This window comes from Macaca thibetana, chromosome 15 (genome assembly GCF_024542745.1).
Source record: "Macaca thibetana thibetana isolate TM-01 chromosome 15, ASM2454274v1, whole genome shotgun sequence".
NCBI lineage: Eukaryota > Metazoa > Chordata > Mammalia > Primates > Cercopithecidae > Macaca > Macaca thibetana.
Genome location: NC_065592.1, coordinates 48,393,537 through 48,537,715, shown reverse-complemented (window position 1 = coordinate 48,537,715; position 144,179 = coordinate 48,393,537). Strand labels below are relative to the sequence as shown.

At 41.1% G+C, this 144,179-nt stretch overlaps 1 protein-coding gene and 1 pseudogene across 2 annotated transcripts; one reads left to right on the top strand and one right to left on the bottom strand.

Annotated features, from left to right (window-relative positions):
* Positions 1-12,019: 12,019 nt before the first annotated feature.
* On the bottom strand, positions 12,020-12,940 carry LOC126937433 (ADP/ATP translocase 2-like; annotated as a pseudogene).
* Positions 12,941-70,524: 57,584 nt separating this feature from the next.
* ACO1 (aconitase 1) lies at positions 70,525-139,251 on the top strand. 2 transcript variants are annotated; one of them, XM_050760756.1, is made up of 22 exons: positions 70,555-70,651; positions 88,562-88,671; positions 91,854-91,972; positions 93,639-93,807; positions 95,209-95,346; positions 104,870-104,939; positions 105,070-105,253; positions 105,793-105,932; positions 107,915-108,086; positions 110,660-110,760; positions 111,887-112,003; positions 113,147-113,306; positions 114,610-114,745; positions 116,382-116,466; positions 117,371-117,527; positions 118,691-118,815; positions 120,676-120,780; positions 121,507-121,649; positions 123,193-123,340; positions 127,427-127,549; positions 137,030-137,215; positions 138,419-139,251. In XM_050760756.1, exons 3-22 carry the CDS (start codon positions 91,876-91,878, stop codon positions 138,530-138,532), a joined length of 2,670 nt encoding a protein of 889 aa, XP_050616713.1. In that variant the 5' UTR covers positions 70,555-70,651; positions 88,562-88,671; positions 91,854-91,875; the 3' UTR covers positions 138,533-139,251. The 2 variants fall into 2 exon arrangements, with proteins under 2 accessions (XP_050616712.1, XP_050616713.1); XM_050760755.1 differs by lacking the exon at positions 88,562-88,671 and having other exon boundaries at positions 70,525-70,651.
* Positions 139,252-144,179: the final 4,928 nt, after the last annotated feature.

Here is a 144,179-nt window from a genome sequence, read left to right as displayed (position 1 = left end):
CTTGAGATAATGAATATTTACCCTGGTGTGATTATTGCACATTGTATGCTTGTATCAAACTAGCTCATGTACCCCATAAGTATATACATCTAGTATGTACCCATAAAAATTAAAAATAAAAAAGTTTAAAGTTTAAAAAATAACAAAAAACTTAAAATTCAATAAAAGCTTATTGAATAAGGATATAAAGGAAAAAAAAAAGGCAGCCAGAATGAGATCCCAATTGGTGGAAAGGGCAATGTACTTTAAACAGTGGTTCCCTATTCTATTCTGCAGTCTCCTTTACGGAAGCCATATGCAAGCGTGCATGAAGACAGAGACAGACCAACAAGAAAGAAAAAGTTAAAACAAGCTTTTAGAGAGTATTTCCCATGAGCATCTCATAGTCTAGTCAGGGAGATGGACAAGTAAGTTTGCAAGAATTGCAAAACAGTGTTTTACACTTCACAATGGAAGTGTCCTGGAGATGCCAAGCAGGGAATGGTAAACACTGTTAGATGAAGGCAGAGAAGGCTTCATGAAAGAGGTAATGATCAAAATGACTTTTGAAGGATGAGTAGGAAGTTCCAGATGCATTCGGGGGTTAAGGGCATTTCAAACTGCGTACACTGCACTTGCTTCACTTTGGTGAGTGGCTCTCAAATTTAGCATGTGTCAAAGTCACTTGGAGAGTTTATCAAAGCACAGATGATTGGGCCTCATCCCCAGAGTTTCATATTGAATAGGTCTGAAGTGGGCCCACAAATCTGCATTTCTAACAAGTTGGCAGGTGATGCTGAAGCTGAGAGCTGCTGGCTTAGGTGCACTGTGAGGAAGAGTAGTGGAGAAAGATACTCTGAGAAATAGTAAGGGCTCATCATAAGGGACTCTGGGTCTATGTCGAGACTATTTTCTGGGCAGTGGAACCCATTGACAGGTTCTAAGCAGTAGAGTGCAATAATCACATGTGAGTTATGTATAGGAGGGCAACTCTGATGGAAGTGCAGAGGGAAAGGGTGATTATAGCACAGTACCAGTCAGCCACTCAGGAAATGATGAAGTCAGAGCAAAGGCCCAGGGGAGCAGTAGAAATGTAGAGGATGGATCTAAGATCACTTATGCAAAAACAAAAACAAAACCCAGTCTCTTGAGCTATGTTCTCAAAGGAGGACGATAAATCAGCTGTTTCCCTGCCTCTAGAAACTGTTATTTGTTCTCTTGCCTTATTAAAATATGCATGATATACTTCTGGGAAAGGGCACCGATTTTAGTAATGTTTACTTAACAACCACCATTTGTTCATTCTTTTTTCCAAGGAAAAGGGAAATATCCTTATGTGGTGAAGCAGGAGTGTGCCCATGGGTTTCCCATATGCATCTCTGTGATTAAGCATGCCCGGGGAAAGACAGGGGTAGGTTGCGGGAAGCCTGCGTGTTCATAGCTCTGGGAGAAGCAGACCAGGAAGACTGGAGTAGCATAGGGAAGGAATATAGAGCGGGCAAGAGGAGGGGCAGAAACAACAAAGCCTGTGCCCCTGCAAGGATGGAATAAGGATTCTAGGAAGCCCTAGAAATAGCTGGTAGGTGATTGAATTTCCTGCAGCAGTATTCTAGATGAGGGGGCATTTATAAGATCAGCAATAATGTTCATAAAAACGAACACTTATTGATGCTTCCTATTTCAGCCTGGGTTCCTCAGAAGCAGAGCCTGAGACAAAGGCTCACATGCTGGTGACTTATTTGAGAATGGAACCTGAGGGAGCAGGAATGCAGAACAGGAAAGGAGCTTAGCAAAGCAGGGAAAGGCAGGACCTTATGAGACGCTTCTCAGAATCATCCATCCAGGAAAGAAACGGGATGGGGTTCATCCATTGGTTGCCTTCCCCACTGGTCATGGGCTGCCCAATAAGATATTAGATCTCTTGCATTTCTGAGTTGCACACACAGGAGTGCCCACTGCAGGTGTCAGAACAGCCCTGTGAAGAAAGTGAGAATGTTAGGGAGCTATCAGGTTGCACCTGTACGAAGCAGGCGAGGCCTGTATGGAACACGTGATACCATGTTGCACTGCAGGCGAGGCTGCCGCAAGAATGTGTGACGGTACATGAGGTGTCCGGTGCGCTTGCTGTGGGCCAGCTCCTAGGCTAAGGGTTTTACATACATTCTTCCACATAACCCATACAATAGCCCTACAAAGCAGGTGTTGCTATCCCCACCCTACAGAAGAGGAAATGAGGGTTAGAGGACCAAAATGGACAGCTCAGAAGTGGCAGGGTTAAAACTTAAATCCACTTCTTTCTGGACTCAAAGCCCATGCTTAACATAATATTAAACCGTACCCAACACAAGAAACTAGATAATAATTTGGAAAGTCTTTTTAGGAAGCCATATTAACAGACTTTAAGTGCCTAGTAATTTTATTTCTATGCTGGATATCTAACTTAAGGAAATAATCAAAAATACACATAAATATTGATGTTTATTACAGTCTTCTTTTTAAAAGCCAGGATCTCACTAGGTTGGCCTGCCCTGGTTCACCTCAAATTCAGGTTCAAATAATCCTCTCAGCGATAGTCAGAATTACAGATGTGCACCACTACACCCAGACTCCAGCCTTTTTAATAATGAATTAGATAGATGATAGATAATAGATAGATGATAGATAGATAGATGATAGATAGATAGATAGATAGATAGATAGATAGATAGATAGATAGATAGATAGATAACAGATAAGATACGTGTGTGGGCACATATACATATGTATAATGGAATATTGTGCAATTATTTTAAATGGTTATAATTACAAATAAAATAATATAGATTAGTACTTGTGACATGAGGTTAAGAAAAATATAGCCTACAGAATATACAGTATGATCTCACGTAGAAAAAAATGACTGAAAGAAAAAGAAGTGTTTGGATAGTGGCAAGATAATAGTAATATTTAAATTTTTTTCTTTATATTTCTCAATATTGTCTAAATTTTCTACAAAAATAGGTATTACTTTTATAATTAGAGACATTTGTTATTTTATTTTAATGGGCTGTGGGGTGCAGTGACCGTTACTCACTGGGGCTCCTCACTAGTGCCCTAGCACACCTTTCAGCTGGGTTGAATGGTTATCCCCTGCACCCATCACTGCAGTCACTGCAGGCACTGCTGTCACTGCTGTCACTGATAAAGAGTCCTTTGCAGCTGAGAGAGAGCTTCATGACACTTCGCCAAAAAAAAATCTTTTTCAAAACACTGTACTTGGAGCCTGGAGCTGTTTCTCTGCTTCTGGGCACCACGAACATCCCTGCTACCCCAAGCTGAGCATGACCCCAGTCTGGTCACTACTCTTTGTGTCCAAGTGAGGGCTAATAGTACTGGAATGCTTGTGCTTGAGAAGATCTTAACTGGTGGCAGCCCCCTCAGCTCTGGCTTGTCAACATGACCTTTCTGTCCTATCTGTCCTGGGCGAGACTGAAACTTTTTCTCCTGACTTCCCTGACATCCCAGGAGTCTGCCTGGGACCTAGAGGAGAAGGTGAGAAGTGAAGAAGAAAATGCTGGCCAATTTCCTTCATTTCCAGTTGAGAGACTCTTATATCAAGATTTCCCATCTCTGAATTTGCCAAGTTAGTTTCTCCTTACTATAATAATAATAACAATTATTATTATTATTATTATTTTGAAATGGAGTTTTGCTCTTGTTGCCCGGGCTGGAGTGCAATGGCGTGACCTTGGCTCACTGCAACCTCTGCCTCCTGGGTTCAAGTGATTCTCCTGCCTCAGTCTCCCAAGTAGCTAGGATTACAGGCCTGCACCACCATGCCCAGCTAATTTTGTATTTTTAGTAGAGACAGGGTTTCTCCATGTTGGTCAGGCTGGTCTCGAACTCCCGACCTCAGGTGATCCACTCACCTCGGCCTCCCAAAGTGCTGGGATTACAGGCGTGAGCCTCCATGTCCAGCCTTCTCCTTATTATTTTTTTGTAGAGATGGAGTGTCTCTCTTGGCATATCTCTCTCGTATTTGCTGTGTGACCATCTGTACCATCATTTTATCTTTGAAGACTACTCGCCTCCTGGGAATAATACCTGGAGACCTAATACTAGAACACTGCCATACTTGGTCAAAATTGTCATGGCCCAGTGATTGACAGTGACACTTCAAAAACCCACATGGTTCCCTTTTGTCCTTAAATAAACAGTCTGCAGTATTTCCGGGAAAACAGAGTTGCTTGGAAGAATGTCCAATAGAGGGGAAACAAGGCTGTAAATTCTGACTACAACCTGAAGCACATTTGCAGTTCTATCTCACTCTGCATTATCAGCCATCAAAAGATACTTTGACAAGAGAGTTAAGTGGAGGAAACCTTGTAATCAATGGCTGTTGGTAGCTGCACAGAATATTTTAAACAGAATTCCTATGTTTAGAAAATTTCATACACTATTAGACCTCCTCCTCCCCAAAGGAGATATGAGACTGAATTATCGTTTGCAGCGATATGTTGCTAAATATTTCACAATCACCTTTCCCAGGGAAGAAAAAAGCCCTAGTTTGGAAATTGCATTTGCCAGTTTCCACGGTGTAAATATAGCTATACCTCAGGCATATTGCAGGTTTGGTTCCAGACCAAAGTAAAGCAAATATTGTAACCAAGCAAGTCACATGAATTTTTTGATTTTGCAGTGTATATAAAATTATGTTTACACTATATAGTAGTCTATTAAGTGTGCAATAGCATTATGTCTTTAAAAAACAATGTGTATACCTTAATTTAAAATTACTTTATTGCTAAAAAATGGTAATGATCATCAGAGCCTTCAGCAAGTCATAACCTTTTGCTGGTGGAGGGTCTTGCCTCATTGTTAATGCCTACTAACTGATCAGGCTGGTGGTTGCTGAAGGTTGGGAAGGCTATGGCAATTTCTTGCAATAAGACAACTATGAAGTTTCTGGCATCAATTGACTCATCCTTTCATGAAAGATTTATCTGTGGTATGCAATGCTGTTTAATTGCATTTTACTTACAGCCCAACTTCTTTTACTTCTTTTTACACTGGAGTCAATCTTCTCAAATCCTGCCACTGCTTTATCAACTAACTTTATGTAATATTCTAAATACTTTGCCATTATTTCAACATTTTTCACAGAATCTTCACCAGGAATGGATTCCATCTCAAGAAACCACTTTCTTTGCTCATATGTAAGAAGCAACTCCTCACCCATTACAGTTTGACTGCGAGATTGCAGCAATTCAATCGTATCTTTAGGCCACCCTTCTAGTTCTCTTGCTATTTCCACATCTGTGGTTACTTCTCCCAATGAAGTCTTGAACCCCTCAAACTCATCCATAAAGACTGGAGTTAACTTCTTCCAAATTCATGTTAATATTGATATTTTGACCTCCTATCCTCGATTATGAATGTTCTCAATGGCACCTGGAATGGTGAATCCTTTCCAGAAGCTTTTCCATTCAGTTTGCCCAGATTCATCAGATGAATCACTATGGCAGCCCTAGCCTTACAAAATGTATTTCTAAAATAATAACATTTGAAAGTCAAAATTTCTCCTGGCTCCGTAGACTACATAATGAATGTTGTTTTTGCAGGCATGAAAACATTAATCTCCTGTCCATCTCCATCGGAGCTCTTGAGTGGACAGGTATATTGTCAATGAGCAGTAACATTTCATAAAGAATCTTTTTTTCTGAGCAGTAGGTATCAACAGTGGGATTAAAATATTCAATAAACCATACTATAAACAGATATGCTATGATCCAGGTTTTGTTGTTCCATCTATATAGCATAGGCAGAGTAGATTTAGCATAATTATTAAGGGCCCTAGGATATTCAGAATGATAAATAAGCATTGAAGCATCTACTTAAGGTCACCAGCTGCATTATACCTTAACAAGAGAATCAGCCTATTTTTTGAAGCTTTGAAGTCAGACATTGACTTCTCCCCTCTAACTGTAAAATTTCTAGAGAGCATCTTCTTCCAATAGAGGGCTGTTTGGTTTATATTGAAAATCTGTTTTTTGGTGAAGCCACCTTTACCAATGATCTTAGCCAGATCTTCTGGATAACTTGCTGCAGCTTCTACATTAGCATTTGCTGCTTTATCTTGCACTTTCATGTTCTGGAGACAACTCATCAACTAATCTCTGTTAGCCTCAAACTTTTCTTGTGCAGCTTCCTCACCCCTCTCAGCCTCATTAAACTGAAGAGAGTTAAGAGTCTTTCTCCAGATTAGGCTTTGGCTTAAGGAACATTATGGCTGGTTTGATCTTCTATCCCAGCCACTCAAACTTTCTCCATATCAGCAATAAGGCTGTTTTGCTTTCTGATCAGTCGTGTGTTCATTGGAGTACCACTTTTAAATTCTTTCAATAATGTTTCATTTGCATTCACAACTTTGCTGTGTGGTGCAAGAGGCACAGCTTTCAGCCTGCCTTGGCTTTCGACATGCCTTCCTCACTAAGCTTAATCACTTCTAGCTTTTGATTTAAAGTGACAGACATGAGACTCTTCCTTTCACTTGAACAGTTAGAGGCCATTGTAAAGTTACTCATTAGCCTAATTTTAATATTGTTCTGTCTCAGGGAATACAAAGGCACAGTTGGTGGTGCCCTTAAAATAATTACAATGGTAGCATTAAAGATCACTGAACACAGATCACTACAGCAAATATGATAATGAAAAAGTTTGAAATATGAGAATTATCAAAATGTGACACAGATATGAAGTAAGCACACACTGTTGGAAAAATGGCACCAACAGTCTTGCTGGATATAGAGTTGCCACATATCTTTAATTTGTAAAAAATACAGTATCTCCAAAACACAATAAAGTAAAAGACAATAAAATAAGGTACACCTACACTCCTACCATGGCCTATTTCAAGTTTCCAACAGTTTAAAAACTGGCTTTTAAAATTCCTGAAACTGGGGTCTTCCAATTCCAAAATGTCATCATAGATGCAACCCCAACACACACACACAGAAAACCCAAAATAAATATACAGCACTGAAATTATCTCAACAATAGCCCAGAACTAAACTATGAGGATGAATTGGTTCCCAGGGCCACAAAGTAGCAAAAAAACTCCAAGCAGACAGTAAGAGAATCAGATTTCCATATCCTCAACATCACTCACCCCAATCTGCCTGGCATCAAGTATGTAGAAAATTTCCCTTTACATAGTTTATACACTGGAAAAAGTGAGATTAAAGTGGAGAAGCAGCTTCACCACCATCTTGGGTTCCCTGGCAAGAGACCCTTTCCTGACTCAACTCATGGGAAACATCATGAGTGACTAAAGGGAAAAATATCCCTGAGGAAAGCCAGAGAGAAAGAGTAGAGATGGAACTACCATTTCCAGCCCTGGAAACTCTCCTCTGTAACTCGACCAAAGAAGATGCCAAATCAGACTGGCTGTTCAGCAACACCAAGCTATAGGAGGCACATTCTGCAGGCCCCCTGGGCATGCACCCCCAGACAGCTTTTCCACAGGGCTGAGCTATCCCCTTTGGGACCTCCCCAATTTGGGACAGGCAGGCACTGATCAGTTGTTTGAGCCGAGGCAAAATTGACACACCAACAGCAAATGATCACCAATGTGTAGCATTTGTGCACACCAACAGCAAATGATCTGAAAAAGAAATCCAAAAAGCAATGTTATTTCCAATAGCTACAAATATAAAACACCTAAGAATCAAGTCAACCAAAGAAGTGAAAGATTTATACGAGAAAAATTATAAAACACTGATGAAAGACATTGAAGAAGACACGAAAAAATGGAAAAATATTCCATGCTCATGGACTGAAATAATTAAAATTGTTAAAATGACAATGCCACTGAAAGCAATTTACAGATTCAATGCAATCTCTATCAAAATACCAATAACATTCTTTGCAGAAATAGAAAAACAATCCTAATATTTATATGGAACCATAAAGGACTCCGAATGGCCAAAAAAAAAAAAAAAAAAATTCTGAGCAAAAAGAATCAAGCCACAGGCATCACACTATCTGACTTCAAAATATCCTACAAAGCTATAGTAATCAAATCAGCATGGTACTGGCACAAGAACAACACATAGATCAATGGAACAGAATAAAATACTCAGATATAAATCCACAAATTTATAGCCAACTCATTTCAACAAACGCACCAAAAGCATACAATAGGGAAGGCGGAGTCTCTTCAATAAATGGTGCTGGGAAAACCAATATGATATGCAGGAGAATAAAATCAGACCCTATCTCTCACCACATGCAAATATCAAATCAAAATGAACTAAACATTTATATCTAAGACCTCACATGTGAAACTACTATAAGAAAATGTTTGAGAAATGCTCCAGAACATTGCTCTTGATAAAAGATTTTTTGAGTAAGACCTCAAAAGCACAGGCAACCAAAGCAAAAATAGAAAAACAGGATTACATCAAGCAAAAGAACTCCTGTACAGCAAAGAAAATAATCGACAAAGTGAAGAGACAATCCACAAAATGAATAAAAACACCTTCAAACTATCCATCTGGCAAAAGATTAAAAACTAGAATATATAAGGAACTCCAACAATTCAATAGCAAAAAACAATAACCTGATTCAAAAATAGGCAAAATATCTGAATAGACATTTCTCAAAAGACACACAAATGGCTCACAGATATATGAAAAAATGTTCAACATCACTAATCGTCAGAAAAATTCAAAACAAAACTACAGAGAGATATCACCTCACCACAATTAGAATAGCTTTTGACAAAAAGACAGGAAATAATAGGTGCTGGCAAAGATGCAGAGAAAAGGGAACTCTCGTACAATGTTGGTGGGAATGTAAATTAGTACAGCCACTATAGAAAACAGTATGGAAATTCCTCAAAAATCTAAATATAGAGTTATGACATAAGCCAGCAACTCTACTCCTAGGTATACATCCAAAAGAAAGTAAATCAATATGTTAAAAAGATATCTGCATTCCCATATTTATTGCAGCACTATTCACAATAGCCAAAATATGAATTCAACCAAGGTGTCCATCAATGGATAAATGGTTAAAGAAATGTGGTACATATACACAATGGAATATTATTCAGACATAAAAAAGAATGAAATTCTGTAATTTGCAGCAGCATGGATGAAACTCAAGGTCATTATGTTATGTGAACTAAGCCAAGCACAGAAAGACAAATATCACATGTTCTCACTCATATGTGGGAGCTAAAAAATAGTGGATCTCATGTAGATACAGAGTAGATTGGTGTTTTCCGGAAGCTGAGATAGTATGGGGAAGGAGAGAATGAAGAGAAGTTGGTTTGTGGTACAGATATACAGTAGCTAGAAGAAATAAGATCTGGTGTTCGATGGATCATCAGCATGACTATAGTTAACATTAATCTATTGTACATTTCAATAGCTAAAAGAGAATAATTCCAATCTTCCTAAAGAAAAGATAAATATTTAAGGTAATAGATATCCCAATTACCCTGATTTGATTATATGAATGTACCAAATGAATGTACAAATTACCACATGTACCCCTAAAATATGTACATCTTTTATGTATCAATAAAAACATAAACAAAAAATTAAAATTTAAAAAAAAGTATATGAAACTTAACAATCAACTCTCATGACCTGGTTTAAGCCAGCTTCAATATATAGCTGGACAGACATGTGACTTAGATTCTACAATCAGATGAACCTATAATGGAACTTCCCACAGCAATGCAGAAGGGTTGTGCCTGAAACAGGCCTGAGATGCATCTGGGCATTGTTCCTGATCTCAGAGCCTCCTGGCCTACCGGGAGGTTTTGTAACCTTTTTTTTAAATTATTTTTTTAACAAACGCCTCTTATGCTTTGACTTAGTAGTGTGGATGATCTTATTTGTGAAGAACCCTGGTCAATTATAATGAGGATCTTTCTGTTTCAGGCAGAGATAGGTACTTGTAAGCAGAATTAAGTATTGCCTCCACTGAGCCTGTCTTTAAAGTTTAGGATAACCCCACGAGCGTGAATTCAGGTTTCATCCAATCCCATGTGTTCCCCATTGATAGCAGTGTTAGGCAAAAACAACCTCATACTCAGATTTCTCTGCAACTCAAGATATTTGAAGGGTGTGGCTTTACTGTGTAGTGAAGCATCTAATAAGAGTCTCAAAAGACTTGGAAAGAGTGGGGAGTAATTCTCTCCATTTCAGTGGTGCCAGCTCTCACACTCACTAAAGAGGCTGAAAAACTCTGAAGACAACAGAGGGACCAGGAAGGGCATCCATCATGGACATTCTGATAACCTCTCCCAAAAAGTTAGTTCCACGAACTTTACCTTAGATAGTGTTCCAGCACTTTCTGGACCATCTGCCTCTAAGATACCTGAAATGCTTGTTTAAAATTATTTCTGCCTTGCCCAGCCTCCTGAGTCATAATATCCAGAGTCAAGGAATATACATTTCAACTCGTGCTTAAATTTTTTAAGAAATCAAGCTTCTTTATAACATCACAGAAAAGGGCTCTCTACCCCCAGCACACCCAAATATATATATACACACACACACATTTTATGTATATGCACACACAAATTATATATATATTTAAGTATGTATGTATATATTTATATATAAATGCAAACATACAGAAAATCTGGTATATATACAGGTGTATAGGTATATGCAGAAATTTTTATTCTACATGGTGTAGATATATGGAATTTTATATAATCTACATATACAGAAATTTCTATATATAGAAAATTCTGTGTGTGTATATATATGTTTATATATACACACACAGAAAATCATAGCTACATAACACAAATTACGTATTTAGCCATGCCAGACATAATATTATTATGGCATGTTTAATAAAAAATTTTAACCTATGGTTTTGGATTAAAAATAAAACTCTCCACAGTGCCTTGGAGATGTGAGAAAGAGTTGAGAGGAGCCCAGTCTATTTGGCCGGGAGTCACCATCTTCTCCCATTTTCTCTCCGTATTCAAAAACTTACTGGCTCCAAGGGAGTTTGTCCCCAGGTAGTTCTCTAAAGAGTGCACTACCCAGGCAGCTTCTAAATGCTGCTGCTGCTGCTTATCATTCATAGAAGATATAGTGCAATTAAAAATAATAATAGCTAACCTTTAAGAAGGCCTATTTGCAAGACACCATGCTAAGCACTTTGAATGGATCTTTCAGTTAATCCTTACAACATGTTGATGGAGGAATCATCATTATTCTCATTCTGTAAGTAAGGAAAGTAGGTGTAAGCTAATTATCCAAGTTCTCAGCAAGTTAGTGGCAGAAGCAGAACATGATCGGTGAGAGTCTGACTCCAGAGTCTATACTCTGAAGTTCTGCACCACACTGATGGTGCCTGGCAGTGGTCAGGTCAAAGATAGAGGAGGGAAATGAAAGGTGCCACAGCAAGCTGTCTGACACATGCATAAGGACCTGGAAGAAACCCCGTGACTGAGAAAATCTTGCAACGTTTCACACAGGGCTGGGTTTCCTCATTAGCTCCTGGGGACTAGTCTGTGACATATGGATGGTGGCAGTGTCTGTGACCCCACCCACAGTGTGTGGCCTGAAAAGTTGTAAGCCATATGTGTATAATTAAGTGGCTACGGTTCTTATTATAGTGGATGGATTCTGTCGGTGCCATCTTATTCTTTTGTTGTCTTCATTAAAACCCAAGTAAAAGAACACTTCCTAGGGCTTCTACTGGACAGAGTGGACTCTGGGTGCTTGCCGACTGAATTCTACCTCTCAACTGTCTTGCTTTTGTTTTTTATTTTAGATATTTTTATTTCTCCAAATTTGTTATTTATCAGGAGTGACTGAAATACAAAATATAATTGAGTCCCATCATCATCATGGAAATGGCTTTAAGAGAAAACTGGTTAGATAAATATTATTGCTTCCCATCTTCAACCAGTAAATAGTTCCCACTGATCAACTGACAGCCAGGAGTCTGTCAAGAATGCTCAAGATATGTTACATAATACAACATGCCTGCTCACAGGGGGAAAATAATCCTAGGAAATAACTTATGTGTACTTTTTGATTTCATCATACAAGACAAGCACAAAAGCACCACCCATGCCTCTGAGAACATTGGACCAAGCACCCTTGAAAAAAGCTTGTCTCCTTCATCACGAGCAATCTTCCTCCAGCAATCAAGTGTGCCTGTGTACATGATGTCAGTTGCTTTGAGTTCTGACTGCATCATCATGCAGCAGCAAAGAGCGTCAAATGGATAGGAAGTCAACCCAGCAACAGCAGTGATGGACTGTGCCATCATCCAGCTGATGATGACGTGAGTGTTCTTGGGAACACTGGAAGCATTCCCTTTACAGCGTCACAGATACTGAAGTAGACTGAAGTAGACAGCTCGGTAGATGGTAATACCCTGCACAGACACGTTAAAGCCTTGGTACAGGCCCTCAATCCCATCCGATTTGTAGATCTTAACCAGGCCGTCGTCAAGACCTCCGAATTCCCTTTCAGCTCCAGGTTTACCCACATCAGCTGCTAGAAAGGTATGGGCAAAACCAAGAGGGTGCACAAAACATAAGGATGTGGCCCCAGTGGCACTGCCCAATGCCAGATTCCTTGCAAAGTCGCGTCAAAACTGGGTCCTCTTGTCCACACCAGCCAGGAAGATCTGCTTGTATTCATCTTTGAAAGTGAAGTTGAGAGCCTGGGTGGGGAATTATCTGATGACATTGGCCAAGTTACTGTGCCAGAAGGACAGGACTCCCTGCTCCTTGGGAATACAGACCACAGTCTATAATGCCTTTTTATTGCTTATCTGCAGTGATGTCCTTGCTGGCATGCTGCACCTGCAGCAGCAGCTTGACCCCCCTCGATGGACACTACTGCCATCTTGGGGATGGCCACAGCGACACCACCTGCCAGGAAGTCCTCGGCGAAGGACAGAGTGGTATCCATCATGTTGAAAGGAAAGAGGAGGCAGGTGGCTAAGGGACTTGAATGGGCTGGGAACTGGCTTTGACTCCGAGGCTGTGGGGCCTGTCTTGCTTTTTGCAGGTTTCAAAGGAACTAAAGCCCTTCCCTTAAAGTAATGCATCATTGGCCTAGGTTCAAATCCTAACTCTACCACACAAGCTCCGCAACCTCAGGCAAGCTAGCTGTTGTTCTTGGTGGTGGTGGTGGTGGTGGCAGTGGTGGTGGTGGTGTTTTGGGAGGGGGTTAATCTATAAAAGATGAACATTCTTAACTCACAGGAAGGAAGAGTAAATGAAAACATTTAGCAAAAGTCCTGGCAGAGTAAATACTCAATGAATAGCAACTACTTGAATTTTTACAAAAACCCTCGTCTCTTCCTAAATCATTTATTCATTAATTCTTTTTACATAAGTCCCTTTGACGAACTTTTCCAAGTTCTGTGCTTTTGCTTTGTGTACACATATCCTGACAGGGACACTGACAGAGGATATGTGTATATGTCGTTAGACCTGGGCTCACTTTCCCTGCAAGAGCAATGTCTGGAGGATGCCACCCCACCTAGTGCAGTTTGCACAGTGATGCCTACTATAAGTGAGCCCCAAAGTCTGGAGAGCCAAGCTATCTCTTCCTCCATGCTCTTTATCTTTTCTCTCCAACAAGCAAGATCATGGTTTCTTTTCACATGGCAATAAATAGAAGCAGAAAGTTTCTCCTTCACGTTTTGCCTCCCATCCCTCTGTCATCTGTGCACAGGCTGCCCGGTTCTCTGCATCTCTCTACATGGTGTTATCTTGAGACTCTGTGCATAACAGAGAATGGCAAATCAAATCCACATCCCAAAGCCACACTGAGGAGTGAAACAAACTCAGATAAAAGGCCATGCCTATCCCGACAAATGAGGAGTGCCAGCCCCATCAGCTAAGGTAAGGCTGAGTGATGCCTTTCTGAAGAAATGTCAGGATTTCATTTTCTAGCTTGCCCCCAGTGCGTCTCAGGTTGACATCTTTCATGTGTTTTTGACATTTATTCATATGAATAAATGGATTGTTTGATCTTTCTGGATTTCCTTCTCAGTGACCAACCAAGGAAAGAAAATTGTAAATGCATCATTTTAAGCCCTCAAGCCACTAGTTGTAACTGCAAGACCGATAAGCAAACAGACTTTTTACTCTCTTCTTTAACCGATTGATATGTTTACCATTTATTGGGTCTTATAAGTGTAGCTGCAAGCTCCCTGACCTCAAATCTCATGAGCAGAGCAGAGTTTGTGAATCTGAGCAATCCTGACATTCAGAGAGGGAGAATTCTTTGTTGTGGAGAGCCATCTGTGCATTGTAGGATGTTTGGCAACTCCATAGCCTCTACCCACTAGCTGCCAGCACCACCCTCTAATCGCATGTGTCCAACAAAAATATTTCCAAACATTGCCAAACATCCAAAGGGGGGTCAAATTGCCCCTGGCTGAAAACCACTCAACTAGATAGACATGTAAGTGAATACCTATAATACAATGAGAAGGTGGTAAAAGGTGAGATGCATCAAGTGCTACAAAAGGAAAAACTTGCTCCGCCGGGGAAAATGAGGAAGACTTCACAGACGAAATGGTAACTGAGCTAGATTTAGAGCTGTTGTTTTTGAAAATAATTCCTCATTTTGAACTCAAATTAGCCTTCTTACATAACTATTATCTCTTGGTCTAGGCTTTGGTTAAACGTTGTGTGTTAGTTAGTTTTAGATAATAGTTGTGTAAGAATGCAAATTTGAGTTGAAAATAAGGAGTTATTCCCAGTCTTGGTTTAGACTTTCTCATTTGATTCTCTGAAGTTAATAAATGCAAAAACCAACCCTCTACACAAGTATTTCCCAGCTCACATGATACTGTCTGAATTTATTGCTATGGACCCTGGTCTTAAAGGAGAGAAGAATAAGGGAAGAGATAAATGAGTGAGCTTCAGCCACTGTCAATGAAGAGGAGGTCAAAGAAGGGAAAGCAAGTACTGGAAACATATGAACAGTATCCTCTCTCTCCAAGCAGAAGCATCCATTTTTACATTAAAAACAGAAGTCTGGACAAGAACTTTCACAGTCTGATACCTTTTTCTACTGTGAAATGAGAAAAAAGTGAGCCGTAACAATTGAGTTTTTGATATTTCATTAGTTTAGGCTACTGCATTCAACACTTACCCAGAAGCCCTATACGTGCAACCACTGCTGTTGACCAGTGTTGTTTCCTTTGTTCTCCAGGTCTTAACTGTTTGCTCCTCTCCAGGTTAAGAAAAGTTCCAGCTGAAACAACAGATTCTCAGACACTCACTGCTGCAGACCAGTCATGCTGCACAACCACACACTGTCATTGCCCTATCTCTGCAGAGGCGTGTAGGCACCCAGGAGCCCAGTTATTTCTCATTGACTTTGAATACTGATAAACATACAAAGTAAGAATGAAGGGACTGGAGAGAAGTAATTCTAGTATGGTAGAGTAAGAACCTCTAAAAATTCGTTCCTCCATAAAAACAATAAGAACACTAGTCCAAAAAAACAGTTAAAATCAATTTTCTTAGAGCTCTACAAATTAACTAAAGGCTTGCAAGGATCCAATAAGCATTTATTCAAGAAAAGTGGCTGAATCTCACTTAGAAAGAGTGAGCTTTCTGGTGTTTGAATTTGTCTAGTCTACCCTCCCCAGCTCTGTAATAGCGTTGAAAATAGGCAGCCTCAGAAACTATAAACACCAGCAGCTTAGCAGCCACTGGGGAGGAAAGAACAGGTTTAGAGCTTCCTAAAATGCCATAGAGAATTGCCACTATTTAACCTATCTGAAAGCTCTCTGGAAAAGCCTCATTCACATCTAATTAAACTTAAGAACTTCTGCACAGCAAAAGAAACTATCAACAGAGTAAATAGACAACATACAGAATGGGAGAAAATATTTACAAACTATGCATCTGACAAAGGTTTAATATCCAATATCTGTAAGAAACTTAAACAAATTAACAAGCAAAAAACTAACAACCCCTTCAAAAAGTGGGCAAAGAACATGAACAGACACTTTTCAAAAGAAGACTCCATGCAGCCGGCAAGCATATGAAGAAACGCTCAATATCACTGATCATTACAGAAATGCAAATGACAATGAGATACCACCTCACACCAATCAGAATTGCTATTACTAAAAAGTCAAAAAATAACAGATGCTGACAAGGTTGCAGAGAAAGGGGAATGCTTATACACTGTTGGTTGGAGTGTAAATTAGTTCAATCATTGTGGAAAGCAGTGGTGATTTCTCAAAGAGCTAAAAACAGAACTACCATTCGACCCAGCAATCCCATTACTGAGTATATACCGAAAGGAATATCTTTTTTTTTTTTTTTTTTTTTTTGAGACAGAGTCTCGTTTTGTTGCCCAGGCTGGAGTGCAGTGGCGTGATCTCGGCTCACGGCAAGCTCCACCTCCCGGGTTCACGCCATTCTCCTGCCTCTGCCTCCGAGTAGCTGGGACTACAGGCACGCACCACCACGCCCGGCTAATTTTTTGTATTTTTAGTAGAGATGGGGTTTCACCGTGTTAGCCAGGATGGTCTCGATCTCCTGACCTCGTGATTCGCCCGCCCCGGCCTCCCAAAGTGCTGGGATTACAGGCGTGAGCCACTGCGCCCGGCCCAAAGGAATATCTTAAAGACACATGCATGCATATGTTCACTGCAGAACTATTTACAATAGCAAAGATATGGAATCAACCTAAGTGCCCATCAGTAACACATTGGATAAAGAAAATGTGGTACATATACACCAAGGAATACTATGAAGCCATAAAAAAGAATGAGATCATGTCTTTTGCAGACACATGGATGGAGCTGGAGACCATTATCCTTAAAAATCTAATGGAGGAACTCAACACCAAATACTGCATGTTCTAACTTATAAGTGGTAACTAAGTGATGAGAACTCATGGACACAAAGAAGGGAATGAGAGACACTGAGGCCTACTTGAGGGTGGAGGGTGGAAGGAGGGAAAAGATCAGAAAGAATAATTATTGGGTACTAGGCTTAGTACCTGGGTGACAAAATAATCTGTACAACAAACCCCTGTGACATGAGTTTACCTGTGTAACAAACTTGCACATGTACCCCTGAACCTAAAATAAAAGTTAAGAAAAAGAAATGAAAAGCCCCATTCATAGGGTTTCTCTTTATTTGACCTGACTCAGAGTCACTCAATAAGAAAAATTCTATTCTCAGGGCATTTGTCAAAAGCAGCCGCAATTGCTTAACATCATAGCTGCCAGAGGCTGTGAAACTAATTGAATAAAAAAAAAAAAAAAAAAAAAAAAAAAAAAAAAAAAAAAAAGATGGCCAAAAACCTTGAAACAAAAATCTGGGAATAAAATGTCCATGAGGAGCTTCTAAAAGCTACAAGATATTCCTGGGGATCTAGAAGGCTACACACATAGGCAGGGCCAGGCACATCCCCAGGAAATACCTGAGAAAACCCTAACCTTCCACCTCTGGCTGAGTGGGAGGCTCTGAGCAAGCAGGCAGTAAAAGCTAAGTTAGGGTTGCAAACTGCTAAGCACTGAAAGTGTGCCCCAAAGCATACACAGAAGGGTGGAAGATTGATTGCTCAAAGAATTTAAGAACATCTTCATTCAGTCCTATAGCTGGCCACTAAGCTAATCAAGCAGACTTCAGCACCACATAAAAGTAAACAGAGTATACATAATTAGCTCATGAAATGTATTTTTAAAAGAACATGATTTTCGACAAATGGTCCGGGGACAACTGGATAGCCAGTCACAGGCAAAAGAAGAAAGTGGACCCTACCTCACTCCTTCTACAAAATTTTAATCGTTAGAGTTGAGCCTACAAAACGCTTGGAAGGTCGTGATGGTTATTTTATTAATAGGCATCAACTTGACTGGATTAAAGGATGCCTAGATAGAAAATGAAACATTATTTCCAGGCATGCCCGTGAGGGTGTTCCTGAGGGATACTGGCTGAGTGGAGATAGGCCCTCAGTGTGGGCAGCACCAATCAATCAGCTGGGGCCCCAGATAGAGCAAACAGGAAGAGGAAAGGTGAATTTGTCTGCTCTCTCTGTCTCCCTCTCTCTCTTTCTTCCCCTCTCTCTTTCTCCCTCTCTCTCTCTCTTTCTCTCTCTCTCTCCCTCTTTCCTTCTCTCTGTACCCTGTCCTTGAACATCAGAACTCCAGGGTCTCTGGCTCTTGGCCCCTGAGATTCATACCAGTGGCCCCCTGCATTCTCAGGCCTTTGGCATCGGACTGAGAATTACACCACCAGCTTCCCTGGTTCTCCAGCTTGCAGATAGCTTATTGTGGGACTTCTCAGCCTCCAAAAGTACATAAGCCAGTTCCCTTAACAAATCCCGTCATGTGCCTGTCTATCTATCTATATCTCTATCTATATCCATATTCTGTCTCTCTAGAGAGCCCTAACACAAAGATCATCATTAACAGCCTGCCACTGACAGAAATAGTGGCAAGCACCTGGCAGATGGAGTCCCGATGTTTAAAGCAGAAGAATTCACCTTTTCCATAGATGATTCAGCTGCACACAGAGCAGGAAATATGTGTCCATACAAAAACCTGCACACAAGTGTTCATAGTAGCTTTACTTGTAATAGCCCAAAAAAGGAAGCATGCCAAAGGTCCATCAGCAGGTAAATGGATAAACTGTGGTGTATCAATACATTAGAATACTACTCAGCAATAAAATAACTAACTACTAATATATGCAACAACATGGATGAATCTCAAAGTAATTCTGCTGAGTAAAAAGAGCCAAACAGGAAAAGCACATACTGGATGATCACATTTATATAAAACTCTGGAAAATGCAAACTAGTCTATAGAAAACCATTTGGAAATTTCTTAAAAAGTTAAACATATACCTACCATATAACCCAGCCATTCCTCTCCTAAAATTAAAATACATGTTTACACAAAGATTTGTGTACAACTATTTATAGCAACTTTATTTATAATAGTCAAAACCTGATAATAGCCCAAATGTCTATCCACAAGGGAATAAACAATCTGTGGTCTATCCATACAATGGGATACTACTCAGCAATAAACAGGAATGAACACTTGATACACACAACAATATGGATAAATATCAAAATATTTATACTGAGTAGAAGAAACCAGACAAAAAGGAGTACTGTATAATTCCGTTTATTTTAGATTCTAGAAAATACAAACTAATCTATAGTGACAGTTGATCAGCATTTGCATGAGTTACAATAGCACCTGTGTCCTGCTCCACCTGTAGATCCATGAGTTAAATAAATGTCCTTGTTTTAAGCCAGTGCATTTTAGGATGTTTGTTAGTCAGCTATAGAAGCTGGAACAGCTCCTTTCCTTCTTCCACACCTCAGTGGGGCCCACAAATGAAGTGCTGTAGCCAGTCCTCCACAAAACCACGAAAGCTAACACCTTAATACCCTTAGATCCCATCAAAGGGTATTTGAGGCTCCCAGGCTGCCCTAAGCTGCCTCAGTCACACCTACCCACCCAGGGTGCCTGGCCCTCACATCAAAATCCTTTCCCAATGCTCTCTTCCCCACCACTGCTTACTGTGTCACTGCACCTTCCCTCCACATTCACCTTTCTGTGTTCCTTTTGACCTGTGGCCACTCCTCCAGAGGTGGAAGCCCAGGAGTTCTGTGGCTCATAGTTTAAAGTATAAGTTTACTTCAGCTCAAGAATTTGGGTACATTTTAAATGGAGTTTTTTGGAAACAAATCCCTTATCCCAGAAATGAATTAGAGCTGGGAAATTCTGGAAAAGAAGGAGACAGGTAAGCCCTTTCCTCCTGCCTTTGATTGAACCACCTGGTCTCAATAGCAATAACCAGACAGCAAAATAGCTACTTCTATACTTTACATTTTATTATTCCAGCTGTTTTGAATTAGAAAGTTTGCATCATTATTTGTTGACCAAATAGATGCAGATTGCTCTGGTTGATTAATCATCAATGGGTTTATAAAATAACTGAAAACAGTACAACAGTCAAGTAGCAATTTCACCATCCACAAACTCAGCTTTAGCAGCTGAGTTTTTCGCCAATAATAGAATTGATGCAGTAATTTTTCTCGTGGCCTAATGGAGTTCATGTAGATCTTAAGAGATGACTTTCATAAAGAAAGTATGTGGCTTAAGGCACATGGTACACATTGAGTTCTTTGTAGTTTCTTGATACGCTATCATTACCACAGCCTTCTCTATAAAACATTCCATGGGCTTTTTGACGGAGCCTCTGCCACTGAGCTTAGAACTTTAAAATAAGTGTTGCAGTGGAAGCAACAAATAACCTACCACACCAGAGTGAAAAAGGAAAAGTTAAATTGCCTAGAACTGTTAGTGGGTGTTTCAGGACTTTCTGCACCTTTTTTTAAAATTCATTTTTGCCAAGAATATAAGTCCCTTTCACATATCTCTGACTACATTGATTGCCATGGTTTTCTAGCTTTTGCCACGTCTGGAAGTAAACAACCCATTAGATTTATGTCATGGTTAATTTGTCCCTTTGCACAACACAGAGGTGATTTGTAGCCTGAAAATCAGCACAAGTTACCCTAAGTCTTCCGTGGTGAAAAGCTGGCACTATAGAGAGAGAGAGAGAGTGAGAGAGTTGTATTATATATTATAACATGAATTCTAGTTAAGAAGCTGACTTCATGAAAAGATAGGTATTATTTCTAATTAGTATGTCAATTGTACATGCTTTTGGAATTGCTAAATACAGTCTATTTTATTAATCCTTTATACACTTCCAATATTATCTGTGTATGAGTGCCTTATTTCACAGAGAAGGTAACAATAAAAATTAGCCTAAATTGTTCCCAAATACCACAAATTCCAAAGTGATAGACCCCAAATCATTGAGGATTTTGAAAATCCACTTGAAAGTGGCAAAATTATCCAGTTGTTCTCTTTGGAGGCATATCAACTCTTTCAAGTCACTGAGAACCAGTCTAAAATCTGGAAGGTTTGAGTATCCCCAAATACCTCAGGCCTACCCCAGTTTAACCTCTAACATCAGCCTCACCCAGTCCAGGGCCAAAGAGAACCCAATCTGAAAGAATATAAGTAGCTTCATAACCACTTGCAAAAAAGGAAGTTGGGAAACAGTTTATAATCTCCCAAAAGACTGGGTCCTATTTTCTATCTAAATTATCTTAGAAATTTCTGAATAAAGGCCCTATTCCCTTTCGGTGTCACAGAGAACTGCTGCACAAAAATCTTCATGCTGGGACCTTCTCATTCACACCCCCCCACCCCCACCCCCACTCCACCATCACCACCACCACCACCATCTTTAACTCACTTGTACCCCTGCAGAGGGCAGAGGTTCTGCTTATTCATCTTTGTATCATCAGCACCTACCACAGAGTCTGGGTATACAAAGCTTTCAAATGTGTTGAAATAAATGGAATTTTTAAATGTGTTGGATGAATCATAACTATATACCATCCTTAGTTTGCCTGTGACTAGTAATTGTGGAGAATTTAAAAGGTCTAATTAGGTTAGGAGCAAAGAAGTTATTTTAAACTTTTTGAGTTCTATTTAATTTTGTATGAGAAGGGATAATTATGGAGGAAATCACATTTCCAACATAAATTGTGATTAAAAACAATTCTTTCTCCCAGCACTTTGGGAGGCCAAGGCGGGCATATCACGAGCTCAGGAGATCGAGACCATCCTGGCCAACATGGTGAAACCCCATCTCTACTAAAAATACAAAAATTAGCTGGGCATGGTGGCACGCACCTGTAATCCCAGCTACTTGGGAGGCTGAGGCAGGAGAATCACTTGAACTCGGAAGGCAGAGGTTGCAGTGAGCCGAGAAAGCGCCACTGCACTCCAGCCTGGCAACAGAGCGAGACTCCGTCTAAAAAAGAAAAAAAATGTTCAGGATTTGTAACTGAAAAGCAAGCTGAACCTAGAAATAAGGACTTGAAAGAAAGAGACAGCGAAAAGAGAGACGAAAGAAACTCATAGATGACAGCAGTATCAATTCCTGGTGACTATCAAGAGCTGATTCAGCCATCGTTCTTCTGACCAGCTGAGCATAAACCAGTAAATTCAGCTAGCAAAAAATAGAGGAAAAAGAGGAGTATGAAAATTCACTTTTCCTAAAGGATATGCATGGGCCTGCAATCAGAACAACTTGAATGTAGCTAAGGAAAGATATTTGAGGGAATAGGTCAGTGTGCTCAGCCCAGGCTAAGCCTAGTCAGTCTGATGGAAAAAGGGAGAGAAGATGCAAGGAGTGTTGTAGTCAAGAAGCAGAACCTTCAGAAAGGTCACCTGCACCAAGGCCACTGGCCAATCCAGGTGGCCCTGAAGGGTTAAGACCACACATTAAGATTAGCTGCCCTCCTTGTTGGCTTCAGGACATAGACTTTATTTCCAGTGTGCCCTGAATTAGTTTATTCTTTGATTCAACATTCAACAGGCCCATGTGCAAAACCACTACCCGAGAGATGCAAGGAAAACTAAGAACTTCCAGAGCCTGCAGAGGTCCTCTGGAGATGCACACAAGTAGCAACAATGCAAATTCCAATGGGGAGGCGTCGTAAGAGGGAGAAAAATGAAGTTCTACTTGATAATAGACCTATTAATAACTATCTTCTAACTTGATTTCTATAATTCATAAGTGAATTGTCACTTATGACTTTCTAAATATATATGCACAGTAGAAGGAGATTATGGGGTGTTGCTCAGGCTGGTCCCCCTACTTAGAACATGAGTCTCTCCCCACCCTTTCTCCTTGTTACCTTCACGTTATCTTCAGGTCTTGATTCACAAGTCAGTTTCTCCAGAATATCTTCCTTGATCCTCTCAAGGACCCTGCTACATGCTTACATGGGACTTTCCTTATCAGAGCACTTACTACATTGTATCCTAATTGTTTGCTTAATTTTCTGTCCCTAAAATTAGATTAAATTCCATGAAAGCAGAACTGCACTTGGCTGGGTCACCTGAATCTCTGCTCCAAGTTTGGTGCATAGCAGGCACACAGAATGTTTTATATGGATTTATCAATCAATTGACTCACGGCACATTTAAAGGGCCTCAGCAACAGTCAGGATGGAATAACATTGAGTGGCCATACTGCTCATCAATCTTATAGAACATGAAAATAGATTAATTCAAATTTCCCACACCAAATATGCAACTCAATGCAAAGGCCCTGTCCCTCACATATGCAAAGGGGTTCATTGGTAAGGGCAATAAATCATAGAAGAAATGTAAGTAGAGAGATCATTCAAAACCCTAAATTATTAAACTTTTTTTTTTATTCATACCTTTAGTTTCTTCACCACAATACCTTTTAACAGAGTCACTAACATAAAAGGAGGGTAAATCATGCACTGACTTCCCTCTCCTCCCTCTTCTTCCTTCTGCCTTCTGGAAGCCTTCAGATGAGCTGGCAATAGCCCAAAGAATGAAGAATAAAGGGTGTGAATAACCTCTGAGCTTCAGCTTTCGGTTGCCACTTTCTGACAAAGGATGAGAGTCTTGCCCAAGGCTGAAACAAACTGGGGAGCCTCCCTTCAAGCTCTGTATTCAGGGAATAGTCAGCATTCTGCATCCCAGTCCTGAAGGCCCCCTGCTCCGGAAGCTTCCTCCCACAGGCTGCCTCTCAACCTAAGAACCGGGACTTTAGGTCCAACACCCATCGGCATCACAGGTATTGTCCACACTTGGACAGCCACTGAACATGCCTCTGAGTAGCAATGTTACCATTGTGGGGGGGTGGGGGGGTGGAGGGGGAGGGGAAGACAACCAGTGCTGCACTTTTCAATGGAAATGCTCTCATTTGATCTGTATCGGTGAAGTCTGCTTTTTCTGCAAACCTGTCACTGCATGTGATGCCTCTATTACATACATAGCCTCTGGCAACATGGGCAAGGCTAAATCCCTGCCCAAAATCTAAATGTGCCAAAGCAGATCAAAATATGAAGTAGTGCTTAAGTTGATGTGGACAGCAATTCATAGGCACTGACATCTAAACTCTTTCTTTGTTTCTATCAATTTCCAACCAGATTGTGGCAACCTAACTGGATACCCCATCACTACCCACCTCCTTCTCAAACCCCATCTTCATTCCTGCTCCTTAAAACCGTATCACCACCAGAAACTACCCAGATCCCAGTACATCCTACAATGCTGATCATTGGATTCTAGCAGAGAGGCAATGGAAACACAACATGACATTTCCCGTTTCCAAACAGAGCCCAGGGAAAGCACCGCTCCACTGACAAATGCTTGCTTTCAGGCACTCCCAGCTACCCCCAGGTGGCTCATATGCATACCCAGTTGGAGAGGGACTCTTTCCAGTCTAGACCAGCTGCTCCACTGAGCCAGCCTCCGGTTGCCTCAGCTAAACACCAGATTTTTATGATGATGCCCACAGATTAATAAACCATATGCAAAAAGACGGCCCTCCAAATAATTAAGCTTCCTATTGCAGATCTTGTAAAGTCATGACAGATCCAGGTGTGCCTGAAATTCTGGCTCCTTTATTCAGCACAGTTACAAGCAAATAAAGTCTTTTGTTATAAACTTCAGGTGCCTTTCTTAAAGCACAGTGACAAACCAGGATTGAATAACTTCCCTTGGCCTTTCACCCAGAATGCAAGCACTCCTCTCTCTGGGCAGGAAGGCACCAGTAGGATGACCATCAAAGCCCCCACCTAGAATAAATCTACATTTACAGAGGGACCAGAACAATAACCGATGCTGAATCTTGTTGCATCTACATTTTGGGAGGTTTGGGAAAGAGGACAGAGATGGACCTTGTTGGGACTGATTCTTTCAGCTTTTTAAAGAATAATGTATTTCTTATTACAAAATTGGCTTATGTTCACTGTCAAAATACAGACAAGCATAGGAAAAAAAATAAAGTAGTGCTGATTCACTTTCCCAAAGTAATCACTGTTAAGATTTTAGTGCAATTCCTCCTTTCCCAATGCGTGTGTGCTGTGTGTTTTAGATTATGAGAATGAATTTGTAACTGGTATTTTTACTTAATAAAAACTACTATATTAATAATATTTTGTACATTTTTTTTGAGACTAAGTCTTGCTCTGTCACCCCGGCTGGAGTGCAGTGGCGTGATCTCGGCTCATTGCAGCCTCCGTCTCCCAGGTTCAAGCAGTTCTTCTGCCTCAGCCTCCCAAGTAGCTGGGACTACAGGCGCACACCATCACGCCTGGCTAATTTTTTGTGTGTATTTTTAGTGGAGACAGGGTTTCACCATGTTGGCCAGGATGGTCTTGATCTCCTGACCTCGTGATCCACCCACCTTGGCCTCCCGAAGTGCTGGGATTACAGGCGTGAGCCACCGTGCCCGGCCATTTTACACATTTTTAAAAAATAATATGTGTGGGTGCAAAAAAATAAAGCTAACATTTATTGAGCCCGCAACCTTGCTGTATTATCTCTCTTACTCTTCACAATAACTCTCTGGGTTAGATACTATTAGATTTTACCGTATTATAAGTGAGGATACAAAGACATAAGATCAGCTAAATGATGCCTCTCTTCTGCTTTTTCTTTTCCTTCTCCCCTACACCATCCCCCTACCAAGCAGATAGAACATGGCTCTAGTTACCTTCTCAGATCTCCACAAACCAGGCTAACTATGGCCCCGTGAAAACAGTCCCCAGGCAGCTCTCGGGACCAGCTCTACAGGGCAGAGCAATGTGCCCATACTGCAGCCTTCGGGTTCCCAGCAACAACTCCAGACACTTTGCTACCCTGCTATACCCAGTACTGGGCCTGGACTAGTTTTGTATTAACTAGTCCGTTTTCTATGCAGTGCTTACTACGCATCATTTTTAAGTAATGGTGCATGGCTACTATCTCAGTCTTGCTAAGACAAAAAAATCACATTCACCATATCATCTCTTTATTTGGAGGTATTTAATTTTGTTCTTTCCTGCCCTCTGTCTCTTGTCTGAAATTATTTTTCTCCCATCTCTCATCTCTCTCATTCTATCTTCATTTCTGCTTGTCTTTGTGAGACACTGTTTGTTCTCCCTTCTTCTTTGGTTCTCTTTGTTCACTGCACCTCTTTCCCATCTCACCCTGTTCCTCCCCCCTCCCGCAAACCAATGAATGCTTTCTCAGCTTCATTTTCTGTAGACATCACCCTGATATAATAGGTCCTCTGCTTTTTCTCTCTGTCTAACGTGCTCATTTAAAGTCGCTCCTGGTATATGGAGGAGCCAATGACACCATTAACTGACAAATCTCTACTCCATGTAATGAAAGATGGTAGAAAACTATCCCATCTGGAAGAAACTGCCAGCTATTGCCATACCCAGTCTGCATTCCCTTGGCCATGTAAAAGTCATCACATGACTTTCAATCTATGTCCTTCCTCGGTGACTTCCAGCTCTCATCTGTTCCCAGTGCTGCCAAAACCAATGTGATATTGTTGTGCTAAAACGTCTTTCCTACAGCCCCTCTGTTAGCTTGTTGCTTCACAACTTGGATTATACCCCACAAATGCAAATACGAGTGATGTGTGCGAAAACATCACAATTATTCTACAGGTACCATCTGTAGTCAGCTCTGCTTAGCTTTCTGACAAAGGTCAAGGTACTCCTAAGACATTTCACTGCAGGCCAATCTGCTAGGCCTAGAAACCAGGCTGCCTTAATTCACTTGTCACCAATAACTGAGGTTTTGCCGGGAGGCAGAGGTTGCAGTGAGCCTAGATAGCACCATTGCACTCCAGCCTGGGCAAAAACAGCAAAACTCCATCTCAAAATAAATAAATAAATAAATTACTGAGGTTTAGAACTCAGGGCATTGCCAGCATTTTAGAGAGTGAGATGGGGTGGTCTGAAATGCAATTCCTTTTGCTTTCTGGGCTGACTCTCCAGCAAGGCTTTAGGGAGAACTTGCTTTTCAGTTTGATTATATTGCCAGGGTCTCCAACTTCAACTGTCTCTCCCCTGACCCCCGGTTTCACACACAAACACTCACACACACACACACACACATTCATGCATATGCACACACATAAAAAATGTAGGCCCAGGATTCCGAAGATTTTCCAAATGTATTCACTGACAGAAACAAAGCATTGTTTATAATGGGTCTTCTAAAAAAAAAAATTGCTACAATAGAAAATAAAGAAGAGAAGAGAAGGGAGGACTGGACAGCCCGCATGAGACCAGTCTTGACATGCTTGCTGCTTTAGGGTTCTGAGTTGTTGGCAGCATCGCCTGAAAATGATGAATGATCCAAGACTACGTGTTGTGGCTACCCATGGAGTTTGCTCTCTAGAAGTATATCCAATCCTGGCCTGTTTTCTGATGGTAACTTTGGGCAGGACAGTGTTGCAATGGACCATGCAGGTCCCATTTGAATAATATAAGATCAAAATTGTGTTGCTTTGTCTCAACATACAGTCTCTAAGTTGAGGCTGAATGATAGTGGCACAACTCTGCTTTGCACTGAGCTAGGAAAGAATTTTGCATGATTTTCTCAAGGATGATAGAAATGTGCAAAATATGTCAGGATACAAATATCTCACTTAAGAATGGGTGCACAGGGTTAAGACAGAGTCTATGGAGAAATCAGAAAAATCATTGATTTGGGAAAATCTCAAGCAGGTAGGAGTAAAAATCTCAAGCAAGGTTTTTAAATAGCTATGGCCAGCTATGAAAATAGGTGAACTATAAATTCTTCTGAATGTAGGTTTCCTAAAACAGCAGAGATAAAAATATTCCTAAAATCCTCATACAGAGAAAGTAACTCAAACAAATACTTCTTAAGGGAGTCGATGCATTGAAAGGAAGCATTTGCTGACTAAAAGCCACATAATACACAGAGGTTGCATCCTGACAGGATACTTGTTAAGAGAATCCATTTGCGGCTCCAATATTCAGGGTCAGTAATTTCTCAGAAAAAGGTTAATGGAAACAAAACAGAATTCAGGGCACATTTTCTCAACCAGTGTGCAGAAATGTAGGCAAAAATACACCCTTAGCATATCCTCAGGCTATAGAATGCAAAATTACTGCAACATTCTTTTTGATAGAGTTTGCAATCAATACGATGGAGAACAAAGGGAGGTTAGATGGTGTGGGTGTGGGGAAGGTGCACGTTTGTCTGTGTGGTTGGGCAGATGGACTCAATGACCTCTGCCACTTCCAGCCTGAATGTGTAATGATTCCATGTTGGAAGGCAAAGAATATGGATGTGAGTAAACCAAGTGGTGGCTAGATAGGGCCAGAGAAATGTTCTCAGATAAACCTCCAGCCCCAGAAGCGGCTATGAGAAATTTACACGTGTGTCACTGACTCACTAGAATTAGAGAAAATTGATCAAGAATGAAGCCATAAAATGTGATGGCTGTGGTCAGATCTTCCTTCTTGCAAAGAGAGGGAAACTCAATCTGGGCAGCAGTATTCTAGAAAGGTTGAGACAGTGGGAGCCTGGTTTGGGTTTCAGGGTCTAGAGCAGCCATATTCTCTGGAACATCAGAGACAGTGAGGATCCCAACAAAGCAGGCAAAGGACTAAGCAAGAAAAGATGACAAGAGAGAGCCCAAATTCACCAACAGGACAAAGGAGCGTTGGAGGTCTGGAACAGGAAGAAGGAGTGAACATGAGGCTGAAGGGAATCCTACTAGAGGGGGATGGCAAGGTGAGCCCAGTTGAAATGACTCGAAAAATACACCACGTATGTAAGAGGCCACGCAGATATCCAAGAGTAGCCAGAGGAGGTATCATGTGTCCTTCATCCAAGGGTGGTAGATAGTTCAGGCTGGTCATGGACGGCTTTCATAAGAGGCTTCACAACCTGCAAAGCTCAGGCCAAGTGTTCTGCATGCAACATGTTACTTAATCTTCACAGCAACCTTCCATCTTTATCAAACCCTCAGTTAGAAAAATAGTATTTATGGAGAGTTGATGGATTCTAAATTGTATCCTTCAATTAAACTAGACAGTCAGAAAGCTACACTCCAAGAAAGTGTTTTGGGATGCATAGTGCTCACTCTGCCCCCTCCACCTTAAACTCATTTGACAGAATAGCATTGCAGTGTTACCTATCAGCTGAAGCTGTAGGAAGCAGTCATGTGAAAAGTATCATTGTGTGTAATGTAAGGAAATTACTTATCACCTTACACAATATCTCCTTCATAATTTCCTAAAGGATATAATTCCTAGTCTTCATATTTTATGGTACCTTTCCTAACACCTGGCTTGTTTTTCTGTTATGGACATTGGGTTATGCAATTGGTCCTGTTTCTCTACTTGCATTGACTGCTGGGAAGCTCCAGGCCAGATTTGTAGCCCAACTTCATCCCATTCTTTTTTTCTCTACTGTTTTAAATTTAGTCATGTTTTATCTCTTTTATCTTATAAAGTTCTGTACATTATTTAAAACACTTTTTGTACAGGCCATGTATAAATACAGAGATAAATACAAATGTACATTATCTAAAAGTGCTATGGCCAAATTTCAAAAACAGTACAGGCAGTAAGAGTTTCATGTACACTTAATTGAAATTAGTGAAATTCTTGTCCCTTGTTAACATTATGTCTTGTTAAAATTTATAAGTAACCCAGTTTTCCTGCTTCACATTTTTATTAAGGAAATTCATTTTCAACTTGCCAGAAACCTGAATTTCTTTATTCCTCATAAGAGGAGGCAATTCTGATTTACGTGGAACAACTTCTCCATCTATTGGCACGATTTAATATTGCAAATAATAAATATTTTGAAATCAAATGTTTTCTTGTTACTCTATGGAGATGTTTTAAGCCTCTCAAAAAGTTTCCACTGTAATAATTAAATATATCTCCCTTGCCTTAATCCCTTTGCCTTTGGGATTTAATAAACTTATAGATACTAAATTCATGCACATCACCCTTTCCAGAAGCTTCCTGAATCACCATCTCCACCTCCCAAGGGAAGCCAGGCCAAATTTTCCAAAATAAGATATAAAGATATGAAGCAATATTGTGCAAAGACTTAATCTAAAACAGCTTAGAATATGATAATCATTTTAAATCATGATTAAGGGTTGAGTGAAATATTAGAAACACCAACATTTCAATCCTCATTTTGGAATAGCTTACAAGTAACAAAACATATGAGTACACAAAAGGGCCATTCAATTTTATAAGTATCTATTTGACTAATACTGAAAATTGGGACTGAACCAGTCTTGCCATTCCTCACCCAACAACAAATCTCTACCTTAGAGGAACTAATTCTCTTCATCTGACAAGGTCGTCCTACCTTCTCTTAAACAAAACACATCATCCTTGAAATCTTTAAAATCCTTGAAAACCATAAAATGTTCTCAAAATCCCCATGATGTTCCAACTTCTGTAGGACTTTACACATCCATAGTAAATTCACTAATATGTGCACCTCTTGTGTTATTACCCTAACCTACACTTAAAACCCAACTCAAGTTACCTTTACCTTCATGACTTCATGTGTAAATGAAAATAACAGTAATTCTTTTGTAAGATTGTGGTGAGGATTAAATAAGGTAATATTTTTTGAAGTACTTAGCACTTTGTAGACAATAAATGGCAGATTTTAATAGTAATTGTAGTTGTAAAACGAAGAAAAGGCTTTGTCATACTTCCCCATAAGTACCTTGAACTCTCAGTCCTTCTCATGTGGAATGTCTGGCCTTAAGAAACAATTGAAGAGGACCTGAAAGCAGGGAGGTTCACAAACAGCAAGAAACAATAAGGATCTTGACGAAGACTATGAAGCTTCTGACAGGAAGAGGAAGCAAATGTAAGGAGCAGATCCTCTCTTCCTCCTCCAGTCTCCCAGTCTCCCTCTAGTGCCCCCAACTGGGGAAGCCTTGCAAGGAGCAGTCAGCGAAGCAGAAATGAAGAGGGCTGAGTGCCAGCCACTGCAACACAAGGCGGAGGGTAGAAGGACTGCCTTCGAGCTGAGCAATAACAGCTTTTTACTGAATGGAAGGACCAGTAAAAAGTTCCTGGAGTCTGGTTTTGGGTCTCACAAGTCTTACAAGTCACCACTGTCTCCTAAAGAGTAAAAAAGTTAACAACTCTTCTTAGATCTGTCAGAGGAATTAAGTCACAGGGCCGACCATTGCCCCAAAAATTGGAGGGACAGGCAGGCAGATACAGAGAATCACATGTTGCTAGAGCAGAAACCTGCCAGCTGCAACCTCCATGGGAAGCAGTGCCAGGGCAGAGAAACTGAACTGGAATTGATAAATTGCTGGAGACTCAGTTTGGGCAAGTCCGAGAATTAAAGACTTCAGTGGAAACCAGTCAAGAGGGGTCTCATACTTTTATGGGTTTTACCTCCAAGAGCCTTGGCAGATCCTCACAGTAAATATGGGAGAAAAATCTCCTCTTGCTTCCTGCAGGAGGAGGGGGAAAGTCAACACTTGAAATAGACCAGAGCATCTGTTCTTAGCAAACCTGCCTTCAGAAGAAACTATTTTACCACAGCCTGACCTGCTGTGGGTCTATCAACACCTAATCTACTTGGGGAAAGGAAATGCCAAACTCCAGCCCTCTCTAGTCATATATATACACATATATATATGTGTGTGTGTGTGTGTGTGTTTATTAAGTATTAACTAACATTATCACAGGACACACAATAGTCTGTCTGCAAGCTTGAGGAGCAAGGCGAGCTAGTCCGAGTCTCAAAACTGAAGAACTTGGAGTCTGATAATTGAGGGCAGGAAACATTCAGCACAGGAGAAAGATGTAGACCAGGAGATTAGGCCAGTCTCACGTTTTCATGTTTTCCTGCCTGCTTTATATTCACTGGCAGCTGATTAGATTGTGCCCACCAGATTAAAGGTGGATCTGCCTTCCCCAGAGCACTGACTCAAATGTTAATCTCCTTTGGCAACACCCTCACAAACATATGCAGATTCAATACTTTGTATCCTTCAATCCAATCAAGTTGACACTCAGTATTAACCATCACAAGTCTGCCCCTTGTCAGCTTGAACCCATACACATCTCCTGAGATCATACATAATCTTCAAATAAAGATAATACTAAGGTCATAATTATGCCTAACGTAATACAACTATCCTTCATACAACCAGAAATGCACCAATCCCCAAACCGAATACTATTACGTAAAGTTAACAATACTTAAATGCTGATATGAGGTCAATAAATCTTATGTCACATATAAAGGAAAAGGAAATAAAATAAAGATATTTTCTTAGTACAGGAGTATACATGCACAAACATGTTTTTAGCAAAAGAAGGAGGAAATACTCATGACAATTACAGTCTCCATTTCTGCAGCTGGTCACGTGGCCGTAACGGGTAGTGATGACCACCTTCTTCTACTACTCATTCTGTATTCCCTTTGCCTTCAGCAACTACCTTAGCTGGTTGTGCTTTTTTTCCTGATGGAGTGACCCAAACCTTCATTCCTGAAGTGTCTGAGCCATTTGTAGTCCTGGCTGGATTGGGCTGATGTAGTTTCCCATTGACCTTAATCACAGGGCATGGTAATACTAAGAGATGTCCTAATGGATCTCCTGTATTCCATGCATACTCTTTTTCTTTTACCTCCGTTGTAGAGTAGTAGACTGATTTCATCTTGATAGTCCAGGTCAATCACCCCAGCCAACACTGTAACTCCCTTCTTAGCCTGTTGACTTAGGAGGAGCCCAAAGTGTCCAGGTGGCAATCTTAACTTCCAATTTAATTGAATCATTGTTGTGTCTCCTGGTGGCAGTGTTCCTCCCTCTGGAACTAAGACCTCTAGGCCTGAAGAACATAATGCCACAGGAACAGGAAGCAAAATTTTTGCTAGTGGATCACTAAGGGTGACAGTGAGTGGTGCCAATTCCACTTCCACTTCCACCCCTTGATTCCTGCACCCATGAATCCTGGCTACGGGAGAAACAATACCATATATTGGATGCCGATTCAGAGTATACATGGCCTTCTGGAGAACTTTGTCCCCACCCTGCAAAGTATTGTCACCTAGTTAGCATTGTAATTGTGACTTCAAAAGGCCTTTCCACCATTCTATCAATCCAGCTGCTTCAAGATGATGGAAAACATGGTAAGACCAGTGAATTCCACAAGCATGAGCGCACTGCCACACTTCTTTAGCCTTAAAGTGAGTGCCTTGATGAGAAACAATGCTGTGTGAAATACCATGATGGTGGGTAAGGCATTCCATGAGTCCATGGATGGTAGTCTTGGCAGAAGCATTGCATGCAGGATAGGCAAACACATATATGAAGTAAGTGTCTATTCCACTGAGGACAAATCTCTACCCTTTCCATGACGGAAGAGGTCCAACATAACCTGCCACCAGGTAGCTGGCTGATCACCCTGAGGAACTGTGTCATATCGAGGGCTCAGTGTTGATCTCCCCAGCTGGCAAATTGGTCACTCAGCAGTGGCTGTAGCCAGGTCAGCCTTAGTGAGTGGAAGTCCATGTTGCTGCGCTCATGTGTAACCTCCATCCCTACCACCACGGCCACTTTGTTCATGGGCCCATTAAGCAATGACAGAGGTGACTGGGGAAAGAGGCTGAGTGGTGTCCACAGAATGGGTCATCCTATCCACTTGATTATTAAACTCCTCCTCTGCTGAGGTCACCCATTAGTGAGCATTCACATGGGATACAAATATCTTCACGGTTTCTGACCACTCAGAGAGGTCCATCCATATACCTCTTCCCCAAATTTCTTTGTCACCAATTTTCCAATCCTTCTTCTTCCAAGTCCCTGACCATCCAGCCAAACCATTGGCTACAGCCCATTAATCAGTATATAATCACACATCTGGCCATTTCTCTTTCCATGCAGTGCACAACCAAGTGCACTGCTCAAGATCCACCCACTGGAAAGATTTCCCTTTACTGCTGTCCTTCAGGGATATCTTAGAGAGGGGCTGTAGTGTTGCAGCTGTCCACTTAAAAAGTCATCAGAAATTTTACATAAGAAGAAATCTCAATGACTAATAAGCATGTAAAAGAAGTTTTTGCTTCGTAGATACTAAAAAATATTTTGGGATTCTGTTTTTAACAGTTGTATTAGGTGACAATTAATGCACAATATGCTATATACATTGAAAATATAATAACTATAATTGTATGAGTTTCAGCATGTGGCCAGGCGTAATTGCTCACACCTGTAATCCTAACAGTTTGGGAGGCCGAGTCAGGTGTATCACTTGAGGTGAAGAGTTTGAGACCAGGCTGGGCAACATGTTGAATCCCGCCTCTACTAAAAATACAAAAATTAAACAGGTTGGATAGTGGGCACTTGTAATTCCAGTTACTTAGGAGGCTGAGACAGGAGAATTGCTTGAACCCAGGAGGCGAAGGTTGCAGTAGCCAAGATTGCACCACTGCACTCTAGGCTGGGTGGCAGAGTGAGACTCTGTCTCCAAAAAAAAAAAAAAAAGTGCATATACCCATGAAAGCATCATCACAACAAAGGTAATGAGGTAATGGGAGTATCCATCACCCTAAAAGTTTCCTCATGTCCCCTTGTAATTTATCCTTCTGTCACACTCTTGTCCCTCAATTACCAAGACAGCCACTGATCTGTTAACTACAGCTTTGTTTGTGTTTCCCAGAATTCTAGATAAATGATATCATATAGTAGGTATTCACTTTTAGTCTAGCTTTTTTCACTCTGCATAATTATTTTGAAATCCATCCACGTTGTTGCATGTATCAATAGTTCATTCCTTTTCATTGCTGAGTACTATTCCATTGCATGGTCATATCACAATTCTCAATCCATTCATCTATTAATGGGCACTTGGGTTTTTTACAGTTTTTGGATATTACAACTAAAGCTGCTATGAACATTCATGTACAAGCTTTTTATGCACAAGCTTTTTATGCTTTCATTTATGTTAGGTAAATACCTAGAAGTGGAATGGCTGGGTTATATGGCTGTATATTTAAGAGGTGCCAATTTTCCAAAGTGCTGTACCTTTATACATTCCCGCCAGGAGTGTATCACAAACCACTTCCACCTCATGCTCACCAAAACATGGTATGGTTCATTTGTTAAATATCAGTCATTCTAGTGACTGTGTTGTGACACTCATAGTTTTAATTTGCACTTTCCCAATGATTAATAATGTTGTCATGTTATTATTTGTCTCATATATTTTCTTATGTAATTATTTGTCATCTATCTATCTTTTTCAATGAAAAGTGTATTCAAATCTGCCCATTTTTTAATTGAGTTGTTTGTCTCATTATTGAGTTGAAAGAGTTGTTAATGTATTCTAGATACAAGTCCCTTGTCAGATATAAGTTTTGCAAATATTTTCTCATAATCTGTGGCTTGCCATTTTATTTTTATAACTGAGTAAAAGTTTTACTTTTGATGAAATTCAATTTATCAATTTTTTTCTTTTATGATTTATGCTTTTAGTTGAATCTAAGAATTATATACCCAACATATTTTCTCCCCTGTCTTCTTCTAGATGTCTTGTAGTTTTTTATTTTAGATTTAGGGATATGATCTATTTTGAGTTAATATTTTACTATGTTGCAAGGTATGGGTCAAAGTTGATTTTCTTATATATGGATATCTAGTTTTTCCCTTTTTTCCACTGAATTCCAATTGTACCTTTGATGAAAATCAATTGAGATATATACATATATATATATATACACACACACACATCTATTTCCACACTGTATATTCTCCTGTATTGATCTATGTGTCTTTTCATTTGCCAATACCACACTGTCTTAATATAGTTTTACAGTAAGTGTATTAGTCTGTTCTAACACTGCTAATAAAGAAATACCTGAGACTGCGTAATTTATAAAGGAAAAATGTTTAATTCACTCACAGTTCCACATGGCTGGGGAGGCCTCACAATGGTGTAAGGTGAAGGAGGAGCAAAGGCACATCTCACATGGTGGCAAGCAAGAAAGCGTGTGGAGGAAATTCCCCTTTATAAAACCATCAGATCTTGTGAGACTTACCAGCAGGAGAACAGCATGGGAAAAACCCACCCTATGACTCAGTTATCTCCCACTGGGTCCCTCCCACAACATATGGGAATTTTGCAAGCTACAATTCAAGATGAGACTTGGGTGGGAACAGAACCAAATCATATCAGTAAGTTTTGATATTAGGCAGAATGAATGCTTCAGCTTGGTTCTTTTTCAAAAATGTTATAGCTATTCTATTTCATTTGCCTTTCCATATAAATTTAGAATGAGTTGTCAGTTTCTACAAAAATTTTCCTAGGATTTTGATTGAAATTGTATTGATTCTATAGTTCAAATTGGAAAGAATTGACAAGGTTGAGACTTCAAATTCCTAACACTCTCCCTCAATAAATAAATAAACATCTCCATTATTTAGCTCTTTTTGATTTCTTTCATTACTGTTTTACAGTTTCCAGTATATAAATACTACACTTTTTTGAGATTTACCTTAAGTATTATGTAATTTTTGTAAATCATACTGGTCTTTAATTTCAGTTTCCAATTGTTCATTCAATATATAAGAATGCAATTTTATATATTGAGATGGAGTCTTGCTCTGTTGCCTAGGCTGGAGTGCAGTGGTGCGATCTTGGATCACTGCAACCTCTTCCTCCTGAGTTCAAGTAATATTCCTGCCTCAGCCTCCTTAGTAGCTGGGATTACAGGTGCGTGCCACCATGCCCAGCTAATTTTTGTATTTTTAGTTGAGACAGGGTTTCGCCATGTTGGATCAGGGTGGTCTCGAACTCCTGGCCTCAAGTGATCTGCCAGCCTCGGCCTCTAAAAGTGCTAGGATTACAGCCATGAGTCACTGCACCCAGCCCAATTTAATTTTATACGTGAACTTTGCATCCTGCAACCCTGCTTAGTTTAGTTGTTAGTTCCACTAATCTTTTTGTAAATTATTAGAGATTTTTTACATTATTGTTTATGTCATGTGCAAAAAGAATACAGTTTTATTTCTTTCTTTCCAATTTTTATCCTTTTTCTTGGCTTATTTTACTGTGTTGGACCTAGAAGAAAGTTGAATAGGAGTGATGACAGTGGACATCCTTGCCTAGTTTCAGTCTTTCATCATTAAGTATGTTATTAGCTCTAAGTTTATTGTAGAAGCCCTTTTTCAGATTGAGTATGTTTTCTGTTGTTCCTAGTTTGCTAAAGTTTTTATTAGAATGGAAGGTGAGTTTAGTCAGATTCTTTTTCTGCATTTATTGAAGTAATAAGTTTTTCTTACTTTTACTTTTTTTTTTTTTTTTTTTTTTTTTTTTTGAGACATAGTCTCACTCTGTTGCCCAGGTGGAGTGTGGTGGTACAATCAGGGCTCACTGCAGTCTTGACCTCTGGGGCTCAAGTGACCCTCCCACCTCAGCCTCCCAAGTAGTTGGGGCTACAGGCACACACCACCACACCTAACTAATTTGTGGTTTGTTGTAGAGGCAAATGTTGCCCAGGCTGGTCTCAAACTCTTGGGCTCAAGCAATCTGTCCTCCTCAGCCTCCCAAAGTGTTGGAATTACAGGCATGAGCCACCGTGCCCAGCCTATAGTTGGTCTTTGTTAGTCTATTGATATAGTGAAATGCTGGTTGATTTTTCAAATGTTGAGGTGGCCTTGCTTTCCTGAGATAAACCTCTTTGTTCTTTATATATTGTCCTATATTGATAAATTAAATTGGCTAATATTTTGTACAGTACTTAACTGTTCTGGATATTTCATAAATGGAATCATAAAATATATAGTCCTTTGTCACTGGCTTGTTTCACTTAACATGATGTTTTCAAGGTGCATTCGTGGTATGGCATGTATCAGTACTTTATTCCTTTTTATTGCCAAAAAATATTCATTATATGGATATGCCACATTTATCCATTCATCAGTTGATGGGAATTTGAGTTGTTTCTACTTTTTGGCCATTATAAATAATGGTGGTATTAACATTCATGTCCAAATGTTTGTATGGGCATACGTTTGCATTTGTCTGGTTCCAACTATAATTTCAATTATGGCTACATCAAGCATATTTGGGTCTTATAATTTTATTTACAAATTAGTTTTCAAAAAAATCAGTATTTAATGAGTATCAATTATCGATTTATCCCATCAAGTTAACAAAAAAATGATAATATCCAGAGTTGTGAAGGATTCTGAAAGACAGCTACTCTGTCCCAGCTGGTGAAAATTTAAACTGATAAAAGTTTTCTGGAGGGCAATTTGAATAGCTAAAAATCAGGGGCTATCAGTGGTTAAATAAAGACAATGCAATAATACTGAAATCATGTTTTCAATTAACTTTCGGTGACCTAAGAAAAGTTTTTGATGTTGTATTTTGAAAATGCAATATATAAAACTACCGACTGTGTGTTCCCCACTTATTGAGATAGGACAGAGACTGATAGAACTAAATTTATACAGTGATAGATCATCCATGGGTGGTAGGACTATGGGTAGTTTTCATTGGTGGATGTGTATGTGTGCACATGTGTATTTTCAAAATTTTTGCAGTGAATATCTTTTACTTTAAAATGATAATGAATGTGATGTATAGAACTGTTCTTAATTTCACCTCTTTAAAAATCACTTTTATGTTTTACAACACAACAACAAATATTTCCTTCAAGAATACCTCATTTTGCTTTCTCCAAAAGTTGCAAAACATCTTAGACAATGAGCAGTTTATTTGCAGTAATAATGTATTGGCCCTACTTAGGGAACTAGCTCACAGAACTTTTCCCTGTGGCAATACAAAAATGTCATATGCAGAGGCATTATGGTGTTTATGCTAACTATGGCATTTTACACACTAGGGCTCATTATTATTCTCATTAATTTTGTGATTGTTAATAGCACTGCTATTAATACGATGACTTAACCTTTACATATTTCAATCAAACATTTCTAAACTCAATAGAGAATGTGTCTAGAATGTAAAGAGATGTGTCTGTGAGTGGTGTTCCCCAGCAGGGAGCATATTTTGATATTCAATATATTTTAAATACTGTGATGCCTAGCTAATATTTTATTTGTATTAGAATAATATAAATAATTATGTACAGGGCTACCCTCTTTGGGTCCCCTCCCTTTGTATGGGAGCTTTGTTTTCACTCTATTTCACTCTATTAAATCTTGCAACTGCAGTCTTCTGTTCCATGTTTGTTACAGCTCGAGCTGAGCTTTCACTCGCCGTCCACCACTGCTGCTTGCTGCCATCGCAGACCCGCCGCTGACTTCCTTCCCTCCAGATCCAGCAGGATGTCCACCATGCTCCTGATCCAGTGAGGCGCCCATTGCCACTCCCCATCGGGCCAAAGGCTTGCCATTGTTCCTGCATGGCTAAGTGCCTGGGTTCATCCTAATCGAGCTGAACACTAGCCACTGGGTTCCACAGTTCTTTTCCATGACCCATGGCTTCTAATAGAGCTATAACACTCACCGCATGGCCCGAGATTCCATTCCTTGGAATCCGTGAGGCCGAGAACCCCAGGTCAGAGAACCCCAGCTCTGGAAGCAAGGACCCCTCAGTAACATTTTGGCGACCACGAAGGGACCTTCAAAGCGGTAAGTAATATTGGACCACTTTCGCTTGCTATTCTGTACTATCCTTCCTTAGTATTGGAGGAAAATACCAGGCACCTGTCGGCCGGTTAAAAACGATTATTGTGGCCACCGGACTTAAGACTCAGGTGTGAGGCTATCCGGGGAAGGGCTTTCTAACAACCCAGGTTGGGGACATTGGTCTGCCCGGAGCCAGCTTCCACTTTCAATTTTCTTGGGGAAGCCGAGGGCCTACTAGAGGCAGAAAGCTGTCGTCCCAAACTCCCAGCAGTAGCCGGTTGAGATCATGGCGCAGTCCGTAGAGTCTCTACTCAACAGTCGTCCATGCGTGCGCCCTGCCTTTCCTTCTGACCCTTTCCTCCTGGGTCCCCGACCACGACTTTCTTGAAGGCATAGCCCCAAAATTCTCCTTATCTCTGAATCTACTTCCTCTGATCCCTGCCTCCTAGGTACTAATGGTTCAGACTTTCCTTTCCTCTAGCAAGTTGTATCTCCAAAGGGATCTAAGGAAGCTCTAGGCTGCGTCCTTAGGCATCTAGGCTATTAACCTAGGGAGACTTATCCCTGGTGTCCCTCCCAATTTAGGTTTACAACTCTCAACATGGGCAGTTATGTGGGACCCGTTCCCCACCACCCTTGCCAAGGCCCCAAGTTTGTAATGGCTAAGAGAGGCAGAGAGAGGAGAGAGGGGCAGAGAGAGGGAGAGAGAGACAGATAGAGGGAGAGAGAGGAGAGAGAGGCAGAGAGGAGAGCGAGGCAAAGAGGAGAAAAAGGGAGTCAAAGAGACAAAGAAAAAGATAGAAGTAGTAAAGAAAAAACAGTGTGCCCTTTTCATTTAAAAGCCAGGGTAAGTTTAAAACCTGTAATTGATAATTGAAGGTCTTCTCAGTGACCCTATAACACTCCAATACTACCCTGTTGTCAGTGTAAACAAGGGCGTAGCCAGAGAACACCGAGACTACTGACACCCATAGCCTTCCTATCAAAAATCCTTAACCCAGTAACCCGTGGATGCATTCAATCTGTAGCGGCAACTGCTTTGTTAACAGAAGAAAGTAGAAAAGTAACTTTTAGAGGAAACCTCACTGTGAGCACACCTCACCAGTTCAGAATTATTCTAAGTCAAAAAAGCAAAAAGATAGCTTACTAACTCAAAAATCGTAAAGTATGGGGCTATTCTGTTAGAAAAAAAAGGTAATTTAACACCAACCATTGATAATTCCCTTAACACAGAAGATTTCCTAACAGGGGATTTAAATCTTAATTACCATACAAAGGTCCGACCAGACCTAGGAGGAACTCCCTTCAGGACAGGAGGATAGATGGTTCCTCCCAGGTGATTCAGGAAAAAACCACAATGGGTATTCAGTAATTGATAGGGAGACTCTTATGGAAGCAGAGTTAGAAAAATTGCCTAATAATTGGTCTGCTCAAATATGTGAGCTGTTTGCACTCAGCCAAGCCTTAAAGTACTTACAGAATCAAGAAGACTATCTCAATCCTGACTCAAAAGTTTACCTACACCCTCTCCGAAACAAATTTGCATAAGAACTGTTGTTTATGGGAATGCATGTTGATGAAGCAGCTGGGTTGTTATGAAATACTCAGGCACCCAGCCCAGCTCTAGGACTCACCCCTGCGTGCAAAAGCAATGTTGTGCACGCTGGTAAAGGACCACTAGAATTCAGCAGCCTGGACCCCTTTCTTTGTGGTCAAGAAAGGCGGGAAAACAGGTGCAGGGCTGCTACATTTGGTGAGTGTAACTAATCCGATAAGCAGAGGTCCATGGGTGGTTACGCAGCCTGGAAAGGAACTCACCTCTGAGTGCAAAGGCAATGTTGAGCACGCTGGTAAAAGACCACTAGAATCCAGCAGCCCAGGCCCCTTTGTGGTCAAGAAAGGCAGGAAAAGGGGTGCAGAACTGCTACACCGGTGAGCGTAACTAATCCGATAAGCAGAGGTCCCTGGAAAGGAATAAGCATTAGAAGCATAGAGGATGCTCTAGGACTAATGCTCATCGGAAAATGACTAGGGGTGCTGGCATCCCTATGTTCTTTTTTCAGATGGGAAACATTCCCCCCAGGGATAAAAACACCCCTAAGATGTATTCTGGAGGATTAGGACAAATTTGACCCTCAGACGCTAAGAAACGTCGTATATTCTTCTGCAGTACTGCCTGGCCACGACATCCTCTTCAAGGGGGAGAAACCTGGCCTCCTGAGGGAAGTATAAATTATAACACTATCTTACAGCTAGACCTCTTTTGTAGAAAAGAAGGCAAATGGAGTGAAGTGCCATATGTACAAACTTTCTTTTCATTAAGAGACAACTTGCGATTATGTAAAAAGTGTGATTTATGCCCTACAGGAAGCCCTCAGAGTCTACCTCCCAACCCCGGCGTCCCCCCGACTCCTTCCCCAGCTAATAAGGACCCCCCCTTCAACCCAAACGGTCCAAAAGGAGATAGACAAGGGGTAAACAATGAACCAAAGAGTGCCAGTATTCCCCGATTATACCCCCTCCAAGCGGTGGGAGGAGGAGAATTCCGCCCAGCCAGAGTGCATGTACCTTTTTCTTTCTCAGGCTTAAATTAAAACAGACCTAGGTAAATTCTCAGATAACCCTGATGGCTATATTGATGTTTTACAAGGGTTAGGACAATCTTTTGATCTGACATGGAGAGATATAATGTTACGGCTAAATCAGACACCCCAAATGAGAGAAGTGCCGCCATAACTGCAGCCCGAGAGTTTGGCGATCTCTGGCATCTCCGTCAGGTCGATGATAGGAAGACAACAGAGGAAAGAGAACGATTCCCCACAGGCCAGCAGGCAGTTCCCAGTGTAGACTCTCACTGGGACACAGAATCAGAACATGGAGATTGGTGCCGCAGACATTTGCTAACTTGTGTGCTAGAAGGACTAAGGAAAACTAGGAAGAAGCCTATGAATTATTCAATGATGTCCACTATAACACAGGGAAAGGAAGAAAATCCTACTGCCGTTCTGAAGAGATTAAGGGAGGCATTGAGGAAGCACACCTCCTTGTCACCTGACTCTATTGAAGGCCGACTAATCTTAAAGGATAAGTTTATCACTCAGTCAGCTGCAGACATTAGGAAAAAACTTCAAAAGTCCACCTTAGGCCCAGAGCAAAACTTAAAAACCCTATTGAACTTGGCAACCTCGGTTTTTTATAACAGAGATCAGGAGGAGCAGGCAGAACGGGACAAACGGGATTTTAAAAGGCCACCGCTTTAGTCATGGCCCTCAGGCAAGCAGACTTTGGAGGTTCTGGAAAAGGGAAAAGCTGGGCAAATTGAATGACTAATAGGGCTTGCTTCCAGTGCGGTCTACAAGGACACTTTAAAAAAGATTGTCCAAGTAGAAACAAGCCACCCCCTCATCCATGCCCCTTATGTCAAGGGAATCACTGGAAGGCCCACTGCCCCAAGGGATGAAGGTCCTCTGAGTCAGAAGCCACTAACCAGATGATCCAGCAGCAGGACTGAGGAGGACTGAGGGTGCCCGGGCAAGCACCAGCCCATGCCATCACCCTCACAGAGCCCCGGGTATGCTTTACCATTGAGCGCCAGAAGGTTAACTGTCTCCTGGACACTGGCACAGCCTTCTCAGTCTTACTCTCCTGTCCCAGATGACTGTCCTCCATATCTGTCACTATCCAAGGGGTCCTAGGACTGCCAGTCACTAGATACTTCTCCCAGCCACTAAGTTGTGACTGGGGAACTTTACTCTTTTCACATGCTTTTCTAATTATGCCTGAAAGTGCCACTCCCTTGTTAGGGAGAGACATTCTAGCCAAAGCAGGGGCCATTGTGCACCTGAACATAAGAGAAGGAACACCCCTTTGTTGTCCCCGGCTTGAGGAAGGAATTAATCCTGAAGTCTGGGCAACAGAAGGACAATATGGATGAGCAAAGAATGCCCGTCCTGTTCAAGTTAAACTAAAGGATTCCACCTCCTTTCCCTACCAAAGGAGGTACCCCGTTAGACCTGAGGCACAACAAGGACTCCAAAAAATTGTTAAGGACCCAAAAGCCCAAAGCCTAGTAAAACCATGCAATAGCCCCTGCAATACTCCAATTTTAGGAGTACCAAAACCCAATGGACAGTGGAGGTTAGTGCAAGATCTCAGGATTATCAGTGAGGCTATTGTTCCTCTAAACCCAGCTGTACCTAACTCTTACACTCTGCTTTCCCAAATACCAGAGAAAGCAGAGTGGTTTACAGTCCTGAATCTTAAGGATGCCTTTTTCTGCATCCCTGTATGTCCCGATTCTCAATTCTTGTTTGCCTTTGAAGAGCCTTCAAACCCAACATCTCAACTCACCTGGACTGTTTTACCCCAAGGGTTCAGGGATAGCCCCCATCTATTTGGCCAGGCATTAGCCCAAGACTTGAGCCAGTTCTCATACCTGGACACTCTTGTCCTTCGGTATATGGATGATTTACTTTTAGCCACCCGTTCAGAAACCTTGTGCCATCAAGCCACCCAATCGCTCTTTAATTTCCTCTCCACCTGTGGCTACAAGGTTTCCAAACCAAAGGCTCAGCTCTGCTCATAGTAGGTTAAATACTTAGGGCTAAAATTATTCAAAGGCACCAGGGCCCTCAGTGAGGAACGTATTCAGCTTATACTGGCTTATCCTCATCCCAAAACCCTAAAGCAACTAAGAGGGTTCCTTGGCATAACAGGTTTCTGCCGAATATGGATTCCCAGGTATGGGAAAATAGCCAGACCATTATATACACTCATTAAGGAAACTCAGAGAGCCAATACCCGTTTAGTAAGATGGATACCTGAAGCAGAAGCGGCTTTCCAGGCCTTAAAGAAGGCCCTAACCCAAGCCCCTGTTTAAGCTTGCCAACGGGGTAAGACTTTTCTTTATATGTCACAGAAAAAACAGGAATAGCTCTAGGAGTCCTTACACGGGTCAAAGGGATGAGCTTGCAACCCGTGGCATACCTGAGTAAGAAAATTGATGTAGTGGCAAAGTGGCCTTATTGTTTACAGGTAGTGGCAGCAGTAGCAGGCTTAGTATCTGAAGCAGTTAAAATAATGCAGGGAAGAGATCTTACTGTGTGGACATCTCATGATGTGAATGGCATGCTCACTGCTAAAGGAGACTTGTGGCTGTCAGACAACCATTTACTTAAATATCAGGCTCTATTACTTGAAGGGCCAGTGCTTTGACGGCGCACTTGTGCAACTCTTAACCCAGCCACATTTCTTCCAGACAATGAAGAAAAGATAGAACATAACTGTCAACAAGTAATTGCTCAAATCTATGCCACTCGAAGGGACCTTCTAGAGGTTCCCTTGACTGATCCCGACCTCAACTTGTATACTGATGGAAGCTCCTTTGTAGAAAAAGGACTTTGAAAAGCGGGGTATGCAGTGGTCAGTGATAATGGAATACTTGAAAGTAATCCTCTCACTCCAGGAGCTAGAGCTCAGCTGGCAGAACTAATAGCCCTCACTCGGGCACTAGAATTAGGAGAAGGAAAAAGGGTAAATATATATTCAGACTCTAAATATGCTTCCCTAGTCCTCCATGTCCATGCAGCAATATGGAGAGAAAGGGAATTCCCAACTTCTGAGGGAACACCTATCAAACATCAGGAAGCCATTAGGAAATTATTATTGGCTGTACAGAAACCTAAACAGGTGGCAGTCTTACACTGCTGGGGTCATCAAAAAGGAAAGGAAAGGGAAATAGAAGGGAACTGCCAAGTGGATATTGAAGCTAAAAGAACTGCAAGGCAGGACCCTCCATTAGAAATGCTTATAGAAGGACCCCTAGTATGGGGTAATGCCCTCTGGGAAACCAAGCCCCAGTACTCAGCAGGAGAAATAGAATAGGAAACTTCACGAGGACATACTTTCCTCCCCTCGGGATGGCTAGCCACCGAAGAAGGAAAATACTTTTGCCTGCAGCTAACCAATAGAAATTACTTAAAACCCTTCACCAAACCTTCCACTTAGGCATTGATAGCACCCATCAGATGGCCAAATTGTTCTTTACTGGACCAGGCCTTTTCAAAACTATCAAGCAGATAGTCAGGGCCTGTAAAGTGTGCCAAAGAAATAATCCCCTGCACTGCAGGCCATACATTTCAATCCCTGTATCTTTAACCTCCTTGTTAAGTTTGTCTCTTCCAGAATCAAAGCTGTAAAACTACAAATCGTTCTTCAAATGGAGCCCCAGATGCAGTCCATGACTAAGATCTATTGCGGACCCCTGGACCGGTCTGCTAGCCCATGCTCCGATGTTAATGACATCGAAGGCACCCCTCCCGAGGAAATCTCAACTGCACAATGCCTACTACGCCCCAATTCAGCAGGAAGCAGTTAGAGAGGTCCTCAGGCAACTTCCCCAAAAGCACTTGGGTTTTCCTGTTGAGGGAGGCACTGAGAGACAGGACTAGCTGGATTTCCTAGGCCGACTAAGAATCCCTAAGCCTAGCTGGGAAGGTGACCACTTCCACCTTTAAACACGGGGCTTGCCACTTAGCTCACACCCAACCAATCAGATAGTAAAGAGAGCTCACTAAAATGCGAATTAGGCAAAAACAGGAGGTAAAGAAATAGCCAATCATCTGTTGCCTGAGAGCACAGCGGGAGGGACAATGATCGGGATATAAACCCAGGCATTCGAGCCAGCAACGGCTACCCTCTATGGGTCCCCTCCCTTTGTATGGGAGCTCTGTTTTCACTCTATTTCACTCTATTAAATATTGCAACTGCAAAAATAATAATAATAATTATTATTATTATTTATATTATTATATACCCCATGATCCAGCAATCCCACTACTATATATCTAAAGGAAATGAAATCAGAATCTCAAAGATATCCACACCCCTTCATTCATTGCAACATTATTCACAATAGCCAAGATAAAGAATCAAATTAATCAATTCTTTAGAATTCTAATATAAATAAAAATTAGAAAAGTAAATGTTTTCTAAAAAGGATATCAGATTCAGGAAACTAGAGATAAGAAACAATTACCTCATTAGTGAAGGTATAAAAATTTGAAATGACAAACCAACTTTTGTAAAAAATATTTTTGAATGTCAAAAAATACATATTAAATGAAAACAACCTATGGGGGTATTTTCTACATATTGATTTTTATATAGTTAATCTTAAAATAAGCAAAGAATAAGAACTTTTTAACAAGGAGCCTCATTTTATACCAGAAACTGTTCTAGGCTTAAATCTGAGTGAAACAAACTATAAAATTCAAGAAGATAAAAATACAGAAGTTTCTCCACTTTAATTGTTGGGAACAGTGAAAGGCTCCCCCGGAAGTATATCACTGTTGCTAACAGATGGTTTAAGCTACCTTGCACCAACATTTATCCTTGGTCATAGAGTTGTTCATTAGTCTGTGTCGGTTGTATTTCTGTATAGTTGTGAAGTGTTTTACAAGCATTATTAATGCCATTATATATGATAAGCATAAAAGCAGTGAGCGCTATTATAATTTCTCTTTTTCTATTCTGTGGAACCATTTACAAGGCATGATACATAACTGTTACTTAAAGGAAACATCTAATGGCAAAAATCTAAATGCTTAACAAAACATTCTGTTGCTAAGGATGTAGTGAAACAGGCAGTCTCACACTTAGTAATGGGCATGCATGATTATACCACCACATCATGGAGAAAAGAAAACCTTCGTACACTGCTGGTGGAAGTGTAAATCAATATAGCCACTATGGAAATGGTACGATGGTTTCTCAAACAACTAAAAGTAGAACCACCCCATGATCCAGCAATCCCACTACTATATATCCAAAGGAAATGAAATCAGAATCTCAAAGATAAAGAATCAACTTAAGTGCTCATCAGTGGAAAAACGGATAAAGAAAATGTGGTATATATACACCATGGAATAGTATTCAGTCTTAAAAAAAGAAGAAAATGCTGTCACTTGCAACAACATGGATAAACCTTGAGGATATTACATTAAGTGAAATAAGCCAGGCACAGAAAGATAAATGCTGCATAATCTCAGTTATATGTGGAATCCAAAAAAGTTGAACTCATGGAAATAGAGTGTAATGATGGTTACCAGGGGGCTGGGAGAATATTGGTCAAAGGATGCCAAATTTCAGTTAGAAGGAATAAGTTCAAGAGACCTATTACACATCATGGTGACTACAGGTAATAACGATGTATTGTACATATGAAAATTTCTAAGAGAGTGACGTTAAACATTCTTACCACAAAAAACAAGTATGTGTAGTAATGCCTAAATAGCTTGATTTAGCCATTCCACAATGTATACATATATGAAAACATCATTTGTACACCATGAATTTATACAATTTTACTTGTCGCTTGAAAAAAATAATGCTACCACACCCCTGGAGAACATATCCATGGAGATTATTAAATTGCTGCTTCTCAGTTCCAAATCTATCCTTTTATACTCTTGCTTTTGATGTAAGGACCAGGACTCTCAAACTACCTTTCTGCTTTGTCACATGGCTCTGAGTTAGGCTCCTTCTATAGAAGCATCAGAGGGAGCCTGAGAGGCTAGAGGAAGACAAAGGGACTTACTCTTCCCGCTCTGTTTCCTTTGGACTTCATGTCTGCTTGCAATTTCCATGAGTGAGCCCTGCAATGCTTTTCACCCTGACAGCAGCAATATCTGCCCACAGCAGATATTCAAAACAATATCCAGTTTTTAGTTTTTCTTACACCTGTAAATCCCTATCCCCCAGAGAGAGATTAGTATCAGCTGGCCACCTTTCCTCTTCAAGGTCTGAGTCCCCAGTGCACAGGGCTCCCCATGTCAATCTCAGATGTGAACAGAAGAGAGAACCCAGAAATAAAGCCAAATACTTATAGCCAACTGATCTTCGACAAAGCAAACAAAAGCATAAAGTGGAGAAAGGACACCCAACTCAACAAACAGTGCTGGGGTAATTGGCAAGCCACATGTAGAAGAATGAAACTGGATCCTTATCTCTCACCTTATACAAAAATCAGTTCAAGATGGATCAAAGACTTAAATCCAAGACCTGAAACCATAAAAATTCTAGAAGATAACATAAGACAAACCCTTCTAGACATTGGCTTAGGCAAAGACTTCATGAACAAGAACCCAAAAGCAAATGTAACAAAAACAAAAATAAATATGCTGGGCATGGTGGCTCTTGCCTGTAATCCTAGCACTTTGGGAAGCTGAGGCAGGCAGATCATTTGAGGTCAGGAGTTCGAGACCAGCCTGACTGACATGGTGAAACCCTGTCTCTTAGTAGAAAATATAAAAAATTAGCCAGGCATGGTGGCACACATCTGTAATCTCAGCTACTCCGGAGACTAAGACAGGAGAATCACTTGAACCCAGGAGGCGGAGGTTGCAGTGAGACGAGATCGCACCACTGCAGCCAGCCTGGGGGATAGAGAGAGACTCCATCACAAAAAATAAAATAGGCCGGGTGAGGTGGCTCACGCTTCTAATCCCAGCACCTTGGGAGGCCGAGGCGGGTGGATCACAAGGTCAGGAGATCGAGACCATGGTGAAACCCTGTCTCTACTAAAAATACAAAAAATTAGCTGGGCGCCGTGGCGGGCACCTGTAGTCCCAGCTACTCAGGAGGCTGAGGCAGGAGAATGGCGTGAACCCCGGAGGCGGAGCTTGCAGTGAGCCGTGGTCGAGATTGTGCCACTGCACTCCAGCCTGGGCTACAGAGCAAGACTCTGTCTCAAAAAAATAATAATAATAATAAAATAAAATAAAATAAATAGATGGAACTTAATTAAACTCAAAAATTTCTGCACAGCAAAAGAAATCATCAGCAGATTAATAGACAACCCGCAGAGTGGGAGAAAATCTTCATAATCTATACATCTGACAAAGGACTAATATCCAGAATCTACAAAGAACTCAAACAAATCAACAAAAAACAAACAAACAATCCCATTTTTAAAAGTAGGCAAAAGGCATGAATAGACAATTCTCAAAAGGAGATATACAAATGGCCAAGAAGCATATAGAAAAATGCTCAACATCACTAATGATCAGAAAAATGCAAATCAAAATCACAATGTGATACCACCTTACTCCTGCAAGAATGGACATAATCAAAAATCGAAAAATAATAGATGTTGGCATGGATGTGGTGAAAAGGGAACACTTTTACGGCATTGGTGGTAATGTAAACTAATACAACCACTATGGTAAACAGTGTGGAAATTCTTTAAACAACTAAAAGTAGATCTGCCATTTGATCCAGCAATGCTACTACCAGGTATCTACCCAGAGGAAAATAAGTCACTGGTAGAGTGCAGTGACTCATGCCTGTAATCCCAGCACTTTGGGAGGCCGAGGCAGACAGATCACTTGAGGTCAGGAGTTCAAGAGCAGCCTGGCCAACATAGTGAAACCCTGTCTCTAATAAAAATACAAAAATTAGCCAGGCATGGTGGTGTGTGCCTGTAATCCCAGCTACTCAGGAGGCTGAGGCAGGAGAATCTCTTCAATCCAGGAGGCAGAGGTTGCAGTGAGCCAAGACTGTGCCACTGCACTCCAGCCTGGGCGACAAGAGTGAAATTTTGTCTCAAAAAATAAAAAGAAGTCATTATATAAAAAAGATATTTGCACATGCATGTTATAGCAGCACAATTTGCAATTGCAGGAATATGGAATCAGCCCAAATGCCCATCAATCAGCAAGTGGATAAAGAAAATGTGATATATAGATATAGATACAGATATAGATATGCATATATACCATGGAATACTACCCAGCCATAAAAAGGAATGAAATAATGGCATTTGCAGTAAGTTGGATGGAATTGGAGACTATTATTCTAAGTGAAGTAACTCAGGAATGGAAAACCAAACATTTTATATTCTCACTCATAATTGGAAGCTAAGCTATAAGGATGCAAAGGCATAAGAATGATATAATGGGCTTTGGGGACTCAAGGGTAAGGGTTGGGGGGATGAGGGATAAAAAAGCTACGTATTGGGTACAGTGTACACTGGTTGGGTGATAGATGCACCGAAATCTCATAAGTCACCAGTAAAGAGCTTACTCATGTAACCAAACACCACCTGTTCCCTAAAAACCTATTAAAATTTAAAAATAAATTAATTTTAAAATTCTATTGGTTCTAATAACCAGGACAGTTTCTGTTTCTGAATTTGACCCTAACTGATGCAGAGAAGAATTTGGCAATATCTGGCAAAATTGATATGACTTTACCCTTTGACTCATCAGTACCATTTCTAAAACTTAATGCAAAAAAATGCTCTAAGATTTTCTTTGAAGCATTATTTATAATAGCAAAGGTTGGAAACGAAATGTCTATCAATGGTAAATGCACATAATAGAGAACATAGAAATGACTCTACATACTTCTATGGAGTGATCTCCATGATAGGTGATTAGGCAAAAAAGGGGAGAGAGAATGTGTGTAGTATGCTGCTATTTGTCTATGAAAGGGAAGAATATGAGTGTATTCACATATTTGCTTTTGTTAACTTAAATGGAAGGATTAAAAAAAAGACATCCATTATAGGTAGGAAAGAACAGGTTGAAGAAGATTGGGATAGAAGCCATACTTCTCTGAATATACCTTGTTTTATAGATTTGACTTTGAAACCATAAAAATAATTTATATAATTGAAAATAAAATTAATTTTTTAAAAGTGGAAACCCTAATAAGTTACAAGTATAATAAAACAAATTAATATAACTACATATTGAGTTAGTGGCATAACCATACAGAGAGAAACTATTTCCAGTACATTGAAAAACAGCTGGCCAGGCACAGTGGCTCACACCTGTAATCCCAGCACTTTGAGAGGCCAAGGTTGGTGGATCACTTGAGGCCAGGAATTCAAGACCAGCCTGGCCAACATTGCAAAACCCTGTCTCTACTAAAAATACAAAAATTAGCTGTGTATGGTGGCGCATGCCTGTAATACCAGATGGTTAGGAGACTGAGGCAGGAGAGTTGCTTGAACCTGGGAGGCGGAAGTTTCAGTGAGCCGAGATTGCCACTGCACTTCAGGCTGAGCAACAGAGTGAGACTCTGTCTCAAAAAAAATAGAAGATAAAACAGCTATGGCTGTACATTCTTAGAAGGATATACCCTAAGTACAAAAAGAACTACAAAAAATATATATGGAGCATTTTTAAAATAATTATATTGTTGGTCGTATATGGTCATATATGGAAAAATGCTCAACATCACTAACGATCAGAGAAATGCAAATAAAAATCACAATATGATACCACCATGTGATTTGTTTTACTGTACTTGTAACTTATTAGGGATTCCACCATTATTTATGGTAATTCTATTCTTAGACTGTTGTGCACATAATATGGTACAAAGTAGTGATTATTTTATCAAGACCATTGGGGAGCAGGATTTTCAAAATAGGAGAAAGGAGGTATAGTAATAAGAAGTTGAAATTAAATAAATCCTAAATTTGAATCAGGTGTGTTGGTATGAAATCTTACATTTTATAAACAAAGAAATCAACAAGCAAAAGCAATTCACTGAAAAGGCATTATTTCTTTAGAGACTAACACAATAGCACTCAGCACCCCTAGTGCCTGGATCACAGTCTCTAAATACCATTCATCACTAAAAAGAACCAGGGATTCTTTGAGAAATGGCAGGTCCTAGGTCTAAAGCAGAAAATGTATTAATGCAAAACGAGTGAGGAAGCTCTTGCTATACCAAAAAGGTAGAAAGTTATCAAGGACAACTAGGTTATGCCAGAATAACTCAGGAGCCAACTTGAAGAGAGTCCCACTGACCAAAGATAGACTAATTTAAGCATAAATAAATATAATGCAAGAATTTTAGACAAAGAAAATGTCTAAGTCTATGAGTTTATAATGATATTAAGAAAAAACAAATAATTGGTCTTTTTGAAGAATGATAGAAACCCAACTTATTTTGAAAACTAGTAATAAATAAATAAGAAATAGGGGTAGAATCAAGCATTTATCTTGCTTTTTCTGTGGGAGTTAAACTTAAGGGCAACCACGTAGTTAATGAAGAAAAGCTTTTCAATTATAGAAGAAATAAATGAGAAATTATAAAATTAGAATATCTTCCAATGTGACCCTAATGATTAATGAGTCTAGGCAATGCTCGTCAATGTTTGTTCAGATCACAAAAAAGACAACCAGATATTATGTGTGTCCTGATGTAACTATACAACATTATCTGTAAAGCATTCTTGTGAAAAATATTAAACCTGAATCTAATCAAGTCTCAAAATACATGCACTGATTTACAGGGGACAGAAGAACATATTAAATAACATTATAAAGGCACAATTAGCAAAATACAAATGGTAGAACACTATACTACAAACATTTATTTCCTTAACAAATATTTATTCAACAAGAAAAAGAGAATGTAAACCTGTAAATTAACAGAGAAAATGTTATAGATCCTTTTCAATACTGATTTAAACAAAAAAAGTATTAAAATTTATAAAATAACTGGGGAAATTTGAACTCATATAAGGTATTTGGTGATATTTTAGAATTTTTTTTAACTTTGTTAATGTGACGATATTGTGGGTATGTTTTTAAAACAAAATACAGGCCAGGCACAGTGTGGCTCACGCCTATAATCCCAGTGCTTCAGGAGGCTGAGGCAGGAGAGTCGCTTAAGGCCAGGAGTTTGAGAGCAGCCTAGACAAAATGGCAAGACCCCATCTCCACAAAAACATTAGCTGGACAAGGTGGCATGCACCTGTAGTCCTAGCCACTCCAGAGGCTAAGATGGGAGATCACTTGAGTCCAGGCGTTCAAGATTACAACAAACCATGATTGTGCCACTGTGCAGTCCAGCCTGGGTGACACAGCAAGACCCTGTCTTTAAAATAAATAAGTGAATAAATAAATAAATAATAAAAATACAAGCGTTATGGCTTTAACAAATTTTTTAATTTTAAAAAATAAAATATAGTCATCACTAAATATCTGTGGGAGATTGGTTCCAGGAACACTCCTTGGATAAAAATTTATGAATGTTTAAGTCTCTAATATAAAAATGAGACTTACGTAAAAGTTACAGTCTTTTCATATAACCTACACACATCCTCCCATATACCTTAAATCATCTCTAATTGCTTATACCTAATGTAATGTAAATGCTATATAAATAGTTGTTATGCTATATTATTTAGGAATAATGACAAGAAAAAGAATCTGTCCTGTTCAGTACCAAAAAGGCCACTCATTTTTTTTCTGAATATTTCCAATGTATGATTGGTTGAACCCGCAGATGCAAAATCCATGGATAAGAACCCATGAATACAGAGGGCCAGGGCCTACTGTTTATTATACATTATCTTAGCCAGTTCTGGCTCTCATAACAAATTACCGTAGACTGGGTGGCTTAAACAACAAACATTTATTTCTAACATTACTGGAGACTGAAAGTCCAAGATCACAGTGTCAGCCTGGTTGGGTTCTGCAAAGGGTCATCTTCTGGGTTGGAGATAGCCAGCCTTTCCTTGTATCCTCACACGACAGAAAAAGGACAAGCTCACCCTCTGGCTTCATCTTAAAAGCACTAAGCCCATTCATGAGTGCTCCACCCTCATGACCTAATTACCTCCAACAGGCCCCACTTCCAAATTCCATCACATTGGGGGTTAGATTTCAACATACGAATTTTTCGTAGATACAAATATTCGGTCAAGGCCGGGCACAGTGGTTCACACATGTAATCCTAGCACTTTGGGAGACTGAGGTGGGTGGATCATCTGAGGTCAGGAGTTCAAGACCACCCTGGCCAACATGGTGAAACCCCATGTCTACTAAAAATAAAAAAATTAGCTGGGTATGGTGGCAGGTGCCTGTAATCCCAGCTACTCAGGAGGCTGAGGCAGGAGAATCACTGGAACCCAGGAGGCGGAGGTTGCAGTGAGCTGAGATTACACCACTGCACTCCAGCCTGGGCAACAGAACAAGATGCCATCTCAAAAAAAAAAATAAAGTCAGATATTTCATTTAAAATTATCAGGTGGGGGGAAAGAATTGTGTAAGAGTATAGATGAAACAATACTGTCCAAGAGTTTATAATTGTGGAGTCTGAGTCATGGATACACGGGACTTTATTATACAATTATTATTTTTATATGTTTGACATTTTCCAATAATAAGTCAATTTAAAAGTCTCAATCATCTGAGCTAAAAACATTTTTGGATGTAACTCTTCAGTAATTCTTTTTATTTCTTGCATGATTTTTGTACTAGCCAGGTTTTCCATTTCTTCTACAGTCATCTTTTGGTAATTTATATGTAATCCTGTGAAGGAAAGAAATGCATTCAAATGAATTTTTCTTAGAGAATGAAATCAATAGGCCTGCTCTGTATAGAATGTAAGACTGTCAGCAAGCCTGACTGCAGAAAGAACAATCATGCCTGACAAAACAAAACAAAACAGAACAAACAGACAAACAAGCAAACAGGAATTTCTTTGTTACACCTGAAAGAAAATAAGGAGGGAGAAAGAGAGTAGAAATGAGAAAGAAAAAGATGGTAGACAGCTATGTAGTACAAGATTAAACCCTTTCCATTACTCTTGTAAGGAAGAGAAACAGTCTATAAGAAATAAAAGGCTCCACAATAATAACTAACATCTAATGAGCACTTACTATGTGCCAGTTACTCTTCTAAACGTAGTATGCATATTAGCCTATTTAATCTCTATTACAACTCTATGAGGTAAAAATTATTATTACCACTGTTTTCTAGATGAGGAAATTAAGGCACAGAGATGTTAAATATTTTTTACATATGATACAATTACTATACAACTACAAATCCTAGATTCAAACCCAGGATTTAAAGACAACATGGCTGTAGGGCCTTTATATTTTAGCCATTATATTCTAGTGCAGGAATCAGGAACTACTGCCCATAGGTCAAATACAGCCAGTGACCTGTTTTATATATCATGAGAGCTAAAAGAGGTTTTTCTATTTTTAATGGTTGTAAAAATAAGAAGAGGAAAAGGAAGGAAGAGGAGCAGGAGAAGAAGGAGAAGGGAGGAGGAAGAGAAGTAGTAATGCCAACAAAGAGTAAAATATTTGCTATCTGGTCCATTACGGAAAAAGTTTTCCAGCCCCTGATCTAGTGCTTTACTGTGATATGAGTGGTGATATCGTTTGGATGTTGTTCCCTCTAAATCTCATATGGAACTGTAATCCTAGGGCCAGGTAGGAGGTGATTGGAACATGAGGATGGTTTACTCATGAATGGCTTAGAGCCATGTGCTTGATGCTGTCCTTGTGATACTGAGTGAGTTCTTGTGAGATCTGGCTGTTTAAAAGTGTGTGGCATCTCCCACTTCTCTCTCTTGCTCCCATTCTTGCCATGTGACATGCCTACCCCTGCTTAGCCTCCTGCCATGAGTAAAAGCTCCCTGAGGCCTCCTTCAGAAACCAAGAAGATGCCAGCACTATGCTTACTCTACAGCCTGTGGAACCATGAGCCAATTAAACCTCTTTTCTTTATAAATTACCCAATCTCAGATTTTCCTTTATAGCAATGCAAGAATGGCCTAATACAAGTGGTTTCCAGGTAGAACCAGGAAAGGGGACAGATTAACCCATGTTGGATATTGCTGGGACAATAATGACAGCCTACATGGATGCAGGAATGTGGTTGCTCAGAAAAATATGAAGAGGACACAAAATCCCTAAGCATGAGGAGAATTTTGGATTGTAACAAAGAACAGAAGTCAACACTTGAAACAAAATCAACTGAATCTCTGAGGAGTAGAATCTACCATGGATATAAGTATTATATATATTTGTGGAAATTGTCTGTCTCCTTGTAAGTCTCAAAATTATTTGCATAGAGTATTTCACAGTATTATATTAAGTTTTTTAAGTCATATTTGTAGTTATATACCTCAATAAATGTTTGCATATTGTAACCCATTTTTATTTAGCTTGTCAGAGATTTGTGTATTTCAATGTTTTTTCCAAAGATACTGTTCTCAGAATTAGTGTCAATTCTGTATATTTTCTACTTCATTGATATTTTGTGATACTAATTTATATTTACCTTAGATTTTTTTCTAACTTCATTATTTTCTCTTTTTTTAAATAGCTACAGAACTTAAGGCTATACATTTGCCGCTATGTACAGCTTTGGTTGCCTACAAAATATTTCAGGTGGAGAATTGTAATGCTTTTTTGTATTATTAATGAAGTTACATATTCTATTCACAATATAGGTCTTGAAAAACATGAAGAATACAGATACTGTACAACAAAGAAAACTCTAGTCAATGATTTTAAAACATAATATATAACAAATAAAACTATATGACTATAAATGTGCTTCAATCAGGGTATGGAAGGCATATATAAAACTAGCAAAATTGGCCATGAGTTGATAATTGTTGAAAATGGGTAATATTTAAACTATTATAGACATCATTATTATATTCTCATTATCGTTCATTATTATAGTTTTATTATAGTTCATTATGATATTCTCTTTACTTTTGTAAATGGTTGAGATTATTAATAATAATAAAATTTTTAATTCACTAAATAGAAAAGTTCTAAATTTCCAGGTTGGTAAAATTTGGTGCAGATACATGATAAGCTGATTTTTTCCTCAACGTAATAACAAAACTACAAGGCCAAATTTGTGCCTTGTGATCTCAACCAAACACCATAGCCAACACCAAAACACAGATACCTGTCAGAGTTTGGGATTTTACTCTACTTACAATCTAATAAGAGCCTGTACTATTTTATGGATATTGACAGAAGACACAAGACTCTTGGCTCATAGGAGTCCCATTACTACTCATGACACAGCAAGTAGCATAAGCATCATGTTGCATCAGGTCTCCTTGTTCAAAGTCCCACCAGGATGATGCAGAGGGACCTAGAAGGATGCAATACATACAATGGATTTGTGTTGCAGCCAGGGAACACTGAGCTTAGAGATTCACTGTTTTCACAGTTAGGGGTAAGAAAGCCTGCTCTTTAAACCCACACATACCCATGATCCACAATTATGTCATGATCCAGACTCAACAATTACAAAGTTTTGGACAATATTGTTTCATCTATATACTCATTCACTTCTTGCCCCCTCTCAAATGCAATAATTTTCAAGCAAATACCTGACTTTATAAAATGTAAACCCTCATGGCTGCTCACTAAAACACAACCCTGAGAAATGGCCTGGGTAAAGAGCAGTCAGGGCCTCGCATTCTTGACACACCCAGCAAAAATGTGCAGAGATACTCAGGGCCCATGAAAGATTGCCTTTCCCTTCAATCCTCCCTCTGTCCCTATATGTACTGGCTTCTCATAAACTTTCACATAAGTATGTCACTCTTTTGGTCACTCGGATTAATTTGACCATCAGGGCTAGAACTAAACTTGTTCAATTTGTCTCATATAGCATTTAATTAAGGTTACTATCAAAGGGACTCCAAACAATAGGATAAAATTAACCTGCAGTATTGGCCTCGATCATTCCCTCCAGGGCTCTACCCTCAGACAGCTGTCCCAGGGGAGAACAGGAGACTTTATTTCGGACAGTCAGGATGTAATCTGGCCTATGGCCAGTCTGTTATCCATTGCAACCAATGCAAGGGAATTTACACTGACCTCCTGATCTTTGGTGTCTTTGCCAATAATTACAAGGGGTATTAAATGAACAAAAATCCAACACCATCCCCAGTAGAGAGACATTCTATGGCCCATTCTCAGCCACATAAAATGTATAACCCAAACAGGCACAGGTAACTCCTATTAGGATTTATCTTAAAATGTTATTTAAATCAGCATTACATTGGTTTGGTTTAGTTAAGTCACGTGGGCAGTATCACTGAGTGGTTGTAGCCTCCTTTACTATATACAAGGCATAACCTAAGACCTCTCAGCATCAAAGAAGCATGTGAATTTGTAACACAATGAAACAATGTTGTACTGGTCTATGTGTTTATATGTGTGTAAAAGAGGCCCATGTTGAGAGCTGCTATTCATGGCATCAGGCACAGCAAAATAATTCACGAGAAACCATGTCTACAGATTGTCAGCTGCACCTGCTGTTTAACTCAGACCCCAGTGTCGGATCTAGGAGACAAAGATATTATTAAGTGCCCCCACCCCTGCACCTCCAGAGTCAAACGTGTTCCTGCCCCAGGTGCCATGGTAGTTGCTCGTCTTCTGTGCCATGAAATCAGTAGGTCCCATTCAAGTAATTGTAACTTCACCTTTTTTCAATCATCTACTTACAAACCTTTTCTCTGGAAATTTTAGGAGCAAAAAGGATGTGGAAGGCAGAATAATGAGCCTTCAAAGATGGCAAAGATGCCATACTTAACATGGCAAAAGGGACGACATATGTGATTAAATTAAGGATCTTGAGAAGGAAAGATATCCTGGATTATTGGAATAAACCCAATGTAATAATAAAGGTCCTTGTAAGAGAGAGGCAAGAGGATCAGAGTCAGAAAAGGGGATGTGACAACAGAGCAGAGGCGGAGATGTGAAGATGCCATGTTCATGGCTTTGCAGATGGAGGAAGGGGCCACAGCCAAGGAATGCATGTGGTATCTAGAAGCTAGAAAAGACAGAGAAATTCTCCCCTGGAGACTCTAGAAGGAATGCAGCCTTACCAATACCTTGATGTTAGCCAATGGAACCCATTTCAGATTTCTGACCTCCAGATGTGTAAAATAATAAGTTTGTGTTCTTTTAAGCCATTACATTTTTCGTAGGGGAATTCAGCAAGCAGTGTACCCAACCAGGTAACCATTGTCTTCATATTGGACCATGTCAATCCAAAAAGAGGATCCAGATGGCTGAATCAGAATTAATTTTAATTCCTTAGTATCCCCTTTGGCTACACTGCTAAAGATAGGAGGATGTACAAACCACTGGTCTAGTGTTGTTCTAGGGTAAAGAAAGATCCATTGTGTCCAAGAATGGTTAGTACAGAATTCCAAATTTTCAAAATAGGCTTATATAAACTCTTGTCCTTTCATTTTGATTAGTATCCAGAAAATAACCCCTTGGCCACTTCTTGTCTCCATTATGGTTCTGGAGACAACCACATTTAGTGACCATACTGTCTTACTACTCTTTACAGCAGGAGGTGAGAAAAGTAGAGTTGAAATCTTTTTAAGTCAAATTTTGAGAAATCCATTTCAGATTCAATATCATCTGATATTGTTGAATATTGACTCAACAATATTAGATGCCTGCAGATGGAGCATGGAATTGAATTCTTGATTATTGGCTTATCATTGGGTGACCTTTGTCACAAAAGTGGTACCATTGACAGGCTGCAAATGGCCCAGAAAATCAAACATATAAACACAGACTAGTCTCAAGAGCCATAGGAGTATAGCCAGAGTTGGCTGATTGGACTGGGGAAAAGTATCAAGAACAGTGAGACACCACCAATAGATACAAAAGGAGGTCAAAGGTCTGATATTGTCAATGTGCCAAGAATGGACAGAGTTCATACCTGTGCAATGTAACCTCCTTCACCACAAGACGAGCCAGCCAATCCTTGACAGGTGTTTCAAGTCTGGCACACACTGGTAGCTTCCACATTAGAAGTATATAACCCTTTATCTTGTGCCAAGTCAATGATGATATATATGTGGCCATGTCTAATACAGTGATAGATCAAGGTGGCAGCAGAAATGAGCTGGACATTTCAGGCTGCATCAACATCTTGATTTCTGTAGGTCTCACTGGAGAATGAGTTCTTAATACAAACATCATCTAACACGAATGGCCTAAGTATTTTATCATCAGCGATGGCTTATTTCCACAGTTCATTTCCTGAGAGAGAAGTATCTTTAATCTGTCAGTGTATAGGCTTGTAAGTGACAGGCCATATAGCAGACCAAATGGCTTGATCATTAGCAATATCCCAAGAGTTAGTAAAAATATAAGTTTTTGTGGGAAGTATTGGGCAGAATTACGAAAATGGTCTTAAATCTTCCCACTGAGTGGACAAGCACATCAGTTTTCAGGGTGCCATGTATAGAGCAGCAGTTGACTGCTATAGCAGCTAATGGACACCAACAGGTTTCAACTTAGCCAAACCATCAGTAAACCAGGCCCAGGCATTGAGAGGAACACTGTGAATCAAGGGCCTTATTGATCTGGTGGCCTTACTTCAAGCAGCATAATGAAAATAGTTTCCCTAAAATGATAGCTGCCGCTCTTTCATGTAAACTGAGATGCTACTGGGAACAGACCAACTCTATCCTTGAATATTAATTTCCATTTGACAACTGAGATATATCGGGCCTTTTCCTTTTAGGTTGTCAAATGCAAGATAACCCATTCCAAAATGGAGACATCAGGCTGCAGAGTCACAAAGCTTTTATGGGTCAGCAGTTCAGCTTCTTGACCCAAAGTCTATATGGGTCAATAGCTCAGCAACCAGGACAATAGCAGCCCCTGCTTTTAAAAGAGGTGTACTTGGTCCTTGCATCAGCTGTTACTAGGAAATTGCCTCCTGTATACTGCAGCCACTAAGTCTTTAAAGCTGTAATTTCCATTTCTTATCAGGTTTTATATTCTCTTTGCTATACTACTGGGAAAGAGACAGAGATTACCCCTCCACATGCCATGGTCCTTGAATGGAAGGATTCCTCTGGGCTTCATGAGCATTCACAACACAAACACATACAAGGTGAACACCAATTACACACTCATCAGTGAAAGACACAGCAAACAGTACATTGGATTGGCCCTAAAGGTCCTAAACGTTGCCCAAACCCCATCAGTTGAATTTGGAGCACATTTTTCTCCCACGGCAGAGGTTCATTCTTGCCATTGAGGAGTGGTTAATTCTTTGTCGGGGAGCTTTCCCAAGCACTGTGGGAAACTTAGCAGTATCCCTGCCTTACCCACTAGATGCCAGTAGAACACACCCCCACATCATCCCCTGGCTCAGTTGTGACAATCAAAAATGTCTCCAGGCTGAGTACAGTGGCTCATGCCTGTAAACCCAACACTTTGGGAGGCCGAGGCAGGCTGATCACCTGAGATCAGGAGTTCGAGAACAGCCTGGCCAACATGGAGAAACCCCAACTCTACTAAAATAAATAAATAAATAAATAATACAAAAATTACCTGGGCATGGTGGTGGGTGCCTGTAATCCCAGCTACTTGGGAGGCTGAGGCAGGAGAATCACTTGAACCCAGGAGGCGGAGGTTGCAGTGTGCCGAGATCACGCCATTGCACTCCAGCCTGGGCAACAACAGCAAAACTCTGTCTCAAAAAAAAAAAAAAAAAAAGTCTCCAGACATTGTCACATGTCCACTGGGTGGGAGGAGAGGACAAAATGATCCTGGTTGAAAAACACTGCCCTATGGAAATATGGACCAAGAAGTCTAACAGACATAACGGGGCTGTAGCAATAGCTGCTGGAAGGGGGATGCAGATGCAGGGAGAAGATGGCTTTTCTTATCCTTTGTTTCTCCCAACCAGGCTCAGTGTAAATTCCCTTGCACCCTACAATCCTCAGTGCCTTTAGATATCCTTGTGCACAGCACCCCCTCCATTCATGAGACTGGGAAAGATTGTGACTTGGGCACCTATATTCGACAGAGCTAAAAATATTTGAGTTCCTCCCCTCTTTCCAGTTCCCCCACATACTCAGCATTTTCCTTAAAGCAGTTGAGGCTGGGGTACAGGGGATGGGAAGGGTCAGGAAGTGCAGAGGGAAAGAGCAGTTTCAGGCCAGTAAGCTAGTTTGCATCAGCTTTCCATTTCAAGCAGGTAACAGCAGCTTGGGCTCATTCAAGTGAACCTCTGGCTTTGGTCCACCTGAAGCTTTATCTACTTACAGATGACATCATTATTTAAGCTTTGCGGGGACTCCTTGACCAATCAGATGCAGCCACTTTTGGCTTCCCCACTCTTGCTGCCTAATTGTCACATAAAGTGCCTTCTTCCTGTTCCTGAGGAGAGTGAGCACAATCAAAGTACCATTTAGGTAGACTGTTTCAACCTTGCATCTTGCTTAGCCTCTAAACATTCATTAACAGGCAGGAGAGTGAGATAAATGTACTTTCCCCCTTGCTCCCCACTTTGATGAGGGCATTTGCTACTGCGTCCTACTAACACAGCCCATGGGGTCTTCCAGAAAGGCACACCTCAGCCAGCACCCTATCTTGTCACCCAAACTGTCAGGGTCTGGGATTTTACCCTATATACAAGCTAGTAACTTAACCTGTTATTGTTTCATGGATGTTGGCAGAAGACATGAGGCTCTTGTGTCAGAGATAAAGTACATGATTACATGCATAACAAGTAGCATGAAAATAAGGTTGCATTAGTTCCCCTTGCCACCAAATCCCACAGACGAGATAGGTAGGGGCCCAGGTGGAATGCTTAGCATATAGTGAATCTGCTTCATAGATGAGGAAAAGTGAGATTGTAGAATCCACTGCTTTTATAGTACAAAAAGACATGTCAGCAAGAAATACCCAGAATGAATGACAGAGACTAAAGAATGGAAAACATAAGAGACATAAAGGTTATAGTAAGACAGTCTAGCATATGTGAAATTATAATCCCAAAAGGAAAAGAGGCAGAGAATAGGACAGAAGCAACATTTAAAAGACAATAATTAATTTTTTCCCAGTAATGCTGAAATACATTAAGCCACAGATTCAGAAAGTACTATGAATCTCAGAAAAAAATAAATGTATAGAAAATTCAAACTGGTGAAAACAAAAGACAATAGAAGATTATAAAAGTAGCCAGAGAAAAAGAAACATTACTTTCAGAACAGGAAGATTTAGACTGACAACAAACTTCTCAACAAAAGTTAGCAAAGCCAGAAGACATGGCTTGATTTTTTTGTTTTTTGTTTTTTTCAGATAGAGTCTCACTCTGTCACTCAGGTGGAATGCAAGTGGCAGGCAAGAACAGGGATCACTGCAGCCTTGATCTCCTAGGTTCAAGCAATTCTCTCACCTCAGCCTCCCGAGTAGCAGGGACTATGCACATCCCACCACACCTGGCTAATTTTTAAAAACAATTTTTTAGAGATAGAGTTTCACCACGTTGCCCAGGCTTGCCTGGAACTCCTGGGCTCAAGTGATCTTCCCACCTCAGCCTCCTAAAGTGCCGGGATTATACACATGAGCCACCATGCCCGGCCTGGGTTGATACTTTTAAATGTTGGAAAAAAAATAACTGCCAATCTAATATTTAATATCCAGAAAAAATGTTATTCAACAAAGACAGTAGGCTGGGCATGGTAGCTCATGCTATAATCCCAGCACTCTGGGAGGCTGAGGTGGGAGGATCACTTGAGCTCAGGAATTCCAGACCAGCCTGGACAATATAGCAAGACCCTGTTTCTAGAAAAAAAAATTAAAATTAGTCAGGCATGATAGTGCACACCTGTAGTCCCAGCTATTCAGGAGGCTGAGGTAGGATTGCCTGAGCCTGGGAAGTCAAGGTTGTAATGAACTATGTTCATGCCACTGCCTTACAGCCTGGGTGACAGAGTGAGAGCCCCAGCACTTTGGGAGGCCAAGGCAGGTGGATCACCTGAGGTCAGGAGTTCAAGACAGCCTGGCCAACATAGCGAAACCCCGTCTCCACTAAAAATACAAAAATTAGCTGGGCATGGTGGTGGGTGCCTATGGTCCCAGCTACTCAGGAGGCTGAGGCACGAGAATCACTTGAACCCAGAGGCAGAGGTTGCGGTTAGCCAAGATCGTACTCTGTCACCTGGGCAACACAGCGAGACTCTGTCTTAAAAAAATAAAAAATAATAAAAATAATAAAAATAAATAAATGTTTTTAACAAGACAGTAAAAGAAAGACATTTTACAACAAATGAAGTCTGAGAAAATTTATCACCAGTAGACAATGTTTTCTTCTTAATACTTATTCTCTCTTTTTTTGAGACAGGGTCTCACTCTCTGTCACCCAATTATTGATTCTCCTAATGCTAACCATCCTCTCAGCTTTTTACGGCTAACAATGTGTTTACCACATACCCATCAACAGAGGGCAGTAGCTCACCATCATCGGGTTTAGTTAGCCCGCAAGGTACTTTCGAGGATGAACTTGGAACAGACAAAATGTATCTTTCTGTGTTGTCTGTTGTTGTTTCCTCTCACCAAGTATGGGAGAAGCGAGGAGAGGAAGTACTAAGAAGTAGTCAACAAAAATGGTAAAAGTATGCTTGACTGTAAACAAATATTAACTCTATAAAACAGGAATAATAATGCCTTTAAGAGTTACAATCTATGACTATAAAATACGAGATAACAATGACATAGAAATCAAAAGGAGGGTACATGTAGTTAGAGGTTGTAAGAACTTGGAATTATCTGGGAAAAAAAGATTTAAAAATAACAATTAACATTAGATTTTGATATGTGAAAGATGAATACTGTACTATCGTGGGCAAACATTAAAATAGTATCAGTAAAGCTGTGGGAAAATAATAAAACAATAAGTTCTCAGGTCCCTCAGAGTAAGAATTAATCATAGTCATTTTTGGACTCATCACACCAAGTTCTTAGCAGAGCCAGTTTGTGGACTGATTAAGTTTCTGCTCTCTACTCTAACTTCTAGAACATTCAGTAAATGTGAAATTAAGGAACAAAAGGTAGCTTTCTTAATCCATTTATGTCTTCTTAATACTTATTCTTTGTCTCTCTTAGAGACAAGTTCTCACTCTGTCGCCCAATTGTTTTTCCTCTTAATGCTAACCATCCTCTCAGCTTTTTCTGTTTGACAATGTGTTTACCACACACTCATCAACAGAGGGCAGTAGCTCACCATCGTCTGGTTAAGGTAATCTGCATGGTACTTTCAAGGATGAACTTGGAACAGACCAGATGTTTGTTGTTTCCTCCCGCCAAGTATGGAGGAAGGGAGGAGAGAAAGAGGATTTTCCATTTTAAAAAGCACTTAAAGCCAGGCACAGTGGCTCACACCTGTAATCCCAGCACTTTGGGAGGCTGAGGGAGGAGGATTGCTTCAGCCCAGGAGTTTGAGACCAGCCTGGGCAACATGAGGAGATCCCATCTCTATAAAAAATGTTAAAATTAGCTGAGTGTGGTGGCACACACGTTTGTCCCAGCTACTCAGGAGGCTGAGGCAGGAGGATTGCTTGAGCCCAGGAGGTTGAGGCCGCACCGAGCTGTGATCCTGCAGACTGCACTCCAGCCTGGGCAACAGAGCAAAATCCTGTCTCAAGAAGAAAATAAAAAAAGCACTTAAACTGACATGTGAAAGTAATCTCATCATAAACTGAAATTATAAATGAGTCACATTAGTGACAAATTTTTATTTTTACTCTCATCTGTCAATGTTACCAAATTATTTTCTCAAAAAGAGTTTTATTTTGTGCATACCTAAATAATTTAATAGACCAATCCTGCAGAGTACTTCCCTCTCCATTCTGAAAAATATATAACACAAAGTACTCAAAAAGTAACCAGCAAATTAACACATGTGAAAGATGGTACTAGACACCCAGGAATTATGTACCAATCCTGGAATTCATACTCAAGCTGCCCTGGATTTTCAACACCTCCATCCCCCAGAATGAGGAGTCTCTTTACCCAGGTGTCCCTACATTACATGGCTGCAGCAGGGATCTCTGTGCTATCATCAGGGAGAACAAGCCCTGGAAATATGTGAATAAGGAATTCCAGACTATATGGTGATAGAACAAATCTTTTCCCTAGAACATTTAAGTCCCTCTTCTTTTCTGCAAAGAACAAATAATTCACAACTTCAGGATATCTGATGATTTTGTTGCACAACACTTAATAGCACAAGCTCTGGAGTGAGGCCAGCCTTCATTAAAACCCCGGGATCACCATTTAAGTTTCGTGACTGAAGCATGCTGTCTAACTACTCTGAATCTCAGTTTCCTCATCTGTGAAACTATGGCAATAATAATGTTACCAGCATCAACAGGTGGTTGTGAAGATTTTTATTATAAGCTATGTTGAGAGAAATGGTGCTTAACTGTGAGCAGCTGCCCAGAGGATTCTTGTTCCCTGGGAAGGTAGCTCAGGGATCAGGCCCTTAGGCGGTAATTAAGAGAGCATGAAAATTAAGCGTATAGCAGGTGTGCTGGCAAGAGGGCATCAGGAGACAGCAGTTGGATATTTACCGGGAGCCAAGATGAGGCTAAGACTTGCCCCTCCTTGCTATGAATATAACTTTGTTTTTAAGGGGAACAAAACATTTATTTCAAATTTTCTCTGGTATGAAGACATATATTCAGTGAAAAATGTAGGGATTCTAAAATCCCCTCAAAGCATTCAGGAGGACCATTTTATACTTCATTCATTGCCAAACACATGTCTTCCCTCGGTGCCATGCTAGAGGACTCTGAACAGTACAAAGGCCAACAGAGAGCAAAGGCTAAGCAATAGAAACACACTGACAGTAAGTCAGTCAACAAACTTGTATTGAGCACCTACTATGCACTAGACTCCATGTTAGGGATGACGAACAAACTAACATGGGCCCCTGCCCTCATGGAGTGTATATTTCTAGGTAACAGGTCCTTGGTGCCAACCTGGGGACATGCTACAGCAGAATCACCTGTGGTAAAAATGTAGCGTATTCAGAATCTGAACACAGACCCCCCACCCTGACCTAATGAATCAGACATTCTAGGAGGCAGAGGATACAGGAGGCTATATTTTTAATCAGTGCCCTCTGGTGAATCTGAGAAACACCCACACTCAGAGAACATTGGTGTTTCTCAAAGGATGGTCTTTTGACCACCTGCATCAAACTCAACCTCCTAAGAGCACAACACAGGCACATGTGTTTTCAATGTACCCCAAGGTCTTAGAAGCGTTATGCTAGACTGTCTTTCTCTTACACCTCTTCCTTCCTATTAAATGATATGTATGTGAAAGTGCAATATAAATTGCAAAGCATTATACAAAGTTAGTTGGGGATAGTTCCTAGGACCTTTCAATAAACTGAGGAAGTCCAGCATATACAAGCAACTGAAGTCAGTGTGGAATATAATGAGGCATTCCTCAGAGCTCAACAGGTCTCCGACAGAATCTTCATGGTTCTTCTTATAGCAGCAGAGCCTTCTAGCAGGTAAGGCTCCTAAATCAGTGCTGTTCCTTCATATGAAGGTCCTTTTGCCTCTGGCCCCTGGAGCAGAGCTGTGGTGCCTGAGCAGTTACATACTTGGGTGACATCCTCTCTGAAGGTCCCTAGAGTATATGCCCTCAGCTGGGCCATTAGCAGAACCTTTTATATCACGACAGAAATATTTGTTAGGTGGACCCTATGAGAGCATAGTAATATGCCATAGCAATGTACCCTTTAAACATTTAGCTTTCCCAACAGATCATGAAATACATTTTCAGGATGCGGGATTAGGATGAAGAAGAAACAGAAACTGGATGGATAGGAGGGGACAGGTTGGAGATAGGATGGTTAGAGAAGACACTAAATTCCCATTTTCGCTGATACGGTTTGGCTTTGTGTACTCATGCAAATTGTAATCCCATGTGTGGAGGGAAGGAGGTGATTGGATCATGGGGGTGATTTTTATTATTAGCTATATTGAGAGAAATGGTGCTTAACTGTAAGCAGCTGCCCAGAGGATTCTTGTTCCCTGGGAAGGCAGCTCAGGGATCAGGCCCTTAGGCAGTAATCAGGAGAGCATGAAAATTAAGTGTATAGTAGGTGTGGTAGGAAGAGGGCATGGGGGAGAGCAGTTGGATATTTACTGGGAGCCAAGATGAGGCTAAGAACTGCCTCTCCTTGTAATGAATATAACTTTTTAAAAAAGAGGAACAAAACATTTATTTCAAATTTTCTCTGGTATGAAGACATATATTCAGTGAAAAATGTAGGGATTCTAAAGTCCCCTCAAAGCATTCAGGAGGACCACTGTACATTGAGAGGACACTCTCTCGCCTGCTGCCATGTAAGACGTGCCTATTTCTCCTTCTGCCATAATTCTAAGCTTCCTGAAGCCTCCCCAGCATGCAGAACTGTAAACCAATTAAACCTCTTTGCCTATGAATTACCCAGTCTCAGGCAGTTTTTACAGCAGCGTGAGAACAGTCTAATACAGGTGCCTTTGGAATATCCAGGTGGGGTTGCCACATATGGCTGCAAATCAAGAGTGTGAAGGTCAGAAGGTTAAGTAAGACCAATGACAGACATATAGCAGGCTTCAGCTAGAAGTGGCAGGCAGTCTGCATAGTGAGAAAATAGATGAAGAAAAACTCAGCAAATGGAGAAACATACAAAGCAAGAGGGGAGAGTGTAATGAAAGACCGTAAAAAAGAGGGGCCAAAGAGGGAAGAGGTGACTCCTAAGAGTGGAGGGCTAAAAAGCCAAAAGGAGGTTAACATTTCAAGGAAAACGAATCGCCCGTGTCAAATACCACAGAGCAGTGAGTAAGGACAGGAACTGAGGACAGGCCCTGGGATTCACGATCTGCATGTCACTGGTGACAATGTCCAAGAGCAACAGACTGGGGGAATGTGGAACTATTTCCTTCACGGTTTTGGCCAGCATGCTTACTAATAAATCTCAATTCCCTTCATAGCTCTGATTTGATTATTTACTGCAAAGGATTCTCAGTTACACGGATGTTATCTTTGAACATTAGATACTTCGCTTTCCGAATGGCTGCCTCATTAAGAATTGAAATCTAGCTGGATGTGTCCTCATCGGACTTCCCCAGCCTTCTACTCGCTCTCACCTTGCCCTACTCTCCCTACCTCCGAAGGAGAATGGAGCACGATTTTGCAGAGATTGTGGTGCACCTCTGCCATATGGTGGAGACTCAAAGAAAATTTAATTACTAATGTGAATGGAAAGGATTTAGGAAGTGGGTGGGAAGAAAGTCTCCTCTCATATTGGAAATACAGTTACTTCCTCTTTCAAAATAAATATAAGTATTTATATTTCAAAGTTAAATATAACTAGATGATAGATGTACCCTATAGTGCAGCATGACAGGGAAGGTGTAGGCTTTGGCGTCAAATCAACCTACGGACTGAGTCTCAGCTGTTGCACATTGCACACCTGCAAAGACGGGTAATATTCTTTACCTGTAGGGTGGTTGGAAGAGCTGAACTGAGTAACGTGGAAAGAGTCAATCACAGGGCTTTGTGCAGAGTAGAAGGGCAGTATAAGGTAGCAGGGGGCTATTAGTACTGGCTATTGTTTACTCATCCTATAAGCTGCTTATTCAGAAAACTACAGTAACTTTCCAAATAATTTGGGCGGGAAAAACTCACCACCTTTTATCTAGAAAGATCTAATCACTTCTTTGAACGCACATTCACCCAAAAGGGCAAAACTCCAACCAACATGAAAAGCAGGTCTTGTGAAAGTCCACCTGGTGCCATCTCCCAGCCATTTTTCTGACTTCAGATCGGGGAACATCGTGTATTAGAAAGTGTTGTGACATGTCCAAGGAAATCTACACATAGAACTTTTGCCACGGAAATGCTGAAGTCCTACTCTGACAGCGTGACTCCGATGCCCACTTGGCAGGCTTTGCGCAAAGACTTAAGGCGAGGTTGGAGAGGGTGGGTAGGGTGGGGAGGGACAAAGTGAGAAGGGAGGCGGACGAAGTGACCACACGTATATGAAACCTCTGCATGAAACCTCTGCAGTACACGAAACCTCTGCAGTTATGGCCAAATCATGTTTTTTAAATAATTCCATTTCTTCCCTACCCTTTGGTCACTTCCTAACGCCGGCTGGACGTTAGGAATGCTAAGCCCCAAAGTGAGCAAGACACCCTCGTCCCAGGACTCAGGCTGGCAGAAGCGGACCGGGCGGAGGGATCAGCTCTCCCACATCCTACGAAGGAGCCTTTCGCAACCCTCGACTCCTGCCCCGGGCGAAGTCCTCCGGGCCCGCGAGGGCGCCCGCAGGCTCCGCCCCTTCCTCGGCTCGCTGCCCGCCAGTCCCGCCCCTGCTCCGCCCATCGCGCGGCGGCCCCGGGGGCGAGAGGGGGCGGAGCGTGGAGGCGGCAGCTGAAACCGCGCAGCGCACGGGGACGCGTCCCGCTCCTTGGGTCTGGTGCGCCGGTCGCGGGAGCCCCACCGTGCAGTCGGAGGTGAGTACCGACGTTGCCCGGCCCACGTCCCCAGGCGGGAGCGCCGTCCACCCTGTATCCTTCGGGAGTCGGTGCGGGCCTTTACCGAGGTGCCTGAGGCAGTGCGGCCCGGGGGACTCGGAGGCGAGCTTGTGGAGGCTGAGAGGAGAATCGGGGACGTGTTTCTGGCGACTGACGTCCCCCCAGTCCCCAGTCTATGCCATGCCGAAGAGAGGGACCAGGGATTGGAAATGGCTTTCCTAGACCCTCTTAGCCTTGGCTGTGCGTGCTGTCCTGAAAGTCCTTGTCTAGGGTGTGCGGCCGATCCTGGGAGTCCTAACCCCGAGGCCGTGAGGCCCGCACTGGGAGTCATCGCCCAGGCCCGGCTAGCTGGGTAGGGAAACGCTTGCTAAAGTTGTGCGGGCACATCCGGGAATGCACTCCAAGGGGTAAAGGGAAAATGGGATGAGGGGGAAGAGACCCTTACGTGGGAGGCTTGAACACAGAGCCCACCCTGATAGATTCAGAGATCCAGAAAGGAGCTTGGGCTGCAGTTATGACCAAGTCATTTTTTTCCACGTTTAGCTAGCACATCGTAATGGCATCTTCCTTCTTGCAACACACACAATTCTCTTCCCTGGGGGACAACCTCTAGGACAGAAGTCCCCAAACTTTTTTGGGACTCAGTACCCCTTTACACTCTTAAAAATTAGTATCTTAAGGAGCTTTTATGTGAGTTATATCTATCCATATTTATAATGTGTAAGACAGAAATTTCTACTATATTTAATAATTCATTTAAAAAGAATAATGAGCTAATTATATCTTAATATTGCCTATTTTTATGAAAAAGAACTATATTTTCCAAAACGGAAAATTATTGAGAAGAATGGCATTGTTTTACATTTTTGCAAATCTCTTTGATGTCAAGCATAATTGAAGACAGCTGGATTTCGATAGCTGCTTCTGCAGTCTGTTGCAGTATCGCATATCATGTAGCCTCTTGAGACCTCCATTGTATACTCCTGAAAATGCGTGAGTGAAAAAAAGCGAGTAACGTTTTATTACTATGAAAGTGGTTTTTGACCTTGGAGATCCCTAGGAGTTCTCTGCACCACACTTTGAGGATGCTTCAGAGGCTTCATTCATTGGGCCTGCTTCTTGTTTGTGATCCTTCCTCTGAATGGGAACACTCACCACCCCATGCCATGGACAGTGTTAACTTCTGGTATCTGGAACCAAGTTTGATCTCACTTTGGAAACCATGTACTAGGTCCCCTGTGAGGCTGTGATGAACCTTGCCAGCCTCCTGAAAAGTCAGCACGGTTTCACACATGCCTTTGGTTGTTTCTGTGCCTGCAGAACTGACCTGTCTGTTCATCAGGATTACAACAGTGATGTGGCAAACAGGACATGTGGGCTCAGAAAAGTACCAATGGGAAGACCGTGCCAAGTGTGTAGGGGTTCGTGTGATAGTTACCAAGTAGTCAGGAAGTTATTTCCCAAAGAACAGGGAGGCATGCTTTTGCCTTCCCTTGCACGTGTTCATTGCTGTTTGCAGTTGCATGGTTATTAGCCTTGAGTTTATTGGAATAATGATTCCCAGTCTTGATGTTCTTTCACTTTCCACTTTCAGAGGTGTATCACTCTGAGTGATGCTTCCTCAGCCCCTGTCAAAAAGCAGTTTCCACCATCCTGCAGTGTGGTAGGTGAGGTCCTTCATGGGACTCTTTCCTTAGCTTTGTGCCTTGTCAGAACAAGTTCAAGACAGATGTTACGTGTATATATATGGGATGAAGAAATTTTCTGACTCCATCCTCCCTTTTGTTCCTTCATCCATAGAGCCTCTTGTGCTCTGATGGATTAGTTTAAATGCTACGGCCGATACTTGAGAAGTGTTGCATGCACATGAGCATGTTGTGTGTGTTGCACAGTCCACAGGTGAGAAGGAGAAGTCCACAGGAGAAGGAAATGGGATCTAAACTCTGAGCACCTGCTGTGTTCTTTGTATTAAAAAATTCCACTTTGGTGATGGGGTCTCATTCCTTCATTCTTTCAGTAGATTTTTATTGGCCACCTCTTTCTCATGTGTCCAGTTACGTGCTGGATGCCAGGAAAGTAGTGAGCACAAAAGATGCAGTCCCTGTCTTTCTGGGCAATTATGGTCTGATAGCTTAGATAACTGCTGGTTAATTGAGATAGTCTGTTGTCAGAGTGTACATGAAAGCTGGTCCTGTGTGAAGAGCAGTACCCCCTACCTAAAGTGTGCCTCAGAGGCATGTGCTGAAGAAACCAGAGTCCCACACTGTGAAGATGATGATAAAAACCAACGCGTATCACCAGGTACCTGGCAAAGAACTTCCTTTTCCTTCTTTCCCCCACTCTTCCTTCTAAGTAGGAAGTAATTTCCTGGGAGGCAGCCAGACTCACAGGGAAATTACCTCCAACCTGGTGCCAGTCACTGGGCCAGCCTCGGGTTAAGACACCTTCTCTGGGTCTCAATGTCTTTGACTTTAAAATGAGGAGTTAGGCCATTGATAGTAAGTGTCCCAAGGCATACTAGCGTTTGTGCATATCTCTTCCTAATTCCGTGTTCAGTGGCAACACCTTTTTTTAGATTGAAATAAGCCATGGTGGGAATAATTACACCATGGAAATCAGCAAATACTACATCAGAGTTTTTTTTTCCTCCTGGAATTCAAGTTGTTAAACCTTTGCCAGCTGACACTGCTATTGTCTGAGCTAAGGTGCTTTTGGTTTGTTTTCTTAGTAGAAAACAGACTCTTTAGCCTAGACAAAGATCCTAGATATAGGGTGTATGATTCAAGTCCTCTAAAATTTTTGATAAGAAAAAAATATGTTTTCATCATATTCTAAAATATAGATCAGCAACCTTTTTGTGTAAAGGGACAGGTAGTGAAACATTTTAGGCTTTTTGGGTTATGGTTATACAGTTTCTATTGCAGCTACTCAGCTCTGCTGTTGAAGCATGAAAGCAGCAATAGACAATATGCAAACAAACGAGCATGGCTGTGTTCCAATCAAACTTGATTTACAAAAACAAGTGCTGACCTTAGTTTGCAGACTCCTGACCTAGCTTATCAGAACAAGAACCATGTTTCAAAGAGATAGTTTTATGGAAAAGGAGATTCTTCAGGACTTTATGCATGAATACCAGAAACTTGAGTCTCCAAGATGGATATAGCAGGCAGTAGTAACTGTAGAGGATTTGGAATCAATCATAGAAGACTCCATAGTAGGTTGTTTAAAGAAAGGCCAAGTGTGGTCAAGTTTGGAGGACAGAGCCACATATGGGTCTTATTCCTAACTCCCTCCCTGAAGCCATCTCAGATGTTATGCTGGGATGGATGGACCTGCAGTCTAACCCATTGTGTGAATTTTGCGTATTATTATGCAAAAACTAGTAGTGTCTCTAAGAGCTATCTTGGTTCCAGGGGCAGAGACAAAGGAAATGTTAAAAAAGGATGGAAAGGCCTAGGCATGGTGACTCACGCCTATAATCTCAGCACTTTCAGAGAGGCCAGATTGCTTGAGCCCAGGAGTTCAAGACCAACCTGGGCAACATGGCAAAACCCCATCTCTACCAAAAATACAGAAAAAAAAGAATAGCCAGGTATGGTGGCACATATCTGTAGTCCCAGCTACTTGGGAGGCAGAGGCAGGAAGATCACCTGGGAGGTCCAGGCTGCAGTGAGCCATGATTGTGTCACAGCACTTCAGCCTGGGCAACAGAGTAAGACCCTATCTCAAAAAAAAAAAAAAAAATCCTCGTTATATATGTATATGATACATTGTAGAGTACACTGTGTGTATACCTGTGTGTATGCATATTTATACATCTAAGTGTACATAAGTTGTGTGCATGTGTCATTACATATTCCATTCCATGTATTTAAAGTAGCGTCATGAATGTTTAGAAGACAGACCAGTAGCCAGTTCTGGGCAGTGGAATGAGGTAGCAGGAAGCTAGAGAACTTTTGTTACTTTTCGTAATACCAGATGTGTGCCTATCTTACAAGGGAGAATAGCCTGTAGCATTCATATATTGCTTTTACAACCTAAAAAACCTAAAATCTCAACAACCTGTACTTTTGGAAGGAAAATAGAGTTATTTGATAGGAATGTTGCCACCATCCTCCTCCCCCAATTAAAAAAAACTTTGTCATGTCACAGCTCTGAACTTGTATACATAAGATTAGTATATGTTAACAAAATAAGAGAGAGCCTCTCAAGTTGAAACATTTTATTTAACAGTATTAACATTTGACTCTTGTCCAGGGTTAGAAATACTAGGTCAAAGTGTTCCTTAGCAAGCTATTATGCAGCCTTTACACTGGTATTACAAAATGCTATTGTATAGTTTTTAAACTAAAAAAGCATGTTACACAGCAGTATTTCCCTGTGATTCTATATTTCTCAGTAGAGAAAGCATGTGCATATATGTACACGTGTGCCCCTCCCTGCATGTATGAAGGCAGCAGATACGCCAAAACATTGAGTGCTTTTCTCTTGGTGATAGAGCACAGTTGCTTTTTAGATTTTCTTTACTTTAGCTTATTGGAGTTTTCAAGCATGAATAAATACTACATTTGTCATTACCAAAATCAACCTCTACAGTATGTTTACACCTGGTATGTTGAGGACAGTTCCTCCATCTTTCTTAGACAGTCTTACCACCAGCTTACCTGGTGGCAGACCCCAGCTACTCTCTCGCAGTGAGAAATGTGAGGAGTGTGAGGCCTGGGGAACCAAAAAACAGGCACATTGACCACATAGTCACATTGTGCTGTGTCTGCTTCCCCTGCAGAGTCTGTCTGACCTTGGCCTGCCCTCTCACTTCAGTTAACTGGCCCCATCAGCTGACCGTCTCCCTAGATCAACTGGCCTTCATTTCTTTTTTTTTTTTTTCCTTTTCTCTATTTTTAATGGAAAATCTCAGACATACAAAGTGGAGAGGATAGTATAAACCCTCAGAGTCAATGACTGTGAACAGTGATAATTGGCTGATTTTGTTTCCTCTATACCTTTTTTTTTTTTTTTTGAGACAGTGTCTCACTGTCACCCAAGCTGGAGTGCAGTGTCACGACCTCAGCTCACTCCAACCTCCACCTCCCGGGTTCAAGCAATTCTTCTGTCTCAACCTCAAAGTAGCTGGAATTACACGCGTGCACCACCACGCCCAGCTAATTTTTGTATTTTTAGTAGCAATGGGGGTTTCACCATGTTGGCCAGGCTGGTCACGAACTCCTTACTTCAGGTGATCCGCCTGCCTCGGCCTCCTGAAGTGCTGGGATTACAGGCGTGAGCCACTGCGCCTGGCCCCTCCCTTGTACTTTTCTTCAACATCATCTCTTTTTCCCTCTGGCAAGAGTTGGCATCTTCATCTGCAACTATATAAATTAATGAGAATCACTTATTAGGTCTTTTAGGAATAAGCATGTATTGACTGCTGTAGCAAAAATCTTAAAACTGTTCTGCCCTGCTGTCAGCCATACTGAACTGCTGAGCAGTCCCTGAACACTTGCTCTGCTATCCTGTTTCTCTACTTTGTTATTTGCTCTTTACTCTGCCTGTGCATCTAAATTCATCTTCCACTTCCTAGTTCTCTGTAAAGCCTTTCTTGAATCCCACTTGTATCTGTCTCTTTCCTTTGAGTTTTCTTATGCCCCTTATCCTATTGTATTTGTGTGCCTATCTTAGTCTCCTTGTTAGATTGCAGTCTTCAAATAAGAGAAGGAATGTGTGCCTATCTTTTTTTCTTCTTTGGTGTTTGGCAATGCATAATGCAAAGAAGATACTCAAGAAATACATGCTAAAATAATTTGAGTTGATTAAGTTCACTGGAGAAAAATTTTGAGAATAAAAGAAATCTATTTCACATTAAAAGAAAAATGTTCAAATATGACCTGGACCAAGAAAATTTTCCTTTACCTGTTTGGATTTTCAAAGATTTTCAAGAATCATGGTGAAAAGAGTCTTAAATTTGAGCCATTTTTGAGTCTTAAATTCAAGCCAATATAAAAAGGTAGCTTTCTAAAAAGAAAACGTTTTCAATGATCTTTTGTCACTTTTTCACAAATATATCTGGAACCTTTGGGTCTTCTCTAATCGTAGACTGCATCCCCTCGCACCTCCCGCCCCCCACCAGGAGAAAGACCTGAAAAAATAAAACTGAATAATACTGGGTCACTTGTATGGATAAGAGTGATTCTTGACTGTATTTTAAATACTTGTTTTAAAATGTATATTTAAATCTTCAGTAAAAGAAACAGGCTACATTTAGAGCTTACCATAGGTAAGTCAATAGCAATCTCATGAATTATGGTGGCTCATGGGGATATAGTTCCCAGAATATGCAGTGCTTTCGTGTGTTACCTCGTTTAATGATCCCAGCAGCCCTTGTCATCTGGGCAGAGCAGTGCAGACAGACATTGTTACCTAAAATCTGCAAAGAAGTAAACTGAGGTTTAAGAATATAGAGGAAATCTTACCCTCAGCAGCAGGTGGCAAAGACTGACCTTTAAGAATCAATTGGAAACCAAGAGTCTTTGGGATTAGATGTTGCGAATATGTGAAGATGCAAAAGCATCTAAGCCTGTCTTTGGGAGACAGAACAGGTTCTTGTGCCCCTTAATGCCATAGGCCTATTGAAACAATATCACACTCTCGAAGCCAGTTGTTCCTCAGATTCCTCATGTTCTGTTATCTTTGGTGTCAAAAATTAATCCACCTTGGAAGAATTAGTAAGGCTGTCTGTACATGAGTGCTGGTGTGGTTCTCTCTCATTCTCTTGTCTTGATCTAAGGAGAATCCTGGGCAAGCCCATCTTGGGATAGTGTAACTTGCCTGGGCCACTGCTCACAAAACAGACATGTATGGAGCACTTAATTATTCAACGTCCTCATCATCGTTTCTATAACTGCTATTGTGGAATTACAAAGCAAGTTGCAATTTGTGACATAGTTCATGAAGAAGAGGTGTCAGTCTAGGAAAGAATCCTCCTACATGATCACCAGGTTTGAATTTTTGGTTTAGAACAGATAAGATATGTAAGCCATTGCCAAGAATCTGCTATGTACAAGAGCTATGCTGGGCAGACATTTGAAAGGTACAATTTTGATTAATGGCAGAATCAAAACTAGCCTCAGGATTGGTTTTAAGGATGTTATGTTTCAGAAACCCTTATTTTCTTAGATAAGAAATCAGTCTCTTCCTAAGAGCGGATAATGCCTGTATTATTTACATCAACCCATTCTTTAAAAGTTATCTATCATACAAATTTTGCCAAAATCAAGGATGTTTTGGGGAACATGAGGTTTATCATCTCGTCCCCATATAAGTGCTTTAGAGCTTGGAGATTGTTTTAAAATTAGATTTATTTTTTTTAAATGCATTTGCTTTTTTGGATCTCAATATGTTAAGTGACTGTAAAATGATATCACTTGTGCAGCCTGTTGGGAGGAGCATGTTGCAAGAGAGTTGGTTCTGACATCAGGAGCCTGAGTTTGACTCCCAGTTTGGTCACTTACCAGCCATGAGACCATGGCAAGATACTTAACCCCTCAGATCCTGTCTTCTCTCATGTAAAATGGGATGGTGATGCCCTTGTTACAGAGTTGCCAAGGGTCTGCATTAGAGGAATTGGATTAGATGCGTGGCACCCCACAGGTACTCATCACGTGTCTCCAGGCTGCTGAGCTTCTAAAATGACCTGGCACACATGGGATAATGCCTAAACATTGCTGCTGTTCTTCCCAGCTTCTGTCCCAGTCCAACCTGCTAAGTTCCAGGCCCATATATGCCCCTGCCCGCTGGACATCTTATCCCAGATCCACCATGTCTAAAACCAACATCCCAGTTCCCATCTTGTTCATTGGCTCTGCCAGTTTGCCCAAATGAGAAACATAGAAGCTATTCGAGACCTCTCTTTTTTCCTCACCTACCCCAGCCTGTCCTGCTTTCATAACTCTCCCTGGATTTGTTCCCTCCTGTACCTCCTCATTGCCTTGTCTTGATGACTGTAATAGCACTGTAACCTGCATCCCTGACACCAGTCTGGCATCCTTTCCCTGAGTCAGTCTACACCCCTACCAGCATGATCTCTGAAAATCAAATCTGGTCTTAAAGATTACAGCTCAGAATCCTTTAATAGTGCCTCCTTACCTTTGGTAAAAATTCAAACCTTGCAGCAACCTGGACCTTGCTCCATCCCTTGTTTCTTAGCTCTCCCCAACATGTGCCTTGTACCTTATCCATGTGCAATAACTGTATGATTCCAGCAGTGTCACACTTTTTTGCCTTTAATGTATTGTTTCATCTGCCAGCTTCCTCTTTCAGTGACTCCCTACCTCTGTGTAATTCTGGGAAGTTTATGCATGGTGTCACCTCTCCCTAGAGGCCTTTCTCTCCCCCTCCAATGCTCTGATGTTGGATTAGGTGCTTTCCCCTGACGGTTCTTTATCAGCCCTCATCCACCACACCTGTAGCATGGGCTGCATGATGTTCTGATTTGTCCTGCACAGTCTCCGTTCTCAGTCTGAGCATCTGAAGGAGGATGGGGACTTTATCCCTTCATTCCAGGTCTGTAAATGTCATGTGTATGAATGAATCCACACCAGTCTCTTCCCACAGACAACGTAGAAAGGCCCAGGTCTCAGAAGTATCAAGGTCTAATGCTGCTTTACTATTTGTCACTCCTTCAACCCAATGAAATAGAGCAGCCATGCCATTGTGGGAGTCACTGGGATGGAAGCAGCTGCTTCAGAGTTGGGCTCTGCAGTCTGATGGACTTGGGTTTGTGTTCCGGTTCCCTCTCTCAGCACGCCTACATCTGGCTTCAGATTTGCAGCTCCTAACGTCCTTCTATCCTGCTGCGGGGAAGGAATGTGCTGGTCAGAAATAGGAGCCTCAGGTCCTCCTGACAGTTGCCTTTCTTAAGTAAAATCAGTAAATATATGGGTTTACATATTGAGCTCTGAGAATTTTATTAGCATGAGTCGTAATCCCTGAGTTCAGTCAGCCCTGATGAGACCAGGTTGGTGAGGGGGTGGGGATAGGTGTCCTCAGACACTTGGTGAATTCACAGAGGTAAAGATGGCCCTATAAGACCTCTGGCAGCCAGACACCCGGTCTCTTGTGGAGACGTCCTTTTTTTCTAATTCCTAATTCCTGAAGTTCGAGTTAGAAAAGTTTGTTGCCACAGTCTGTGAAATGAGTTCAGGAGCCTGAGGAAATCATGCAGCTTTCTTAAAGATTGGATCTCAACTGGACTTGCTTTGTAATACTTTTTTTTGAAAGTATAGCTGTCTCCACCCACTACTTCTCCTCCTCTTAAAACATAAATGCAGGCTGTGTGCGGTGGCTCATACCTATAACCCCAGCACTTTGGGTGGCCGAGATGGATGGATCGCTTGAGGTCAGAAGTTTGAGACCAGCTGGCCAACATGGTGAAACCCCGTCTCTACTAAAAATACAAAAATTAGCCAGGCGTGGCAGTGGGCACCTGTAATCCCAGCAACTCTGGAGGCTGAGGCCAGAGAATCACTTGAACCTGGGAGGCGGAGGTTGCAGTGAGCCAAGATTGTGCCACTGCACTCCAGCCTGGGTGACAGAGTGAGACCCTGTCTCAAAAAAAACAAACCAAAAAACCAAAAAACTTACATGCAGTAGGGCTTAGTTGGGATCTCTGCAGGTGTCATGTACTACACCCCACTGGTGACCATGGGGAGCTGCAGGGTAGGGGGCCCACATTCTGAGAAGGGGCTGAGGAAGACCTCAAGGAGGAGAGGATGAGGTCAGGCTCAGGGCCAGGTCAGATGCCGGGTTCTCAGGACAATGTCCCCACTTCTTCCTTTACTTTCTTGCCAAATGTTTCATGACCCCTTGGTGACTTTCTTTCTCAGCCTGTCTCTGGAATTTATAAATGTCGAAGTTCACTAAGACTTTTTATGAAACTCTGCTTATATTGGCCCACAGTGACACTAAAAAGTAAAAGTGAATATTTCCGTTGAGTTTGTGCTGCTGCAACTAATTTAAAATGAGCTTACAGTATGTGTTAAGTCTTTCTCTTTAAGAGTTGCATGTGATGCTCTGCCCCTTCTTGGTCAGTGAGCCCAGAACTGGGGGAGCCCTCAAGAGGCAGGGGCTGCCTGGTCAGGCGTTGTTATAGCATGGCCCTGGTTCCCCAAGTCCTGTTGTTTTTGGCAGTGGCTGTGCACATCTGCCGAGTGAGTCATGATCATTTTTGTGATACATCCTGAGAATTTCCAGTGTTACTTAATAATGAAATTCAGGGAAACAGGGTTAGACTTGAGGAAGTAACTACTTTTTAAGTGCAATCTAATATTTTCATATATGAGCTAATTTCATATCAAACTTTAATGAATTTTTAATGTTGGAAATCTATAGTCCAAACCAGATGTACAGTTAGGGCTTTGTAGTTTGTCTTTATCAAAATCCCTACTGTGGCCACTTTATTACTGTCTTTATCAAAGTCCTCACAGTAGCGACTTTGATAAACTACAAACATCTAGCTGTACACCTGGCTTATAGATTTCCAACATCAGAATTGGCTGAAGAGCCTCATGTGGTCTGGCCGCTGCTACCTTTTGCCTTTTCTGTCTTCCCCTTATTTGCCTTCACTCACCCTGGTCTCCTCGGCCTTCCTTAGACCCACTAGGCATGCCCCCACCTCAGGACCTTTGCACGTGAGCTTACCCCTCCCTGAATGGCACAGTGGCTGAACATCAGTGAGGCCTTCTTTGATCACTGACTCCCCAAAGCCCGTGTACTTTCTACTGCTCTTGCCCTGCTTTATCTATAGAATGGGTCACCATCTGGCATTCTGTTTGTATATTTATTTATTTGTTTAGTCTGTCTCCTTCCATTAAAATGGAAGTACTATGAGGGCAGGGACTCTTGTTCACTGATGTATCCCCAGGACCTAAAACAGTTCCTGGCACATAATAGACAGTTAACATAAATGTGAATGAATGAATCATTGAATATTTTTCACTTAGAACAGACTTTTTAGATCATTAACCAACCTTATTTATAGATTGGGAAACTGAGGCACAGAAACATTTTATGGCTAATTCAAAATAAAACCATCATTTAAAGACCATTTAAGTTTTTTTCTTTTTTTAATCTTGACATGTATATAGCACATTCTGGTTAGTTATCCAGGATGAGACAAGACTGAATGAAGATAGACCACTAACTTAAAATTTGAGCAAGAAGAGACAAGCTGTTCTGAGATGGCAAAGCTTTCTGATATAGAAGCAGAATTTTGTTCTTCTCTGTAGCATATGGTGTGCCTTGCACATGCTTAGTGCTCAAGAAAAACATGTTCACATAGGTGGTTATATTGTTAAATCCATTCTTTCTGCACCACTCTTTTCCCCCCAGTTTCTCTCCAAAAAATAGATAATTGCTCATATGACTTCTCCTTCAAAGTTTTTCTAGTTGCAAGTATCACATTTAAGAGGTTTTTGCTTTATGACCAGCTAAAATAATTGAAGAGATGACCTGGTTTCTTGGAAAATTCAGAGATATTTAGTGCAGTTTCCCAGATGCATCCACATTAAATAAAACAATTAATATTTCTAGCTCTCCTCTTATGAAAGAACCCAGTTGACAAGCCTTGGTGATATTGCTGGCCATGATGATACTGAGCTCAGTGTTGTTTATATTCACATAGATATCCTTGGAATTTTACTTTTGACAAAAATATTGTTTATAAGTAGCATGATGTTTAGATACACAAAAGTTAATTTAGGAGTGGGGCCAATTAATTTCTGTTTAAATGGAAATGAAATATAGCTAACCTTTTTAATGAACTGCAGTGAACCTTAGAGATGCAGTGATAGTACTTTGACTTTAGAGTTGGAAGCCATGGCAGTTCAAGACAGGTATATTTCAGAAGGTGTGGGAGGAGAGGAAAACAGATGGGCAAACCACATAAAATACAGGAGAAATCTTTTTCTCTTGTTTGCATAGATTTTTTTAAATCCACTCTTATGTGTCTTTAGATAGCCCAAAAAAAAAGGATCGGGGGATGTGCTGCCAGTACTTTAGACTAGATGGTTAGATTTAGAGAGATGATTCTCAGTTGATTGTCTGAAGGCTCTTTCAAACTATACAAGCTCCCCTGGAAACTGATATGTACCCCCAAAACAAACAAACCAAAAAACAAACCCTCATCCTTTCCAGCCCACTGCTGACAGTTCTGCTGCCTGGGTTTGTTCGTCTCCTGTGATCCTCCTGCTGCTGTGTGGAAATCCTGCGCTTGCTTGTGGGACCCATTAGTATCTATGCCTCTGTCTGTATCATAAGGTAATTAAGTATAATATTTAATTATCTTAGGAAAATTAAACTTTGATAACACAAGTAGCAAATTCATAGACTTATATATTCCAAAGATGGGGTGGAGACCCTAAAAGGAGAATCTTATTTTTTCTGATCCTTGGCATTTAGCTTAAAGTAAGTCGACTGTTCCAAACATCTCTACAAATCTGGCTATGATAGATAAACATCATCACATAGCACTCCTCTTGAATGCTACTGTTGAATCACTCCCTGTCAGCTGGGTGGGTGTATGGTCTGACATGGTTTTCTAGCAAGAGTGATGGTTTAGCATCCATCCATATGCTGTGTGCAGTCTCCCTCACAAAACCTGTTTGCAAGGATTGCTGCTAGGGTTCAGAATTTCTTTTTTTTGTTTTTTCTTTTCTTTCTTTTCTTTTCTTTTCTTTTCTTTTTTCTTTTTTGACAGTCTTGATGTGTTACCCAGACTGGAATGCAGTGGCACAATCACAGCTCACTGCAGCCTCAATCTTCCAGGCTCCAGTGATCTTCCCACCTCAGCCTCCCGAGTAGCTGAGACTACAGGTGTGGGACACCATGACTGGCTAGTTTTTTCACTTTTTTGTAGAGACATGGTCTTGCTATGTTGCCCAGGCTGGTCTCAAACTCCTGGGCTCAAGCAATCCACCCACGTTGGCCTCCCAAATTGCTGGGATTCCAGGCATGAGCCACTGCGTCAACCCAGATTGATATTTCTAAATGCTGAAAGAAAATAGCTGCCAACCTAATATTTAAATTTTAATGTAGAGTTACTCATAAGCAAAATGTACTGCCCCAAATAGGATTTTGTCCATGATTTAAGATAATCATCCCCTTTCCTTGCTATAGTTCACTAGGCTCACAGTGCACCCAAGCATGGGGTCAAATTGTCAACAGATTTTAGGGCTGTTTGTCATTCACATAAAGGGAAATGTTGACCATATCTCAAGACCAAGTAGAGGCCAAAGACAGTTTCAGTCTCTCCAGAGTTACAGAGCTGAGGCATCCACATTAATAGCTCAGTTAAGTCCCCTTGGAGATGAGAACATTTGATCAGCAGAGGTCATCTTAGTGTTACTCAGTTTGACCTGTCTGGCAGACAGGCAGTTTACAAAAGAAGAAATTTAGATGTCTAACAGACAGATGGAAAATTACTCAATTTAACTAACTATTAAATAAATACCAAGATTGGCTTTTTAATGTCTCAACTTAGCAAACGGTAAATATGAATTTGGTTGCCTGGTTTGAGTACCTCCGCTCACTGCCTCGGAGAAGGGTGGTAAAATTGGTACAGCCTTTTCCAGGCATCCTGGTGATGTGCAGATCCTTTCACTCAGCTGTCTTCTAGGAACTGAAAGCTAGAAATTTGTTTAAAAGAAATGATTTAAGGACCTACGAACGATGTGAGTATACAAGGCATCATTGTTTGAATGCTAGTACTTGGAAATGACCTAAGTCTTTTAATAATAGGGAAATTGTTATATATCTGAAGGATAGATGTTTATGGTATAGTTAAAAGTGCTGTAAAAATCACACGATTGTCCTATTAAGATATTTGAGGTTTATTGTTGAGTGGAAAAAAAGCAATTTGCAAAACAATGTGAGGTCTAGTCCATTTTTTTTTTTTGAAAAATTCAAATGCATTTAAAAGTTATGGTAAATGAAACTCTAAATCATGATATTACGAAGGATTTTATTTTGTTCTTTTTGCTCACCTGCATTTTCTGTTGTTTCTACAGTGAGCATCAATTTTTTTTTTCTTTCTTTCTTTTTCTTTTTCTTTTTTTCTTGAGTTAGAGTCTCGCTTTGTCACCCAGGCTGGAGTGCAATGGCGTGATCTTGGCTCACTGCAACCTCCGCCTGCCGGGTTTGAATAATTCTTCTGCCTCAGCCTCCTGCTGGGACTACAGGTGTATGCTACCATACCTGGCTAATTTTTGTACTTTTAGTAGAGAGAGGGTTTCACCACATTGGCCAGGCTGGTCTCAAACTCCTGACCTGAGGTGATCCGCCCATCTTGACCTCCTAAAGTGCTGGGATTACAGGCTTGAGCCACTGTGCCTGGCCGTATCTATTTCTTAGTGTAATATTTTTTAAAGTTATCACTACCCAAGAAGATGTGGTTCAGTAACAAATTTGGTATCCTGCTGTGAGATTGGAAAGGGAGCTGGGGTTGGGGTGGGAAGGGAGGGCCCCACTTGGATTAGCCTGTTTGACTCAAATGAGGTGTGGCACTGTTCATCTAAGGCTAAATTTGAGCCATTCAGGGATTCTCTTCACAGCTCTTTCTCTCTGTTGGTGGATATCAAAGAACATATTGAGGGGAGCAAAGTGGACTTTATCTGGAGTTATAGTCATAAATTTAAATACATCTTCACTAGTCATTATTAAAGAAAGACCTGCACTTGTAGTTCCAGGAACTTTATGAACAATTCTTTCTTTCAAAGGTTATTGCTGAAGTCAAGTTCTCATTTTATAGAGCTGCTAATATAGGTATTTATGTACAAAGTTTAAGTGACTGCTCCAGTATTTTAAGAAGTAGTAAATGAATGCATGCTTATCAAAAATAGAATTTGAATAATACAGGGGTATAAAACATAGAAAGCTAAAGTCTCCCTTATATACAATGTGTTATTCTATTTGTAATCCATGTTAACTTTATGTCTTTCTTTTGTGCACATTTGCATATGCAATGGTGTGTATGTATGAATGACTATACACTAATGATCTTGAAGTTGTTTTTTTTTTTTCACTTAAATCAGATCCTGGTATATACATATATATATTATTTTGCAACTTTAAAATTCTCATATCCTTTAATGTGAACCTTTACTAACATTTTTTATCTTGAATCTGAGTAAAGGATTGTATATTCAATATTGTGTCAGTAAAATTGATTTGCCCTTAGTGTGTCTTTTGGAAAAAAGTGGCACCCAGGGCAGATCATCAGAAACCTAAACTTATGAGTTGTTTTTCCAAAGTTTAGCTGTCAGTTCTCTGGAATTCTGAAACACATGGAAGTTTTAGTGAGTGATTATAGAACTAACATCACAGAAGCACCAAAAGACTGTGATACACCTAAGTAGTACTTTTTTCAACTCTACCTATGAAAGATTTTAAGCTTTTTTTTTTTTCTCCCTGAGGGAAATTTGCATTTCATTGGAGGGAAACTCAGTTGTATTTTTTTTTTTTCCTGGTTTTCCCACTAATGAGTCCTGTGACCCTAGGCAGTCAGTTGCTTTTCAGGGCTTCTCTGTCTTCCTCGGAGGAATGCCATATGATTGCTAAGGCTCTTTACCAAAAACTCAACATTCTCTGTCTCATTACCTCCTTAGCACCTAAAGTTAAGGTGTCCCTAGGGAATGGTGACAGGTTGGTGCCATGCCTTAGTGCCATGCCATGTATGCACAAAAGGCGCCACACCAAGGCACCTGCAAGTGTCCTCCATTGAGCCAAAGGTCAGTTGGTAGCAAGACTGTGGTTGGGGAAGAACCCCAGCTCTTCACTCCTCCCACCCTTTTACTGGGAGCATGACTTACTTATTAAATGTCTTACCCTAGTTCTGCCTGCCTTTGCCTAATATTTGTTATTTTTTAGTGACCTACTTTAAAAATCTGGTGTCAGACCGTCCACGCCTACCCCTACTCTTGCATGCATAGAGTGTACCTGTGCTAATCATGACCCTGTACAAGTCACCCAGCTAGTATTTCAGGATGGGTTAGCTTTGAAAGACACTGTTTCTCTACCAAATAATTATCTTGACTTTCAGAATGTGAACTACATGTAGTCAAGGGTTTCAGATACAGTAGCTCCATTTTTACTCCTTTTGTATAAGAACTGTTCATCTGTCTTACTTGATTCAGTGGCCAGGGACAAGTGTTCAGCCATCCTCAGCATTCTGACAAGCGTCCCGGAGGGAGAAGTTCTGAATAATTGCCCCCACCTTGTGCTTTAAAAGATACCATTTCCCATTCCTTCCTTCCTTTTTTTTTTCTTTTTTCTTCTTGCCACCATGCAGTATCATCTCATTCTATAGGACAAAGAAAGCAGCAACCCCAAATAGTGTGATATATGCTAACTCTTCCCTCTTTCGAAAAAGAAAAACACTGTATATATTTAGATACCCCGCCACCTCCAAAAAAATCCACATTAGCTGTCTTCGTTTGTTCATTCCTATCCTTTATTGTTGAATGAAGATCAGATAAAACAGAAAAGAGCCACGAACAAAGCAGCAGGAGGAGAGAGTGGGAGATAAGAAAGGAATTGAAAGAGTGGGACCTGTGCTTTATGTGGATGTGGGACATAGGGAGGGCTTCCTGGCCAATGGTGGGGTTCCTAGATGAAACCCCAGATGTTGGGGTTATTTTTGGAGCCTGAAGGATCAGTGATAATATTCAAGGATTAGGGATGGGATGAGTGTCTGGCCAGGGAAAGGCAGGCATAGGAGGCATGATGCCTGGATTCTTCTCTGGATCTAGACCCATTACCCAGCCAAAGATCTTTCTTCTCACACCTCTTTGAAACATGATTGTTTTTGGCTTTCTCTTGGAGTTACTAAACCAGGAGATTTGAGACAAGTGATAGTATGGGTGGAACCTTAAAGTGGCTCCAAATTCCAGAGTCCTCTAGGCTTGTATGGAGGGCCTGTTTTCCAAACAAAGTTAGTCTTTGGTTGCCCAAATGGAGCTGCTGTTAATTTCTACTGACCTATGGCTCAGCACAAAGTGGCAGGAGACAGGTGACAGTGCCTGGCTCAGACCTGATTGCAAGGGGGCCCCCTGGAAAGAAGTAAAGGCAACTGCAGCATTCAAAACTGAGTCTCTTGTGCGAGGATTGCCCATGACTTTCCCAGCTTTAGGGGCTGGCGGGTGACCTCCAACAGCGGCATCGTCAGAGCAGGGTGGCTGCATGTAGAGAGGTGGTGTAGGGTGGCCGAAAGAGCCAGGGTTTGAAACCTAGCTCTGCCTCTTACTTGGTGTATGCTGTTAGGCAAAGTTTTTCATCCCTCTGAGCTGCAGTATCCTCATCTGTAAAATGGGAATAATGATATGATTTCATTTATGGAGATGTTGCCAGGTAGAGAAGACGGTGTAAAGCACTTGGCATGTGCTGGTATAACTAACTGGTTCTTCTCTTCCCTTCCGCAGATAGAATTTACTTCCTTAATATAGTGAAACTAGACAGTTATCTAGCTTCCAAGGATAAAGGGAGGCAGATGGTAGTGTGCTTTAAAACAAACCATTTTCTCCAAGAGCCAACATATTGGTCACTATATCCATCGTAAAATACCAGCTGACTTTGTAGGGTGGTGGGAGTAGCAGGAATCATGTGGGGCTTCTTGTGTTATGGCCCAGACATTTGTAGCTACAGGGAAGTAAATTGACACATTTGGTCCCCACTGCATAATGGCAAATATGGGTACAAATAAACAACTGCCAAAAATTTTGGCAGACTTGGGGCATCTGGCTCCTTTAGGACTCGACACAGAGATAGGATGATTCGGACACTTAAGGCCATTTAAAGAGGTGATTGACCCATCTTGCTCAGTCCCGTGTGCGTTTCCCACAGCTTCCCCTGCCTGCAGAGACTCTGGCTTCTGTGGAGATAGTCTTCTGTTTTTCCAGTCAGGAAAATAGCAGTTTTATTGTTGCCGTTGCTACTGTTTGAGGGTGGAAAAGGTAAGTCTGGGGAGTATAGCATGGGTGACAAATGAAAGGGAGAGTAGCACTGTTGCCTTTTTAAATATATTCAGAATTTCAGCCAGTGGAATTACTAGTTTCATTTTCTGAGCCCACAGATTTGTAAACTTCTCCTTCTGCGGACAGGCCAGCAGGTTTCTTATTTACAGGGTTTTCCCCCCTCCTGATTGGCTGCTCGTTGAGTGAGAATTAGTCACAAATCTCTTGAATTTGTGTGGCACTTTATCTTACATGCACTCTCACCTCAAAAACTAAAGCCACCATCTTCCCTCCCAAAACAGTCCCAATAGCCGTCAATCCTCCATGCCTGGAGTTCAGCCTTATTTCTTCTCCCCATAGGTTTTCTCCCATTCACCTAGCAGCCATTTTCTCTAAATTTTGCCTCTTCAGCTTTTAATCCATCCACCCCTTTTTTCCATTTCAGTTTCTGCCATGCACTTGCCCACCTGCTTACCTGTCACCGCTGGTAGAACAGGGCCCACAGGTGTGTTTGGTTTTGCCATCATGCCACAGACCCACACAGTTTAGAAAAAATTAGTTGCCAACTTTTATAAGTCAAGAGTTCATATAAAAATCTAGATTACCAGTCTCACTTGGAAAATTAGATGATCTCTCAACACTGGGCAAGCATTCCTTCATACCCTCTCGGCTGGAGCCAGGTGGTCTCTGCCCCCTTAGATGGGCACAGATCACCCAGGGTCTTTAGTCCCTGTGCAGCCTGCCTCACGTGCACAGGTCTCTTTCTGAGCCCTGGAGGCATTTTGATTGTGACTCCTGTTTTAGAATGTGCCCTCCCTTTTTCGGTATCTTCTCTGCTGCCTCTCTGCTTCCTGAATTAAGTGTTAAGTGCCTCACCTGGTGACACTCCATGGCACCCACCAATGATTCTCAAGCTGAACATGTGTTGGAATCACCTAGACGCTTGAACAGGTTCAGTGGGTGGGGAGGGGATAGTCAGGAATCTATATTTTTCACAAGAAAGATTCCTGGATAATTCTAATGCAGATGGCCTAAGGTACATACTTTTATAAACACAGTTACGGTGTATTCCAGTAGCCTTTGCTGCCCATTCTTTAGTTTCAGTTCCAGAACCCCCAGAGAAGGAAGTTGATTGGGCCAGATTGGGTCAGACACCTTTCCTCTCTCCCACCAAATGGCAGCTGCTGCATACAGCATGTGAGACTAGGTGGGAGAAGCAGTTCCCAGGAAAGAGGTGCTGGGCAAACAGCCTGGCTGTCTCCTCTTCAGTGTCTTGCGCCCATTACCAGTACCTCTGGCATGTCCTCCCACCTCCTGCACTAGCAATCCAGGAAGACACAGGCTGCTTCTCAATCAACTGCTTCTCCCCAGAACTACCTACTACCTACCAGACTTTGGCCAGAGGAGATGTGCAAGTATCTATTTCTTTTAAATTTTTAGCTATTTTTTAAAAAATTGAGTGTGTACATGGTTAAAAATGCAAACAATACTAAAAGAAACATAGTAAAAACTAAGCTTTCCTCCCAGTCCTGATTTCTAGGTCCCAGGCCTCTTAAAAGAAGCCCAGTCCCTTTTGTGTCCTGTGAGGATAGGGGCCTGTCTATAGAGACAAAGCACACTTCCAACCTTCTATCCCCTCAGTCCTTTCCTTTATCCATGGTGGGGTTTTTTTTTTTTTTTTCATTTTACAGTTATATATTATTTTATATCAGTCATTTCATAAACATGTTAAATATTTAAATGTTTACTTATAAAAACCCTGGGATTAAACAGGGAAATGTTAGCTATTCTAATACTTCCTAAAATTAAGAATATTGAGGAATCGATTGATACAAAAATTTTTTGTCCAAGAGGTAGGACCAGAAAGCAAGCCTTCTGACTCCCGCCCCAGTGTGTTTTGCTCTAAGATGGATAGTTAAATGATTTGAAATAGCCATTTTTCCATATGGTGAAAAGAATGGCATCTTCCCTTGTTTATAAAAAGATACATGAGAACTTCTGCCCAGAGCTGGGGTAGAGGGTCCCCCTCCAAACCCATCTGCGGAGTTGGGGCCTTTATGCCATCATAGTGTACTTTAAACCAACTGTCAGGCCTCTGAGCCAAAGCTAAGCCATCATATCCCCTGTGACCTGCACGTACATATCTGGATGTACGTTGACTCTCTTTTCAGACTCAGCCCCCCTGCACCCAGTGAAATAAATAGCCTTGTTGCTCACACAAAGCGTGTTTTGTGGTCTCTTCACACGGACACGAGTGACACCAGCAGTCCCCAACCTTTTGGCACCAGAAACCGGTTTCATAGAAGACAAGTTTTCCATGGATTGTGGGTAGGGGATGGTTTCGGGATGAAACTATTCTGTTCCACCTCACCTCAGATTGTTGGGCATTAGTTAGATTCGCATGCGCAGTTCACAGTAGGGTTTGTGCTCCGATGAGAATCTAGTGGTCTGATGGGAGGTGAGCTCAGGCCTTTAATGCTGCATCACCTGCCCGCTGCTCACCTCCTGCTATATGGCCTGGCTCCTAACAGGTCACGGACTGATACTGGTCTGCCGTCTGGGACTTGGGGACCCCTGCTTTAAACATTCCCTGATGTCAATGCACCATTGCCACCATCTGCAAAAATGAATCGGGAAGACTTCTAACTATGACATTCAAGTATATTCAAAATGCTGCAGAGATTGTTACAACAGGAAATTCACAGGACAGTACCAGAAAATGACTGCTCTTAACTCTCCACTTCCAAAGTTCAAGTTTTATACAATTGCATAGTGTCACCTGCTATGGGCTTGTAACCTCTTGCCATGCAGGACATGAGACCAGCTTAGAGGTCTGTTCATATATTCAAGATTGACCATGAGATGTGTCCTTCATTTCACTTTTTCCTGCCAGTGGAAGAATGTTGGAAAGTTGTAGAAATAAGGCAAAATAAGTTTGAGTTTTTATGCTGTCTTGAGAGGTGAAGGCTAGCATTCACAGTAACTTTTCACAAGCCCATTTTACTTGCTAAGAATATCATTCTTGTATTCATTTACCTTCCACTATCCTCCTACTTCAAAAAGATAACAAATGATTTCTTTAAGTGAATGTGTACTGAAATTGTTGAAAAGGGTAAATGCTTGTCAGTATAAATGAGGTCCAGCTTCAAAAGAAGAGTTTAAATGTTCTCTTTTCTTTTCAGGAATACGTGGCCATCAGTCATCATGAGCAACCCATTTGCACACCTTGCTGAGCCGCTGGATCCTGTACAACCAGGAAAGAAATTCTTCAATTTGAATAAATTGGAGGATCCAAGATATGGTAGGTACATGGCTATGATAGCAATTGGAATCTCATTTGCACAATGATTAGGCTATGTAATTAATTATACTTCAGGAGAGTTTGAAGAGGGAGTAGCAGAGAATAGTTGAATGTTCTTGGGTTAAGTGCACAAGCACACACATGCCTTTCCTACATTAGTCAAATTTAAGTAGGTAATAATGATTACATACATTTAACATTTATATAACACTTTATAGAGTATACATTTGTATCATATCATTTAATCTGAATAACAACCCTTTGGGGTCATGTTTATAAAATATAAGAGGTCCTGAGGAAGCTAAGGCCCAAGAATCAATGACACATGCTCAGATCACAAGTATGTGGGTTGTAGACAAGCAGGACAAGAACAGTCTTTTTTCTTCCAAATTCCGTCCTTTTTCTGCCTTTGCACTGTCTTTTCCAGATAACATTTCCAGATAGTATTGCTTAGTAATTTTCACATATCAAAATGGAACTTTTATAAGTAAACAAAACCATTTTTCTTATGAATTAATATTGTTTTAGGAACTCCAGTTACCACTGGCTATGCTGCATAGGGTTTAGGGTTTTGTTTCCTTTGAAAGATGTACATGCATATACTTTGGTCTTAAATACAACATTTGTAAAGGGGTTATTTTCTCATTTCTTGAGCATTAGTTTTCATAAGAACTATTACTCTTTGTATATGTACATGTATAAATATACATTACTTGTTAACATTTAACATAGGCTGGGTGTAGTGGCTCATGCCTGTAATCCCTGCACTTCAGGAGGCCAAAGCAGGCAATCCCTTGAGTCCAGGAGCTCAAGACTAGCCTGGGCAACATAGTGAAACCCTGTCTCCACAAAAAATACAAAAAAATTTAGCTGGGTGTGGTGGTGCTTACCTATAGTCCCAGGTATTTAGGAGGCTGAGGTGGGAGAATCACTTGAGCCAGGGAGTTTGAGGCTGCAGTGAACTGTGATCACACCACTACACTCCAGTCTGGGTGATAGAGTGAGACCCTGTCTCAAAAACAAACAAAATACATAATACAATAAAAATCTAGACTCATGGTGAGATGGGATGACTTAAGGGAAACTTTCTGTTGTTGGAATCCAGGACAAGACAACCATTTAATACCAAAGAATAATGTTTTATTTTGGCCTCGTCTGTGGTGTTTTCTACCACTGAATATCTCTTTTTTTTTTTTTTTTGAAACAGAGTCTCGCTCTGTCACCAGGCTGGAGTGCAGTGGCGTGGATCTCGGCTCACTGCAACTTCTGCCTCCTGGGTTCAAGCAATTCTCTTGCCTCAGCCTCCCCAGTAGCCGGGACTACAGGCACACACCACCATGCCCAGCTAAGTTTTGTACTTTTAGTAGAGATGGAGTTTCACCATGTTGGCCAGGATGGTCTTGATCTCTTGACCTCGTGATCTGCCCACCTCAGCCTCCCACAGTGCTGGGATTACAGGCATGAGCCACCATGCCCAGCCCTGAATATCTCTTCAACCCATTAAATATCCATGTATTTTAAACTGTTGGTCACTTTACCCTCTTTACTTGTGGAAGAATAGTCTGATGCCTCGTGTCAACTTTATATAGAGATTAGCCTTAAAGAGTGCTCTTAAGTTGTCTCACGAGTTTTGTTTATTTTGTCATGCTTTCTCCTTAACTCTTAGGGCGCTTACCATTTTCCATCAGAATTCTTCTGGAAGCAGCCATTCGGAATTGTGATGAGTTTTTGGTGAAGAAACACGATATTGAAAATATTCTGCACTGGAATGTCATGCAGCATGAGAACATAGAAGTGCCATTTAAGCCTGCTCGTGTCATCCTACAGGACTTTACGTGAGCCTAATGTCACTTCACTCTCCTCTTCTCTGCCTCCCTCGTTAGCCTTTCAAAAAAGTTTTCTTTTAAACAAACGAAAACACTGTGCAATGACTATATAATTTATTACCCATATACCCATATCCAGACACTTTTGAAAGCTAAGGAGGGGGGTCATTGCCCCCAGCAGCAAGAGGAAACCAGGATTGTCTCAGACAAACTGAGACACCCCACCTTTTCTAATGGCAAGGGTCATTATCCTTGCTCTTAAAGATCCTAGTCCTGAGTATTCTAGGGAAAGGTCAAAGAGATAGCATGGAGGGCCGGGCGCGGTGGCTCACGCCTGTAATCCCAGCACTCTGGGAGGCTGAGGCGGGCGGATCACAAGGTCAGGAGATCGAGACCATCCTGCCTAACACAGTGAAACCCCATCTCTACTAAAAATACAAAAAAATTAGCCAGGCGTGGTGGCGGGCGCCTGTAGTCCCAGCTACTCGGGAGGCTGAGGCAGGAGAATGGCGTGAACCCGGGAGGCGGAGCTTGCAGTGAGCTGAGATCGCGCCACTACACTCCAGCCTGGGCAACAGCAAGACTCCGTCTCTTAAAAAAAAAAAAAAAAAAAAAGAAAGAAAGAAATAGCATGGAATAGAGCCATCTTGGAATCTTTTCTCTCCCGCATTGTATTGCCCAGGAAACCAGGTGTCAGACACTTGTACTTGAAACACTGATGTGCTGTCTGCCAAGGGGAGATGTTGTAGCTCACATCACAAATCTTGACCATAACTGTTAAGCCTCAGTTCTCATCCTGCTATTTTTAGGTATCCTTGCTCCCCATTGCAGCATCTTTGTTGAGATACTATATTTCCATTTGTAAGTGATGTTATTTTATTGCTTCTAGAGACCCAATTTCATTTTTCTAGAGGAAGAGCACCAAAACGTTATACTTTTAAGCAAAAAAGAGAGAAAGATTCATTTAACATGAATTTGATTCACAGCCAACTTTTCTGAATTATATCCATTCCTTGAAATCTGGTCAAAGTTGAGGGTGTGATCTGAATGTCTTCTCCAGGTCTTTGTCTAGCCACCATGTGAATGGGAAGCACTCATAGCAGTAAGAGTTCCAGAGTTGTTAAGTGCCAGCTTTCCCGTCGTTGCTCTATTTAGACCATAGCTGTTATTAAATTTAATACAGTGATAACATTGTACATAGAGAGACCACCCAGTTATGGTACCTACTGTCTATGTGATTTCTGCCTGAGGAAATATGCTTAGAAACTTTCACTCTTCTAAGTCTCACCCATTGTTAGCTCCTCTGATGAGGGAAGGCCTCGTCAATATTATCAATGGAGGCAAAAGGTGAAAAATCCAGTTACACACATTTAAGGCTTATTTTCTGCATTATTCTCTTTCTTCTCTTAGGGGTGTGCCCGCTGTGGTTGACTTTGCTGCAATGCGTGATGCTGTGAAAAAGTTAGGAGGAGATCCAGAGAAAATAAACCCTGTCTGTCCTGCTGATCTTGTAATAGATCATTCCATCCAGGTTGATTTCAACAGAAGGTGAGAGATTAAAACGAATACCTGAGTGTTCTGCTTTGTGCAAAGTCTTTGAATACGAATCTTTTTAAAATGTGTATATGTGGTTAAAGAAGAAAATCTTTAAAAGATATCTTCTGAAAAACTTAAACTTCATATAGATTTTGCAGTAAAGATGTTTTAGGGGGAAGAGTGGGTGGATTTTTTTAAATCTTTTTTTATTTGTTTTTACTTCTTGGGTGGGAGCAGCCTGCATTTGAATCTGGCTTGAAGTCGGGGTGAAAACACAGCCACATGAAGTTCTGCCTTGAGAGCTTGTCAACACAAGTATATGTCAATGCAAGTATATGTTTCAGCTTTTTCATCCACTGGAACCTTACTCCTTTTTTGATCCCAAGTAACTGTTGCATATCTAGCAATCTCTGCCTCTCCACGTGGGTTTCCATAATGCCTATCCCTTTCTTCCTCTGTGTTTCTTTTTTTGTTTGGGATATCCTCTTCTCTCTTCCTGCCAAATCTTACCTGTCCTTTAAGGCCAGCTTATATTTTATTCTGTTAGGAATCCTTTACTTTCCAGCCTACGAAGCTCCCTGTTCTTCAGTTTGCCAGATGATTTAGTGTCCTGAGTGGGCTTGTAGCCCTTGAAGGGAAATTGTCACTTGAGTTGCCTTGGTAAATAGACTCTCAGCTCCCTGAATGCAAGAACTGAGCAGATAAATAGGCATTTAGTGTCCTAAACTGAGTGACCTTGAAATTATTCTTCAATTTAGTGAGAATCTTAGTAAGCCTGAATATAGACACCTAATGGTCTAACACCTTTAGGTGGGGAAAAACTAAACAACTCTGAGAATAGGTTTTTTGTTGTTGTTTTTGTTTTTTTAAATCCATCCCCACATCCTTGGCATCCAAAGGTGTGCATATTAAAATGTCTTCATTGGCCACGTGCAGTGGCTCATGCCTGTAATCCCAGCACTTTGGAAGGCTGAGACAGGAGGATCGCTTGAGCCTAGGAGTTTGATACCAGCCTGGGCAACTTAGGTAGACCACATCTCTACAAATAACTTTTTAAAAATTAGCCACGTGTGGTCGTGTGTGCCTGTGTGGTCCCAGCTACTTAGGAGGCTGAGGCAGGAGGATCACCTGAGCCCAGGAGGTTAGGCCATGCATACCAGTTGGGTGACAGAGCAAGACCTTGTCTTTTAAAAAAAAAACAAAACAAAACAAAACAAAAAAAAAACTTAATAAAGAAAATGTTTTACAAAGAAGAGAACTGAACATGTGAATTTGTAGTTGTGAACTAGCAACTTAGGCCTGGCCTGTTAAACTTTAAAAGTGAATACTTCTTAATCAAAATATATGTACCATTTGTAATCCTAGCCCAATGAAGAGATGACTAAGTTTTGTGAGATTAGGAGCCAAGTAGTAATGGTCAATTTTCCTGACTCAGTTTATTTTAATGAGCTTTTATCCCTAAATCTCACTCTCTAAAAGCCTTTGCTTTAAGTTGGACATGTTGGGAGTGAGTCTTTGGGTTAAAATGGCATCAGAATGTTAAACATTGTTATATAGCCCCAGTCTTTTGTAAGATATACAAAAAAGCATAGAAAATAGAATCTAAGAGAAGCACTTAGTGATTTGATAGGGCCTATAAAAGTACCTGATGGCTGGACACGGTGACTCACGCCTGTAATCCCATCACTTTGGGAGGCCAAGGCGGGCGGATCATGAGGTCAGATCAAGACCATCCTGGCGAACATGGTGAAACCCCATCTCTACTGAAAATACAAAAATATTAGCCGGGTATGGCGGCTGGTGCCTGTAGTCCCAGCTACTTGGGAGGCTGAGGCAGGAGAATGGCGTGAACCCCGGAGGCGGAGCTTGCAGTGAGCAGAGATAGTGCGACTGCACTCCAGCCTGGGCGACAGAGCAAGACTCCGTCTCAAAAAAACAAAGAGTACCTGATGAAGTTAAACTTGAAAAAAAAAAAAAAAAGAATGTAGTCATCTTTGCCCTTTGGATCAAAATGGTAATCGACAGATGGGAATGAAGTCAGAAGAAACTCTACCATTTGTCCTTTTCTCCAAAAGGCAGAATTTGTACCAGCCAAAACCACGAAGATTTCAATGTAGAGATAGGTGTAAAAAAATCAGCTATTGCTGTATAACCCCAGAACCTCAGCAGCAGGCAACAATCAGAATTTATTTCTTACACGTCTTCTAGTTGTTTGGGAGGTCAGGTGAGCACAGTTGGGCAGCTCTGCTTTGCCCTGCAGTAGCCAGGTTGGCAGCTTACACTGAACCATACATCTGCGGGGCAGCCGGGACAACTCTGTTCCATGTGTGTTTCTTTTGGGGTCCAGGCTAAAGGAGAAAGCCGCTGTCTTGTGACCACAGAGACTCAAGTGGGCAAGTAGAAACACACAATATCTCTAAGGCCTAGCTAAGGACCAGCAAAGCATCACTTCTGTTCACGGTGCCACTGATCAAAGCAAATCACAGGGTTGAGCCCAAAGCTGGGATGGGGAAATACAGTTCACCCATCTTCAGTGGAAGTAACTGCAAGGTTACACAGCAAAGGTTTTGATACAGGGAGGGCAATCAGGTGTTTTTAAGAGGCTATTATCTTAACCTAGAAGTATGACTACCTAAAGTTGTCAAAACAACTATCAGTGGGAAAAGAAATAACTTTTCCACATACAGTGCTAGAAACTGATTAGTGGAGGGAGCAGTTCTTATGAATGTTTAAAAGTTTGAGAAGGAAATCTGTGTGTATCAGATGTCTTGATGAGACTAAATTTAGAAGCAACGAATGAAACAAGGAAAAAAGCTATAGATTTAGTTACTTCAAAGTTAAGAGAAAATAACTTGAAAAATATGGCAAACTGTTAATATACTTAATAAATGGAGTATCTGTAATCCATTTAGGAAAATAATAGGTCCCTGAAGATAAATGGGCAAAGGGAAGTGGACATTTCATAATAAAAGGAAATGCAGATGGTAGTAAACAGTATATAAAGGCTTTTTCAATCTCACAAGTAATAAAAAAGTAAATATTTGAGATGTCATTTTCTTATCAATATAGTTGACATTAGAAAATAAACATTAATTATGAAGGTGTTATAAGGGAGACACTTTTATACACTGCTGATAGCACTATAAATTAGAAATGAGGATTAAAGCAATATATGTTAAGACCTTAGAAATTTCTGTATCCTTTGTCCTGGAATTTCTACTTCCAAGCATACCCTTTATATCTTTTATTTATTTATTTATTTATTTTTCGAGACACGGTCTCACTCTGTTCCCTACACCAGGGTGACGTGATCACAGTTCACTGCAGCCTTGACCTCCTGGGCTTAAGCAATCCTCACACCTCAGCCTTCCGAGTAGCTGTGATCACAGGCATGCACCACTACATCTAGCTAATCTGAATAGCTGACTTCAGAGAAAGCTTAATGGCCTATAATGTTTATTAAGGTATTATTTATAAATGAAGCCTAGAAACATTCTAAATGTCCAACAAAAAATGGCTTATTAAATTATAGTATACCCCTGAAGTGAATCATTAGGTAACCTTTAGAGTTTTATGAAGTCTTTATTAACACTTGGAACATGATCACATTGTAGCTCAACGAGCCAGATGCTACATTGCATATGTAGAGTGACGTAAGCTACATGGAAAATGATGCAGGAATTAAAAGATTGGAAAGGGTGCCAAGTTGCAAAGCGGTTATCTCCGGGATTGTAACTGTCTTCATTTTCCTAATAAGAAGCTATTATTTTTATAATTAAGTCATTTAAGAATATGAAATCACTCAAAGGGAAACAAAAACACCTTTATTTGCTTCTCTGGGGATGTAACTGAGTTCCAGGCAGCCTCAAAATAAATTTAGAAAATGGTCTTTCTCCAGTTAATATTGCTAACATCCAAACCAGATAAATTCAGGATAAAGAGAAATCTACTTTGTCCCCTGAATTGATTGATGGTTCTTGGAACAGACCATGTACTCACCAGCTCTTCCCTTTCCTTTGGACTCTGAACTTCTCCTAAGGCAATATGTCTTCCCCCACCTTCCTTTTTTTCTAAATCACGTGAACTCATTTAATGTTTTGGTTTCAAATGGAAGAGTTTAAAATATATGCATAAAATGTTATCCTGTTTGAGATAGGATAAAGACCCACTTCAGAAGTTATGAAAGTAGCCATAAATTCATGCCCAATTTCATCTTTCTTGGAGACTTTCATTAATGTTGATGGGTTTACCTTCATTTCGCTCGCCTAGAAGGTGAAAGTACAGGTAGAGACAGAATTGTAATATAGTTTTCATGTCTAAACTCTATTGACTCAAAATTCAAAGAGCTCATTGCTGTTAATACATCTTAAACTTGGGTCATCACCAAGTTCACTGTAATTTTTTTTTCTTTTTTTAGACCTTGACTCTAATCAACTGTGGTTTCAATTTTTTATAGACCTTTTTCATTTACATCATGTACTGAAAACAAAAACAGCAAAATCCAAGGGTGAGCTTTGACCTAGATTGATAACCAAATCTAGCAAACCCACATATATATATAAAATTAGAGCAAATACTGGCCGGGTGTGGGGGCTCGTGCCTGTAATCCCAGCACTTTGGGAGGCTGAGGCAGGCAGATCACAAGGTCAGGAGATCAAGACCATCCTGTCCAACATGGTAAAACCATGTCTCTACTAAAATACAAAAAATTAGCCGGGCATGGTGGTGTGTGCCTGTAGTCCCAGCTACTCAGGAGGCTGAGGCAGGGGAATCGCTTGAATCCGGGAGGTGGAGGTTGCAGTGAACCGAGATTGTGCCACTGCATTCCAGCCTGGTGACAGAGTGAGATTCCATCTCAAAAAAAAAAGAACATTTCTTTTAGAAGTGTTTTTATTGGTGGTATTTTGTTTTTATTTCTTGAGTTGTGGTTTTTGCAGTTTAACCTCATGATCTCTCTCCTCATTTTTGTAAGGAATTAAATGTGATGTCTCAACTCTGTGAAACTGTGTGCTGTGGGCTAATTTCCAGCTCTGTTTCTAGAAATGAGTGAGAAAAACTGGGTACAGTGTGGTAGAGTGGTAAATATCTCAGTTAAATGTTTATAAGCTCTTTGCCTAGTTTGAATAATACTAATTAGCTTCACACCCTCTTTAGAAGTTGAAGTTTTAACACATTATTGTGATATTTTACAAAGTTACCTCACCTTTTTTTTTTTTGTTCCTTCAACAAGAATTTCATAACAGTGGCCGGGCGCGGTGGCTCACGCCTATAATCCCGGCACTTTGGGAGGCCGACGCGGGCGGATCACAAGGTCAGGAGATTGAGACCATCCTGGCTAACATGGTGAAGCCCCTTGTCTCTACTAAAAATACAAAAATTAGCCTGTGTGGTACCGGGCGCCTGTAGTCCCAGCTACTTGGGAGGCTGAGGCTGGGGAATGGCGTGAACCCAGGAGGCGGAGCTTGCAGTGAGCCGAGATTGCACCACTGCACTCCAGTCTGGGCGACACACCAAGACTCAGTCTCAAAAAAAAAAAAAAAAAAGAATTTCATAAGAGTTTCTGACCAGATTTCATTGATGGAAAACTATCTCCATGTTAATACTGTCTGTGAATTTCTGGAGCTCCATTAAATGTAATTCTCAGAAACTGAACTACATTCAATTCTGAATTCAAATTAAGTAACTAAGAAATTTCCTCTTTAGTCTGTGAGGCCATTCACATTTAGAGACCTTATTAAAAGCTCACTAGATTAGACTAATTTAGGAAAGTTCTGAGTGGTAGAAAATTCTGAATGCTAGGTCTATTTATTCATTCCAGTAACTAGAACTAGGCTAATTGAGCCAAGCTCCATATAATAGATGTTTTGTTTTCCTGAGTAAATAGGTTTTTACCTGGAATTACTGTATCATGAAACAGTCTAAGCATTTCTGGCTTCTGCACGTCCTATGAACATGTTGCTTCCATCAAACTGATACCCCCAGCATTTTCTGGGGTAAACGTTCCCGCATCAATCATCAGTCATGCTTCTGCTGTGAGAAGCTCTGTCATCCTCCTGGTGCTGGAGGGTAGAAGATCAGGGACAATGACTAGCAGTCCATAAGTGCTCACAGTATAGCAAAAGAGATGGGGAGGAGAGTCAGGGGCCACATGTGGTTATAATCTCACCTGTAGTGCTAGAAATCAATGTCAGAGATGCTTTCTTTTTTTAAAAAAAAATTAAATCCATTTAGCAGATCTATTATGTGCCAGTATTTATTCCAGAAACAGGTTATAGTTTAGAAGGGGAGAGAAATTAGTGAACACACAGCTTTCATGCAGTTGGTAAGTGTAGTCACCACAGAGAAGGGGCAAATCATCCTGATCTGGGGAGTCTGCAGGTTTTTCAAGGAGTGTCACCTGATCTGGATCCTGAAGCCTGTTTACCAAGGAGAGAAGAGCTGGAAAAGACCTTCCACTCAGAGCAAATAGAGCATGCAAAGGCATGAGGAAAGTGGGGGTGGGAAGAGCATGCTGACTACAGTGTGGCTGAAGCTGAGAGCTTGGACTGGAGGCTAGGAGAGAGCTTATAAAGGATGGCTGAGGTCAGGTTGAAGGACTTGGGTTTTTAAGACAAGGAATTTTTACTTTATTAGAAAATGGGAAGCCATTGGTAGATTCAAACTGGTTTGTGATGATTTATATTTTAGAAATGATTCAGGTGACCATACCAAACGTAGATTGAATGGCCTCACAGGGCAGCTAGTTGGGAGGCTATTTCTGGAATAAATACCTTGATAGCTATAGGTACTAAGTGGTGGGAAAAGAGCTCGTTAGATATGGACAGACAGGGAAGAGGAACAGATTTGGGAAAGAAAGCCCAGCATCAGGGTTTGACCCGTTCAGTTTGTGGTGCCTGAAGTATTCTTGATGCGCATGCCCAAAACACACTGGAAACATAGATCTGGGTGTAGAGACAGGTGGGAACTGGAGGGATGGAGCACTCAGCATTCTACTGAGAAGGTCGAGATGAGGACCTTGAGGAGTAGCTGTGTCTCGTCCAGAGGATCCACAGAATCTGCTGATGCCGGTGTCAGTGCAGGTGTCCTGCCTTGTTCTGCTATCCTGGGGTCCCTCCTTTCTCTCTGTCTTTTGCTCTTCTCGAACATGTACATACATTCACAGACACTCATTCACTCAGGCAGGGATCTGCAGACTTTTTCTAGAAAGGGCCAATAGCAAATACTTTAGACTTTGCTGGCCACATGCTGTCTCTGTCACATATTCTTCCCTCCCAACACCCCAGCCCTTTAGAAATGTAAAAATCATCCTTCATTTGAGGGCCAAGCATATCTGGGCATTGGGCCACATTTGGCCCATGGGCTAGTTTGTAGACCCCTGTGAGGCAGTCTCTGGAAATGATCCTATTAAAGCAACCAACACTTGTCTTAGAGAATACTGATATCAAGATAAAAAAAAGTCAGTGTAGTAGCCAACTATATTTTCTTTTTCTTTTTTCTTTTTTTTTTTTTTTTTGAGACGGAGTCTCGCTCTGTCACCCAGGCTGGAGTGCAGTGGCGTGATCTCAGCTCACTGCAACCTCCGCCTCCCAGGTTCAAGTGATTCTCCTGCCTCAGCCTCCTGAGTAACTGGGATTGCAGACGCATGCCACCACGCCTGGCTAATTTTTGTATTTTTAGTAGAGACAGGGTTTCACCATGTTGGCCCACCTGGTCTTGAACTCCTTACCTTGTGATCTGCCCACCTCAGCCTCCCAAAGTGCTGGGATTACAGGCATGAGCCACTGTGCCCGGCTCCAAATGTGTTTTCTATGAGGTAAATAACATGTGCTTCCAGTCCTTTTTTCCCCCAAGGAGTGCCTGACCATCTTGCTCAGGCTGACTTACCGTCATCCTTCAGACCACATTGATACCATGTCCTTCTGGAAAGCATTCTGGTCCCCTCAGCCCCCACCGCTGGGTGAGTTCATGGCCCATTCCGAGTGCTCCCATGGCATCCTGTGCTTCCCATACCAGGCAGTGATGATTACATGCTTCTGCAGTTGCCCTCTCACCAAACTCAGTGCGGCAGTGGGCAGTGAGCACGCAGCTTTTGCACCATTGCATTTTCAGCATGTAGCACATGGCAGGCTCTGGGAGGGTGGATGATCAGAGTGAGTGAGAAACAGAGTATCATGGTCAAAGCAGAAAGTCCCAGGGCAAGTCAGACCTCGGCTCAGATAACCGTACTGTGTTATCGTCTAACTTCGGACAATTTTAACCTTTCTGTGCCTCAGCTGCTGCTTCCGGACACTGAGGATGACAGTAGCATTTACGTGAGGGGTTGTGATGATGACTTCACATGTGTAAAGCTCTGAGCGTCCATAACGTAATGTTGCCTTTTAGCTCTTGCTGTTACTGTGGTGGTGGTACTACCACTGCCACCATTACTGCCACCGTCTCTGTAACTATGACAGGAAGGCTGTGTAGTATAGGGATTAAAGGATTGTGTCAACTCGGGAGTCAGACAGCCTGGGTTTCAATCCCAGTTCCACCATTTACTAGTTTCTGTGGTCCTGAGCAAGTTTGTTAACCTCTCCGTGTCTCAGTTTCCCCACTTGAAAAATGTGGCTATTAGTTGTACCTGACTCAAAGGGATATTATGGAGACTGAATGAGAAAATTAACATAAAGCATTTAGAATAGTTGCTGGCACCTAGTAGTGTCAATAAGTGTTAACTACTGGGTACTAGAAAGTAGTTATCCAGTACTTCATTAATGAAGTCTGACTTTGATCTTAGCTATGAATTTTACTAGCTTTTCCTGTGTTCACTGAATCCTATGATACACACTTTATAAGCACATTCTGTGTGCTGAATCTGCGATCTTGTGACTATGGCTTATTCTACCTTGACTCAAAACAATGCAGTTTGATTTTTAAAATCCTAGAAAATCATCTTGGTGCCCTATGTTGTCCTGATGGACTGAATGACCTTGAGTAAATCTTCGCGTATAATCTGTGGTTCACAGACGTTATCAGGTGACACCATCTTCCTCATAAACCTTGGTCCTACACACAGGAGATTGTGATTCTATAAGGTACTGATCCTGTCAGCATTGCTAGTTTTCTGTCTCCCAACATAGAGATGAAAATGCCAACCCAGACACAGCCCAGGTCAGAGAGGTGTTATAATGAGGTCATGAATGAGGAGTATAGAAACAAGAGTTCTTTAAATGTCCAGGCTGCTGTTGTCATATAATGTCTTGAGTCTGTTCCTAAGAGTCAGACTATGATTAGATTAGTTTTAACTTGAATACAGTTCCATGTTTTCTGCCTACCATATTTAAAGGCCTTGTAGGAATCACTTGAACCAAACAATAATTACTCTTTTTACTTTCACTAGTTACCTCTCCTATTCCACACTGTAAGTAGTCACGAGTGAAATTATCACTCAGCAAGCAAGGAGATGCAATTCCATTTTGTTTCTTCACCACCAATAAATTTGACCACTAACATGTTAAGCCTCAAATTGTATACATTTAATTTTTCTCTCTGACAGGGCAGACAGTTTACAGAAGAATCAAGACCTGGAATTTGAAAGAAATAGAGAGCGATTTGAATTTTTAAAGGTATGGGCAGGTTCTGGTTCCATTGTTTGGTTTTCTTTGTATGTGGGGTACGAGGGAGAGATGCCAAGAAGATGGGCTGAGTAGAAGTACTTCACGTGTTCATAGTGTTCTTTCCATTTGTCAATCCCAGTGGGGTTCCCAGGCTTTTCACAACATGAGGATTATTCCCCCCGGCTCAGGAATCATCCACCAGGTGAATTTGGAATATTTGGCAAGAGTGGTATTTGATCAGGATGGATATTATTACCCAGACAGCCTCGTGGGCACAGACTCGCACACTACCATGATTGATGGCTTGGGCATTCTTGGTTGGGGTGAGTGTTCTTCCAGGTTTCTATTCCATATATGCTGTTTTGGGGCATGCACTTTAATTCACTTTGATTCTATTACATCTCAGTAACATGAATTTACATGACCACAAGTTTCTGAGAGGTATTTTTGTCAGTTTTGTCACTGGTGTTTTTCCAGTGCCCAGAGAATCACTTTGCACCTAGCAGGCACTCAGTAATTATACTTGGAAGAATGAACAGGAGCAAGGGGTTAGGGACATTTAGCGTACATGAAAATCACCTGGGGTATTAAAAACAGAGGTTCCCAAAGCTTACTCTTCTTTGCATGTGGCACCAAGGGGATTTTGATACAGGTGTTTGGGGGACCATGCTTTGAGAAACACTTGTTTAAAAATTCTATAAAGGAAAATAGAGAAAAAACAACTGTTCTTTATAGGAACATAACTCTGTACCAATTAAACATTGTATCTGGGTTTATTACCTGTTAATGTCACTAAATTTATACCTGAGAGATAGAGTAAGGAGTGATGAAAGCATTTTTCCGGTCATGCTGTTCATTGCAGGTGTCGGTGGTATTGAAGCAGAAGCTGTCATGTTGGGTCAGCCAATCAGTATGGTGCTTCCTCAGGTGATTGGCTATAGGCTGATGGGGAAGCCCCACCCTCTGGTAACATCCACTGACATCGTGCTCACCATTACCAAGGTAACAATATGCAACCTCTTCTGTGGTCTTGGAAAGTCGCAATTGTAGCTTTCCAATGGAGGGAATAAATAATGGAATCTTTTTTGGTTTCCAAGTGCTCTAGCAATGCTAGAAAACCAGGTTGATGATTTTAAAAGGAGATGAGGTAAGGGGAGTATTCTTTGTTAAGTTTAGATAATTATGTTTATTTTCTTCTAGTATTGCTGCATTGATCTTTTTCTTTTTTCTTTTTTTCTTTTTTGAGACGGAGTCTCACTCTGTCGCCCAGTCTGGAGCGCAGTGGCCGGATCTCAGCTCACTGCAAGCTCCGCCTCCCGGGTTTACGCCATTCTCCTGCCTCAGCCTCCCGAGTAGCTGGGACTACAGGCGCCCGCCACCTCGCCCGGCTAGTTTTTTGTATTTTTTAGTAGAGACGGGGTTTCACTGTGTTCGCCAGGATGGTCTCGATCTCCTGACCTCGTGATCTGCCCATCTCGGCCTCCCAAAGTGCTGGGATTACAGGCTTGATCTTTTTTCTTAAAGGAAAAGTTTTAAACTGTGAAATAGTTCAATGATACAGAAATTAAGATGGCATTCATATGCCCACCACCTAGATTTAACAGATGATACCATTTTGTCATAGTTGCTTCAGAGCTCTCTGTGTTTTTAAAGAAATAATATGTAATATCTGTGGCTAAAGCCACATTCCCCATTTCTAGAAAATAATCACTATCCTGAGGTTGTAAGAATCATTCCCGTGCGTGTGTTTATGCTTTCACTACATGTTTTCCACATGGTTCTTCCTTTTATGCAAATAGCAAGGTAGTTCCATGAATAGAGTTTTACTTTTTAAATTCTCTTCTCTGTATTATAAGTTACATTATTGTAACAGATATGTCATGAAGCTGGAAAGTATTAGGCTTTTTCTGTAGCTGTTAGAGGAGATCATCTTTTTCTGTGATTTACTTGTTTGGTAAAAAGAAGGCCATTTCATTTTGGAAGACGCTTGGAAAAGCAATGGTTTTTAATGTTCACAAACATAATTTTTTCTGCTTTTATAGTTTGGAGGCTGGGGTCTTTTGCATGGACACGCCATTGTTAAAGTACAAAACACATTTCTGTTTGATTTAATTTTTGTGAAATTTGGAATTGGATTTATTTGAATACCATAGCTTATCACAAATGTCTGTGCACTGTTCTTCAGATGTGGAATACTACAGGACTTCCTCACAAAATTTGGCAGAATCCCATATAACCAAAAGAGCCCATCTATGTGGTTGTGACTAGAAACTGGCTTTATGCAGAGCTAAGTCAGTCACTGTGGCCTCACTCCTGGCTGGTGCCTTGTGTGGAAAAGATATGGGGATCTTTTGGTTACATTTGACTTATACTTGTAGCATGAATTTTGTTCATTATGCCTTTGAAAAATTACTTTCTTAACTAGTGCAAGTAGTTATTTAGGTTGAAAGAATTTAATGTGTAACACTTCCAGATGCTTCCAATGATCTCATTAGAGAGGGAAAGAGAATGTTTCTCATTTTGAAATATTTTTCTTAATATCATTTGTATTTTGGGCACACTTTGTCTTTCTTTTTATAAATAAGAACTATTTGACATCATCTTAGATTTATAGGAGAGTTAGTACAAAGAGTACAGAGAATTCCTGTTATCTTTCTCCCAGCTTCCCATAATGTTAACATCTTAAATAACCATGGCACGTTTATCAAAACTAAGAGGTTAACATTGGTGTGGTACTCTTAACTACAGGCTTTACCAGTTTTTTCAGTAATGTCCCTTTTCTGCTCCAGAATTCAATCCAGGATACCATGTTGCATTTAGTTGGCATTGCTTTTTAAGTTTTGAAAGTGATCACAAATGTGTTGGGCTAATGTATTTTTGGGGTTTACTGACAAGACTAGTTTATAAGAAGTGCAAGATGGTAGTTCTGCATTTTGAATGTGGGCCGTCAGATCTCCAACTTTTCTGTTGTTTCTGCTGCTTAGCACCTCCGCCAGGTTGGGGTAGTGGGCAGATTTGTCGAGTTCTTCGGGCCAGGAGTAGCCCAGTTGTCCATTGCTGACCGAGCTACAATTGCTAACATGTGTCCAGAGTACGGAGCAACTGCTGCCTTTTTCCCAGTTGACGAAGTTAGTATCACATACCTGGTGCAAACAGGTAAGTGAAGGGCCCCGAAAGCACAGGGCTCTTTGTAAAAGTTTGACGAAACCCTGAGAATCTGAGCACTGCCTTCTGCCTCTGCCCAACAGAAGGCACTGGGTTACAGTTACACATTTTTTTTTTTCCTCCATGGAGTCAAAATGGGTTTTTGGGATTTAAGGAGTTAATATGAGATAGAGATGGTATGGCCAATAGAAAGAGCTCAGAGATTACAGAAGCCTGGATATTTATACTGGTCCTCTACTACTAGTTTTTTTGACATTAAACAAGTGATCTTAGTAATGGTTACTGTTGTCTGTTGGATACTTGCTGTGTACCAGGCACCTGGTATGTATTTGCTGTCAACCTCTTTACAAATCTGTACGGTAGGTTGATTGACAAGTTAATTAACATTAGAGAAAACTGAGGATCAGAGAAGTGTTCATCCCCAAGGCTAATAAATAGCAGAGTCAGAAGCCAACCCTGCAACTGCCTGGCTCCAAACAGGAACAGCTCTCTGCAACACCCCTCTCAGGGATGTCCGAAAAATGAAATGAGGCCAGGCATGGTAGCTCACTCCTGTCATCCCACCACTTTCGGAGGCCAAGACAGGCAGATCACCTGAGGTCAGGAGTTCGAGACCAGCCTGGCCAACATGGTGAAACTCCCGGGAGGCGGAGGTTGTGGTGAGCTGATCTCGCACCACTGCACTCCAGCCTAGGCAACAGAGAAAGACTGTCTCAAAAAAAAAAAAAAAGAAAGAAAAGAAATGAGAGGCTGCTCATGAAGGCATTTTAAATCATTGACAGATCTTTAACTCTGTATTTTTAGAAATTTGACTTTTAACTTTGAGAAAGCTTTAAAATGTGTTTCTCGTTTTAAAAACATTAACTCTTCATTCAGTCATTCATTTAGCAAATTATCAATATCTGGTCTAGTTCCCAAAGATATGGCAGTGAACAAGATTATAAAATAAAGTCCCTGCCATCAGGTAGCTTACTTTCTAGTGAGGGGGGAGGACAGTGAACAAGTGAACAAATGTGTAAGTGTGATGTGATAATGAAAAAGAAAGGGGAGGTGGCTGAAGTACTCCAGAGGTGCTTGCGCAGATGTCTGGATGAAGTGAAGGGACAGCCACTGGAAGGGTTTCATGAGAATCTTTCAGACTCCAAATAAATCTTAGTCTTCTCCCATAAACTGAGGAAATTCCTCTAGAAATAGCAAAGATTGTGATGAAAAAGTTTATTTAAAAAAAGTTTTTATTAAATATAAAAAGAAATTGAAATTGATTAATACATCTTTGTTCCCCCAAAGGATTTTAAGTGAAAAAGATAAAGAACTAAAAGAACGGAATAAATAATTGAGGGAATCAACCTAAAGAAGAGAAGGGATAGTGTGCTGGATAGAGGGGCAAAAGCTGTGAGATGGATCTAGAGGGAAGGTTAACTGGTTAGTTCCCGTGGTGCTGCAGGTGGCCATTATACTTCTTGGTGATCCAGTGCCAAATTTGTAACATCTATTAAATTGAAACAAACATATTGCTTCAGAAGAGTGTAGCCCTTTCTCACAGTAAACCCTAAGAGACATTTCTCCTGTTCATCTTCATGAAGAGCATGGCATGGGGTGTAGTGAACAGCGGGCTCAACAACAGGTCAGGATACAAATACATTAGTGAAGCTCATACAGCTGTCTTTTATGAGGCCTGTGCTGAGAGCTAATGACGTTTACAATTCAGCTAAAACAAGCAGACAAACAAAAAATTCTGATCAGTGGTAGGCCAAAGGATCAAACCTTCTGTTTCTAACCATCAGAGAAATTGTGGACGGCATGTCCGTTGGTCATACTTCATGAGTATTATCTCCTACACCGGGATCTTGATAAGAGTTAAATAGCAAAGGGCTCAAGGTCATATTCCTGGTGATGCAGCATCATGAGTTAAGACTTTGAACTTCTGGGTCAAGCTCAGGTTTGGATTTTAGTTCTGCCGTTTACTGGCTGTGTTACATGAGAAGGTTACTTAGGGAGTCTTCTTGAGCCACCATTTCCTCATCTATAAATGGGAATAATCATTGTATCATAAGACTATGATAAAGGATTAGAGATTGAGGTAATACATTTAAAAGGTTTAGGGCACAGTGCCCAGAAAGTGCTCAGTAGCCAGTGGTTTCGGGTGGGGTTGGGATGGGTTTTAATTTTAACAGTAAAATCATGTGGAATGCTGAGTCTTTGTGGCCAGTTGAAGGCAAATGCATAGGCATGCTTTCACAATTAGCTCAGGCGTAAGATTCTCTTAATTAAAGGCTATACCCAAAAAGAAGGGGGTTATCTATAGATAGAACCAGAATATTTTTCAGAAAACAGTCACTTTGATAGGAACAGCACATTCATTAATGGCCCCTAATAAAAAGCAGCATCAGGGGGAGAGTTAAACCATTAGCGTGGAAGCCGAAAAATCGACAGAGCTGTTGGTGTGCATGTAAGTGCAGCATATATTGCATACTTACATAATTGCTGATGCAAGTATCAGTTTATAAACTTCAACCAGGAAATGCTAACCTATGTTACTTGTTACTCCTTAAAATGCCTTTTAGGTCGTGATGAAGAAAAAGTAAAGTACATTAAAAAATATCTTCAGGCTGTAGGAATGTTTCGAGATTTCAATGACCCTTCTCAAGACCCAGAGTTCACCCAGGTATGAGAGTACCTTCCACTGCGCGTGTATTTCCTCTTCCACAAGCCTGCGATTTTAGTTGTGTTTTTTCTTGGGGGAATGCACTGGTAAGAAATTAGTCACTGCCAAGGCATTACAAGAGAATGGACTGTTAAAAGGTTGAAAAACCAAAAGGATAAGGAAATTGTAAACATAACAGAATAATATAACTTCTTACATTCCTACTGGCTTAATCATTGTAAGTTAAGTGTCCCCCCCTATTTGAACTATTGATTCATGCCTCTTAATGTGGAAGACCACTGAAAGACTGCTAAAGGAATAAAAATGATACAATGGACTTTGGGGACTCAGGGGAAAGGGTGGGAGGGAGGTGAAGGATAAAAGATTACACATTGGGTACGATGTACACTGCTCAGGTGATGGATGCACCAAAATCTCAGAAATCACCACTAAAGAACTTATTCATGTAACCAAACACCACCTGTTCCTCAAAAATCTATTGAAATATAAAGAAAAATGAAAAGATTTCACTAGTGGAACAAGAGCTGTTTAAAGGCTAAACCATCATTATTATAGACCTAGAAAGAAGTGAAGGTACAAACATGTCAGTAAACTGAATCCACATTTTTCTAGACCACAAGGTAAACTAGACCTGCGACCCTTGTTTGGTTTCTTATTACACTGAGGAAAGGAAATATTCAATTAGACTAAGGCCCATTTCCTGGCGTTGATAACTTAATGGCTGCATCCCTCCCAAATCACCTTAGAAGTGTAATGGTTTATGTATGATTTCAATAGATAACCCACCTTCAACCTAACTTAGCTATACAAAGCGCGATGAGCTGCCTCCAAGGATGGGTGAGTGGAGGACACTGGGCCTCTGCAGCACCCACCCTGTTCTTTCTGAGAGATGGCAAGGCTGCCTGCCTGTCTCCTGCTACTTAAGTGCCCATCATGATCTTGTGAAATTAATCGCTTAAGATTAATTAAGAGAATTAAGAGAAACATTGGCTTCCTTGTTTTTGAATGTGGTAGTTTATTTGCTTATTTTTATGGTTGTGATGTTTTAAATTTTCTGGCATGCTTTGGATTTCCTCTTTGTGGGTATAATGTAAATTCTGTAATTTCTTTTCTTTGGGGTCAACAGGTTGTGGAATTAGATTTGAAAACAGTAGTGCCTTGCTGTAGTGGACCCAAAAGGCCTCAGGACAAAGTTGCTGTGTCCGACATGAAAAAGGATTTTGAGAGCTGCCTTGGAGCCAAGGTAGGGGCCTGTGGGAAGAGGTTGAATCCTCTCGACTCTACCCCGGTTACTCAGTGTCCAGGCTTTCATCCCACTTGACATGAATCTTCCTACAGCCTGACGCTTGAGGGTGTTTATTCTCCCTTCTGAAGTCCTTAATGACTTCCTCCATTAGCCACGAGCCAAGCAGCAAGAGCCATCATAAACACAACTCAACCCACCTTTTTAAGCACGTCTGCTTTTCGCAGGACCCTCACCACACTGTTTACTCACCCAAGGTTTTCTAACTGTTGTACCTTTCTGCATGCCCCTCCCTGCCTGAAAGTCTCTTCTCCAACTCATTATATTCTGTTTTGTGAACTCCATAAAACTTTGTTCAGATACCAGCTACTCTGCATTGGGTTCTCAGAATCTCATAGCAGAAAGTCACCTTTCCTTATTGGACACTTCATGGTGCTTGGTCTGAAATACTTTGATAGCGTTCCATATTCTTTAACTTACATTGTTGGTATTTTATTTGCATGTATGATTTCTGTTACTAGACTGTACCTTTGAGAACAGGATTTGTGTCTGAATCACCTTGGGAGCCCACAAGGTACCTAGCACAGTATCTCATATGCAGTAGATTTTCAATGAACATTTCCCAAAGGAATGATTAAGATGTATGATGGATTTTATCTGTGAGACACCAGTATTATGCCAAATATTCAGTTGTACTTTGTTTGCACTGTTGATCATGATTAGTTGAATCTGGTCAAAATAGCACCTTTTTCTAAATTTCCGTAAGGTTAGAATCCATAGTCTTAATCAGTCCCTATCCATTAAACTGTACAATAATGTCATTGAGTTCAATTTAGACTAACTTTAAATTTGTAGTTTTAGCATTTACATTTTTGAGGTGGGAAGGAAGTAATTGTTACTAATTTCAGTGCAGAGTAAAACTCAGATATCATGACTGCTTTTCGTAAAGATTTAAAACGAGTAATTTTTCTGTAGTATTTCAGAGTTTACTTGCAGAATTGGCCTTTAAAATTATACTTACCAAAGTATTCCTTCTTCTAATGTGAGAACCATTGACTATATGTATGTTTTTTCCTCTAGCCAGATATATGTGTATCTTATATAAACATATTCCTATATAATATATATTTTTTCTTCTTTTAGCAAGGATTTAAAGGATTCCAAGTGGCTCCCGAACATCATAATGACTATAAGACCTTTATCTATGATAACACTGAATTCACCCTTGCTCATGGTTCTGTGGTCATTGCGGCCATTACTAGCTGCACAAACACCAGTAATCCATCTGTGATGTTAGGGGCAGGTAAGTGCATTTGACTCCATCCTCATGGTCATCATACACATGTGTAGGTGGAAATAGCCCAAGACAGGGCCCTGGGCCTTAGCGGAGTTCTGTGTGTAGTTCCCTGAACCTCATCTTTTCCAGATACAGATATTTATTGGCCCATAAATATCTACACAATAAATAGTGTCCAAAGCAAAGTTTCTAAAATAGAATGCACACTGCATAATAGTCTGTCTTGAGAATTAACACAGAAAATAAATAGAGGAAAGCAAAGGAAGCTAGATTTCTGGGAAAGCCTACATTCTCATGTCAGACTTTGGAAGAAAAATAAAGCGTTATCACAGACTTTGTTCTCCGTGAAAGCCCTGAGCAGCAGGATTGAGTTCTGACTTGAATGCTGGGAGGTGTTTCTGAATGAGGCACAGGGCACTGGCTGATAAAACCTGGGGCAGCTGACCTGTTTTACAATTCTGGTTAAGTTGTTAATATTTATATACGCGGTTTCCCTACTATAAGGTCTCTTTAGTTTCAAAGTTTTTGGTCATCCCTAAAGCTTCTCTTATATCCATCCACAGACCAGACAGTGTCAACAGTTCCTTTTTATGAAGCAGACACAGGCATTAGGAAAACCTTCTTTGCCTGAGTCCATGTATTGCCACCTAAGCTTTCCCTGTCTGGTCTGGAGCAAACCAGTCTTCTGTGGACAAGTCACCAGCTTGTCTGTGGCTTTTTGTCCCCTCATGCCCCCACCCCCACTGCTCATGTTTTTGTTACTTCTGTGATACTTCCTAAGACAGAGCACCCGGTGTTCCAGTAGCAGTCTCTGTATCTGCCAAAGTCCAGCAGATCTTCCACTTCAAGATATATCTGAACATTCGATTTTTACTTCTCGGCTGACTGTTCCTTGCCAGCCAGCACACAGTTGATATAGTTACAAAAAGGGCTCCTTCAATTATGATTTTCATCCAAATCAAACATAATTAGAAAGATCATTTTCCCTCTAAAAAAATTAAAAACTCATTTTGTAATATATTCCTAAATGGTTTTAGATTTATCTCTTTAAAAAAAAAAAATAAGCAAATCTCTTTCTTCATTTCCTTGCCTAGTTTTGAGTTTACTGCATACATCTAAATGACCGTTGGCCAGGGAACCTTTAGATTTCTGTTTGGCAGCAAAAACAGCAGATAGTGCCAACAGGAAGGGAGCATGGTCAGGTGGTGGCAGGAAATGCAGACTGAAGAAAATCAGGCTCTTTTCTGAAGTGTGCCTGGCACCTAAGCAGGCAGCCACCCACACTGCATCTGTGTTTACCATTTCACAGGATTGTTAGCAAAGAAAGCTGTGGATGCTGGCCTGAACGTGATGCCTTACATCAAAACTAGCCTGTCTCCTGGGAGCGGCGTGGTCACCTACTACCTACAAGAAAGCGGAGTCATGCCTTATCTGTCTCAGCTTGGGTGAGGGAGAGTTTTCTTTTGCACCATTGCTTTTGTTGAATTTTATCCCTCATGTATCTTACTGTGTCACCTTGTAACAGATGTGAGATTATCTGATATCTAATTGCATAGTCATTTATCAGATGGTAGTTAGACTTAAACCCTTACATTCCATCTAAAGAGGTAAGTGCCCTAGAGGGATGGACTTTGCAGGACTGGAAGTTGCTTTGGGTGAATCAGTGAATGAGTGGAGAGTGAATGTGAAGGCCTAGGACATTACTGCACACTACTGTTGACTTTATAAACACTGGACACTTAGGCTACACTAACTTAATTTAAAAAACAGTTTCTTTCTTCAATAGTGTTAACCGTTGCTTACTTTTATTTTACAAACTTTTAAGTTTATTGAAACTCTTGACTCTTATAACACTTAGCTTAAAACAAACATATCATATAGCTGTTCCACAATATTTTCTTTGTATCTTTATTTCATAAGGTTTTTTCTGTTTTTGAAGTTTTTATTTTTTTACTTTTTAAACTTTTTTGTTAAAAACCAAGACAGGCTGGACCCAGTAGCTCACACCTATAATATCAGTGCTTTGAGACGCCAAGGCAAGAGGATTGCTTCAAGCCAGGAGTTTGAAACCAGCCAGGACAACATAGTGAGACCCCTGTTTCTACAAAAAAAAATTTTAAACAATTAGCCAGGCATGGTGGTACATGCCTGTAGTCCTAGCTACTCAGGAGGCTGAGGCCGCAGGATGGCTTGAGTCCAGAGTTTGAGGTTGCAGTGAGCTATGATCATGCCACTGTACTCCAGTTTGGGTGACAGCAAGACCCTGTCTCAAAAAAAAAAAAAAAACACCACGACAACAAAAAAAAACCCTAAGAGATAAACACACACTTTAGGCCTACACAGGGTCAGGATCGTCAGTGTTACTGTCTTCTACCTCCACATCTGTCCCACTGGAAGGTCTTCAGGGGCAATAGCATCCATGGAGCTGTCATCTCCTAAGATAATAATGCCTTCTGGAATACTTCCCGAGGCTGTTTTACACTTAACTGTTTTTTTTTTTTTTTTAAAAAGAGTACACTCTAAAAGAACTATAAAACGTCAGCATGAGTTTGTTTATACCAGCATCATCATAAACAAGAAATGCCTTGCGCCGTGACATCACGATGGCTACAACATCACTAGGTGATAGGAATTTGTCAGCTCCGTTGTGTATATGTGGTCTGTCACTAACTGAAACATCATTGTGCAGTGCGTGAACGTATTCATTGCCAAATACGCTTTCTCCAATTTCCATATTATTCCTGACTTATATTTTATTCATGTGCCTCATAAAATTCAAATCTCCTTGGGATTATACAATAACAGTAGTTAAGATATTAAATGGCATATATGATTTCAACTCTTAAAATTGTTGTTTATTCAATTTGATTCCTTTTTATAAGTAAAAAATATGAATAGTTTTCTTATGCTATATGATATATCAGAATGCTCTCAAGAATGAAACTTTTAGAAATAGCACTATACTGAACTTTGTTCATGCACTGCAATTCCTTTTTGAACAGTGGTCTCTGGAAACTGTGGCCAGCAGAAAGGCTCACTGAAAGTTATTCTTTTTTTTTGTGCTTCTCCCTTGGTGTCTAGGTTTGACGTGGTGGGCTATGGCTGCATGACCTGCATTGGCAACAGTGGGCCTTTACCTGAACCTGTGGTAGAAGCCATCACACAGGTAATTGCAGAGGTGCCTGTAGGTCTTCAGAGCAGTTGTTTCTTTTCATGTAATTTGACAAAAATGCTGGTATTTTCAGGAAGGTCCATGGAAGCAGGGGATGTGGTTTAGAGTGTGGTCTTTTGAGTTTAGCTAAAATTACTAGCTGGATAACCTTGGGCAAGTTAATTAGCCTATCTGTGCCTGGGTTTTCACAACTGTATATTGGAGATGATAATGGTATCTATTTTATAGAGTTGTGAGAATTAAGATGATGATAAACATAAGTCACTTAGTGCAGTGTCTGGCACTCCAGTAAGTGCTCAGTACTTGCTGGTTTTGACTACAAAGAGCTCTACAGCTGTTTGTTATAGGTATTGGGTTAGTGCAACAGTAACTGTGATTTTGCCATTTCAGTGATGAAGGCCACAATTACTTTTGCACCAACTTGGATAATTTGAAAATTGGTTCAAAGTGAGACAAGTCTTCACACAAATGAATCTGAACTAAATTGTTTTGGCTTGATTTTTGTCCCAAAAATGCTGAACCTTGAAAAATATTATTTGGTTTGCTTTGCATTAATTATAGAATCCATGTAAGTCATTGTGACTTCCTTTAGCTATCAACTGTTAGGTCTTTCCCACCTGTTCTTGGGCCCCAGACAGCAATAACTAGTATGTTGCCTTCTAACTACCTGGTATTTTCTCGTGAGCAGAAATCACTAAACATGTCTCTGCTTCCTTTGACCCAGAGTATCTCCCACGGGGACACCCGATGTACCCTTTTCCCCTCTAGTGGGAGAGAACCAAGTGAAAGGGCAGCTTAAAGGACTATCCTTGCGATGTGGAAACTCTTGCAAATGGTCTGAGACAAGAAGCCTAGTCAGTCTCTTTTAATGACCTGATTTTTCTCTTGCCTTACACAGGGAGACCTTGTCGCTGTTGGAGTACTATCTGGGAACAGGAATTTTGAAGGTCGAGTGCACCCCAACACCCGGGCCAACTATTTAGCTTCTCCCCCCTTAGTAATAGCATACGCAATTGCTGGGACCATCAGAATTGACTTTGAGAAAGAACCACTGGGTAAGATTTTGTTTGCGCAGCTATAATTTTTTTCCAGTGAATTCAGAAATATTACTGGAAGAAAGTTGCCGCTTTCCTTAATAAGAAATGAAGCATAGAACCTCCAGGGAGAAGACAAAGAAGAGAATCATTTCTTTATTCCCCAGTATACAGCTAAGACTTAACTGCAGTAGTTAAGAATCTACTGAGGGTCAAGGATGACGAAAGGAAAGTAGGTGCCAAAAGGAATAGACATCTTGCCATTCTGGTTTCTTCTGTAGTTCCTCCCTTTCCAGCTCTCACTTTAATTATAGGCGTTGTTTTAATATATACTCTGTAGAAACATACTGCAGATATTTCAACTTCTCAGAATTCCAAAGAAATGATACAATATCTCCTTTCCTCAGATCACCTTGCTTGCTCTGCCTGCCTCAATCTATTCTAAGCCAAATAGATAATATGAAAACAATGTCCCTGAAATCGTAACTTTAGACGTACAGTTGATCCTCATTATTTGTGAGTTCTATACTTGCAGATTTGCCTAGTCACTAAAATGTATTTTAACCCCCAAATCAATACTTGTAGTATGTTCACGGTCATTCACAGATCAGCATAAAGGGGTGAAAACTTTATATCACTGAACACACATGTTCTATGCTGAGATCAGACAAGGCGTCACTCTGACTTCTTGTTTCAGCTCTCATGTGATATATAAGGATCCTTTGCTCAGTCTACTTAATGCCATGCTTTTTGCATTTTTGTGCTTTTTGTGGTGATTTCACTGTTCAAAATGGTCATTGAGCGTAGCCCTGAAGTGCTGTCTCGCGTTCTTAAGCACAAGCTGACTGTGATGTGCATTGTGTTTAGATAGGCTTCATTCAGAAGAGTTATAGTGCTTTCAGCTGGAAGTTCAATGTTAGTGAGTCAACAGTTTCTATTAAATAAGGTGAATAAGGTGAATAATAAGCCTCACATGAAGCAAGGTTATGTATTGATTGGTGACCAGAGGCTCCCAGGAACCTAATCCTGTATTTCGTCCAGTGGCAATGATTCAGTATCCAGTCATTCAGCATTCACACAGGCTTTATAGAACATAACTACCAAGGAGAACGAGGCTTGACTCTGTATAATCATGAAAATTGCATATTAGAAAGTTTTCTCATTAATAAACAATTTTTCCCCAGGAGTAAATGCAAAGGGACAGAAGGTATTTCTGAAAGATATCTGGCCGACTAGAGATGAGATCCAGGCAGTGGAGCGTCAGTATGTCATCCCGGGGATGTTTAAGGAAGTCTATCAGAAAATAGAGGTGAGGTCCTACACTGCCCTCCCCACGCCGAGGATCTGAGGAAAAGCTGCTCCCTTTGTGTCCTGTCTGCAGACCTCAAGGCTAATGGGAGTATCAACTATATAAAGTAACATTTATTTCTTCAGATAACTGGGGAGGGGGTTCTCCGTCATTTTTCTTCTGTGACTCGCATTTTTACAAACCCCACCTCCCCTAAATGTTCCCGGATTTGGACACGTCAGTGACAGCCTAGAGAAGAAAGGCCTCAGGTTCAGCTCTCCAAAACCCCACCCCTGTCTCGGACACCCTGGGGTGTGTGTCAGCTGTGGCGAGGAGCCCTGGTGGTCACTATATTGTGTCACTAAGTGGAGTCCATTGGTTGAATGCACCTCTCAGAATGCATTTTTGCACACTTAAAAAAAATTAAGGCCACTCAATAAGTACCAAGCTACTAAAATCAAACTTTCCGTACATTTTACAAATAGGAGGCAATGTATGGGGCTCAGCATTATATTCTGAGACTCTTGGATATTATTCCTTTCCCCGCCTTCTGCATTCAGCTGACCCAAGGGCTTCTGACTGCAGCTGGTGGTTTAAATGAGAGTAGAACTGTCTGTGGGAAAGGGTGATGTGGGTGTGATGTTCACACACTGCACCCTCCACAAGGTGCTCCGTGGGAGATGGTGTTAGGGAGCTTGGCAGGCATTGTGCTAAATGCATTCCTCCAAAGGCCGAGTTAATGGACCTGTGGACAGAATTCAAACCAATTTTAATGCATAGCAGCTGTCATTTGCTACCCAGTGTCTGTGTGACCTGGAAGGCCACTTCCCAAAACAGTCAGAGAGTAATTTCCCCTTTGGTACAATCTAGATTATTATGATTTCATAAGTTATTGATAAGCATATGCATTAGTTATCTATTGCTATGCAACAAATTACCCCAAAATATAGAGTTGAAACAACAAACATATATTGTCTTCCAGTTTCTGTGCATCAAGAATCCAGGCACAGCTTCACTGTGTACTTTCACAGGGTTCCAATAGTTGTCATCTGGGGCTGCAGTCTCAGGAGAAGGGTCCTCTTAGGCTCACTCATGTGGCTATTGGCAGGATTAAGTTCCTCAAGGGCTGTTGCACCGAGGTCCTCCATTTCTCACTGGCTGTTCACTAGAAGCCTCCCTCAGCAACTTGCTATGAGGGTCTCTTCACAGCTCACATGGTAGCTGGCTTCCATCAGAGCAAGAGAGACAGAAGGCAGGTCTCAGTAACCTAATCTAGGAGGTAGTCACTAGCTTCAGTCCACACTCAACAGGAGGGGGTCAACAAAGGATGTGAATCCCGGGAGGCAGGATCCCTCCTGCCATCCCAGAGGCTGCCTATCACAGTGCATATGTATGTTGTTGTTTGTTTTTCAGAGACCAGGTCTCACTTTGTCATCTAGGCTGTAGTGCAGTAGTGTGATCGTAGCTCACTGCCACCTCAAATTCCTGAGCTCAAGCAATCCTCCCATCTCAGCCTCCCGAGTAGCTCGGACTAGAGGCGCATGCCACCACACCCAATTTTTTTTTTAAATTTTTGTAGAGACATGGTTTTGCCATGTTGCCCAGGCTGGTCTTGAACTCCTGGCCTCAAGCCATCCTCCCACCTCAGCCTCCCTAAGTACTGGGATTAGTAGATGTGAGCTACCACACCCAGCCCACAGTATCTATGGATTTTTAAGTTACTTAGTGTGACACACTATTAGTATAAAGGAACTCTTGTGTGTGGCTATTAAGAATAAAAATGGTTTTTAGTGTACCTTTTAGCTTGAATGTATATTTTGTGTTTGCATATTTTCTCTAGAATGGGATGTGATTAGATCTGCCTTTCTTTTCTTTTTTAAGACTGTGAATGAAAGCTGGAATGCCTTAGCAACCCCATCAGATAAGCTGTTTTTCTGGAATTCCAAATCTACATATATCAAATCACCACCATTCTTTGAAAACCTGGTATGGCTTTTTATTTTTTAACAAAATGAATTCTTTGAAGGATTTCTTTCCTAATCATATCTACTTTATTACCCCATACTCTTGCTTTGACTACCCATTTTATTAAAACCTTTGCAAACCCAAGCAGATATTGGCAGGGAAAGTGTTGGGAGGCTGGGATATTTGGCTACCGTGGGCCTACAGTTTCTCTATGCAGGGGTTCTGCGTGGATGTACGCAGGCACCCTGGTGATCACCTGGACTTAAACCTAGTAGAGTCTGAGGGACTGTTCCAGGAGAACATCCCCACTGCCCACCATAGTGAACCTTATACCCATAAAAACCAGGGACATTGTCCCTGAAACTGATGATCTAGAAGTTTATGCCCTCCTGGTGGGTCACTGTGGGAAGGGGATGCAGTAGAAGTCAGGATTCCAGTTGTCCTCAGGATCTGAGGAGTTCTAGGGATGTGAAGAGAGAGAATGTCATTTGCAGCTGCATTACTGTTGCTTTTGAGGGGATATTGCCAGTACTTGACCTTTTCTTCAAGATTGAGATATGAATGTTTTGAGTAAATTCACCTTACTTTTCTTAGCATCTTTGATAAAAACTAGAACACTAGAATTTTCTGTGCATTGCTGTGGAACTGTCATCTGGTTCAGGTCCATGGGCCACCATCGTTGAGACTGATCTGGTAACTTGTTTGAGAAAACCTGGGCCAATGCTGACTTTTTGTATTCTTTGCTAGACTTTGGATCTTCAGCCCCCTAAATCTATAGTGGATGCCTATGTGCTGCTAAATTTGGGAGATTCAGTAACAACTGACCACATCTCTCCAGCTGGAAATATTGCGAGAAACAGTCCTGCTGCTCGCTACTTAACTAACAGAGGGTAAGTATGAGTGAGGCAGGAAGGACTAAAGGCAAAAATGGAGTAATGGAGTAAATGAGGCCAGCGTTTCTCTTTTCACCTGGCCCTTTAGAATCAGACTCTTCAGTGTTCACTGAGGCTTAACCCTGGGGTTTAAAAACCAATTGCGTTTTCTGTTTGCTCCTTAACAGCTTCCATGGGAGAAACGATCAACATGTGAATCCCAACAAGGGGAAGGGGAGAGGGACCTAGTGTATCCATTAGGCCCAGCTGTCATCCCTGCCCCCAGGGTGGCTGATCTTTAAAGTACAAGGCTCTGCTCTTAACCTGAGGCAGAGGCAGAACCTGACATGCATTGCCAGGTCCTGGTTGAGAAACCTAATGTTTACAGAGCACTGCTTGGAGGATTTGCAGCTTACTCATCTGTTTATCAGTTCTTCAGTAGTGTGCTGATATTCATAGGTACACCAGTATTATCAACTACTATCTCATAGATTAATATTACTCGAGGTCAGTGGTTCCCCAGTCTGAGTTTCCACGAGAATCATGTGAGGAGTTAAAAATTCCTGGTTCCTATCCCCATCTCCTGAATCAGCTCTTTCAGCGATTTGCCAGAGCAAATTTGAGGAACAGAATCCAAATGCCTTTTTTCTATTGATTTTTGACCCCTTTTGAGGCATGAACACTTCAGAGAATTGAATGAAAGCAAATCTAATGCCTTCCCAGAAAAATGCACATACCCACAACATTTTGGATAGTTTCAAGGATTCCAAGACATACTCACCTGCTCCTGAAGCCCATTAAACTCAGTCCTTAAATTCAATCTAACCATTAATTAAATCATATTAACACATCCACCCCCTAGTATTTTAAGGAACAGCTCAGTGAACTGATCACTGTGTTAATTGTAAGGTATGTTTCCTGACACTGCAAAGTTTCCTTTCACTGAGGGCCCACAGACAAGATTTCCTCTGGTTTGGGGACCAGAAATAACTGTTCTGCCTCTTTGGCACTGCTTTGATTTTTCTCTCATGGAAGTTGTAAGTTATGGTGCCAGTTGTGTGCCTTTGCATTGAGTTCCTGATAACTCAGGGACAAATTTGAAACTATTTCTGGTTACTTTATGGAATGTATTTTGTGTTTCCCCCTATTTGTGGCTCCATCTGATTTGCCTGCCGTAATTCTTTGCTTTCATTTTCTCACTTATTTTTAATTTTAGCTCTTTATCTTATATGAAGCTTTATAGGCTACCCTACTAACAAATAAAATATCTTTTTAAGATTTCCTTCTTATTTTCCTAACCAGATTTGAAAGACAGTTAACCCAAGAGAATACTGAGTTATGCCTCTCACTACCCCTTCTCACCTCTCTCTGTTCTCCGTTGAAGCTTTGGGGACAGCTTTTATGCCATGGAGAACAATGCTTAGGAGATTTAGAGAAATAGCCAGGTCTATGTTTTTGTTTGTTTGTTTGTTTGTTTGTTTGTTTTTCTTTTCTTGGTGTAAGCTAAGGTTAATCTTTGCTTGCTTCACTAAGCCAGCTCCTTTCTTGCTTGCATCCTTAGCCTAACTCCACGAGAATTTAACTCCTATGGCTCCCGCCGAGGTAATGACGCCGTCATGGCACGGGGAACATTTGCCAACATTCGCTTGTTAAACAGATTTTTGAACAAGCAGGCACCACAGACTATCCATCTGCCTTCTGGGGAAATCGTGAGTATTGTCTTCCGCTTCCTGCAGACACTAGCATTTGTCAGCCTTGGTGGAGGTTGGATATTTACAGTTACTCGTCTTTTGGTTTTAGTTTTTCTTCACAGCTCCATCCTACCTCAGACTAACTACAGTCCTCCTTGCCAGGTGTCTATATGCATAGAATCTATCACTGACAAATTCAAACCTTTTCTTGTTGCTTAAAGATTCTAAACTGTGGTTTCACCGAGTCTCGTTTCTTAGGAATTGAGCTTTGAGTGAAATTTCATTTAAACTATTTGAAGGGGAAATACCGGGTTAAATTAAAGGGTATTGATCAAGAAGTGTTATTGTATGACTTTATTGGCATGTAATTTAATTCGTCTAGTCCACATGAAAAGAAGGAGTAGAGAGGCGCTTGGAGGTGTGTTTTGGTGCTAATGGGAGCACCATGGTCAGTGTGTTGCAGCAGGGACTGTTTGTTCCCAGCTCTGTGTTATAGTAGCTGTGGGGCCTTGAAGTTATTTCCATCTCCGAGCCTCGTTTTTCTCACCTGTGAAGTAAAAATACTACCTACCTTGGAAGAAAGCTGTGAGGCTTAAAATGGAATGAAATAGAAAATCTAGCATAGATTCTGGTGCATGTCATAGGTCCTTAGTGTCACTTCCCTTCCCAGTGAGTGCTGTGAAATTGCCTGTAAACCGTTTAACTTATTTGAGAAATAACCCTGCCGACTTATTTTAAAATAATAATAGCTAATATGTCTGCGGCACTTAACCACATTCCAGGTGTTCTCCTAAGCTCTTTGCATATATTGATTTATATAATGCTCATAACAACCCCTTGAAGTAGGTACCATGATTATCTGTGCTTTAAATTGAGAACTGAAGCATAAAGAAGTCGTATTACTCGTTTAGGTCACACAGTGGAAAAGCTGAAATTAAAACCCAGCAAGTCTGGCTCAAGTCAGTGCCCTTTACCACCACACGTACTGCCTCACTCGTAACTGATTGTATTTTTGTAACACAAACGCGTTCTTTAGAGATAAGCATTGATAACCAGGACCTAGCACAGCAGATGCTTGTTCAATGAATAGCAGAGGTTACAGAATATTAAATGAAAAAAGTTACATGTTGAATGATGGAATACCCGAGAGACCAAGGGGAAAGACTTGTAGTTATAGACTTTGGGGGACCCCTAATAAATGTCACAGTGTACCACACTCATTTACAAGCCCTGTTTGACATAGAACTTCTAGTCAGATGTCTAGAGCCTCATCTTAAATGAGACAGAATAAAGGATGAATAGACATTTGAGCCAAGACTTGAACAGGGGCATGGGGGGGGTGCAAAAAGTAAAAGAAAAAAAATTATATCCTTAGAGAAGAGTTCATTTTCTGTTGCTATGAAATAACAATCAGAAGACAAGAAAATGTTTTAAATTTACAAAGAAAATTCAAAGGAGAAGTTGATTGGTTGAGAACATTTCCTAGAATATGTAACAGAAAGATAAGAGAAAAAAATGTAAGAACTGAACTCAGGAGGCCCTAACACCTGCCTAAATAGAAGTGTTCGAAAGAGAACCAAAAAAATGCAAGAGAGGAAATTATTTCAAAACAAAACGAAAAACTACGAGTAAAATTTCTCCAACTGAATGGTCTGAGAATCCAGATTGAAAAGGCCAACTGAAGTCCCATCTAAATAATTTTAAAACTCACTCCAAGTTATATCATTGTGAAATTAAGAGCAACAAAAGGAGAAATCTCAATGTTTCCAGAGAAAAACAGCTTACATGAAACAACAGGAAATAAGACGTGTTCCAGACTTCTTGATGCTAGAAACTTAGACTGAGGAAAATGATTTGCATCCTAAAATCTACGCCCATCAGATCACCAGTCAAGTGCACTTAAAGTAATGACACATTCAGATATTCAAAAGCTTAAAAAATAGCCCTCAATACCTTCCTTAGGAAGCTACTTGGCAACGTGTTTCACCAAAATGAGGGAGTAAATCAAAGGGGAAGACATAGGATCCAGATGAAGGGAATCCCCAGGATGCTGGTGAAGGAAGAGTCCTCTGTAACAGGAATGCAGCAAGCCCAGAGAGCAAGCAGTCGGCCCAAGTTGGAACAGGACTGAGAGCTCCAGGAATGATAGCTCCATGACAGAGATTTTAAAATGGTAAATTGCCTAATGTGTTTGAATGTCTTTAAAGGTGATTTGTACTGCAGGGCTTAATTAATGGGTAAGGACATAGAAACAGGAAAAACATAGAAAAAATGAAAATTACTGACTCCAGTGAAACATGTCTTAAATCACCAAGAAAAGGAAATCGTAGTACATTACCTGGCTCAGCTGTAAATAGTATTTACATCATCATAATCATGCAAACACCAAATGCTGACTTACCAAAAGAACTGTATCGGGAGGTTGGGGAGAAGGGAAATGTGTGGAAGAGGAGAGATTGTTAAGAAAAGTAAATCCTCAAAGTAGGAAATTGACAGATAATTTTTTAAAAATGGAGAAATCAAAAACTAGTAGTTTAAACATAATACGTAGAGATACACAGGCACAGTGACAGAAGAAAGAGCTAAATGCTGTGTTCTCTTTAGACGAGCATAAGAGTGCAGGGAGCTGTTTCTTTCTAAGCTGTCGATGGCTCTCAGCATGGCGCGTTTAATAGAAAAGTCAGGAGACCTGAGTTCTAGACCTGCTTAGTCCCTCTGATCTTGGGTAACATGACGTGCTTTGCCATGAGATTGTCAACTTTGCAGTACTTTTTAAAGCACACACTTTCACATTTTTAATACCCAAAGCTATAATCTCTGAAAATACCAGATAAGTTGTTTCTTTCTGGTCTTTGAAAGGATCCAGACAATTCAGTTAGACAGAAGAAGGTTTTCACCATTTCTGTGACAGTTTCTATATTTATGAGTTCTGTCTAGCTGAAGACATACAGAATCCTATCCACATTTAGGTAATGCCATGTGAAATTAACCACAGGTTCCATCAGTACACCAAAATACGAATTTGTGAAAATCTGTTTGAGAGTTTTCTGTAGCTCCTGTCTCTCCTTTGAGGAATTTTATCTTAGGACTTACATAGCCAGGAAAAATAATGGTACTGCTCAATCAGCAGAGATGATACCATGTCTTTGTAAAGTCTCAGTTCAGTGAGATATTCAGATTTCCTATGAGAAAACAAATCTATTTGTGTAAGATGTTTCTCATGTACTAAAATATTAATCTTTTTCTACCTTTTATTTACTTGGGCTTCCATTGCATTTGTAGCATCTCTTCCCTTGACCTTCAAGAAGAAAGGTGACTAATAAAAGTTTGTGTTTTATATAATTTCAGAACATGTTACCTTCTTTGTGTTTTCCTACCTTTTACAACTGACCTCAGTGAGTTTCTGATATCAAGTCAAAATTAATGTTTAGGTCGGATTCTGTTTTTTGAGTTTTAAAATAATTTAGTCAATGGAAAAGAAAAAATCTGATCTAGTTTCCTTCTGTCCCCTGATGCCTTAGGATTCCAATGTTTTTATAAAACCAACAACAATTAGGCATTTCTGTCAAAAGAATATAAAATGGTTTTTAAGAATACAAAATTTAAGGCCAGGTGCAGTAGCTTAAGTGCCTGTAATCCCAGCACTTTGGGAAGCCAAGGTGGGAGGATCATTTGAGGTCAGGAGTTCAAGACCAGTCTGGCCAACATGGTGAAACCCCACCTCTACTAAAAATACAAAAATTAGCCGGGTGTGGTGGTGTGCGCCTGTAATCCCAGCTACTTGGGAAACTGAAGCAGGAGAATCACCTGAACCCAGGAGGCGGAGGTTGCGGTGAGCTGAGATCGTGCCACTGTACTCCAGCCTGGACGATAGAGCGAGACTCTATCTCAAAAAAAAAAAAAAAATTTATATATATATATATATATATATATTTGGTAGAAGTAGAAAGATCAAGATAATTGGGAATTTATAGACCAGATGTCTGATTGCATGGATTTGGTCATCTGCAGACCCTTCTGGCCCCGCCCTCACCAGGGCTCAGGGGACTTGTGTCCACTCTTTGCCTCTCCTGCATCTGTAAAACTTCCTTTTCTCTTCCTCAGCTTGATGTGTTTGATGCTGCTGAGCGGTACCAGCAGGCAGGCCTTCCCCTGATCGTTCTGGCTGGCAAAGAGTACGGTGCAGGCAGCTCCCGAGACTGGGCAGCCAAGGGCCCTTTCCTGCTGGTGAGTATGAAGCAGCCAGGAGGCAGCTCCCCTCTGAACTGTGAGGGTCCCCAGGCACAAATCCTGTTGCTTTACTTTCCAAGAAGATGTCAAGGAAGAGCAAGCTCAAAAAAGCATGTAGCGTTTATTCCTGGCCTGCTTCTTAGAGCCTCTGGATTTATTTTACTTGGTGAAGGGCCATGCAGAGTTGAACTGGATCTGTCATTGATTAATGAACCTTGGGGGTGTGTCTGTAGAACAGTTTTGGGGTAGGGTCTGTGAAGTCTCTGAAACATATCCAGAAGTGTATACAGATGTCTTTCTTGGGGAGCGGTGTCATGGCTTTTATAACATTCTCAGAGGCTGAGGACCCCAAATTTATTCAAGTACCTTGTTCCAGGTGGATGTCAGGAATAAGCCAGAGCTATTGTATTGTCTGTCAGGTTCACAGAAGAGAAAAGGAGCCTGAACTTTTTCAGTAGTTACTTCGGCAAGAATGCGTTCTAAGTCTCCTGGAAAATTGGGAGAATCACTTTTTACAATTGCTCTTCACTGCCTATGAATATCTGTTTATGGGCTCTCCATGAGAGAGGGAAACTCACCCTGCACATACCCAGGCAGCTCTTTAGAACCTTCCACCATCTCGGGGCTCCACCTCTTGAGGTGTCCCCATGGAAGGGGCCATGCAGGGAGCAGAGAGCTTTTACCTCTTGAGCATTTGCTTGCCCTAAAAGCAGAGAAGAATCGTGCCACCCAGCCTGAATCTTCAGGGTGGGGTAAACATGGCTTACCTGATGTCAATTTAAATCATTTATGGCTTGCAAATTAATGCACTTGGGAAACACTAAGTTCATATCCAGAAGTACAGTAAAAAAAATGTGGCCGTCTGGCAGGCAGTTCTCCAGACATCCAGGCTTCTGAAAATGTCTTTGAACATCACACCTATTATTTTCATTGGTTATTTTGCTCTGAGGAAAATAGAAATGTTCTCTGATTAGTTAGTAGTAGGTCAAAGGCCTGTCTTTTCTGGAAACTACTGAAAAGATCCAGATAATTGCAGAAGAAAAAGGATTTTAGGAAGTGGGTTGGGAGCTGGTAGCCAAAATGCGACCCAAGCAGTCAGCACTCAGGTAGGGAACTCTAAGATCTGATAGAGGATAAGAGAACTGGCCCCCAGGGGTTCTCTGGAGGAGTCCAGACTTTTCTACAGAACCGCTGAGTTCTGGCTGCCCAGGAAGCCATGAGCTCTTCTGTTCTGTAGCTGTCCAGGCTGGGCCACTCAGCCGTGCTGGACTGTACTTACCAGAGAGCAGTGGACAGCTATGATTTACAGCTTCTGAAGCACAGCAGCATGGCCTTTGCACAGAGCTAGTGACATGAATAGGGTGTGTTTAGAAAGCTTTCTACTTCCCCAGAATACATCCACCTATCCCTAAAACCCTAGAAAATATCTACAGCCCCAAAGAATCTGCCCTCTCCCTGTAGCAGTGCTTCGCAAGTTTGGAAACACTTATGGGATTATTATTTTGTTTTAATACCTATGCTTGGATCTCATCTCCAGAGATTCTGGTTTAATTGGTAAGGAGAAAGGCCTGGACATTGGGATTTTAAAAGCCTCCCCTGCTAATTCTGGTATGCAGCAGTGGTTGAGAACCATTGAGCTATAGTTCACGGTTCTCAAAATTATAAGAATCACTAGTCCCCTCCCACCCATGCTCCCTGCAAGACATTCTGATGCAGCAGATCTGGAGTAGTACCCAAGTATCTATGTTTTCAACAAGCTCCTAAAGTGACCCTGGTGTTGGGCAATTAAAAGTGTGCCCTAGATATCAAGAGACCTCTTAGGGTATTTTAATATTATATGACAGTTATTAATTATAATAAACTGATGGGGAGTTCTAGTTAATGGAGTACCTTTCTTTATTGCTGTATATTGCCGATTATAGATTCCCAGTAAAACATACTTTAAGCTTAGTATCAAGACTATATTCAACGCAATTTGGTCTTTGAAGCAGAAAGTATAAAAGCAGTACACAAGAGGTAATTGTTTACTTTATCTGTGGTATGTTCTGAAAGTTGCTTTTTTGATTGAACTTTCTGTGCCTGGTGATACAGCTAAAATAGTGGGAAAAAAATCAAGGGAAAAATTGTATGTTGTTTTGCGATGTGGATTCCAGATACAATGTAAGTTTGCTCAAACATGTTACATCGCTTGTCAGACTCCAGGGTCCAAATACCAGATTCCAGCACTGACTCCCTGGGTAAAGGGGGACAATAAGGGCATCTACATCCCTGGGTTAGTGGAGGGTGGAATGAGAGGAATTATTTAAGTGCTTACATAGTGCCTTTACGTTGTGAGCAATCAGTGAAGACTAGCTGTTGTGTTATTTATCACTAGAGGATAACATTTTATGTAAAATATTAATCGGTACTTACAAATAATTTATGTGTGAGAACGGTTCTAACTTACAAAGTCTTTTGTTTTGTTTTTTTTAACAATCACCAGCTCAAGAAGCTTATAATGTGGGGTAGGGCACAGACCAGTAAATAGACAATTACAAAGCAATATAATAGAAGAAAACACGATGTTATGAGGCAAACATAAGGACCACTAACTGAAGATTAATTACGCCATTTTCTGTCATCCTAGATGTATTCAAGATGTAATTCCCTTTGAGTACAAAGTTAATGTAAAAAAAAAAAAAAAAAAACGCATCATTGTGACCTTCAGTCTAGAAGATGTATGGCAAAATTAGGCTGGAGCATCTTTTTCTCCTGTGATATTAGACATCTGATTTCACTGAAATATAGTATACAATTGCTGGAAATGAGGGCCTATAAAAGTTCATAGAACCAAGTGACTTTTCAAGATATAACAAAGGTAAAAGGTTACTGTCATCACTGTCTATGAATCATCTCATTATCAATATTCTAGACTTGGAAGTAAAATAATAAAAAGCTTTAAGCTTTTTATTAGATAATTAAACAATTCTTTGGTATTTAATACTAATATTTCAGAAATAGAACTCCAGAGTATTTCCAGATTTGCATACACTGACTGATTTTTAGGTTTATCATCCTTCGTTTTATAACGGAAGTGATTTCTTATACATTGATAGAATGTAGTATGATTGTAGTGACTTTTTTTACTCTGACATTAACTAAAAACATGGTGTAAATTGAGAATTATAGAGGTAGCAAGGCAAAGGTTACAAAATATATGCAAACATTTTTGTTTATTTGTATGCTGTATTTCATTGTTGTGTTTACTTTTTATTATTATACTTTAAGTTCTGGGGTACATGTGCAGAATGTGGAGGTTTGTTACATACATATACATGTGCTGTGGTGGTTTGCTGCACCCATCAACCCGTCATCTACATTATCCTCCTAATGCTGTCCCTCCCATAGCCCTCCACCTGCCAACAGGCCCCGGTGTGTGATGTTCATTCCCCTCCCTGTGTCCATGGGTTCTCATTGTTCAACTCCCACTTATGGGTGAGAACGTGCGGTGTTTGGTTTTCTGTTCTTGTGTTAGTTTGCTGAGAATGATGGTTTCTAGCTTCATCCCTGTCCCTGCAAAGGACATGAACTCATCCTTTTTTATGACTGCATAGTATTCCATGGTGTATATGTGTCACATTTTCTTAATCCAGTCTATCTTTGATGGGCATTTGGGTTGGTTCCACGTCTTTGCTATTGGGAACAGTGCCACAGTAAATATACATGTGCATGTGTCTTTATAGTACAATGATTTATAATCCTTTGGGTATATACCCAGGAATGGGATTGCTGGGTCAAATGGTATCTCTGGTTCTGCATGCTTGAGGAATCACCACACCGTCTTCCACAATGGTTGAACTAATTTACACTCCCACCAACAGTGTAAAAACATTTGTTTCTTCCCACCCTCTCCAGCATCTGTTGTGTCCTGACTTTTTAATGATCACCATTCTAACTGGCATGAGATGGTATCTCATTGTGGTTTTGATTTGGATTTCTCTAATGACCAGTGAGGATGAGCATTTGTTCATATGTATGTTGGCTGCATAAATGTCTTTTGATTAGCCCTTTGTCAGATGGATAGATTGCAAAAATTTTCTCCCATTCTTTAGGTTGCCTGTTCACTCTGATGATAGTTTTTTTTTTTTTCTTTCTTTTTTTTTTTTATTATTATTATACTTTAAGTTCTAGGGTACATGTGCATAACGTGCAGGTTTGTTACATATGTATACTTGTGCCATGTTGCTGTGCTGCACCCATCAACTCGTCATTTACATCAGGTATAGTTTCTTTAGCCGTGCAGAAGCTCTTTAGTTTTAATTAGATCCCATTTGTCAATTTTGGCTTTTGTTGCCATAGTTTTGGTGTTTTAGACAAGTCTTTGCCCATGCCTATGTCCTGAATGATATTGCCTAGGTTTTCTTCGGAGGATTTTTATGGTTTCAGGTCTTACGTTTAAGTCTTTAATCCATCTTGAGTTAATTTTTGTATAACGTGTAAGGAAGGGATCCAGTTTCAGCTTTCTGCATATGGCTACCCAGTTTTTCCAACACCATTCATTAAATAGGGAATCCTTTCCCCATTGCTTGTTTTCGTCAGGTTTGTCAAAGATCAGATGGTTGTAGATGTGTGATGTTATTTCAGAGGCCTCTGTTCTGTTCCACTGGTCTATATAATTGTTTTGGTACTAGTAACATGCTGTTTTTATTACTGTAGCCTTGTAGTATAGTTTGAAGTCAGATAGCAGGAAGCATGACGCCTCCAGCTTTGTTCATTTTGTTTAGGATTGTCTTGGCTACATGGGCCCTTTTTTGGTTCCATATGAAATTTAAAGTAGTTTTTTCCAATTCTGTGAAGCAAGTCAATGGTAGCTTGATGTGGATAGCACTGAATCTGTAAATTACTTTGGGCAGTATGGCCATTTTCACAATATTTATTCTTCCTATCCATGAGCATGGAATGTTTTTCCATTTGTTTGTGTCCTCTCTTATTTCCTTGAACAGTGGTTTGTAGTTCTTGAAGAGGTCCTTCACATCCCTTATGAGTTGTACTCCTGAGTATTTTATTCTCTTTGTAGCAGTTGTGAATGGGAGTTCATTCATGATTTGGCTGTTTGTCTATTATCAGTGTATAGGAATGCTTGTGATTTTTGCAGATTGGTTTTGTATCCTGAGACTTTGCTGAAGTTGCTTATCACCTTAAGGAGATTTTGGACTGAGGCAAAGGGGTTTTCTAAATATACAATCATGTCATCTGCAAACAGAGACATTCCTATTTCAATACCCTGTATTTCTTTCTCTTGCCTATTTCCCTGGCCAGAACTTCCAATACTGTGTTGAATAGTAGTGGTGAGAGAGGGCATCCTTGTCTTGTGCCAGTTTTCAAAGAGAATGCTTCCAGTTTTTGCCCATTCAGTATGGTATTGACTGTGGGTTTGTCATAAATAGCTCTTACTATTTTGAGATATGTTCCATCAATACCTGGTTTATTGAGAGTTTTTAACATGAAGGGCTATTGAATTTTGTCGAAGGCCTTTTATCTATCTATTGAGATAATCATGTGGTTTTTGTCTTTGGTTCTGTTTATGTGATGGATTACATTTATTGAATTGTGTATGTTGAACCAGCCTTGCATTCCCGGGATGAAGCCGACTTGATCATGGTGGATAAGCTTTTTGATGTGCTGCTGGATTTGGTTTGCCAGTATTTTGAGGATTTTTGCATTGATGTTCATCAGGGATATTGGCCTGAAATTTTCTTTTTTGTTGTGTGTCTGCCAGGTTTTGGTATCAGGATGATGCTGGCCTCATAAAATGAGTTAGGGAGGAGTCCCTCTTTTTCTATTGTTATTGTTAGGAATAGTTTCAGAAGGAATGGTACCAGCTCCTCTTTGTACCTCTGGTAGAATTTGGCTGTGAATCCGTCTGGTCCTGGGCTTTTTTTGGTTGGTAGGCTATTTATTACAGCCTCAATTTCAGAACTTGTTATTGGTCTATTCAGGGATTCAACTTCTTCCTGGTTTAGTCTTGGGAGGGTGTATGTGTCCAGGAATTTATCCATTTCTTCTAGATTTTCTAGTTTATTTGCATAGAGGTGTTTATAGTATTCTCTATACTGGTACTTTGTATTTCTGTGGGATCACTGGTGATATTTCCTTTATCATTTTTTATTGCATCTATTTGATTCTTCTCTCTTTTCTTCTTTATTAGTCTGGCTAGCAGTCTGTTTTGTTGATCTTTTCAAAAAACCACCTCCTGGATTAATTTTTTGAACAGTTTCTAGTGTCTCTATCTCCTTCAGTTCTGCTTTGATCTTAATTATTTCTTGCCTTCTGCTAGCTTTTGAGTTTGTTTGCTCTTGCATCTCTAGTTCTCTTAACTGTGATGTTAGGATGTTGATTTTAGAACTTTCCTCTTTCTCTTATGGGCATTTAGTGCTATAAATTTCCCTCTACACACTGCTTTAAGTGTGTCCCAGAAATTCTGGTACATTGTGCCTTTGTTCTCATTGGTTTCAAAGAACATCTTTATTTCTGCCTTCATTTCATTTTTTACCAGTCATTCAGAAGCAAGTTGTTCAGTTTCCGTGTAGTTGTGTGGTTTTGAGCGAGTTTCTTAATCTTGAGTTCTAATTTGATTGCACTGTGGTCCGAGAGACAGTTTGTTATGATTTCCATTCTTTTGCATATGCTGAGGAGTGTTTTACTTCCAATTATGTAGTCAGTTTTAGAAAAAGTGCGATGTGGTGCTGAGAAGAATGTATATTCTGTTGATTTGGGGTGGAAAGTTCTGTAGATGTCTATTAGGTCAGCTTTGTCCAGAGGTGAGTTCAAGTCCTGAATATCCTTGTTAATTTTCTGTCTTGTTGATCTATTATTGCCAGTGGGGTGTTAAAGTCTCCCACTATTATTGTGTGGGAGTCTAAGTCTCTTTGTAGGTCTCTAAGAACTTGCTTTATGTATTGGGTGCATATATATTTAGGATAGTTAGCTCTTCTTGTCACATTGATCCCTTTACCATCATGTAATGGCCTTGTCTCGTTTGATCTTTGTTGGTTTAAAGTCTGTTTTATCAGAGACTAGGATTGCAACCCCTGCTTTCTTTTGCTTTCCATTTGGTTGGTAAATCTTCCTCCATCCCTTTATTTGGAGTCTATGTGTGTCTTTGCACTTGAGATGGGTCTTCTGAATACAGCACACTGATGGGGTCTTGACTCTTTATCCAATTTTGCCAATCTATGTCTTTTAATTGGGGCATTTAGCCCATTTACATTTAAGGTTAATATTGTTATGTGTGAATCTGATCCTGTCATCATGATGTTAGCTGGTTATTTTGCCCGTTGATGCAGGTTCTTCATAGCATTGATGGTCTTTACAATTTGGTATGTTTTTGCAGTGACTGGTATCGGTTGTTCCTTTCCATGTTTACTGCTTGCTTCAGGAGCTCTTGTGAGGCAGGCCTGGTGGTGACACAATCTCTCAGCATTTGCTTGTCTATAAAGGATTTTATGTCTCCTTCACTTATGAAGCTTAGTTTGGCTGGATATGAAATTCTGGGTTGAAAATTCTTTAAGAATGTTGAATATTGGCCCCCATTCTCCTCTGACTTGTAGGGTTTCTGTAGAGAGATCCATTGTTAGTCTGATGGGCTTCCCTTTGTGGGTAACCTGACCTTTCTCTCTGGCTGCCCTTAACATTTTTTCCTTTGTTTCAACCTTGGTGAATCTGACAATTATGTGTCCTGTTGAGTATCATTGTGGTGTTCTGTGTATTTCCTGAGTTTGAATGTTGGCCTGCCTTGCTAGGTTGGGGAAGTTCTCCTGGATAATATCCTGAAGAATGTTTTCCAACTTGGTTTCATTCTCCCTGTCACTTTCAGGTACACCAGTCAAACATAATTTGGTCTTTTCACATAGTCCCATATTTCTTGGAGGCTTTGTTCGTTTCTTTTCACTCTTTTTTCTCTAATCTCTGATATATTTTCTTGATCGATTCAGCTATTGATACTTGTATATGCTTCACAAAGTTCTCATGCTGTTTTTCAGCTCCATCAGGTCATTTATATTCTTCTCTAAACTGGTTATTCTAGTTAGCAATTCATCTAACCTTTTTTCAAGGTTCTTGGCTTCCTTGCATTGGGTTAGAACATGCTCCTTTAGCTTGGAGGAGTTTATTAGTACCCACCTTCTGAAGGGTACTTCTGTCAATTTGTCAGTCTCATTCACTCTCTAGTTTTGTTCCCTTGCTGGCGAGGAGTTGTGGTCCTTTGGAGAAGAGCCATTCTGGTTTTTGGAATGTTCAGCCTTTTTGCACTGGTTTCTCCCCATCTTTGTGGATTTATTTACCTTTGGCCTTTGATGTTGGTGACTGTCGGATGGGGTCTCTGAGTGGATGTCCTTTTTGTTGATGTTGATGCTATTCCTTTTTGTTTGTTAGTTTTCCCTCTAACAGACCCCTCAGCTGCAGGTCTGCTGGAGTTTGCTAGAGGTCCACTCCAGACCCTGTTTGCCTGGGTATCACCAGCAGAGGCTGCAGAACAGCAACAATTGCTGCCTGTTCCTTCCTCTGGAAGCTTCATCCCAAAGGGGCACCCACCAGCTGCCGGCCAGAGCTCTTCCAGTCAGGATACACGGTCAGGGACCCACTTGAGAAGGCAATCTGGCCTTATCAGAGCTCGAATGCTGGGCTGGGATAACCGCTACTCTCTTCAGAGCTGTCAGGCAGGGACATTTAAGTGTGCTGAGGCTGCGCCCACAGCCACCCCTTCCCCTAGGTGCTCTGTCCCAGGGAGATGGGGGTGTTGTCTATAAGTGCCTGGCTGGGGCTGCTGCCTTTGAGATGCCCTGCCCAGGGAGGAGGAATCTAGAGAGGCAATCGGCCATGCTGAGCTGTGGTGGGCTCCACCCAGTTTGAGACTTTGTTTACACTGAGGGTAAAACCGCCTACTCAAGCCTCAGCAATGTCCAATGCCCCTCCCCCTACCAAGCTCAAGCATCCCAGGTTGACCTCAGACTGCTGTGCTAGCAGCAAGAATTTCAAGCCAGTGGATCTTAGCTTTCTGGGCTCCTTACCGGTGTGGGACCCGCCAAGCCAGGCACTGGAGGGAATCTCCTGGTCTGCCAGTTGCAAAGGCCATGGGAAAAGTGCAGTATCAGGCCGGACTGCACCATTCCTCCCGGTACAGCCTCTCATGGCTTCCCTTGGCTAGGAGAGGGAGTTTCCTGACCCTTTGTGCTTCCTGGGTGAGGCAACGCCCCAACCCACTTGGGGTCACCCTCTGTGGGCTGCACCCACTGTCCAACCAGTCCCAATGAGATGAACTGGGTACCTCAGTTGGAAATGCAGAAATCACCTGCCTTCTGTGTTGATCTCACTGGGAGCTGCAGACTGGAGCTGTTCCTATTCGACCATCATGCCAGCTCTCTCACAGAGTCTTTTGTAAATCTGTATATCCGAAGAAAAGATTGGAACTGTGTCTAAACTACTGCTTTTATTCATCAGGGAATCAAAGCTGTCCTGGCCGAGAGCTATGAGCGCATTCACCGCAGTAACCTGGTTGGCATGGGGGTGATCCCACTTGAATATCTCCCTGGTGAGAATGCAGATGCCCTGGGGCTCACAGGGCAGGAACGATACACTATCATTATTCCAGAAAACCTCAAACCACGAATGAAAGTTCAGGTCAAGGTAAGCTGGAGCCTCTATGCCAGGCCCCATCAAAAGGGGTCCCCTTGTTTGTAACCAGTCTTGTTAGAAGGAAATTAGTGAGGTTTGGAAGGTAAAAAAAAAAAATCACTCAGTAGGACTGCATTAGACTTAGGAGGCCTACTAGCACCTTTTCTATGGATGATGCCTATGGATTTATTAATTTCTCTGTTTATTCATAGAGTTATCCTCAGTTCCATTCTTACCTCCCACCCCCTACTGTACCCTGTTCCCGGTCTCACTCAGCCCAGAGGCAGAAGATCATGATGGAGCTCAGGAATGTTACATTTCACATTCCCTAAAACATTTCACTATAAAAATGTGAGCAACAGATATACTCACTCCTCCCTAAGCCTGCCCATAGGCACCAGGCTTTGATTAGCCCAAGAGTAAAACTGACAGATCCCTAGGCAAGGTAAAGATAAAGTACCCAGCACCAGGTCCCAGGGGGGATTCGGTGTCTGTGTCTCAGATAAGCAGGTGGGCCAGCTGCCTAAGGGACAACCTTAATGAAATCTCTGCTGATTGGATATTCCGTCGACAGGGAGCCCCCAGAGGTTTAGAAAATATCACCCCAAGGATATTAATAGCTACTGCCCTGAGAGGCTATTTCTAGTTCTTAGATGCCTCTCCCCTCCAATCATTTGCAGTCTGCGTGATTCTTTTTTTTTTTTTTTTTTTTTTTGAGACGGAGTCTTGCTCTGTCCCCCAGGCTGGAGTGCAGTGGCGCCATCTCGGCTCACTGCACGCTCCGCCTCCTGGGTTTACACCATTCTCCTGCCTCAGCCTCCCGAGTAGCTTCGCCCGGCTAGTTTTTTTTTTGTGTTTTTAGTAGAGACGGGGTTTCACCGTGTTAGCCAGGATGGTCTCAATCTCCTGACCTTGTGATCCGCCCGCCTCGGCCTCCCAAAGTGCTGGGATTACAGGCTTGAGCCACCGCACCCGGCCTGCAGTCTGCGTGATTCTTAAACTTTAATGGGCAAAGCAGCCTCCCAGGGATCTTGCTGAAATGCATCTTCTGATTTAGTGGGTCTGTGCTGGGGCCAGCAGCCTTACATGTCCCCATGTGCTGCTGGTGTTGCTGACGTGTGGACCACACCTGAGGGGCAGGCTGGGCAGAATCTCCTCTGAACAGAGCTGTCTCGCCGCCTCCCTCAGTGATTCTTCTGTTTCTTTGTGCCGCAGCTGGATACTGGAAAGACTTTCCAGGTTGTCATGAGGTTCGACACTGATGTGGAGCTCACTTACTTCCTCAATGGGGGCATCCTCAACTACATGATCCGCAAGATGGCCAAGTAGGAGACCTGCACTTGGTGCTGCGCGCAGGGAGGAAGTCGCACCACCAGCCAGCCCAGGCCCTGGTGGAGAGGCCTCCCCGGCTGCCTCTGGGAGGGGTGCTGCCTTGTAGATGGAGCAAGTGAGCACCAGGGTTTTGGTGCCAATCCTGCAGGCACAAAACCAGAAGTTTCTACATTCTCTATTTTTGTTAATCTTCTCTTTTTCCAGAATTTGGAAGCTAGAATGGTGGGAATGTCAGTAGTGTCAGAAAGAACCAAGCTTGTCTTTAAAGTTACTGATCACAGGACATTGATTTTTCACTATTTCCTATTAATCTTCAGCTGAACACAAGCAAACCTTCTCAGGAGGTATCTCCTACCCTCTTATTGTTCCTCTTACCCTCTGCTCAATGAAACCTTTCTCTTGAAGGTCATTTTCCTTTCTATATTATACCAGTGTTAACTGACATGGATAGATACGAACTTTTCACACTTCAAATCAGAGCAGTGATTCTCTCTTCTCTCCCCTTTTCCTTCAGAGTGAATCATCCAGACTCCTCATGGACAGATCAGGCGTTGAAGTTTTTTTGATTATGTACCTTTTGATAGATCCACATAAAAAGAAATCTGAAGTTTTCTTTTACTATCTTTTCATTTATCAAGCAGAGACCTTTGTTGGGAGGCGGTTTTGGCAGAACACATTTCTAATTTGAATGAAATGAAATCTATTTTCAATGAAAACATGTTGACTTTGAGTTTTGCTGTGTTTGTGGCTGGAATTTGGGACATTTAGTGCAGAGTGAATCTCAGACTATGTCATTAGGAAGCCTGAACAACCTTCATATTCTCCCATTTTTACAACTCTATCAGAATTGTACAGGTATAATGGAAATGTTTAGGAACCATTATGCTCTACCCTGTTTGGGAGCAGACAAGAGGGAAGAGTAGCCTGCTAGCAGTAGCAATGATGTGAGTACGTAAGGAAAAGCAGATGATCAGTTTTTAGTGCCCTGAAGTTTATCTGCTCATTTTTACCCCTGTAGTCGTTTCTGGGCATGTCTTAGTTTGCTTGGGCTGCTATAATGTAATACCATAGCCTGAATGGCTGAAAAGAATAGAAATGTATTTTCTCACAGTTATGGAGGCTGGAATTCTGAGATCAAAGTTCTAGCCACTTCATTTTCTGGTGAGGACACTCTTCCTGGCTTACAGATGGCCACCTTCTTGCTTGTTCTCACATGGCATTTCTTTGGTTTGTGCCTGGTGGGAGAGAGAGAAAATGGGCTCTCCCATGTCTCTTCTTACAGCAACACTAATTGTATTGGATCAGGGTTCCACTCTTAGGGAGACCCAGGAAAGCTGGCGGTATAACTTGGTTCAAGTCCAAATGGCCTAAGAACCTGGAGGGGCATGGGGAATGCTGGTGTAAGTCCCAGAGTCTGAATGCCCAAGAACCAGCAGGAGCTGTGATGTCCAGGGACAGGAGGGCAGGATCTTTGTAACAAATTTTTTATGTCAAACTTAGCACTCAGGGGATATGGCCTGGCCATCACAACATCTGGAATCTAATCCTTTTTCTACTTCTCACCAGATGAGGGATCAAGACAGGTTATTTAGCATCCCTGCACTTGCGGTCCTGGGGATCTTATTTATATTAATAAAAAAAAATTACAAACAGCCAGGCACGGTGGCTCACACCTATAAAGCACTTTGGGAGGCTGAGGCGGGTAGATCATCTGAGGTCAGGAGTTCTAGACCAGCCTGGCCAACATGGTAAAACCCTGTCTCTACTAAAAATACAAAAATTAGCCAGGTATGGTGTCGGGCGCCTGTAATCCCAGCTACATGGGAGGCTGAGGCGGGAAAATTGCTTGAACCCAGGAGGCAGAGGCTGCAGTGAGCCGAGATCATGCCATTGTACTCCAGCCTGGCTACAAGAGCAAAACTCCATCTAAAAAAAAAAAAAAAAAAAATACAAACAGAACTCCATTATACAAAAAGCCTGTGATCCTCATGTTAGGATCAGTCCTAGAATAAAAACACTAAGAATGGCTGAGGAAACAGACCTCCACCCTCTTAGCTCTCCATTACTGAGCAGCTGGGGAGCTGTCTTGATCCCCACATTCAGTGGCTCCTATGGTCTGAATGTTTGTATCCTCCCAAAATTCACGTGGTGAAACCTTAACCCCCTAGGTGATGGTAATAGAAGCTGGGGCCTTTGGAAGGTGATTAGATCATGGTGGTGAGGCCCTCATGGATGGGGGTAGTGCCTTAAAAGAGGCTCAAGTTAGAGACCCCCTCATTTCTTCTACCATGGGAGAACACAGCAAGAAAGTACCATCTGTGAACCAGAAAGTGGGTTCTCACCAGATACTGAATCTGCCAGTGCTTTGAACCTAGACTTTCGGCCAGAACTGTGAGGAATGTCTATTGTTTATAAGGCACCCAGTTCATATTTAGTTACAGCAGCCCAACCAAAGACTGTGGTTATGAGGAAACAGATTCTTGTGGCTAGACTAGTGGCTAGACTAATGGAATTGGGTCCCTTACCTCCAAGTATACCTTCTGTCTTTTCAGTAAAAATATCTTTGCCAGACACAGTGGCTCATGCCTATAATCCCAACACTTTGGGAGGCCGAGGCTGGAGGGTTGCTTGAGCCCAGAAGTTTGAGACCAACCTGGGCAACACTTTACAAAAAAAAATTAATTAATTAAATCAGCCAGGTGTGCACCTGTGGTCCCAGCTTTTGAGGAGGCTGAGGTGGGAGGACCACTTGAGCCTGGGAGGTCGAGGCCATGATTGTTCCACTGCACTCCAGCCTGGGCAACAAAGTGAGACCCTATCACCCCCCTGGAAAAAAAAAAAAAAAGGTATCTTGGCCAGTGTCTCAACCTTACCCACTAACAAGCCTAAATAAACGAACTTCTTTTACCTGGTTCTTTAAGGGCTGGTCGTCTTACTATCCAAATGAAAAATATGCTGTTCTCCCTCCCATATTCTTTGGGAATGAAGATTCCCATGTTTGTTCTGATAGTTTTCCAAATTCATTACTGCCTGATCCCTCCTAGGGAAAAAGGCATTCCTGGCATCCACAGCAAGCTAAGAGTTAATATTTTTAATATAGCAAATACACATGAAGGGCATCCCTCGTCCTTATTTACCCACCAGATTTTTATGGTACGTCGGGAGTAATCTAGGGGAAAGATCCATTAGGCATGAATCTTAGCTGTGGTAGAAGCACAACTGAAATTAGCTAAAGCAAAAAAAAAAAAAAAGAAAAAGCTGCCTCACAGAACTTGAGGAACAGTGGTGGCCATGACTGTGGGCTTGATTGGATCTAGTGACTCAAGCTCCCTTCCATTTGCCCCTCCAACCACCCCCCATCCCTCCGCCAATCATACCTTCTATTGGCCTCTGCAGTAAAGTGGCCTATTCTGGGCCCTTCCATATGCCAGGGGATATGGCCACCAGCAGTTCTGGGGCAACCATTAATAATTTGTGATCTTGGAGATTTGTCTCCCAGTATTCCCTAGGGCAAAAATATTGGGAGTTCCTAGTCACCTAAATGAAGAACTTTATTTTTGGCAGTTTCCCTTTCAGGGCTCTAACAGGACTGGAGTAATGCACGGGGTTATGTAGGAGCAATGCAGAGCCACTTTTGAAAAATAGTAACCAAGGTTCTCCTGGCTGCCTTCTTAGGACATTATTAAATGTCATAAACACAAGTGGATTTTAACATCCAGCCAGTTTGTGTTCAACCAGACGGCATAATTATCATGAAAAAAGATTATATAATGGTAGCTGATATTCTTGTTTTTAAAAGTTGACATCCCAAGAGTGAATCCTACATATTCAATACAGATTTATTGAATGAAATTCGTAGTTTTATGTTATAATGAAACAGAGTTCCAGGCATGTACCTGCCAAATTTGGTTCTGGTTGTCTTTTCGTATGCAGGCTGGATACCTGCTACTGTGCTTTTACAGGATGTTAACAGTGTCCCCTGAGTAAAACAGACCCAGGGTCAGTACATTTGGGAACCACTGAGTTAAACGGGTTTTATCACTGCAGAACAGACACAAGTACAATGTGTGCTGTAAATCACTGTTTGCAGGGAAGGTGGCAGCAAATGGCACAGAAACCCACCTGACCACAGAGTGCTTTCTTCTGGGCGTCTCACACACTGTGCTCCACAGGATGCTCTTGAGAAACACTGAGCTATGGTTGGTCTGCTGTTTGAAATTCAAATAATAATGAATCAGTTTTAAGGACAGGAATTGTTTTACTGACCTTGATGTTGAGATGAGTCTTCATTTCAGGGTGAAAATATCACACATCAGCACAGGCCAGGACTGCAGAGATAACAAGGTGGTGGTTGTATAACAGGTGGTGTCTCAACCACAGGAGCTTCAAAACATGCACATGGCTGGACATCCTGCCAGGATGCTGTAATGGGGCTGGGCATGTGTCCATGAAGAAGACTCCCCAGTTGTTTCTAAAATGTGGCCTTTGGTCTAGAAATGCAATGACCAGCATTTGGGAGTCAGTCAAGAGATCCACTTCCTAAAAGCCTACCTACTCATCTCTTTCATTCAATACATGTTAACCAAGTGCCTACTTTGTTTGAGTCCATGCCTGGCAATGACATTATTCTATTAAAAGTCAAACAAGGAAATGCTAAGTTTTCCTTATTTCACTTCAGTCTGCCTGCCTCAGTTGGCTGAAGAGGGCTATTCACCTTCATCCAAATTGAATCATTTACACACTTAAAAGAACTTTTCTTGGCCAGTTATGGTGGCTTATGCCTGTAATCCCAACACTGTGGGAGGCTGAGGCAAGTGGATCACTTGAGGTCAGGAGTTCAAGATCAGCCTGGCCAACATGGTGAAACCCTGACTCCACTAAAAATAATAAAAATTAGCCGGGTGTGGTGGCAGGTGCCCGTACCCAGCTACTTGGGAGGCTGAGGCAGGAGAATCACTTGAACCCAGAAGGCAGAGATTGCAATGAGCCGAGATCACACCACTATACTCCAACCTGGGCAACAGAGTGAGACTCCATCTCAAAAAAAATTTTTTTTTCTCTTATTAAGTCTATTTCTGGTAGATGTTTTACACATCCTATTGGAGTTCTTAAACAGTAGTGTATTAGTCCATTTTCACACTGCTATAAAGAACTGCCTGAGACTGGGTAATTTATAAAGAAAAGAGGTTTAATAGACTCACAGTTACACATGGCTGAGGAGGCCTCAGGAAACTTACAATCATGGCAGAAGGGGAAGTAGGCATGTCTTACATGGCAGCAGATGAGAGAGAAAGTGTGTGTGTAAAGGAGGAATTGTCAAACACTTATAAAACCATCAGCTCTTATGAGAACTCACTATCCCAAGAACAGCATGGGGACAACTGCCCCCGTGATCTAATCACCTCCCATCAGGTCCCTCCCTTGACACATGGGGATTATAATTCAAGATGAGATTTGGGTGGGGACACAGAGCCAAACCATATCAAATAGCAATTAAAAAAACAGTCACATAAGAAAAGACATTCTTAATAAAATGCAAATGGAAAATGAAAAAAAAATCAACTCATAAACTTGGTTTAAATAATCAATTTGTATTGGATCTTAGTAAGAATACTGCTACTAGTAATTATTATCAAGCAACTAC

Excerpts from the sequence above, each read along its gene's own strand:
- ACO1 (XM_050760755.1), top strand. The coding sequence starts at position 91,876 with ATGAGCAACCCATTTGCACACCTTGCTGAGCCGCTGGATCCTGTACAA. Across the intron at positions 105,254-105,792 it reads CTTGGGCATTCTTGGTTGGG|GTGTCGGTGGTATTGAAGCA; the intron begins GTGAGTGTTCTT and ends TGTTCATTGCAG. Across the intron at positions 118,816-120,675 it reads AAGTCTATCAGAAAATAGAG|ACTGTGAATGAAAGCTGGAA; the intron begins GTGAGGTCCTAC and ends TTCTTTTTTAAG.